This window comes from Mauremys mutica, chromosome 12, assembly GCF_020497125.1.
Source record: "Mauremys mutica isolate MM-2020 ecotype Southern chromosome 12, ASM2049712v1, whole genome shotgun sequence".
Classification (NCBI taxonomy): Eukaryota; Metazoa; Chordata; order Testudines; family Geoemydidae; genus Mauremys; species Mauremys mutica.
This window is the reverse complement of record NC_059083.1, coordinates 44,225,697-44,368,219: the sequence shown is the minus strand read 5'-3', so window position 1 is coordinate 44,368,219 and position 142,523 is coordinate 44,225,697. Positions and strand designations below refer to the sequence as shown.

Sequence of the window (142,523 nt, the reverse complement as noted above, 5' to 3'; positions counted from 1 at the left end):
CCTCTCCCCCAAAATCCTCTGCACCCTGGATCCCTCCCATCACTTCACACCCCCGCTGTGTCCTGGCATCCACCTCTGCCCTTTCCCTCCTCTGTGCCATGTCTCCCACCCCTCCCCTCACCCTCCTCTGTGCCATGTCTCCCACCCCTCCCCTCACCCTCCTCTGCTGTCCTGACTTTCACCCTTCTTACTCCCCTCAGCCCTCCTGACACCTGCCCCTCTCCCCACCCTCTCTGACCCCTGGCACCCGCCCCTTCCCTCCCCCCCCGTGCCCACCCCTCCTCTAGCCCCACTCTGACCCCCTGGCACCTGCCTCTCCCCAATCCCCTCCCCTAACACCTCCCTCTGCCCACCTGCCCTGCCTCTCACCCCTCTCTGCCCCCTGGTGCTTCTCCCTCCCCTCCTCTGCCCTCCCTGTGCCTGCCCTTCTGCTCAACCCCCTCAGTCCCCTGGCACCTGCCCTTTCCCTTCCCTCTGCACCCTTCTGCTGCCTCCCAACACCTGCCCCTCCCCTTGTCCCCTTCCTTCCTGGTGCCCAGCCCCTCACCACCCTCTGCCCCACTGACCCTGCTCTCCGCTCGCCCCTCTGCCACCATCACCCAGGCCACCTTCTCTTTATTTCTCACCCCTGCCCCTCCCCTGGCCTTCTGGCTCCGTGACACCTGCACCCCTCACCATCCTCCAGTCCCCTGGTGCCAGATCCTCCTCTGCCTCAAGTCCCAGCTCTACCCTGGCCCCATCTGCCTCCCTGGTGCCTGCTTTTTCGTTTGCCCCCTCTGCCTGCCTGGTGCAAGTCCCTTCCCTCGCCCCCCTTTGGGACCCCTGGTCTCAGCCCTTCCCCTCACCTCAGCACTGCCCCACCCCTCCCCTCCCCCTCTCCTAACCTCTGGGCCCCACCCTCCCTTCATCCTCCCTCTGCCCCCCTGGTGCCCACATCTCCCTGCACACACCTGTGCCCCCCTAGGGCCTGCCCTTCTCCACACCCCTCTCTCTTCCCCCCCTTCTGCTCACCTGCTCCCTCACCCCCCATTCTGCCCCTTTGGCTCCAATCCCTGTTCATTCGCCCCCCCCCATAGTTCCACCTCCCCCACTCCTCATCATCTCACCCCTGGCAGCTCACCCTGCCCTAGATTTCCCCTGCCCCATTGGAGCTCCCCCATTCCCTCACCCTCCTCTGCCCCCTGGTGCCTGCCCCTTCCTTTGCTTCCCTGTGCCCCCTGGGGTCCATCCCCTTCTTCTGCCCTGGTCCCCACCCCTCCCCACCGCCCTGCAGCCCCCTGGAACCTGCCCTTCCCTTCACACCCCTGTCCTCCTGGTGCCCCTTCCTTCCCTTATCACCCCATAGCCCTTGTGTCTGCCCCACCCCTATGTCCCTGCCTCTCCCCCTCTGCTCCTGTCACCTCCTGCTCCCCTTTCCTCTCCCAGCATCAGGCTGTCCCCTCCCCTCCCCGGCCTCCTCTGACACCTTCCCACCCCTCCCCCACTTCTCCTGCCCTTACCCCTCATTGTCTCCTCCCAGGCAGAGGGGCCCTGACTCCCCTCAGGCCACAACCCCTCCCCCGACAGTGATTAACGGGGACACAAGTTAATTTCCCTTTGATCCCAGTCACCAGCCCCTGCCACCGGCCCTGACTCTGTGACTCTCTCCCCAGTGGACGTGACTCTGGATCCAGACACGGCTCATCCCAACCTCGTCCTGTCTGAGGATCGGAAACGTGTGAGACACGGAGACAAACGCCAGGATCTGCCCGACAATCCTGAGAGATTTGATAGATATTCCATTGTCCTGGGCGCTGAGGGGTTCGTGGGCGGGAGGCGTTACTGGGAGGTGGAGGTGGGAGACAAGACAGGCTGGGACCTGGGGGTTTGTAGGGAATCTGTGAGGAGGAAGGAGAAGGTCACACTCACACCTGGGAATGGATACTGGGTTGTTGTGCTGAGGAATGGGGGATACAAGGCCAGCACCTCCCCCAGTACCTCTTTCCCCGTGAGCGTCAGGCCCAGCCGGGTGGGGATTTTCCTGGACTATGAGGCGGGCGAGGTCTCGTTTTACAATGTGACTGACAGGTCCCATCTCTTCACTTTCACTGACACCTTCTCTGGGAACCTCCACCCTTATTTCTGTCTTGGTTACAGTGCTGGGGCTACAAACACGGCTCCCCTGATAATCTGTCCGGTCCCAGCTCAGGCCGGAGGGAATCTCTGTCCCTGACAGTGACTCCGCAGCACACACTGGCCCCTCCCAGCCCTGCTGCTCTTCCCGCCCACCAGTGATGGGGGCCAGTTACTGCAGCAGCTGGACTTTCTGTGCTGACCGGACGCTGCCAGTTTCCCTTTTCAACTGGAGGTTCCAGTCGAAAACCGGACACCTGGGAACCCCCAGCCCCCACCTTCCCCGTCCCCTGCACCAGGGGTAGCAGATGGTGGGGGATGGGGTCATTCACTCCTGTCAGAATTTTCTACCCCTGTGAAATCTCAGGGTAAAATATGAAAGGAAAAAGATTATTCTAATTTAGAAAATATTATTGTAACAAGGTGTAAATACAATAATATTTTAATTTACATCTCAACAGTATCTCAAAAACAAGCATCTAAACATATTTGTAGAAATGGAATTATTTACATTTTTTTAAATTTTCCCCTCAAATCTATATTAAAGTTTAACTTCTCTAAACATCTTTTGTATTTTGACTGTGGAATTTCAATAAATCCAAAATATTTATCTTAACAAAAGAAACTATTAAATTATCAGACTCGGTTGTTCAGTTCAATGTACATGTGCCATAAACATCACAACTACAGACATGTGCAGCTGCTCTCTCTCTCCCTCTCCCCCTCTCTTTGTTGTCTTGACTGGTTCTCTCTGGCAGGCAGGGCACATACACCCACCTCCTGCACTACACCTTTGAAAATTAATAGTTGAAAAAATGATAGGATTAATTAAGCAATATATTTCTGTTGACTCACACAAGATTATAAAATAATCTTTTAACTTTTCTCAGCATTAATTCATGTTATTTTTAACTTTCTATGTACATATAATAGGTAATCAAGATATGACCCTTCCTTTCTTGTTCTCACATCAATTAACAAAACACGGTCCCCAACCTCAAATGCTCTCTTCCTATCGATAGAAATCTTTTCTACAATCTCCAGTTTTTAGTTTATTTTTCTTTAGACATATTATTTGCAGGCAGTGTACTGTCACTGTGCACTGTTGATTTCAATGTACTGCCAGGCTCTTCATGTTCTTGGTTATAAGGACACAACAAATGTAGTTAGATAAAGAAATAGAGAAGGGGTTGTGTTCCTTTACTCAATCATCACAAATTAGCATAATTGTATTAAAGATGCTGGCACTTAGTGACACATAACATGAAATGTAGTGAACCTTTTTGGTAAACCTTTCTTTTTTACCATAAATCAGTCGAAAGGGTGATATTTTTGTTGTCATGTGAGGTTTAGAGTACAAAGAAAATAAAGTTAATCCAGGAAATTCATCACAATTCCTCTGGATTCTGTCCACCACCTTCTGGAATTCTCTGTAAAAATTGATCTAATTCCTTGAAATTAGTGACTGAGACTAATTTCTTGAAGAGCTAGCTGAGCAGAGTTTGAGGAGAGGCACATCACATGGCATTGCTAGGACTCCTTTTTGTTTTAAACCTGATGCGTTATGAACATTTTCAGTGTCATAATTCAGTTTTAAAGATTTATTCACAATATGCCATCCATGGCAGAGTGCCCTAAACATACCTTGATTATTTGAAAATAAATACCCTAAAATTATATTTTGATGGATTCATTTATATTTTTATCCAGTTTGCTGGTGTCTAGGTGGCATGGGCTGCTGAAGCTAGGTGTTTGTCCTAGTTTTTAACACAGGGAAATTTTAATCTAAAGGTAGATAATTTCCCCTCAAATTTCCTTCATAAATCTCTTTCCCTATTTCTCACTGACTCATGTGTAATTACTGTGGTTTCTTATCCAATCTTATTGTGTTATCACATGGGAAAATATATTGGCAAATAGGTTACTATACAACATGGTTTTTACTATGTGACAAGTCATAAAAATGTGTTGTCACTCACAATTTGCAGCATGAAGTGTCATGAAGAGATTGCAGGAAATTTTCATTTTTAAATTTCTAACTCTGAATGAGGCCCCCCATCAGTTCCTGCAACCCCTGGCTGGCAGACCTCTGTGTGAATTAAGCAGCAGGCAGTCACAGAGATAACTATTCCCCACCCTGTACTCCTGGGCAGCCTCCTCAAAGGGAACCACCGTGTGAGCATGATGAGCCTGGGATTGGATCCAGTCACATGTTCACTGGGATTGTCCAGCATTGCAGGGAACCAAAGCGTCCAGCTCTTGCCAGGCATGTTCAAGACAGAAGCAGAATCAGAAAGTCCCAGTTGTTGAGCTGAGGCTCAGGAGCTCCCTCCTCTGGGTCCAGACCATGGGAGGCTGGTCGCCTGCCATTTCCAATGCACAAGCAAAGTGGCATGAATCCCTGCGCAGGAGGTGTGCATTGGGGAAGGTGGCCTGTGACTGATCTCTGGGTGGAATGTCGGGAGAGGATTTCTGGGTGTGATTTCCAGTGTTGGGTTGGGTTTGGTTTGTATAATTCCTCCTCTAGGTAAGCAGGGAGGGATGTAAGGCCGGATTTTCAGAGGTATTTAGTGACTAGCACAACAGGATCTTGATTGGTCCATGACTGGTGAGCTCCTAGGTGCTACAAGAATAAATAGTAATAAGAAAGGGATAGAGGGGAATCAGTCAGTGACTCTCCTATTCAGTGGCTGCTCCAGCCTTCCTGACCTTTGCATGTGGACTGGACTTTTAATGTGCAGAAGCAGCACAGTCCCAAATCTTCCATAGACCCAGAGTGCACTGCGTCCAAGTAATTCCCAGGCTATTATCATAGTGACGTGTGTCTGTCTGGCCCTGGTGGTGGTTAGGTCTCAGCTCTGGTGCGGAAACAAACCCCAGAACAAAACCTTGATCCTGCCCCCAAGATAACTGCTGTTTCAAAAAACCTACAGCCAGTTAATCCTCATATTTGAACAGACAGGTGGGGTCACAGATCTGCACCATTCATCGAGGGCTGCTTCATTTTTGTGCCACAAGAGGGCTGAATTTGGAAGTTACAAATACTTATTTCCCCCATTAGTCAAGAAGGAGCTGATCCCACAGAGCCTAGCAGAACCTTTGGGTGTATCCAAGCCCCACTGAGCAGCTGCCCCACTCAAGGGGCCCAGGGGATCTCAGAGGTGCAGGATATTTCAAACATCTGCCCCAGTTACTGTGAGCAGCATCTCAGTTTGGTGACTCACATGGGTGGCACTTATTTTATGGGAGGATCTTAGAATACTTTCTCCAACATCCTTCTCCTTCTCCCCACTGCTCCCCTAACCTGTGCCCTGATCTGTATATTCCTGTCACTCAGCTGGATTTAACATCCTCCTCAGAACAAACGGATCCCTGTTGTTGCTTGGAAACAAGCTGGAGGTAAAATTCTGGGTTCTCACATTCAGGTAAGAAACATCAAACATCAAACCCCAGGGCAGCAGCAAACACCAACACAAGTCACTGGCCTACTGCCCTCGGCTCTGATGAGGGGTCTTAAAAAAAAGTTATTGATTGTAAAAGGCACCAGTGTTGTCATTCACCAGAAGATCTGAGATCATGTCACCCCAAGGCAACACGTCCTTTGGTGAGCCCGTCTTTCGGCAGCTCTGTCCCTGCACAACACCCTGGCATCTGAGCCTCAGCCGGATCCTTTCCATGGAGAGTGAGGTGCAGGACTGAGGAGAAGGCTGAGAGGTGCCAGCTCCCCTCCATGTGCTCAGCGCTCATCCTGGGGGACAGGGCCCAGGTAACACAATATCCTCACCGGTGATGGCAGTGACAGGCAGGACCGGCTAGGCACCAGCAAAGCAAGCATGTGCTTGGGGCGGCACATTTCCAGGGGTGGCATTCCAGCCAGCCTGAGGCTTTCAGGTGTTGCAAGGAAAAGAGCTCCAGCCAGTGTGCTTACTCGAGATTCACGGGGTTTACTGTACAATTGCCCGCTAGAAAAGAGAAGCTGGGCACATGGAAAGCTAGAAGGAGCTCAGGTGCTGGGAACAGAGCCTGGGGCTGGACCAGACAAACTTCTACTGGGTCTAGTTCTCTTTAAGATCTTGCCATCCCTACTAATGGGATTGACCCCACTGGCTCCGGTGGAACAATTTGTGGGGTAAGGATTACTCAGGCTACGAAGGGTTTGCAGGGCCACTCTCAAAATCCCAATGGAGCTGAAATCAAGAACCTCTCTGAGTGCAGACCTCACTGTTTCCAATCAGGTTTGCCTCTCTGGGCTCGAATCCATGTAGGGTTTAAATGGAAATCGATACCGTTTCCAAGCTAACCAGTTTGCATCAAGCTCAGAAGCCCTCAGTCCTGAATCTCGGGTGTGTGCAAGGGGCCAGCACATCTGGGAAGAGGAGAGCACATAGGGGCGAGCACAGACATGTCAGCCAATGCAGGCTCCCTTCACTGGGATACCTTGTAACCGCTGTGGTTTATAATGTCAGAAGGCAGTAAGGCACCTGAGGGGAGAGATCAAACAGCTGGTTTATGGATCTGCAGAGTGAAGTTGAGCGTGACAGCTGGGTCCCACGTGCATCGACCCTGTCCTCTAAGCGAACGTGGACTGGACGGTCGGATCTTGGCAAGGCTAACACAGAGTTCAGGATATTTCAGTCGTGTGTCTGGATGGAGAGAGAGATTCCAGACTGGGCGCTCCTAGGGACACCTAGGGGGACCTGTCCGTACAAATAGGCAGCGTACACAGGGGGTCAGGCTGTTGCAGCCGGCCCCATTTCTGCCCCACCATCACCACTGGAGCCCAGTTCTCCCAGTCGCTCTATATGGCTGCAGCAGGCTGTCCTAGCCAAAGGCGCCTGGTCTGACAGAGCAGTGTCAAAAGAAGACCTGACTCTAAAGAAACAATGACTGGGCAGAGGGACAGAGCATAAGGACACGTTTCTGGCACAGGCGATCTCCTCTCTCCGTGCCTCTGTATTTCTGCAGCACCCCGCTGCTTCCACCCAGGCGGCTTTGGGAGAAGTAACGACTCCCATGAATGTAACTGTCAGACTCAAACACACTCCTAACAAAGGCGACACCAGACACCATCCCTGGCTCATTAAGCGCTACTCTGGACACGACGAGGCGAGTCAGGGCCAGGCTAACTTCCCCCACATGTTCTTTGCTTGTCTGAGACCCAAGCGCTTTCCCGAGCTGCTGCCCATGGCGCTGGCTTGCACTCAGGGACCTACACGTGCTCCCACCTGAACACAGCCCCTCTGCCAAGCAGCGGCCCGGAGAGACGGGCATGTGCTGCCCTTGTCACAGGAAAGACATGAGGCGCTGGGTTGCCTGGCAATTGGCTTCTCTCCCTCTCCTGTGCGGGCACATCTACACGGATACAAGATCTGCCAGGGGCACGTGCTTTGCAGAGCTGCATGGAAAGGTCTGGAGCCTACCCCCCCACAAGTCAATGGGAGTTTCACTCCAGGAAGGGTTGGAGAGGGAGGACTCCACCATCCCAATTCCAGCCTTGCTCCTTCCCCGAGCTCATGACAGGCAGTGAGACCCCGCACATCACGAGCCCTAGGAGTGCTCCCCCGTGTCAGGGTGTAGCTGACAGTGGAGAGGGGGCCACAACAGATGTATAGATCCTGTCCAGACATTCTTATAAACTCCGCAGGAAGGAATCGACAGCGGATTGGCGGGGATCCGGATCCAGATCAGTTCAGTGCCAGGGCAGGGTCTTACTGACAATGTTCCTCCAGAGCTGGCACCTTTCTGCTCATGGAGGGGATCCAAGCTCAGGAATGGGCCTATGGTTCCACTCAGCGCAACAGTGTCCACTGGGATGTGGCACTTCGCAGCCGCCTCTTCATTGCAGGTGCTAGATCAGGGGAGAGAGAGGAAACCGACCCTGCTAATGCAGGGTTTTGTCCTCCCCTGTCCATCCAGCAGGGCAGAGTCTAGGGAAGGCAGGCTGTGTAGTTGGATGTGGTGTATGGAGGTTTTAAGAGCAGGTCACTTGGTCCTGCAAACAATCACCCTGTTCACCGCTATGGAAGCAGTGTGCGAAGCCGCAGCCCACCCAGCGGGGATGTCACCGTGTGGAAGAGCTGATTGGATGTCAAAGGAGAGAAAACTCAGTCTCGGCCTGGGGCAGGCTGCTGTTTACACCTGTTGGGACTCCCCCGACCAGCCAGCCGTGCTCAGGAACCCAATCCAACAGTGTCATGCAGGGATTGACAGGTATCTGTGCTGATTTGAGAGCAGGATCGGGGCCTCGGGTGGTGGAGATAGTCCTGGACCTGTGTCACACATGCTGGGTGTAGCTGAAAAACACCTTTGGGGGCAGCTCCTCAGATGGTGGGAATGGTCAGAGCTGAAGTCAATGTCAATTAACACCAGCTGAGAATCAGCCGCTGCGTTCCTTTGGTCTTTTGCAGAGCGATCAGAGCCGCAAAACGGGGAGGGAGGTTCCCAAACCCAAGCACCTTAAAGTTCAGTCCTGCTAGCAAATGAGCATCCAGTAACTCGTGCGGATTATTGTCTAGCTGCGGTAGAACAACAAACGGAAACCATCCCCAAGCATCCAAGCAGATTCACAGCTGCTTGGATGCAAACCCCACTAGTGTTGGGGAAGAGGAGAGAGAATTTGGGAGCTGAACTGTCCAGGTGAGGTTTTTTTCATGGCTCTGGGACAGACTGAGTGGTGCCCCCAGACCCTGTTGTCCTAATCCCCTGCCCCACACACACACACATGCACATTTCCCTTTTGATCTGTAGGATATTTCCCGATCCTAGACATGTGAGTCATTTGCTACAGGAGCAGGTCACTGGAAGGAGGGTGCTGATGGGAAAGCAGGACCGGGGAGTCAGAGGACATTCCTTCCAATGAAGGTGAAAGGGAAAGACACCAGAAGCCATTTACTAAAAGGAGGCAGAAGCGAGGGAAAGAAACACTCCTGGTTTTTAGACTTTAAGGAGTGAAACTCTCTGATCTCATTTCCAGTCTGGGTGGGAAGTGAAGTTCTGCGCTGAAAGAAGAGCAAATGCATAAGAGATTCTCCTTTAATAAGACAAATTGCCCCCAATAAACCAAGTAACGAGTACAAGCCCCACCTTTCTTTTGAATCTAAGCGATGCCCTTGGAATAAGGTTAAAGAGCCATCATCAGCCATTGCTGAGCAGAGTGGAAAACAACGCAAATCAGGGGCTGTGCAAACGTGTAAAAGCCACAAAAAAGCGGGGGGGGGGGGCGAGGTTTGCTTGGGGTGGCAAAAAAACTACAGCCGGCCCTGGTGACAGGGTGACCAGGGCCAGTCACTGAGAGCTGGGCAGGGAATGTCCCAGGGCAGAAGGAAAATAGACACAAACTCCCCTGGTGCCATCATCGTGTTTCAGCCCTTTCCCCTGATGGATGCTGCTGCTCCTAACCAGTGATGAGCTGCCAAAATATTAACAACCGGTTCCCTCCTCCTCACCTCATGAAGGGGTCGTGCCCAGTGATGAGCTGCCAAAATATTAACAACTGGTTCCACGAGGGGGTTGTGCCCCCCCGGGGGTCATGCCCCATCCAACCCCCCATGTTTTTTGACACCCCACCGGGGACCCCTGCCCCATCCAACCTCCCCTTCTCTCTGTCTCTGAGTGCCCCCACCACCTCATCCAACCCCTGCTCCTTCCTGATTGCCCCCCGGGATCCTTGCCCCCATTCAATCTCCCTGTTCCTTGCCCTCTGACCGCCCTGACCCCTATCCACCCCTCCACAACCCACCGAACACCCCCTCCCTACCTCCTTACCACACGGCCTTGGTCCAGGACCGGGTCCGCTCCACCGGGACCTCGACCAGAGCCACGGGGCCCGACTCCCCGGGCTGGGCCGGGCCGGCACCGGGGCCGTAGCCGCAGCCGTAGCCGCGGGGCCCGACTCCCCAGGCCGGGCCGGCACCGGGGCCAGAGCCGCAGCCGCAGGGCCCGACTCCCTGGGCCGGGCCGGCACCGGGGCCAGAGCCGCAGCCGCAGGGCCCGACTCCCTGGGCCGGGCCGGCACCGGGGCCAGAGCCGCTCGGCCGGCACCGGGGCTGGAGCCATGGGTCCCGACCTGGGCCGGGTCCGAGCCGCGCAGCCGGGATCAGCCCGAGCCGGGGGTGCTTGGCTGGGACCGGGCTGGGGCGCTCGGCCAGGGCCAGGGGGAGCCATCCCACCGCCCCCCCTGCGCCCGGCTTACCTGCCTGCTGCTTTTTTCAGGCTTCCCGTGAACATTTGATTCGCGGGAAGCAGGGGAGGGGGAGGAGAAGACGGGCGGAGCGTTCAGGGGAGAGGGGGAGGTGAGCTGGGGCCGGAGCCGGGGCCGGGGCCGGGCGGACAGCTGCCCGAGCCTTTGTTAAATTTAAAAGCTTTTTAGAACTGGTTGTCCTGGAACAACCAGTTCTAAAAAGGCTTCTAAATTTAACAACCGGTTCTTGTGAACCGGTGCGAACCGGCTGGAGCTCACCACTGCTCCTAACTTGTAACAACTCCCGTCATCCCAGCACCATGGAAAAATCAGCCAACTGCAGGAGGATGGTGACAGGCAGGGGGAGTCAGGCACCTGCCTGCCAGATCAGTGGCTCAGTAAGACAGCCCCCCTGTGGGGCGGCTGAGTATTACTCAGCCCTTTTCGAGGGGCAGGAGTGGAGGTTAACTCCAATAGGACAGAGAGTGAAAGTCTCACTAGGGATCTCAAGTCACTGGGGTCCATGTAGGGGCAGCACAGGGGGGGTGGGAAGGTCAAACCCACCCACATCCCAGGCCCAAGTCATTGGCGTCCAGCCCAGCCCCATCAACTCTCACAGTCACTGCGTCCCCAGCCCCTGGGCGGGAGTCCTGGCTGCAGCCCCTCTGCAGCACTTGGGTCACTGGAGGGAGAACCCTGCCACGGTGCTCAGAGTAGCAGCAGCCCAGGCTGGTCACTCTATACAGGCCTCCCCACAGCCCCCAGGGGTTCATTATTCGGGGAGGGGGGTTGCTGTGGCTCTCCAGGCCATGGGGGATTTTCACCTACAGAGCAGCAGAGTCAGAGCAGGAATCAGTTCTCGGGGACCCCAGCTCCTTATCCCTGTGCACAGGGCCATAAAACGCTGCCTCCTGAATGTGACACAACAAACACGAACACAGTGTGAGTCATAGCAATTACTCCTGAAACTCAAATAATAGACAGGGGTGATTTTGTGGTTGCAGGTGATCATTTTATTTTCAGATATTTCAATGCTTTCATTAATTGAGACCATAGCTAAACCGTTATAATCTGTAGCGTCTGGTCTAGCATGCAGCAAACTGCAGGTGTTCCACATTACACACATTTGTCACACATTTTGATTGCTGGTGTCCTACCAGCATTGATAACTGTCACCTGCCCCTGTTCACAGTTTAGACAAACCTGTATCCTGCTGGGGACCTGGGGCAGGGGGTGGGGTCAGAGGGAAGATGAAAACCTGGAACTGACCCTGACACTGCCCCACAGCTTATCTAAAGCTAGAGAGGCTGATTTCAGGGTCCAGAGTGAGATATTCCCCACTACAGTAACCAGATGTCCCAATTTTATAGGGACAGTCCCAATATTTGGGGCTTTTTCTTATATAGGGTCCTATTACCCCCACCTCCTGTCCTGATTTTTCACACTTGTGTAACCCTTCTGCCCCTGAGTTGGCAGCAACAAGGGCCGAGTTCAGTATCCAGGGGTTCTGTTTCAATAACGCAATACAAAACCGGCTCGAGCCCCGACCCAGTGACCTGGGACAATTACACACCACCCCTTGGGCACCTCTAGGAGGCAATACTTCCTGTCTTGCAAGCACAGAGTCTGAGTGTAGCAAAATTCTTTTAATAAAGGAGGGAAACAATGTGGCATCATATTGGGGAAACACCACAAACAGGATTCATAACGTAAACCATGAGCAAAAGACCCACCAAGTAAGTTTTGGCAATGTCCTTTTCCCCTTAGGGTTTTATGTCCAATCACCCCAAAGTCCAACAACCCCAAAGTCTCTGTCCCTGGTCAGCGCCACCCCAGAGTTCAAAAGTTTATCTGCAGAGTTCCCCCCCCCCCGCGCAACCTGGGTGGAAATGAGCGGGGGCACACAGGGTGTTAAGGGGCACCTTACATGGGCCAGGGCCGACTGCTCCCCCTCTCCATGGAGTTCTTCTGCAGCCTTCACCACGACTGGCTCCAGTCCACCAGCTGTGCTGCTCCTCCAGCAGACCCATGACCTGCTCCAGCTGTCCCTGAAAACCACTCCGCTCCACCATGAGTTGCTCCAACATGCTGCAAACTGCTCCACTCTACCAGCTGCTTAGCCATAGATTGTCAGGCTCCCCCACAGCACTCAGCCATCTCAGCTCAGTAAGTTTAGCTCTTTTAGTGATTTCAACTTGTAGTACGGGAGCCCCAGTGCACCATTGGCCCAAATCGAACTCAGCAGCCTCTAGATGGACTCCTAATAGAATCAAAATTAGCTCTGCTCTTCAACCGTGGAAAGAGAAGGAGGTGCAATTGGTGTTCCAGGCCCTTAGACATAGCCCATACCATCAGATGCACACACCAATCACCCCCCAGCCCCTTTAGAATTCACTGGGCTTTGGCACCCATGTCCCTTGTCTAATGAGTGCTACTTAATTGATGGCGAGACTCTCTCTCATAAAGTAGTCTCATAGTTCCTTATTCACATAATTAAGGTGACAGCACTTTATTCCTCCTGCCCCAATGACAAAGAAATTGGGGATCCCAGAGCTGTCAAAATAACCATCCCAGGCTGCCTTGGGCTATGCTAGGCAAGGTGGGTGTGCAAATGCAAATATCTGAATTTCCTTTCCACACTCCCTATAATTCACCACCGGATGTCAGGGTAGAGCTCATCCTGACTCTGCTTACACTTGCTATCTGGTCACCCTATTTCCCACCCTCCATGTCTCAGGGACATACTCTGAGCCACACCCAGAACCAGGGGCAGATTCTGTGACATTTTCTGACCCAGGATCCCCAGAGTCCTCCTGGATCACAGAGCACAGTGGCAAACAGGCTGCACAATTCCTGGAGCCATGAGATTGGCTTCTCTACCCCGCACTCTGAATGCTCTCTATGGTTTGACAGTACAGAAGCTTCACAGAGTTGAGACCTGATGCAACCTACAGGGTCACAGAGACAGAATGATAGAAATTCCACAGGAGGAGGTCATAGAGACTGCGCTGTCTGACTGCGGTGGGATATTCCCCTGCCTGTGTCTCAGGAACACAGTCTGAGCTGGGGTCCCAGCACCTAGATCCAGGGGCCTCATCACCAGCATCGATAAATGTCACCTACCCCGGTCACAGTCCAGACAAACCCGGATCCTGCTGGGGGCTGGGCTTGGGGCAAGGAGTCACAGGGGAGGTGAGATCCTAGAACTGACCCCTGCACCGCTCCACAGTCCAGATCCCCCTCTTAGTGTTAAGGCTGATCCATCCCTTCCTCCCCACAGACTCTCTGGCCACCCCCACAGCCCAGTATTGCCCATCCCCCGACCTCAACCTCCCAGCAATGTCTCCCCGAGGTGAATCCCTCACAGCCCAACACACAGAGCTCAGTGTCAAATCTCTCAGGGTTGTTGGGCATTTGCTGCCCTGTGTCTCCCCATCTCACACTTTTCTAATCCTCAGACAGGACAAGGTCGGGATGAGCTGTGTCTGGATCCAGCGTCACATTCACTGGGGAGAGAGAGAATCAGAGTGTTATAGACAAAGCTCACCCCTGGGGAAGGCTGGGGCCATTTCTCACACTCCCCTGGCCGGGTCAGTCCTGGATCCCAGGGAGCTTCCTCTGTCCTGGGCACCTGACACTGAGCAGAACTGTCACTGCAGTTCCTCAGTCTGTTTAATGAGACCCACTTCACTGGTTTCTCATTTCCTTCCAAAGGCTTCATCTCCCACCTGCTGGGGCTGCTTCATTCCCAGTGGCAGAGACACAGCCAGGAAGTTTTAGTGGGGAGGAGGTTTCCCTCAGGGGTTTAAAGCCTCTTCAGCTTCCTTCTCACTAAAACCTTCCTGGCTGTATCTCTACTGCTGGGAATGGAGCATCCTCTCTGTTCCCTCGCCTGGGAGTGGAGGAAAAGGCAGCACTGGGGAAGAGCCAATTAAGACCAGTGAGTAGGAGGCAGCATGGGGTGGGATAACCCAACCCCCAGACCAGATAGCAGAGAAGGGGGCGGTGTCAGAGGGAGAGCATCTCCCCAATCTATGAAAGAGTGAGAAGCTCCAATGGGAGAGCCCAGCCACTACACTACCAAAGTAAAGGTAGTATAACTTCAATAGTATTCATCACCATGTATTTTTGACAGGTTTCCATGCCCCCTTTAGGGCTTATGTCCCACCCTCCCTTCCTGTTTCCATTGGTGTCAAGGTTTGGCACCATCGGCCATTTTGAAAAAAATATATATTATTTTTTTATATCTGAATAGGGAGTATGTTGCATGCTTGTGCTGTCATACATTTGGTTGATTATTTAGAGAAAAAAGTTGAAAGAATAGAGTGAGGGAACTTAAAGATTAAAAAAAGAAAGCTTTGGTTAGGTTTAGAGGGAAAAAGGAAAGAAAGATTATTAAAAAGAAGAAAGATTTTTTGTTAGGTTTACTAAGGAGAGGTGATTCTAAAGGACTAGTTTGGCATATTATTAAAGAATAAAAAATACTTGAAATAAATTTAAAACATTCATTAAATATAAAGTTAGGTTAAAAAGAACACATGGCAGAGAAAAGGGAATTTTATAGGGCAGAGAATGTTTAGGAAGCACATGGTAAAGATATAAAGGTTGGTTAATAAAGTAGCATTTAAAATATTAAAATATAATGGTAGGTTAAAAAAGAACATTTAAAAAATAGTTAAATAAAAGAGAAACATATAAAGATAGGTTATAAGAGAGAACAGGGCAAGAAAAGGGAAAAGAAAGCCCCTTTGCAAAGGGCAAAGATAGCCAGCACATGGTTGAATCAGAGAGAGAGATAGATCTTACCTTGCGGCTCCTCCTGGGGAAAGAGGCAGCTTCCAAAGCACACAACCCTTCAGGATAGTTATCACTGCCTTTGGATCGGCCCAATCAGATGTTGTTCTACAGCGGCATCATAGAATACATTTTCCTGAACCAATCCTACTGGATACAGCCAAATATGCCATTGGCTTTCTTGGCAACAAGGGCACACTGCTGACTCATATCCAGCTTCTTGTCCACTGTAATCCCCAGGTCCTTTTCTGCAGAACTGCTACTTAGCCAGTTGTTCTGCAGCCTGTAGCAATGCATGGGATTCTTCCTTCCTAAGTGCAGGACTCTGCACTTGTCCTTACTGAACCTCATCAAATTTCTTTTGGTCCAATCCTCCAATTTGTCTAGGTCACTCTGGACCCTATCCCTACCCTCCAGCGTATCTACCACTCCCCCCATCTTAGTGACATCTGAAAACTTGCTGAGGATGCAATTAATCCCATCATCCAGATCACTGATAAAGATGTTGAACAAAACCGGCCCCAGGACCAACCCCTGGGGCACTCCCCTTCTTGATACCAGCTGCCAACTAGACATTGAGACGTTGATCACTGCTCATTGAGCCTGACAATCTAGCCAGCTTTCTATCCACCTTATAGTCCATTCATCCGATCCATACTTTTTTTTAAAAACTTGCTGGCAGGAATACTGTGGGAGTACGTAACAAAAGCTTTGCTAAAGTCAAGATATATCATGTCCACCGCTTTCCCCATATCCACAGAGCCAATCAGGTTGGTCAAGCATGACCTGCCCTTGGTGAATTCATGTTGACTGTTCCTGATCACCTTCCTCTCCTCCAAGTGCTTCAAAATGGATTCCTTCAGAACCTGCGCCATGATTTTGCCAGGCACTGAAGCGAGGCTGTAGTTCCCCAGGTTCTCTTTCTTCCCTTTTTAAAATATGGGCACTATATTTGCCTTTATCCAATCATCCAGGGCCTCCCCTGATCACCATGAATTTTCAAAGATAATGGCCAATGGCTCTGCAAATACATCAGCCAGCTCCTCAGCACCCTTGGATGCATTAGATCTGGACCCATGGACTTGTGCATGTCCAGCTTTTCTAAATAGTCCTTAACCTGTTCTTTCACCACTGAGGGCTGCTCACCTCCTCCACATACTATGTTGCCCAGTGCAGCAGTCTGGGAGTTGACTTTGTCTGTGAAGACCGAGGCAAAAAAAGCATTGAGTACTTCAGCTTTTTCCACATCATCTGTCACTAGGTAGCCTCCCCCATTCAGTAAGGGGCCCACACTTTCCCTGACCACCTTCTTGTTGCTAACATACCTGTAGAAACCCTTCTTGTTACCCTTTACATCCCTTGCTAGCTGCAACTCCAACTGTGCTTTGGCCTTCCTGATTGCACCCCTGCATGCTCTAGCAATATTTTTATACTTTCGCCTAGTCATCTGTCCAAATTTCCACTGCTTGTAAACTTCCTTTTTGAGTTTAAGCTCACCGAAGATTTCACTGTTAAGCCAAGCTGGTCGCCTGCCATATTTGCTAACTTTTACATAGGTGCTTTAATAAAGGTTAAAACCATAAGGCCTTAGTAGCGAACACATTTTAAAAGTGTTCCCCTATGTTTTAGACTAACATTGGTTATTTTTTAGTGAGGACAATTTGAAGCTGCAGCAAAGCCCCTGTTACCAAAACCACTGAGTCAGTGGATCAGAGATAAGAAGGCTGCTTCTTCCCCCACTTTTTAAGAAACGCAAGTAAAAGTTATATTAAGTTTTGTAAAAGAATAAAGCTCTGTTTTATAATCACTTGAAAAGACAAGCTGTCAGGGTTGGTTCCCCACTCTGAACTTTAGGGTACAGATGGTGGGGACCTGCATGGACCCTTCTAAGATTAACTACTAGCTTAGATCTGGTATGCTACCACCAGACAAAATTGAGTGTTTGGCACACTTCTATTTCCCCAAAACTTTCCCCTCCCTGGGCAGCCTTGAGAGACTTCACCAATTCCCTGGTGAACAAAGATCCAAACTCCTTGGATCTTAGAAACAAGGAGAAATTAACCCTTCCCCCTCCTTTCCCCCCACCAGTCCCTGGTGAGTTCAGACCCAATCCCCTTGGGTCTTAAAACAAGTAAAAATCAATCAGGTTCTTAAAAAGAAAGCTTTTAATTAAAGAAAGAAAAAAGTAAAAATTATCTCTGTAAAATCAGGATGGAAACATGCTTTACAGGGTATTCAGATTCCTATAGACTAGAGAGACCCCCCCCATCCCCAGCCTTAGATTCAAAGTTACAGCAAACAGAGGTAAAATTCCTTCCAGCAAAAAAGAAAAACATTCACAAGTTGAAAAAAAAACAAACATAAGACTAATCCGCCTAGCCTGGCTATACTTACAATTTTGAAACATGAAAGACTGCTTCAGAAAGATTTGGAGAGCCTGGATGGACGTCTGGTCCTTCTCAGTCCGGAGAGCGAACAACCCCCAAAACAAAGAGCACAAAACAAAGGCTTCCCTCCAGGGGCGGCTCTAGAAATCAGGCTGCCCCAAGCAGCGCGGTGCGCTGCGCCGCCCTTCCCCGGTCCCGCTGCGGGTCCCCTCTTCCCGCGGCTCCGGTTGAGCTCCCGCCGGCATGCCAGCGGCAGATCCACCGGAGCCCGGGACGAGCGGACCTGCCGCAGGCATGACTGCGGGAGCTCAACCGGAGCCGCGGGAAGAGGGGACCCGCCGCAGTCATGCCCGCGGCAGGTCCGCTCGTCCCGGACTCCGGTGGACCTGCCGCCGGCATGCCTGCGGGAGCTCAACCGGAGCCAAATGCCGCCCCCCCGGGAAAGGGCCGCCCCACGCGCCTGCTTGGCGCGCTGGGGTCTAGAGCCGCCCCTGCTTCCCTCCACCGAGATTTGAAAGTATCTTGTCCCCCTATTGGTCCTTTGGTCAGGTATCAGCCAGGTTTACTGAGCTTCTTAATCCTTTACAGGTAAAAGAGACATTAACCCTTAACTATCTGTTTATGACACAAGCCTATATGAAGAAATAGCCCTTTATTTAGCACTTTTCCATGTGTTTTAATAAAAATGAGCATGCAGAACCACCCCAGGGTTAAACCCACAAACCCTTACTAACAAAATGTTTTTAAAAGCTTTTCCCTATGATTTTAGTGAGGACAATTTGACGCTGCAGCAAAAACAGCATTTGTGAGCAGGTGGATCAGAGACAAGAAGAGTCCTCCACTTTTCAACAAATAGAGGTGAAAGTTATAGTAAATCTTGTACAGGGATAAACACTTTAAAAGACAAGCCCATATGAAGACACATCCTTTCATTTAGCACTTTTGCATATGTTTCAGTAAAAAGTGAGCCTGCAGAAACACCCCAGGATTAAAAACACAGAGAACCTGTTTATAAAAATAAATTATAGTGATAAAGTTTCCCCTATGTTTTAGACTAACATTGCTCATTTTTAAATGAGGACAATCTGAAGAAGTGTGCTTTTTCAGCAAAGCCACTGTCAGCAAAAACAGCATCTGTGAGTCTGTGGATCAGAGATAAGGAGACTGCTTCTTCCCCCACTTTTCAACAAATACAAGTGAAAGTTATATTAAGCCTTGTACAGGGATAAAGACTTTAAAAGACAAACCTTTATGAAGATACATCCCTTTGTTTAACATTTTTGCAGGTGTGTTTCAATAAAATAGAGCATGCAGAAACACCCCAGAGTGAAAACCACAGAATCTAAATAGCAGCTAGTTTATATTCCCCTTATTCTGTAATCCAGTGGATCAGAGTTTATTTTCCTCCCCACTTTTAACAAATCCATGTGAAAGTTATATTAAGCTTTCATTTTCTTACAACTTTTAGATTTAAGTATGAATTTTTCTGTTGCATTATCAGAATGTCTTTGTTTTTAAATGTTTGCAACCCATGTGCTGAGACACAAGTACAACTTTTTTTTTAAAGTTTAACATGAAAAAGCAGTATTGCCTGAGCTGTAACAAAACAAGGCCACTCTTAGGGATGTTTTGTAGAAATTTAGTGAACTAAAAAGGCTTAAGATACTAGCCTATCCTTTTAAAAATAGTGTTTTTAAAGTACCAAAACAGCAACTGGGTAAGAATATGAAAACTGGCAATTGAGGGGAGTTTATATGTGTTTTAATAAAAAAAACAAAATTAACAAAAAATACACAAGATTGCTTTTTAAAGTTTGTATTTATACAAAAAACAAGAAAAGAATAGTGTATGTAAAAAGAATTAGCTGTTTTTTTACCAGAGATAAAGAGTCTCCACCCCACCTTACTCAGGGAGGGAGAGCAACGCCAGCCCTAAACTATTGGCTAAGAATATTGTGTGGCCTAGCTAAAGTAAGGAGGAGCTTCTACTTAAATGGGTCTGGTGGCGGCACCGAGAAGGCCCTGCCCAACACCCAGCGCCATCCTTAGGATTTATGGGGTCTTATGCAGTATTATTAAGCTGGTGCCTCTATGCCTGACAGCAGCCCGGGCTCACAGCCTGGCATGGGGAGGAATGAGGCAGCGAAGGGAGGGATGAGACGCCTGGCCCATCTCACAGCGGTGGAGAGTCACAGTTCCCTGCAGAGACCCCCGGACCCTCTCCCTCATGCAGAATACGCGGCGCTGGTGGATTCAGCTCTGTGAATACGGCCCCTGCCTAAGGAGAGTGCAGTGCACGCTGGGTGTGGGGGAGCCAACCCGCTCTTACCTGCTGTCATGGGTGGCATGTGAAGCTGCAGCTTGGGGAGGCCAGCTCCCCCGCCCACCTCTTCTGCCTGTGGCCCCGCTCATACTCCACCCCTGCTCTGCCCCAGATCCTGCCCTCTCCCCACTGTCTCCCTCCTCTCTTCCCTCCCCCACCCTGCTCACCCCCTTCCAGCCAAACCCCTGAACCCAAATGAAGCAAATGAAATTGGAAAAAAACAAAACACTCTTCTGCAATTTCTTTCTAAAGAAAACGGAGTGTGTTTTCCACTGCATGCCAGAAGGTGAAGACTGGATATGCAGAAGGCACCTAATTAATAGCACTAAATTTGGGAATAAAAAAAATCTCAGTCACAGGTTTTTTGATATAACCTGACGTTTGTCAGAAATTTATTTGCAAAAAATTTCTAGTAAGGGCAAGTCAGATGTCTTGCTGAATACAACATTAAATATTATGGAATACATGATGCAGCTCTTCTCTGTTTTACATTTTCTTAATCAGTATTTCTAAGCTGATTTTATATTTCAAATGTACTCTGAAACCTTCATAAAGTAATCATTCCAGATTACTACCTATTTAGCTCACTGAAACAAAGACATTATTTTAAATTAATCAGTCACAGAGGTTTAGCGTTCATAACAATGTTAATTGCTTTTAGAAAAAGGGAACACAAAGGCCTTGGCTACACTGGCGCCTTACAGCGCTGCAACTTTCTCGCTCAGAGGTGTGAAAAAACACCCCCCTGAGCGTAGCAAGTTACAGCACTGGAAAGCGCCAGTGTAACACTGCCCCAGCACTGGGAGCCGTGGCGCTGCAAGCTAATCCCCTCAGGGAGGTGGAGTACCTGCAGTGCTGGGAGAGCTCTTTCCCAGCGCTGGCGCTGCGACCACACTCGCACTTCAAAGCGCTGCTGCGGGAACGCTCCTGCGGCAGCACTGTACGGCTGCAAGTGAAGCCATACCCTAATTTACTTTGTGTGATCTCCATAACAATAGACACGCTTATGAAATTTCACCAACTTAAAAAAAATATGCCTGAAGTCTTTGGAAACATAACAAAGGATTTTCTATCTTACTAGGTACTGATTTTTCTGGAGAGTTCTCTTAAAATTAGTTCATCAGATAGTCAGAAGTAAAAAAAGATAAACTCTTTGTCCAGCTATCTGGAAGGAAATGGGGTGTTGTCCCTTTAAGGGCTATCTTCAACCGGGGTGGGGAGGAGGGGATGTTTGTGAAGGGAGAAAGGGATGGACAGAAAGGACAAGAAGACTTTGGACACAAGGTTTTTTTTACTATAGTAATTAAAATTAAAATGTGTATTTTAGATAAAGGTGGTGTTTTGTATGGCTGAAGATCCAAGCATTTAAGGCTAAAGATGATTGTGCATCTAAAAATCTATGCAAGGATTTTTTAGAGATGTGATTTTATAATCGTCACCAACTCACTAATGAAATATTTTTAAAGCAAATTTTAAACTAAAGGTCCTGTAGACTGACATGTTCTGAGTAAATATTACAGTCATGTACAACTGGTTTTGTCAGTACATTCAGAAACTGACAGTAGATACCTGGGGTTTGGCAAATGCCTGTTAAATGGCGTCATTACCACTTGAATGGCTCTTTAACAGTTCAATGTTGTGCTAATAGGTCTGGCAGGCTGGAGGCTATTCACTTTTAAGGCCTTGTCTACACTACGAAATTAGGTCGATTTTATAGAAATCGATTTTATACAGTCGATTGCATATGTCCACACTAAGCACATTAAGTCGTCGGAGTGTATCCTCACTACCGTGGCTAGCATCGACTTACAGAGCAGTGCACTGTGGGTAGCTATCCCACAGTTCCCGCAGTCTCCGCCGCCCATTGGAATTCTGGGTTAAGCTCTCAATGCCTGATGGGGCAAAAACATTGTCACGGGTGATTTTGGGTACATGTCATCATGCCCCCCTCCCTCCCTCGACCTAATGCAGCTAAATTCGACCTAACTCCATAGTGTAGACCAGGCCTTAGTTACTAGATCCCTTCCAGAGAAAGACTCACCAGGCTGCAGCAGCCAGCTGTGGAGGGAGCTTGCAGGAAGGGTCAGAACAGGGATAGGAAGAACTGGAAGGGTGGACACTAAGACACAGTGGTTCCCCACATTTTCAGGTGCCGTTCCCAGCCGCGTATGCTGCATATGCCTAAGGATGGCCCTGCCAACACTGGCAGTCAACCCTCTCATGAAGAGACGTTATACGGCTAGTATCTTAAGCCTTTTTAGTTCACTAAACTTCGACAACGCATCCCTAAGAGTGGCCTTGTTTTGTTACAGCTCAGTCAATACTGCTTTTTCATGTTAAACTTAAAAAAAACCCTAATGCTTCAAATAGGCCTCACTGCATAGAGAATATCCTTTAAAAAGGACATGTTATGTTACATCTCAGTCAATGCTGTATTTTCATGTTAAAAAACCTGTTATTTCATGTTAAATGTTAAGAAAAACATTCTATAATGAAACACAGCACATTTAGCAAGTGTTAAAATTATAGGGGAAAGTCTAGGGGTGGGGTGTTCTTCAGATGGGCTACAGAAAAATTCAAACTTAAATCTAAAGTCCTAAGAAAATGAAAGCTCAATGTAACTTTTGCATGGATTTGTTAAAAAGTGAGGAGGAAAATAAACTTCTTTCTGATCCACTGGTTTACAGAATTAGGGGAATCTAAACTAGCTGTTATTAAGATTCTGTGGTTTTCAATCTGGGGTGTTTCTGCAGACTAATTTTTTTAAATTGAAACACATGTAAAATGTTAAATAAAGGGCTCTGTCTTCATATAGGATTGTCCTTGAAAATGTTTATTCCTGTACAAAACATAATATAACTTTCACTAGTGTTTATTAAAAAGTGGGGGAAGAAGCAGCCTTCTTAGCTCTGATCCCCTGGCTCACAGACGCTGTTTTTTCTAACAGGGGCTTTGCTCCAGCTTCAAATTGTCCTCACAAAAAAATGACCAATGTTTGTTACTAAGGGCTTATGGTTTTAACCTTATTAAAGCACCCATGTAAAAGTGCTAGAGGTGGGAAAGATGCTTGGGGTCTGTTTTTTTAGATAAGAATAAGGCAGTTAAAAGGGGGAGAGGTCAGTGAGGGAGGGGAGGGAGATGGCCCTTGTTTAAAAATCTTGGAACTATAGGATTGGTTCAGAAAAAATGTATTCTATGACGCAGCTGTAGAACAGCATCTGACTGGTCTGACCCAAAGGTGGGGATAACTAGCCCGAGGGGTTGAGAGCCTTGGGAGCTCCCTTTTTCCCCAGGAACAGCTGCAAGGGTAAGATATCTCTCTGACTCAACCACGTGCTGTCTTTGCCCTTTGCAAAGGGACTTTCTTTTTCCTTTTCTTGCCCTGTTCTCTCTTTTAACCTATCGTTATATGTTTCTCTTTTATTTAATGTTTTTAAATGCTCTTTTCTTAACCTACCCTTATATTTAATATTTTAAATGTTTCTTTGGCTTGTGCCACAGGTCAGACTAGATGATCTAATGGTCCCCTCTGACCTTAGTCTATGAATATTGGCAAGTGGGCTAATGTAAACATAACTGATCAATGGACCAGGGCTATGAAAGTCAGACAACCTGGCACTGTCACTGCATCCCACTCACATGCTGTCTGGTTTGTTCTCTCTCCTGTTCCCCAGACCCAGCTACGATGACGGGGAAGGTTCCCTTGTTCTCCCCCGGCTCCACAGTGAGCTCCGCTCTGCCCAGCTACGTCGCTCTCTGCCTCGCTCTACAGGTTCACAGGCTGGTGTCAGGTAGGAGCTGCGGCCTCCTCGCTGGGTTGGCTGCTGTTGCTATTGTGGGTCATCACCGTCCATCTCACATCACTGCCTTGTCTTGTAAACCACGTCTGCTCAACCTGCCCACAACCAGCAACATGGAGACATCACAGGCTACACCTGGGTCCCCACTGACCATAGTTACTATCTATACACCATCTTGTCAGGCCTAGACAGTACATCCACCCTACTGCTTTGGCTGATTTCTGGCAGCTTCTAAAACACAGAACACAGTGAGCACCACTACAGGGCTCGCAAACTATTTAAAAGGACACTACCCACTCCTATACACTGCACTGACCGATCATATACGTCACAAATCAGGTTCTTCAGCCAAGAAGTAGTCCTGAATCCTAGACTCTCCGATTTAGATGTAACAACCCACAAGTCATTCATGCTGCACTAGGCACATCTGACTAGGGCTCAGAGCTAGACCTCATCTCACAGTGAGGAGGTGAGGATATTTGCTGGCTTCTTCCTTCTGTGCCCTCAGTGAAACCCTGAGAGTGACCCACTTCATCCCAGGGCTGGCTTCATAGTTACTTGGGCATTTTGGTTCCCTCCTGCTGTGGTTTCCATCTTGTTAATTTAACCAGCTCTCTCGGTCTCTCCTGATGTTGAGTCTCTGCACTGAGACCCCCACATTCTGTGCAGTTCCACAGTGACCAGTTCTGTTTCCTGCACTTTTCTATCTGCTTCCTTCTCCCTCTCCACTATCTGACCTCTGACTTTACCTTTAAAGCCATTGTCAGCATAGTGATGGTCTGTTTTCATATCTTTACAGCTTGTCAGCCTTTACACCACCCCTACTACAGATGAGGAGGCCCCTGTGCTGGAGCAGCATGGAAAGGCCTTGGTGTATCAGAGACCCAGGACCCCAGCACCATTATCCCCAGAGTGCCTATGAGAAGTTAGAGCTTTATTCAGAGATAGTAGGGACAGTGTATAAGATTCACATGTGAACTCTGTGTGACAGATAATGCAGCCACATGCGGCATTTTGGGGACTATCAAATTCACTTTATGAATGTTCTGTTTATTTGTGTACCCCCTTTATCAATGGTATCTGTACACATAATATGTATCTTTATGGGCTCGGGATTGTAATCTATGCCATGGGGGAGGGTTACCCCATCTCCTTCAGAATTTGCCAACCATGGGGGTAATTACTTGTGGGACAGGTAACAGCTCCAGAGAAGTACCACCCCTAGGGAGAGTTGCATAAACTGGGTTAGACCAGGTCCCAGAAGCCCAAGAGAACAAAGATTTTTGATATAAAAGCTGGATTTGAACTGTCCAGAGGCCCGAGATCTTGGGCTGCAAAGTGACAGGACCTGTTAACCAAGAGGACAAACCCTTAGAGAAAGGTTGGAAAGACTTTGGAACCTACCAAAGAGTCCCAAGTGCCAGATGAGAATCCTTTGGGATAAATGTAACATGTGTTCAGACCTTTGATTGATTTATGGTAAGTTTTCTCTGTCAGGCTTTTGTCTTTAAATGGTCTCACTTCTAAAGCAGGGCGCTCTCTTACTGTGTGCCTTACTGCTGAATTAATGTTACCCCAGCCCCCGTGCCAATTAAATTTCCTTTTTCCATTGTACATTTCACAGCACAATTCACAGTGGCTGGACCTGACCACCCAGTCACTGCCTCCCTTGGGGGGGAAGCCATCCTGCCCTGCCACCTCTCCCCCAGGATGAGCGCTGAGAACATGGAGGTGAGATGGTTCCGATCCCAGTTCTCTCCAGCTGTGCACCTGTACCGTGGTGGGCAGGATCAGTATGGAGAGCAGATGCTGGAATATCGAGGAAGAACTGAGCTCTTGAAAGACAACATCACCAATGGGAGAGTTTCCCTGAGAATACGCGATATCCGACCCTCCGATGATGGGCCGTATGTGTGTTTTTTTCAGTCCAGTGTCTCCTATGAAAATGCTGTATTGCAACTGCAGGTGGAAGGTCAGTAACTTCTTCTGATGATTTAATGTCTTCAATGGGGTAATAAGTGGAGTCACAGGGTTAATTGTGAGATGACACTATTTTTCTCATTATAGTGAGGCAGGTACTGTGCTCTGGATAAGGTTGATTCTAGTTTGCTGTTTAATATTCGTTTTTCCTAAAAGCAGCAAAGAGTCCTGTGGCACCTTATAGACTAACAGACGTATTGGAGCATGAGCTTTCATGAGTGAATACCCACTTCATCGGATGTGCAATGCAGATGAACAATGACTCTGATCTGCCCCAAACTGATGCCACCAACTGGGATTGATCTCAGCTTGTGTCTGGCCCCTTCAGGGTAACAGTGATTGATACACAGGGACCTGTAGCCCAGAGCCTGCTCTAAGAGTGGAAGAATTGAGGAATTTCCCGCCCCCAGCACACGTAGAGGCAGGAGGCCTGACCCTTGAAGGTGCTGTCAGAGAGACCAGCAAGGGGACAGAGATGCAGCTAATTCTGTAACCATGGCATGAGGTTTAGGTCAGAAGTAGCGAACTCCTGGTCTCCATTCAAACACTGAGCCTGCTGCACACAAACCACCCCTGACTTGCAAAATGTTATCGCCTCGTCTCCCTTGCCCTGAGGATTCCTTGTGGGATGTTGCCTTCACTTACCCCTCATCAAGCCTTGGTGATCACTGGCATATCTGACACCAGACAATGCCCATGGCAAGGAGTCTGTGCCCTGCTACTGACACAACCTGCACAACTCAGCACTGAAATGAAGCATGATTGATCCCTCAAGGTACACCTGCTCTTCTCTGCATATCTCAGTGACAGTTCTGCCAATAGGCTCCAAATAATCCCCTCCACTAGTCATTACAGCTACACCGAGCACAGTGCATGCAGCTTTAGTGCATGCAGCCAATTCCCAGTGGTTATTACCATCTCCAAAGGGGCAGAGTTAAGGTTGTTTGGGTTTTTACCTTCACTGTGGATTTCCTGGTTTTAGAGGTCTGAGTTTTGCTGAAAAAGGCATTCTGGAAGGGTAGGAGATAATACAGAGTTAAGGTTGCCTGGAGGTACCTAAGTTTTTTGTCAGTGAATAGACATGAGGAAGGATTACAGGAAGGGGGCATTGTTTGTGTTGTGTTCCACAGATTTGAATTGCAGCATGTATCTGCCTGCAGTGCAGCTGCATTCCCTGTGTTCAGTGTAGCTGTACTGACCAGTGGAGAGAATAGTGAGGACAGGGTCTCAGAGCTGTCACTGTGCCATGGAAGGGCAGGAGATAATATCACCAGGCAGCCTGAACTCTGTGCTAACAAAGGTTTTGTCAGGGAATTTTCTGGGTGGTTTTTTTTTAACAGAAGGGGAAACATTTGTTGTAGGAGCTAGTGGCCATTTAGGTGATTGTAGTTCTCACCTAGGTTTGCAGTTGCTACACGACTGGGCCTAGGTAATAGTATAGTATGGTGCTTTTCCATTAGAAGACCTGAAAGAGCTTCACATGATTATCCCCATTTTACAGATGGGAAACTGAGGCACAAAGCAGAGAAGTGAGTTGCCCAAGGTCACCCAGCAGGTCAGTGGCAGAGCGAGGAATAGTCCCAGTCCTGGGAACTCTGTTAGGCCACTCAGTTGCTCCGTGGTTGCTCACTGCCCCCCCACCCTGTACCTTCTGTGACAGTGCAGTGGGGATAATGGTCGTGCTCTGCAATGTTTGTAGTGGGTAGCTGGTAACAGGGCTGGTGAGAGAAATCTCATCCCAGGTCCCTGCCCCAACACCTGGACAGTTTTATTACCCAGCGGCTACTTTAAGCATTTGAGAGGAGACTGGTGTGTCTGTCTCCTTCTCCACCATCCCCCACAACATGTAGCTCCCCTCTGCCCTGCGTTTCTGGGTGCCCACATCACCGGCAGCAGCTTACTGATGGGCCCCACACTCCCTCGGTTATGTAGCCTGAGCTGCACACTGAGCAGGGCTCCTCACCCCAACTACCAGACCTAATGGAGTGTGCTTTTGGACGTCTCAAGGGGAGATGGCGAAGCTTACTCACTCGCTCGGATCTCAGCGAAACCAATATCCCCATTGTTATTGCAGCTTGCTGTGTGCTCCACAATCTCTGTGAGAGCAAGGGGGAGACCTTTATGACAGGATGGGAGGTTGAGGCAAATCGCCTGGCTGCTGATTACACTCAGCCAGACACCCGTGCGATTAGAAGAGCCCAGCGAGAAGCGCTGTGCATACGGGAGGCTTTGAAAGCTAGGTTCCTCAGCGAGCAGGGTAAGCTGTGACTGTCCAGTCTCTTTACAGAGAAGCTGAACCTGCCCCTGCTTCAGTTACTGCTGACTTTCTTCTGCGGCTACATACCCCGTTCACCACGTTTCCCCCCTTCCAACACACATTTAAAAATAAAGTTAATGGAATATTGTTAATTAACAATGTTTTCTTTACTAATGAATTCGCGTTAAAGGGTTGAAACAGGGACGCAGACTGTGGTGGGCAGTGATGTACAGACCGCTTCTACACTCGAGGAATGACAGGCTCTTGCTCCTAGAGCGGTCTGCACTGCCGGACTGGTTGTTTCAACGGAGCCTGCCACCCCTCCTTTTCGGGACTCTGTGTGCGGGGGCTATGTGGCCTTGTGGCGGGGGAGGACTGGGGGGAGGACATGTACAGGTGGGTGTGAAGGAAGGGGTGAGGGGTGCAGGCTCTGGGCTGGGGGTGGGGGCGTAGGAAGGGGTGAGGGGTGTGTGGGAAGGGGGAGGAGGTGTAGGGGGATGAGGGCTCTGGCTGGGGCTGAGGGTTTGGGGCATTGGAGAGGCTCAGGGCTATGGTGGAAGGGCAGGGTAAGGGCAGCCTGCCTTGCCATTTGTGTATGGCAGGCGCTAGGACCCTGGGGCACCAGACAGCATTTCTGCGGGGAGCAGCTCTACTGTCAGGCAGGTACGCAGCGCGGCGGGGCGGGGGAAGACCCGTGGGGGTCAGAGCCCGATCCAGGCAGGGCTGGGGGAGAGACCCAGCTCCAAATATAGCTGGAGCAGGGCACCTGCCGCCTATGCACAGAACATGAAAAACACCTCCCAGACTGACCAGGGTGCCTAGTGACTGCACTGTGTGTGTGACCTGCTGTAGATCCTGCCCCCGTGTCTGTACCCAGGTAATGGTGACCGTCCTATGCAATTACCAAACCCCTCCCCCCCTTCACACAAAGTCTTCTGTAAAGAAACATGACGGAAACAGTAATGAACAGCAAACTATTTTTAATAATCAACTACACTGTGAGGGAATGAAACTGGGATTTGGGCTTGGGTGATCCAGGAAGGGAAGGACTTCTCAAAAGTTAGCGAATGAGAGCTTTTTGGTACTTGAGCACTCTGCTGGGGTGGAGTGACAGTTTTCACGGCCCCTGGCGCACCTCCTTCTTGTTATTTTGGGTGAGGGGGGTATTGGACTTTGTGGCAGGGAAGGGCAGTTGAAGATACAGTGCAGGGGGGCTCTGTCGTCCTCCTGCCTGCGGTCCTGGAGAACATCCACAAGGCACCTGAGCGTGTCCGTTTGCTCCCTCATTAGTCCAAGCAGCGTTTGAGTCACCTGCTGGTCCTCCAGATGCCATCTGTCCTCCCGTTCGCTGTGTGAGCGCTGCTGCTGAGAGAGGTTCTCCCTCCACTGGCTCTGCTGGGCCGCCTCGGCTCGGGAGAAGCCCACAAGTTCTGCGAACATCTCGTCCCGTGTCTTTTTCTTGTGCCACCTAATCTGCGCCAGCCTCTGTGAGGGGCATGCTGGAGCACGTCGAGATACAGGTGCAGCTGTGTGATGGGAAAAAGGGATTCACTTCCTTATAAAGATACATTTCTGCAAAGAGGAAACATAGTCTAGTCAGTCTCTGTGAACAACACCATGCACAGCACTCACTCAGGGAAAGTTCAAATTTTCGGAATTCGCTTTCATTGCCTGGGGGATTGCACTGCAGACCAGACAAGCGGGGCAGGACAGCAGAATCCGCGGAGCAGCCAGGCATGGTAAGCCAAAAACTTTTGGCTGCTTAAAAGTCAATGTATACCACTGTCCTCTTGCTACAGGCAATCCTGAAAGCATAAACTCTGCCCCTGTTGCACCCCCTCATATCTGTTCCCTGGGAAAGATCCCTGTATGCTGCCACTCTGCAGCCTCCACCACGTGGCTGTAAAGTGACGCTCATTGTTATGCAAAGGAACAGTGAAGCACTCCCAATACTAATAGTACACAAATTACTGTAATTAAATGCAGGAGTCTCCGAGCGAGATCACCCTGAGGAGGGTCACTGAGGCAGATAGAGAGCGCATGCTGCGTGAAAGCCAGCACAAACCGGGGGCCTATGCGGCCATGCTCGTGGAGGCAATGCTCCCGGAGTACCTGATGATAGCCTGGCGCGGAAAAGTGTGCTACCACGGAGCACCCAATAAGGCAGCTCTCCCCAGGAACCTCATGTGGAGGCTTTTCGATTACCTGCAGGAGAGCTTCTCGGAAATCTCCCAAGAGGATTTCTGTTCCATCCCCATATATATTGACCTTCTTTTCGCATAATTAATATTCCTGTTCTGTTAGAAATAAATGTTTACATGTTTAAAGCACTTACCGACTGATCCTTCCCCTGATTCAGGGTCCGGGGTAACGGCTGGGGAGGGTTGGTAGGGGATCTCAGTGAGGGTGATGAAGAGATCCTGGCTGTCGGGGAAATCAGCGTTGTAAGCGCTGTCGACTGCCTCATCCTCCTCATCTTCCCCGTCCGCGAACATCTCCGAGGAACAGTCCATCGACAGTATCCCATCCTCAGATTCCACGCACACTGGTGGGGCAGTGGTGGCAGACCCACCGAGAATGGCATGCAGTGCCTCGTAGAACCGGCATGTCTGGGGCTGGGTTCCAGAGCGTCCGTTTGCCGCTCTGATTTTTTGGTAGCCTTGTCTTGACTTTCACGCGGCACTGTGTTGTATCCCGGCTGTAGCCTCTGTCTGTCATGGCTTTGGAGACCTTCTCGTAGGTCTTTGCATTCCGTTTGTTGGAGCGCAGCTCCGAAAGCACAAACTCCTTGCCCCACACACCGATCAGATCCAAGACTTCCTGGTCAGTCCATGCTGGGGCCCTCTTTCTATTCTGAGATTGCATGGACACCTCTGCTGGAGAGCTCTGCATCGCTGCCAGTGCTGCAGAGCTCGCCACGACGTCCACACAGGAAATGAGATTCAAACTGGCCAGACAGGAAAAGGAATTCAAATTTCCACGGGGCTTTTCCTGTGTGGCTGGTCAGAGCATCCAAGCTTGGACTGCTGTCCAGAGTGTCAACAGAGTGGTGCACTGTGGGATAGCTCCCGGAGCTACTAAGGTCGATTTGCATCCACACCTAGCCTAATTCGGCATAGCCATGTAGAATTTAGCGCTACTCCCCTCGTCGGGGAGGAGTACAGAAGTCGAACTAAAGAGCCCTCTATGTCGATTTAAATAGCTTCGTGGTGTGGACGGGTGCACGGTTAATTCGAATTAATGCTGCTAAATTCGAATTAAAGTCCTAGTGTGGACCAGGCCTAAAAGGCAATTCTTCCCCTCTCGCAAGCACAGAGTCTGAGACAGAAATAGTTTCTTTAATAAAAGTAACCAAGCAGTAATCTGAGAGAACAGCACAAGCGATATTCATGAACACAAAAGATTAAGATCATTCAGATTAAGTTCATTTTATTTCAGTTTAGCTCATCAGTAAAAGTGTGGCCTGGTACAGAAGGCAATACCTTTACCCTGCATTTCTTTGTTATCTAATGTCTGTATTTGGTGGGTGTGAGTGTGGGTGTGTTTCCTGTCTCTCAGTGAAGTCCAGTTTTCTGCTGCCAACTTCTGTGCTCTGGAAGGGTACAAGGCACAGCCGAGGCAACTTGAACTCCCCAGTAACAAAGTTTTTTGGTAGTGAATTAATTTAACATTTGTCTATATCAGGGGCGGGCAAACTTTTTGGCCTGAGGACTGTATCGGGTTTCAAAAATTGAATGGAGGGCTGGTTAGGGGAGGCTGTGGCCCCGCCAACATTCTGACCCCTCCCTGCTTCTCGTCCCCTGACTGCCTCCCCGGGACTCCTGCCCAATCTAAATTCCCCTGTTCCCTGATGGCCCCCCTGGAACCCCTGCCCTATCCACCCTCCAACTCAGTCCCTTGATCGCCTCTAGACCTCCTGCCCCAACATCTCCCCGCCGCCCAATCTACCCCCCCTTCCTGATGGCCCCCCGGGATCCCTGACCCATCTAACCCCCTTGTTACCTGTCCTTTTACTGCCCTGGCCCCTGACCACCCCCAAACTCCCCTGCCCTCCATCCAACCCTCCTCCCTCGCTCCCTTCCCCCTTACAGAGCTGCCTGGAGCACCGGTGGCTGGCAGCGTGGCTGCACCAGGACAGGCAGCCGCTCCGCCCAGCTGGAGCCAGCCACGCACCGCGCAGCACAGAGCCCCGGGTCAGGCCAGGCTCTGCAGTGGCGCTGCCCCAGGAGCTCACAGCGCCACCGCCCAGAGCATTGCACCGGTGGTGCAGTGAGCTGAGGCTGTGGTGGAGGGAGAACAGCGGGGGAGGGGCTGGTGGCGAGCCTGCCGGGCAGGAGGGTCCCGGGGGCCGCAGTTTGCGATCCTCTGGTCTATACATACCACATGCACTGGTTACAATGAAGTAGTGCAAAACCCTATATGGACACTCTTAAATGGTTTGGAAATGGCTTATATTAATGTAGCTTGAGTCGATTCCTTCTTGATATGAAAGTGTCCACATAGGGTTTGCACTGGTTTAAAAAAAAAAACTTTAACAAAACTGGAGCAAGTTTGTGCATAGAACAGCCCTGACATTAAGATTAATTCTATCAAATTGGAATCTGATTAGATTAATGGACCAGCTGCACTTGTGGACTCACATTCAATTCTCAGTTTAATAGGAAATGGCTTTTGATAACTGTGTAATAAAACGTTTGGCTCATTACTGGGCACTGTAGGATTGTCACAAGTTCATTTATTTCTTCTGTAGGTTTGGGCTCTGCTCCTGTCATCTCTGTGGAGGGACATCAGGACGGAGGGATCCGGGTGGTGTGTCGATCAGCCGGATGGTACCCAGAGCCCAAGGCTCAGTGGAGAGATCTCCAGGGGCAGGTCTTACCATCAGCCTCTGAAAAAATATCCCCAGAGGCCAATGGCCTGTTTCAAGCAGAGATTGCCACTGTTCTAACTGAAGAGTCCAACCAGAAAGTGTCCTGCTGTGTCAGGAACCCCCGACTCAACCAGGAGAGAGAGTCAGCGATTTCCATAGCAGGTCAGTGCCCGTCTGTGCCGCACATGGATAGATTGAGATGCTGCAGACATGAGCAGAGAGTGTTTATCATTGTGTCTCCTGTTTATTGGCCTAAACCTTCAATGTGCTGAGCACGTCTTGTAAAGTCCTGAACAACCTCAGTTCTCTTTGGATATGTCTACACTGCAGTTCAAAACCCGCTGGTGACCCAGGCCAGTTGGCTCAGGCTAAGGGCCTGTTAAATTGTGGTATAGGTCTCTGAGCTTGTGCTGGACCCTGCTACATGCACTAAAAATTCCACGCTGTGCTATGATCTAACCCACTTTAATACAGGAACAGATCAAAGTGCACCAGGGAACTTTTAGTGCAGTGCAGCAGGGTGCACACAGCCAGTTACTGCGCAGCTGGCCAGTGCACAGTAGATTTACACCCCAGCCTGCCGCACACTAACTGTGCCTATAGATGAGCCACCGTAGAGCAAGGTGGGTGAGTTGTGCCTGCTGCCTTAGGGAGACGCCTCCCCCTCTGTTCTGGGGTTCTTGTGTATTCAGATTCTGGATTCTAAGAAATAAAGTCATGATGCACTGCAGCCTTCCAGCAGGAGTATTTATGCTTATATCTTACTCTGTGTGTGTGTGTGCGCTCACACTGTGAACATCACAATTCTCTGTGGGGGTGGGGGAGGGAATTCTCCTTTGTTCTCAATGAGAGTTGTGGGTCTAAATATTTGTGAAAATCTGGGTAATAAAGTCACATTTCCTGACTAGCACAAGAGAGCCCTGAATATGGCCTGAGCGTTGCTACTTAGATTACACCTGAAAATACCAGCAGTAAAAGTTCAGGCCCCAAATATGCAGAAACAAAACCTTACCTAAGAGCACCTTAATTTTTAGAAAAAAAGGTTGTGATTTTATGTGTTATCTACCAAATAATTTGGTTACTATCGAATGAATATTTCATCACTACAATAGTAAGAACGTTGTATTTGTCTGAGGTCTCATAGTGCTGCACTGCTGGTTAGTCTATGCTATGCCCAGCATTACCTGACTGTTCACAGCACACACAGAGAGTTAGAAACAAAACATAAATTCTGTTCCTGAAAGGCTGCAATGTCACACTGCTTTATTTCTAAGAATCCAGAAGTCTAACATGCCACAGCCAAATACAGAGAGAGACAAAGCAGACTGCTCCCTAAGGCAGCGAGGCAGAACCAACCCCCCCCCACCCCCCCCGGCTCTAGGCAGGCTCTTTGCAGACTGACTGCAGAGGACCCAGATGCACGCTCCCTACAGAGCCCCTTAGCCTGCAAGCAGGACCAGGAATCCCCTCAGGATTTCAAGTGCCATCTTGTAATTTTTACATGGTTTTCAATATGCTGCACTAATCACTTAGCAAGAACCCTCTAGACAGCCATTGCTCCAAGGCCCAGGAAAGAGGATGCTGGGGGAATTTTTACTCTGAATCTCCAAGCTCAGTTTTGTTTTTATTAAAATCCTGCATTAACATATTTTGGGCCAGATTCCTTCATGTGGCTGAACCCCAGTGAGCACAGGGGTGTCAGGAGGCTTCTCACAACTCTCTGATTCTGAGGGCCAGTCTGCACTGGCTTCAGCCTTGGGATCACTTAGAGCAGCCTAGGGAGTGCCTGAACTTACACCAGTGGGGGATGGTGTAGCATAATGGAGCTGCACTTTACCCTCTCCCCTCCCTCAACACACCCCCTCCCATTAATTAGCCATGTTCAGTAACCAGGCAAAAGCTTGGGTTTTGATTGACTTAATAATAAAGCACAAAGCAGCCACATCTCCCTGTGTATTACCCTGTGAGACTCTTAACTAGTCACAGCATCACCACTGTCACAGGGTCCTGCCTTCATTCTGTGCGTGTTTGCTCCCAAGTCAATGGCACTTTCTCTTGCAGAGCTGTTTTTCCCGAGGGTCAATCCCTGGATGGTGGCTCTGGGTGTGATCCTGTCTCTCCTGGCTGTTCTCATTGGCCTGGCCAGTTACTGCTTCTGGAGGCAACACAGAGCGAAAGGTGAAGTAACAAAAGGGGGGAATTTGGTGAGAGAGAGAAACAAAACCAAAAGTAAAGATACAGGGATTAAGGGGCTTTGATTCTGTGTTTGGAGGAGTTTCAGGCAATGGAAGCTGGGCTGAGGGTGAAGAGGAAGCTGAATAAATTATGATAATGTTTGAACCAAGAAGTGTCAAGTGGTTTCACCCATTCAGATCTCACTCAGGAATCCCAATCAAATGTGATTCTGAACTGTTCCCTGGGGATCAGCCTGGCTCAGTTTGAAACACCTTGTGAGGCTCAGGTTGCTGGGCTTGGAGCGCCGACATACGTAACTTGGCTGCTCACAGGAAAACCAGACTGCAAAGCCGGGCAGGGGGAACTTATGGCCCAATTCTGCCCTTCAGTCTGTGCATGAACCCCCCACCTCCCATCTCCCCATGCAGGTGAGTAGGAGCTGTGGATGGGCAGAGCAGTGGCTGTGCAAATGGAAAGGTTAGCAGTTACCTTATCTACACTAAGGGCTTGGCTACACTGCTCACGTTACAGCACGGCCGCAGTAGATGTGCAGTTGAACGAGCATCTGATGGTGTGGCTAATGTGATTAGGTCCTATGATGGTGTCCCTTGTATAGATATGTGGACAGAGTTGGCAATGGGCTTTGTTGCAAGGATAGGTTCCTGGGTTAGTGGTTTTTGTTGTGTGGTGTGTAGTTGCTGGTGAGTATTTGCTTCAGGTTGGGGGGCTGTCTGTAAGCAAGGACTGGTCTGTCTCCCAAGATCTGCGAGAGTGAGGGCTCATGCTTCAGGATAGGTTGTAGATCCTTGATGATGCACTGGAGAGGTTTTAGTTGGGGACTATAGGTGACGGCTAGTGGTGTTCTGTTACTTTCTTTGTTGGGCCTGTACTGTAGTAGGTGACTTCTGGGTACTCTTCTGGCTCTGTCAACCTGTTTCTTCATTTCACCAGGTGGGTATTGTAGTTGTAAGAACATTTGATAGAGATCCTGTAGGTGTGTGTCTCTGCCTGAGGGATTGGAGCAAATGCGGTTGTATCTTAGAGCTTGGCTGTAGACAATGGATCGTGTGATGTGGTCTGGATGGAAGCTGGAGGCATGTAGGTAAGTATAGCGGCCAGTAGGTTTCCGGTATAGGGTGGTGTTTATGTGACCATCGCTTATTTGCACTGTAGTGTCCAGGAAGTGGATCTTTTGTGTGGCTTGGTCAAGGCAGAGGTTGATGGTGGGGTGGAAATTGTTGAAATCCTGGTGGAATTCCTCAAGGGCCTCCTTCCCCTGAGTCCAGATGACGAGGACGTCATCAAACTAGATGTCAGTAAACTAGAGATTGCTGGGCAGGGGAGACATTTGGAATGAAGCCAAAGGGAGGCTGGGACTCAATGTAAAGATCGTCACAGCTGGGGATTCCCTCCCTCTGCACACCCCTAAGGGCTGGGGGGGGGCACGATGGAGGAGCGATGTCAAGGTTCCCTGCATCCCAGGTCACTTTCCCTGCCTGGGCTGCGTAAGGGGAGGGCAGAAGAGCAACAGCTCCTGATGTCTCGCCTCTGTGAGTTTGCTCTGCTCCCCTGCCAGCCAGGAGCAGTTTCTGATATTACATAAACGAAGCCAGAAAAACTCGCTCTTCTTACGGAATGTGTGTGTTGCCATGGAGCTATACACCGGTGTAACAAAAGTGGTTTAAATGGCCATTTTACCTTGTACTAGTGTAACTTTCCCATGCAGACAAGCCCTGCGTTGCTGCGGGGGTTGATTTGGCATCCAGAGCACCCAAGATCAGGAGGATACAGGGCAGAGCTTAAAGTTGCCTGAGCCCTCACATGCTCCTGGGCTGCAGGGTCTGAGCACAAAATCTCACCCTGAGAGTTTAGGTCACGGAGCATAAGTATGTGGCAAATCTTTAACAAGAGGGTAGCACATTTTGTTGATTACATAGGCCCAGTAGTAATCCCAGCTGGGCTCCTCCCCATCTCCATCCCCCTTCAACTGGGTCCCTCTTCTCCCCACTCTGGCCATAACCTTATCGAGCTTGGTGAAAAGCAGAAAACTGGAAAAATTAATTTCCACTAAAATCAGGCTTTTCTGATTGTTACCCAGATCAATAGAGTTCAGACCAGAGCAGGGATGAGAATGGCCTGGCTGGACTCCAGAGATGAGGAGAGCTGGGTGTCTGACTGACACTGGGGCAAGAAGCGCAGCTGGGAAGGGGATGACTGGAGTGTAATGAGGGGCCTGCTGACCCTAACTCTAACCTCACCCACAGCTTAAACCCTAACCCTGAGGTCACTGCCTCATCCTATATCTTGAGGGATCAAATGGTGATTTTAGTGGAAATCCGGCTTTTACAGTTCTCCGGAGGTTTCAGGAGGTTTCTGCCCACTGAAGTCTAGAACATGCCCTGAAACGCTGGAGCTGATGGGACGTGGTTTTCAAAAGTTCTCCCATTACAGACGGACAGAAACGCCACCGAGTTCCGTGTGGGGCCTCTCTTCACTCAGCCAGAAGGGAAAGGAGACATCCATTTACTCAGTGTTTTACCTGCACTAGGCCTTGTGTCCCCAGTATAATGCTCGCAATGGGAATAGTTAGGCCGAGCACCTCTGTGTGTGTTCTACTTTCTACCAGTAGAAAAATGACTCCTATGAGCTTGCAATACTTTCAGATAAATCTTCTACCTTGTAACACATCTCTCCTGCTATTCACTTGCATCGTGCAGAGAAAGGTGAGTCCCTTTGTTCATTGCAATGGGTAAGGGAGGGGGAATCTCAAACTTTACAAGTTCCATAGACCCCCCCAGTGCAGGTATTCAGAGCTCTCACTATGAACTGAGAGTCAGTTGGGTTTGTGTGGTATGGGAACTTGTTGAATAGCCTCCTTTTTCTTTTATCATATGCTTACTTGTTTCTCTTTGCTTTACTTTTAGAGAAACTTCAGGGTGAACTCAGTAAGTTGCCTTTTATTCCTAATATAAACCTTGCTACAAAATTGTATCGTATTCGGAGTGTCTGTGTTCAGAGGAGGTGTCATCTCTCTGTCTGTGTTTAGTTTCAGAGTGGAGAAGAGCCCTACTAAATGCAGGTAAATAAATTTGTGTTTTTGCTAATAGATAGTTATCATACAGAAATATATTTTCTCTTATCATAAACTTTGTTAGAGATTGTTTTCTATTCAGCAAGTCTGTGTTCAGGGCAGTTCTCATCTCTCTCTATTTGCTTGATTTCAGGTTGGGAAAAAGCCCGACAATATGCAGGTAACTGTGCTGTAAGCTCCGCTGAAATGAGATCTGTCAAAACCCCACCAGCCCCTGAGAGCTCTCTGCTCCTTTGCTTTGGAAAAATGCTGAGTAATGAGAGACTATTTCCCCTCCGCTTCACCTTCCCAATATGGTATCTGGGTCGTGCCTGATAGACATTATCTCACCTAACCTTAATAGGCATTAAACTGCTCAAATCTCCCCTCCCAACAGCAGGGTTTTCATGCTCATACAGGCCTTTAACCTGCAATTTCCTTCTACAATACTCTGAAGGGCTAAGAGCTGTTCAGTGTCTCCATGGATTGGGCTGAGGCAGGCCCTGTCCCCAGTGCAGAGGCAGATGTTTTTATAACCAGACTGTGAAACTCATGGACACAAGTAAAACAAACTGTGCCCACACAGCAGCTTTCCTGTCCCTCAGCTGTGGCTGAGCTGTGTTTTACATTCACACCCAGCCTGCTGCCTGACCTCTGGGTGCACTGGTGCATGCTGGGGGAGACTGGGCAGCGCCAGCAGACATTAGCAAGCCCAGGGGACATGCACACACATAGCAGCACCAGTAGCCCAGGGGTCAATGAATTCTGGGGTATCCTACCACACAGAGCTGGGAGGGAGGGGGGCGCTCTGGCCACCATCTCCTCAGGGAAGCCAAGGACTGAACAGGCCACAGGGACGGTTCCTCCCCAGGGAGAGGTTCCAGCAGGTGTCAGGGCTGAGCCACGTTGGCAGGACAGTGGGGGGGCTCACATGGCTGTTGTGATGTCTTCGTATCCTCGATACACAGAGCTCCAGCAGCTGGGGTGTAAACCCGACTCGTACCCCCAGCACTGAACTCACTGACACTTCCCCAAGGCTCCTCTCCTCCTGGGGTTGGGGAGTGAGTAAGGGGCACTGGAAGATGGGGGCCAGTGGGCCATGGCCAATCACTTTTACCAATGGGAGGGCTGTTCCCTTCCACTTTTTACAGGCTGTAAAATGCGGGGGAGGCGGGGACGGAGAGGAGCGACCAGGGGGTCAGGGTATTGGAGTGAGGGCGGGGGCTCGGGTCGAGGAGAAGGAGCGGTGTGAGAGTGGGGGTTCAGGGAGAAGGGGTGGTGTGGAGGCAGGAGCTTGGGAAGAAGGGTCGACATGAGAGGGTGGGGTCCACGGTTTCAGCACCGGTGACCCCTCTACTTTGAGGGAGCTTCCATCACTCCTGGGGAGAGCACCATCCCGGATCCTGATCCACGGGCACATCTGTGTATTTGCCAGGTGCACAGAGCTCTCTGTGTGGAGACACTTTCACGCTCACCCAGGAACCTGTGCTGGGAGGCCCCACTGCCCAGGAGGCTGAGGGCTCTCACTCCCCTGCCCTGGGGGTGAAGGGACGGGCCCTGGGGCTGCTGTTCCCCATGTCAGGAAGGGGGTAAAGGGGACGTGGACACAGACAATGTCCCCTCTTGCACTGTGAGGGGCAGACCTGGCTCCACCCTGGGCTTCAGAGCCTGAGCTCCAGCCTGAGCCTGAAATTCTATGTGGCTATTTTTAATGCCAAAGAGGGAGCCCCGTAAGCCTGAATCTGTCCACCCTGTTCCAAGATTCGCTTCTGCAGGCTGTGTAGAAGGACCCAAAGTATCTCCAGAGTCTGGGTGTGAAAGTTCCCAGCGTGTCTGACACAGGGCTGGTTAATGGGAGCGAGGGGGGTGGCTGGCACAGTCATTAGATGGAGACACCTGAGCTCCTGGGGCTCTGAGACGGTCTCTGTGACTGTCATCTGCTCTGGGAGATGCCCAGGTGCAGCTGCAGAGGGTCTGTGCCGCTAGCATCGTCCATGGGACAAATGGCTCTGGGCAGAGAGTTCAGGCTGGAGCCAAGTCTCCATTTTCAGCCTGATTTGTGGGGGTGAGATCAGGGGCCCAGGGGCTCCTGCCCCTCCCTTACCCTTCCCCCACCCCTGTGAGGGACCCTGGACCCTGCGTCTATTCTGACCCCTCACCAACATCCCTCCCGCTCTTCTCACTCCCTTTCTGCTCCCCTGGGCCCCTGCCCCTCTACTCCCACTTTACCTCCCTGGCACATGCCCCTGCACTCCACCCATCTCTGCCCCACTGGAACAGCCCATCCCTTCTCCCCCTGCCCTCCTGGCATCTGCCCCTCTCCCCCAAACATCCTCTGCACCCTGGAGCCCTCCCATCACTTCACACCCCCACTATGTCCTGGCGTCCACCTCTCCCCTTTCCCTCCTCTGTGTCACGTCTCCCACCCCTCCCCTCACCTCACCCTCCTCTGCTGTCCTGACTTTCACCCTTCTTACTCCCCTCAGCCCTCCTGGCACCTGCCCCTCTCTCCACCCTCTCTGACCCCTGGTATCTGCCCCTTCCCTCACCCCCCTGTGCCCACCCCTCCTCTAGCCCCACTCTGACCCCCTGGCACCTGCCTCTCCCCAATCCCCTCTCCTAACACCTCCCTCTACCCACCTGCCCTGCCTCTCTGCTCACCCCTCTCTGCCCCCTGGTGCTTGTCCCTCTCCTCCTCTGCCCTCCCTGTGCCTGCCCTTCTGCTCAATCCTCTCAATCCCCTGGCACCTGCCCTTTCCCTTTACCAGCTGCGCCCTCCTGCTGCCTGCCCCTTCCCTCACCCTGCCCCCCAACACCTGATACTCCTCTTGTCCCCTTCCTTCCTGGTGCCCATCCCCTCACCACCCTCTGCCCCACTGACCCTGCTCTCCTCTCCCCACATCACCCATCATACCCTTAGAACCCCGACCAGGGTTATTCTATCTACTACCCAAGATCCACAAACCCGGAAATCCTGGATGCCCCATCATCTCTGGCATTGGCACTCTCACTGAAGGACTGTCTGGATATGTGGACTCTCTACTCAGACCCTGTGTTACCAGCACTCCCAGCTATTTCCGTGACACCACTGATTTCCTGAGGAAACTACAATGCATTGGTGACCTTCCAGAAAACACCATCCTAGCCACCATGGATGTAGAGGCTCTCTACACAAACATCCCAGACACTGATGGAATACAAGCTGTCAGGAACAGTATCCCTGATGATGCCACAGCACAACTGGTTGCTGAGCTCTGTGCCTTTATCCTCAGACACAACTATTTCAAATTTAATGACAATATATATCTCCAGATCAGTGGCACCGCTATGGGCACCCGCATGGCCCCACAATATGCCAATATTTTTATGGCCGATCTGGAACAACGCTTCCTCAGCTCCCGTCCACTCACGCCCCTTCTCTACCTATGCTACATTGATGACATCTTCATCATCTGGACCCATGGGAAGGAGACTCTGGAAAAATTCCACCATGATTTCAACAGCTTCCACCCCTCCATCAACCTCAGCCTGGACCTATCTACACGGGAGGTCCACTTCCTAGACACCACGGTGCAAATAAGTGGTGGTCACATTAACACCACCCTATACCGAAAACCTACCGACCGCTATGCCTACCTTCATGCCTCCAGCTTCCATCCCGGGCACACCACAAGATCCATTGTCTACAGCCAAGCACTGAGGTACAACTGCATCTGCTCTAACCCCACAGACAGAGACCAACACCTAGAAAATCTCCACCAAGCATTCTCAAGACTACAGTACCCACACGAGGAAATAAGGAAACAGATCAACAGAGCCAGACGTGTACCCAGAAGCCTCCTAATGCAAGACAAACCCAAGAAAGAAACCAACAGGACTCCACTGGCCATCACATACAGTCCCCAGCTCAAACCCCTCCAACGCATCATCAGGGATCTACAACCCATCCTGGACAATGATCCCACACTTTCACAGGCCTTGGGTGGCAGGCCAGTCCTCGCCCACAGACAACCTGCCAACCTGAAGCATATTCTCACCAGCAACTGCACACCGCACCATAGTAACTCTAGCTCAGGAACCAACCCATGCAACAAACCTCGATGCCAACTCTGCCCACATATCTACACCAGCGACACCATCACAGGACCTAACCAGATCAGCCACACCATCACCGGTTCATTCACCTGCACGTCCACCAATGTAATATATGCCATCATATGCCAGCAATGCCCCTCTGCTATGTACATCGGCCAAACTGGACAGTCTCTAAGGAAAAGGATAAATGGACACAAATCAGACATTAGGAATGGCAATATACAAAAACCTGTAGGAGAACACTTCAACCTCCCTGGCCACACAATAGCAGATTTTAAGGTGGCCATCCTACAGCAAAAAAAACTTTAGGACCAGACTTCAAAGAGAAACTGCTGAGCTCCAGTTCATCTGTAAATTTAACACCATCAGCTCAGGACTAAACAAAGACTGTGAATGGCTTGCCAATTACAGAACCAGTTTCTCCTCCCTTGGTTTTCACACCTCAGCTGCTGGAACAGGGCCTCATCCTCCCTGATTGATCTAACTTCGTTATCTCTAGCTTGCTTCTTGCTTGCTTATATATACACACCTGCCCCTGGAAATTTCCACTGCTTGCATCCGAAGAAGTGGGTATTCACCCACGAAAGCTCATGCTGCAAAACGTCTGTTAGTCTATAAGTGCCTCAGGATTCTTTGCTGCTTCCACATCACCCATGCCACCTTCTCTTTATCACTCCTGCCCTTCCCCTCCCCCTCTGGCTCCGTGACACCTGCAGCCCTCACCGCCCCTCCAGTCCCCTGGTGCCAGCTCCTCCTCTGCCCCAAGTCCCAGCTCTACCCTTCCCCATCTGCCTCCCTGGTGCCTGCTGTTTCCTTTGCCCCCTCTGCCTGCCTGGTGCAAGTCCCTTCCCTCACCCCCCTGGTCTCAGCCCTTCCCCTCACCTAAGCACTGCCCCACCCCTCCCCTCACCCTCTCCTAACCTCTGGGCCCCACCCCTCCCTTCAGCCTCCCTCTGCCTCCCTGGTGCCCACATCTCCCTGCACATGCCTCTGCCCCCCTGGGGCCTGCCCTTCTCCACACCCCTCTCTCTGCCCCCTTCTGCCCACCTGCTCCCTCACCCCCCATTCTGCCCCTTTGGCACCAATGCCTGTTCATTCGCTCCCCCCCCCCCATGGTTCCACCTCCCCACTCCTCATCATCTCACCCCCTGGCAGCTCACCCACCCCTTGATTTCCCCTGCCCCATTGGAGCTCCCCCATTCCCTCACACCCCTCTGCCCGCTGGTGCCTGCCCCTTCCCTTGCATCGCTGTGCCCCCTGGGGTCCATCCCCTTCTTCTGCCCCGGTGCCCACCCCTCCCCCAAACCCCTGCAGCCCCCTGGAACCTGCCCTTCACACCCCTCTGCCCCCTGGTGCCCGCCCCTTCCCTGTTGTTGTGTATTTGGTTGTCATGGTTTTTGTTCCTATGGCAACTGAGTTAGATTATTAGGGGATAGCCCAGCCGGCTTCGGCCGGTTGGGTGAGCTCTGTGTCTGTAAATAAAGGGGTAGTTTTGTTAGCTGTCTGCTCCCTGGCCTCAAGTGATTTCTTCCTAAACCGGCTGCCCCCAAGGATATAACAAGTGGCGACGATGGATGGGATTCCGGTGCTGCTCCAATAACAGAAGGAAGTAGAAGTCAAGGTAAAGAACAAACAAACAAACAAAAAGCTGCTTGTTTACACTGACTGTGAAAGTGAAACTAAAAATCATGGCTACTCTGACCAGGCCACTGGAACCTTTTGATGAGAATATAGAGCAGTGGCATGTGTATACTGAGCGTTTTGAGCTTTTTGTTATTGCAAATGACATTACAGAAGCAAAGAAGGTGCCAATATTCTTAAGTGTTGTAGGGGCTACCTCCCTACTACGCAGCTTACTACACCCTGTTAAGCCAGCAACTAAATCTTAGTGACATTGTGGAAATCCTGGGGTCCCATTTTTCCCCAAAACCACTGGTAATTGCTGAAAGATATAGGTTCCACAAAAGAGACCAAAAGGAAGATGAAACAGTTGTACAATTTGTAGCAATTTTAAGAAAGCTAGCAGAACACTGTAAATTTAAGGAGATGTTAAATGATGCCCTGCGTGACAGGTTAGTGTGTGGCCTCTACAGTAAGCTAGCTACAAGGGAGGCGCAATACATCGGTGCATCCCCTAGGGTGCAAAAAGTGTCACAAGAACCGACCCACAAAACTGTGCAGAGTCAAGAATGTTACCGCTGTGGTAAGCCGGGTCACCAGGCATCAAAATGCTGGTGTAAGGACCTGGTGTGTCGACACTGTGGCAAAAGGGGACACATTGAGTGTGCCTGTACACACAAAAAAAAGAGGCCTGTGGTCTGGCCGACAAAAAGAGGAACCCTGCATACCCTAGAGCAGACCCAGGATGATCAAAGTGACACCTCAGGGCAAGAGAAAGTGCCACTTCATGTTTTGTCTTTGGCAATGGGGTCACATGAATACTGGGTAACCCCGTTGTTGGATGGCAAACCTATACGCATGGAACTGGACACCGGTGCAGCCGTCTCGCTGGTCTCCGAAACTGTGTATAAAGAAAAGCTACAGCATCTTCCGCTTAAGGCAACAAAAACTGTTCTGAAGACGTATACGGGAGAAGCTGTGCCCATGTTGGGCACTATTGATGTTAAGGTGGAGCTCAATGGACAGGCTGTTAAATTGCCACTGTTTGTGGTAAGCGGTAACTACCCAGCCTTAATGGGTAGGTCTTGGCTTGGGAAGATTCAACTAAACTGGGCAAAAGTGCACTGAATGACTAAAGAAGAAACCAGTCTAACCCCTATACTAAGGAAACATGCTGCTGTTTTTGAAGATAATTTGGAAAGTATGAAGGAAATCACTGTGACATTGAACATTAAACCTGACAGTCCACCAAAATATCTAAAAGCCCGAACTGTGCCATATGCCATCAGGCCGAAAGTCAAAGCAGACCTGGAGCATCTGGTCACCAATGGAGTCCTAATACCAGTTACCCATAGCTCATGGGCCACTCCTATCGTTCCAATAGTGAAGAAAAATGGCTCTCTCCGGATTAGCGGCAAAAGCTTTTTTGTCATGTCAGGGTGTGAGGAATGCACCCAAGTGGGCACCCCTACACCCATGGGACTGGCCTGAAAACCCATGGCAACGTATTCACGTTGACTTCGCTGGCCCCCTTAAAGGAAGCATGTTCTTGGTGGCAGTAGATGCCCATTCTAAATGGCCAGAAGTCTCTATAATGCAGTCCACTACTGCAGAGAGTACTATCCAAAAACTACGAGGACTCTTTAGTCGTTTTGGTCTGCCAGAACAACTTGTGAGCGACAATGGACCGCAGTTCGTCTCTCAGGAGTTTCAAAATTTTATGAAGGCAAATGGAATACACCACATCACGTCAGCACCATATCATCCATCCACCAACGGATTAGCTGAAAGATTTGTGCAGACAATGAAACATGCTTTGAAATCAGCAAGGGGACAACACTCCATTCAAAAGCATCCGGATACCTTCTTACTTTCCTACAGAAATACACCTCATGCTACGACCAAGGCATCTCCGGCCTTTCTAATAATGGGACGACAGCTGCACACTTGCTTTGATCTGCTGAAACCTTCTGAACCCTGACACATTGTGCAACATCAGCAGCAAAATCAAGTTATCAGACGGGCACCCAGAGCAAAAGAGCAAACCTTTAGCCCGGGACAGCCATTTTTGGCTCGGAATTATACTTGCAGAGCTAAATGGGTCCCTGCCACAATCATCATTCAAACAGGACCTGTTTCCTACACAGTCCGGACTGCAGAGAATCTTACCTGGCGGCGACATGTAGATCAGCTGTTGCCATGTCATGCCAGTCCTCAGGACACATCTGCAGTTGAGGGGTCTGACTTCACCTCTTCTGGTGAGACACCGAATCACGAATCACCTGTTTCTGACTGTCCTCCACCATTACTGCCGGCGGCTGAGATACCCCTTTGCCCAGTACGAGCTGATACCACCTCCTCACCTGTTCGTGCTGCGGACCCTGAGCCCATGGTACTTTCGGGTGCAACAACACCAGAAGTTCGCCGTAATCCACCTAGAGACAGAAGGCCTCCTCATCAGCTGGATATTTAGCTAGGGCGAACCCACGGTTATGGGGCAAAATAATCCCCAGGGTTTAGCCGGGAATGGAGGCAGTCTACCCTCCTTCTCTAGTCTAGTGTGTGTTTTATTTTAGGAAATGTTCTTATTAGAGGGGGGAGGAATATGTTGTGTATTTGGTTGTCATGGTTTTTGTTCCTATGGCAACTGAGTTAGATTATTAGGGGATAGCCCAGTCGGTTTCGGCCGGTTGGGTGAGCTCTGAGTCTGTAAATAAAATGGTAGTTTTGTTAGCTGTCTGCTGTCTGGCCTCAAGTGATTTCTTCCTAAACCGGCTGCCCCCAAGGATATAACACCTGTCCCCCCATTGCCCTTGTGCCTTCCCCACCCCTATGTCCTTCCCTCCACCCCCTCTGCTCCTGTCTCCTCCCCCTCCCCTTTCCTCTCCCAGCATCAGCCTGTCCCCTCCCCTCCCCCCCTCTGCTGACACCTCACCCCTCCCCCGCTCCTCCTGCCCTTCCCCCTCATTGTTTCCTCCAGGCAGAGGGGCCCTGACTCCCCTCAACCAACAACCCCTCCCCCGCCTAGTGATTAACGGGGACGCAGGTTAATTTCCCCTTGATCCCAGTGACCAGCCCCTGCCCCCGGCCCTGACTCTGTGACTCTCTCCCCAGTGGACGTGACTCTGGATCCAGACACAGCTCATCCCAACCTCATCCTGTCTGAGGATCGGAAACGTGTGAGAGACGGAGACACTTGGCAGGATCTGCCCGAGAAACCTCAGAGATTTGATACGTACCCTGAAGTTCTGGGCGCTGAGGGGTTTGCGGGCGGGAGACGTTACTGGGAGGTGGAGGTGGGAGACAAGCCTGAGTGGGTACTGGGGGTTTGTAGGGAATCTGTGAGCAGGAAAGGGGAGAGCACATTCTCACCTGAGGATGGATACTGGGTTGTGTGGCTGGAGGAAGGGGAATACGAGGCCGGCACCTCCCTCAGGACCCCCCTCCCCGTGAGCGTCAGGCCCAGCCGGGTGGGGATTTTCCTGGACTATGAGGCGGGCGAGGTCTCGTTTTACAATGTGACTGACAGGTCCCATCTCTTCACTTTCACTGACACCTTCTCCGGGAGGCTCCGCCCTTATTTTCATCCTGGTCTCAGCGCTGGGGGTACAAACGCGACTCCCCTGATAATGTGCCCGGTCCCAGCTCAGGCCGGAGGGAATCTCGGTCCCTGACAGTGACCCCGCGGCACAGACTGGCCCCTCCCAGCCCTGCTGCTCTTCCCACCCCAGTGGTGGGGGCCAGTTACTGCAGCAACTGGACTTTCTGTGCTGACCGGATGCTGCCAGTTTCCCTTTTCAACTGGAGGTTCCAGTCAAAAACCGGACACCTGGGAACCTCCAGCCCCCACCTTCCCCGTCCCCTGCCCCAGGGGTAGCAGATGGTGGGGTTGGGGTCATTCACTCCTGTCAGAATTTCTACTCCTGTGAAATCTCAATGTAAAATATGAAAGAAAAAAGATTATTTTAATTTAGAAAATATTATTGTAACAAGGTGTAAATACAAGACTATTTTAATTTACATTTCAACAGTATCTCAAAAACAAGCATCTAGCCATATAAATCTATTTCTAGAAATGGAATTATTTACTTTTTTTTAATCTTTCCCTCAAATCTCTAAATAACATCATTTGTATTTCAATTGTGGAATTTCAAGAAATCCAAAATATTTATCTTAACAAAATAAACTATTAAATTGTCAGACTGGGTTGTTCAGTGACAATGTACATGTGTCATAAACATTGCAATTACACACATGTGCAGCTGCTCTCTCTCTCTTCTCCCCCCCCACCCTTATTGTCTTAACTGGTTCTCTCTGGCAGGTAGGGCACATACACCCACCTCCTGCACTACACCTTTGAAAATTAATAGTTGAAAAAATGATAGAATTAAAAGCAGCAAAGAGTCCTGTGGCACCTTATAGACTAACAGACATATTGGAGCATGAGCTTCCGTGGGTGAATACCCACTTCGTCGGATGCATGTGGTGGAAATTTCCAGGGGCAGGTATAAATATGCAAGCAAGAATCAGGCTTGAGATAGTGAGGTTAGTTCAATCAGGCAGGATGAGGCCCTCTTCTAGCAGCTGAGGTGTGAACACCAAGGGAGGAGAAACTGCTTTTGTAGTTGGCAAGCCATTCACAGTCTTTGTTCAATCCTGAGTTGATGGTGTCAAATTTGCAGATGAACTGAAGCTCAGCAGTTTCTCTTTGAAGTCTGGTCCTGAAGATTTTTTGCTGCAGGATGGCTACCTTTAAATCCTGTATTGTGTGGCCAGGGAGGTTGAAGTGTTCTCCTACAGGTTTTTGTATATTGCCATTCCTAGTATCTGATTTGTGTCCATTTATCCTTTTCCGTAGGGACTGTCCAGTTTGGCCGATGTACATAGCAGAGGGGCATTGCTGGCATCCCTGCCTGCGCCCTGTGCAGCAGCACTCTTGGATCAATAAGCCGTAAAAGCAAATACTTTCTAAAACTAAAACAAAATGTAGCCCCTTCTTTTGCAATGTTCTCCAGGAGGCAGCAAGCACTTTTCATCGTTGTTCAGTGGGGGATGGAGCTGCCCCTTGCCCAGCCACTCTATGCTGCGCTACCTCACAACAAAGGGACTGCGCCAGCAAAGGCAGGAGGGGAGACACACATGTTATGGCAGTTCCCCCCATCCCCCTAGCACTCACCGGGAGATGACTTCGACTCTGAGGGGGCTTCCTGGAGTCTGGACCTGAGCAGCTGGGGCTTGGTATTTTATTTTATGGGTTATTGATCCAAGAGTGCTGTGTTGTTTCCGTATTCAAAACAGTATTAATCAAGTTGATAGTCTTAGTTAAATACATTTTTCTGACGATAGTGATATTGTGCAATAGAGGGAAACTGTTAAGCGCTTACTGTTTCCAGTCCATTTTTACATTATTTAAAACATATATAGATCGGCTTACAAGGCAGGTGGGGGGGGGGGCACAGGGAGGCGCAGGATATGGACCCATTCTGGACACCACCAAAAATTATACAAACCTGTTGCCCCTGCCGCTGTGCCAGCACAACGGTAAATAGAAGTCGTTGCTGCACTATGTCATTGTCGGAGAAAAACTTAGTTCTCACTTTTTGGTTGGGTGCAGCAGAGTCAGATACTTTATTTTCTCTTTACAATTGTATAGAGGAGGGAGTGCCCTAGGACACAGGGTTTCCCCAGTCCTAGGCAGGTCTCTCCCCAAGTAAACAATTACAGCAGCATTTATACTTTTTGTTACATACAATAATAGCCAACGGCTGCATTTTGTTTATACCTAGGCCATCTTGATATCTTATTTTTCTCACTTCTATTTAGACGCCAATTTACATTCATTATCGACACAAGGTCGCAACGACTTCTCCCACAGTTCTTTCCCACTCGCCTCACACAATCCTCACTTCTACAAGCCTCGCGTTATTAGGGTTACAGCCAGCCTGACTCTTGCTCACAGAGACTGTCATGCATTGAAATCCCTGTCCGTTCTTGCTCTACTTCCACATCATCCATTAGTTCACAGGGGCACTTGTTAGAGCTGTTATTGTGCAGCAATAATAAATACAGAGAATGATAAACAATTCGCTTGGCAAATGTTTAAAAACACTCCAGATGTATTTAACATGGGGAGAGATGCAAAGTGTTTGATTTAACAGGGAGCCATCCGCTCAGGTCCACTTCATTGCAGGGGTTGTAAAGTTAAGTCCAATCCAAACAGGACTTTTGCCTGGCATGAAATCCTGTATGAACCCCCTCCTGGGATCTTCTCATTTCTGTCCCCACCAACTGCATCTGAGGAGGGGGGAGGCCAATGCTTATGTGGCTGCATCCTCCAGACTTTCCAGAGTCCCCCATCCTAGCTGTGAGGGGAGGGGTCTGCAGGAGGGGATTTGCCGATCCCAGCTGTGAAGGGACCCATCCAGACATGCAGGACTGTGGGCAGAGATATGACTGAGAACAGGAGGTCTCATGGGCAGCGTGAGATGTGTATTGAGAATTGATCCTAGAGTCAGTATTTTCTGTGGCCACCAACTGGGGGGTTCTATTGTTTCTGGTTCTGTTTTTGAACATAAAGAATTAAGGGGCAAAAAGAGCAGGGGGGATGGAGAGAAATTAACAAAGGGGAAATTGAGGCTGAGTCTCAGGGGAAACTTCCTGGCAGTGAGATCTGTGAGGCTGGGGAACCATCTCGCCCACAGGTAGCGCTGGGCACCCCATTATTCCATGTTGCCTCTGGGAACCCTGCATCATCAACCCCCCCCCCCCCAAGACCTCACAGTGCATATGAGCTGAAACAGCCCCACAGCCACCTCTGGGCCCTGCTCTGGGCCTCCTCCCTGTGCTGCCTGCAGGCTGAGTGAGGCACAGGCATCGGTAGCAGCCTGGTGTATTGCAGCCTCCAGGATTCCCCAGAGGCAGCAGGTGGTGCTGCCCCCAGAGTATGTCAGCTGCACTGCACAGCAGTTACATTCCTGCTGGGACTTCACTCCCTCCTCCCCCAAGGAGGAGCTGCCCCAGCTGGCAACAGGTCTCTGCAGGGCCAGGGGCCCTAAGCAATAGCCCCTGGTGAGTCGCACGGGAACACACAGTGCAACAGGGGAGAGTCTAAGGGGAGATCCTGGAGGAAGCAGAATCAATTGTGAACAGGCCCTAAAGTGCCGGGGCTCAGGGCTTTGGGCTGTTCTGCCTGTAGCTGGTTCCATGAGGTGAGGCCCATGGTGGTGAAATGAATGAATGAGACTGAATTTCCCCTCCCCGTTCCTCTCCCAGGGCCCTGGCTGCTGCAGCCCCCCACCCCACCCCTGCTCAATCTCTAGGAGGCTCTCAGCTGTCCAGTCTGCCTCGATTTCGAACTGTGGGCAGAATTTCTGCTGAGTCTGCATCACTCACAGCTGGGAGGAGTTAGAAGGAGACTTTCATGGACAGGCGTAAACACCGTCCACCATCACGGCAGGGTGTGTGGAGCCCTCCTGCAAAATCCCTGCTCTGTTCACCAGAACCAAACCGGCTGGGGCAGGAGCTTCCCCACGAGGAGTTATTGTCGCTCCCATTGCTCTAGGTGGCTTCTCAATACACCGCAGAGGGGATTAAAGGTGCCGTTACCCCCAACTCTGTCATCAAGGTCCCCCATTTGCCCACCCCACCCAGTGCCAGGGGCCCCAAGTGTCTCCCATTTTCTGCTTCCAGATTTCTGACACAATCCGTGCAGTTCTGCCTGCTGATGCCTAGAACATTCGCTGAAGTGTTGGAATTGATCAGATGCAGCATTGAACCATTATTGTGTTACAGAGAGAGGTGAAATGCATTGAGTTGAATGTAAGACAAAAAATACACGTGTGCCTGCTGGACGGGATGAAGAGGGGCATTGGGGGCAGAGAAATAGGCAGTTTGGGGGAGAGGGGTTTAGTTTTGCATTGAGGGATGGGGGATTATACAGATGGGAATAAATGGGGATGGGTGACGGGAGGGAAGAGAGGTTGAGGGCTCACCTGAGAGGCGGAGGTGGATGTGACGGGTCCTCACAGCACAACCTAGACTGTGGGACCACTGAGCCCTCCAAACGCACCAACCAAGGCTGCCTTTCGCCCTGTGATCCTGGTGTCAACCTACAAGCCTTGACAGGCACTGCACATACACAGCCACTCACAGGCAGGGACACACCCAGCTGTGTCACATGAATGATCTCCCAGCCACTCATGGACCATCAATAGGGAGGCTCCAGCCAATTCCCCACAGCTCCCCTGCCTTACACCCCACAATTATACTGCCTTGCACTGCTCAGGAGTCTGGCCCATGTAAATTCATTACTTACTTCACCACTTCTTCATAGGAAAGTGGACATGCTCCAGCCTTTGTAACCTGAGCTGAGATTCCCCCTAGCACTTCAACGAAACACACATTGGTGTAGGTAAAATATAAAACAGATTGATTAACTACAGAAAGGTAGGTTTTAAGTGCTAAGTATCAGGCACAGAGATCAAAGCTGGTTACCTAAGAAATACAAATAGAAATGCAGGCTAAATTCTGACTTTAATGGACTAAGCAAGCTTGAATCAAGCAATGTCTTGCCCTAACAGATGGTACAAGCTGGTAAGTTCATTAAAACACAGACAGGACTCCAGGCCAGCCTGGAACCAAACTTTCCCTGTCCCCAACTGCCCCCTCCTGAGACCCACCCCCAAACTTCCCCCTTAGGGCCCCACCCCCTACCTGCCCCTGACAAACCCCTGGGACTCTCATGCCTATCCAACCGCTGCCTGTCCTCTGACTGCTCCCCCGAACCCCAGACCCATCTAACCCCCCTTCTCCCTGCCCCTGACTGCCCCCGCGAACCTCTGCCCCATCCAACACCCCCTGCTCCCCATCCCTTGACTGCCCCCCCTGAAACCCCCTATATCTTCTCCAACCCACCAGCCCCCTTACCGTGCTACTCAGACCAGCATGTCTGGCTCCACGCAGTGCCAGACACGCTGCTGCATACATGCTGCCGTGCTCCCCCATGAAGCCACAGCTCCCCGCCCTCCCAGCACCTGCCTTCCAGATTTGAACACCTCAAAATTCAGGAGTGCTCAAGCTCAGTTTGGGCAGCTGTTACTTCATTTCTCTTAAATCAAATATACTGATCCACTGTAACTTGCTGTAGAAAAAGTAGGATAAAATTGAGCAAGAAATGCTTCCCAGTGGTTATTAGGACTGGAATTGCTATTTTCAACAGCCACTGCCTTTTTGTTTGTTTGTTTGAAAGGAAGACAGTGATATTGCATGGGCAAATTCCCCATAGAAAGAAAGAGTGGAACAAAAGAATAATAAAGGCACCTCAACTTTTCCTCATTTATGGAGGACAGTCTTATAATATGCAGCCAGATATCCTCCAATCACACAAGCTGAAAATTGTTCCACTTTACTGCAGCTCTGTAACCATATGGGACCCAATCCTGTCTGTGTTCTGCGCTCAACCAAAATTCCTGCTGAATGACCTGTCCAGGGCTGCGGCGGAAGGAGGGTGCAGGTGGAGGGGGGGGAGGGCCCAGGGCTGGGGCAGCAGGAGGTGCGGTGAGGAGCCCAGGGTTGGGGTGGGGGGCAGCCAAATTTTTTTTTTGCTTGGGGTGGCAAAAAACCTAGAGCAGGCCCTGCAAGTGATGATGTCACTCTCCCTCTTTTATACTTTCTTCCAGCTGCTAGAAAGATCCTTGGGAGGGGTATTAGGCCTTGTCTACACTAGTGTTTTGTCAATGCAAGTTACACTGACAGTCAAAAACCAGTATAATTACATCGCTTGTGCATGTTCACACTATGCTCCTTCTGTTGGCAGAGCGCAGCCGCACTTGGTGCTCTAGCATCAACAGTGAGAGCAGTTGGGAAGGCTGGATCCCGCACTCCTCTCTACTGGGGTGGTCACTGTTATGAACTAGGTCTGGTGATTAATCACAGTTAACTCATACAATTAACTAAAACAATTAAATTATTAAAAACAATTTTAAATTAATCACGATTAATCACAGTTTTAATCGCACTGTTAAACAGTAGAATACCAATTGAAATATATTAAATATTTTTGGATGTTTTTCTACATTTTAAAGTATTTATTTCAATTACAACACAGAACACGTTGGGGGGAGCTGGGTTTGCCTGGGGGAGGCAGCAGCTGGGGCTGGGCAGTCACCATGGGGGACAAGGTTCTTCTCACTGTAGAGGATTTTACATCATACATTAATAACCAGAGGAAATGGGGTGATATCAGTGGGGATTTTATTTCCAAATGGAAGAATTAGAGAGAAAACAGCAACATCTGCAGCTGGAGACGAGTGTCTAGTATTTGAAAAATGGCCTTTCCTTAAAGGTGACCTGAAGAGGTGAGAATAACTGGGAGCTGCTTCCTTTTGTGATTCTCTAGGTCACATAGGGGAGGCCTGATAGCTTCCAGGCAGGGTTTTTTCCACCTGAAAAAATGAATTCCTCTTGAGTTTTCTCCCCAAAATACCTTCACTCCCCTGTTGTTGCTGTGGCTGGTTGGGAAACTACCATGTGTATCTGGAGCTTTCTTAGGGCCAGTCTACACTTAAAACACTGCAGTGGCACAGCTGTGCTGCTGTAGCATGTCAGTGAAGATGCTCCCTGCACCAACTTCCCTGCGAGCTGGTAGCTGTGTTGGAAGAAGCCCTCCCCTGTTGACAAGTTTACACAGGGGTTAGATCAGTTTAACTGTGTCAATCGGGGGTGGATTTTTCACACCCCCAGGGGTGTAGTTCTACCTACTTAATTTCCTACTCGAAACCTGGCCTCAGATTCTCAGCACAGATGAAGGTGCTGAATATTGAACTAACAGATCTTTTGTGCCAAGTGTTCTTAAGACCAGAATTTTTAATTAGTAAAAGAATAAAAAAGTTTGAAGGCCTTTTTCACCTCTATTGATCCCAAGGAAGCAACGATCAGAAAACTCATTATTTGATCTTTTCATGGTCACCTTTAAAAATTGTGGCTGCATCACCTCAATTCAGGATTAGGTGGAAGGGAGCTTGATGTTGGTAATGGTCTGTGCCCCAGAAAGGTCCAATCACACCTTTCTACCATTACTTAATTACACTAATAAATAAAATGCTGATGAGGAAGGTAAAGCCCTGACACTAGGAAGTGTAATTTCAGAGTCATAAAATATGAAGTGTAGCCTTTTCTATTTAGAGTAAATGTAGTGATGTTGTCTTACATCACTCTGGGTTTGGTTCTGGTTGCTACAGTTTCCAGCTCAACAGATTGAAAGTCACCTCTGCTACGCATTTCAGATGCAGGGTCTCTAGGAACTCATGAAGACCAAGGATAGTGACCACACATACGTCCGCCACGTCTAATCTGCATTACGAGTTTTATTAGAGTCACAAGCAAGATTATAATTACCAAAGCGTATATAAATCTTGTGAATACCTATGCACACGTTATTAATATAGTCATACTTGTATCCTCAAAGATACCCTTAGGGTCTGATGGATTCCTCAGCAATTGATCATCCATAGAGGGATGGTTCCTGCTGGAAATTTTCCCTTGGGCACTCCCAGTTTTACTCAACCTGGGAACCTGCCTTCTCTCTAAGGTGCAGGGCATCAAGTGCGGCACACCTAATTCGTGGAGCCATGCAGGTGTGGCTCCACTAATTAGGCACCTGAACCCCAGAGAGGATGCACATGTAAGACAGTGAGGTGGGAAGGGGAATAGGAGGTAATGGGGGGGAGTTTGGGGTGTGTAGGGCTGCTGAGGCGAAGGAGCAATGCCTCTCCCCTAACCCCTGCTGAGCTGTCTGGCCCCGGAAAGAGAGAGACATCTCTCTCCCAGCCCCAGCTCCGGGGCTGAGGTAACAGGTTGGAATGCAGGGGCTGCCAAGCCCGAGCTGGCCTTTGGGAATCCAGCTGATCTCTGCAGACAGGTTTGTATTTTCCTGTTACACTAGAGAGGGGGAACCTTCCCTCTGCAGGAATTAAAGTTCCCTCTGGGAGGTGACTGGCCTGATCCTTTGTGAGCTCTTGCTTTCCACTAGCCTCTCAGGTAGGGTGACCAGACAGCAAATGTGAAAAATCAGGACGGGGGTGAGGGGTAATAGGAGCCTATATAAGAAAAAGACCCAAAAATCAGGACTATCCCTATAAAATCAGGACATCTGGTCACCCTATTCTCAGGCAGCTCAGCTCCAGGAGTGCTGGGGCCCAGGAGAGATGCTTCTTCCCCCAACCTCTGCTGAGCTTCACTGGCTGGACAGATAAGTGCGTTGCTGAATCAACCTTCCTGAATATTCCTCACTGCAGAGCTTTCTTCTTCAGTGACATAAATTCTTAGAAATGCTGGTTCCTGCTCCTGACATTCCCAGCCATGTATTTGCCTTCCTGTCTCCAAGCCATGTCTTTGTTTTCTTCACAGAGCAGAGTTCAGTGGATTTCCTGTACTACTTCTCCCCTTAAAGTGGCAGAGTCAGAGCAGTCAGGACCTCCCTCCAAATGAGGAAAGCAGTAGGGAGAACAAGAGCAATTACAGGCAGGTGGGGGCTTCTCTCAGAAATAGGCATTAGGGCTCTGACAAGGGAAGGCTGCAGCATTTCCACTGATAACTTAAAATTACAAATAGGCACAGTAAGAAAAATGCAGCATGAGAACTTATTAGAGTTTGATTTAAGGATGTTTACTTGGTATATTTTGAAAAGTGATGCTGACAATTTGTGTTTTAATTGTTACAAAGTGTTAACTTTCTGAATCTCAGTATCTACTACCATTAAATAATTATCGTGTGACCAAAATATTGTCTAACCTCCCCCATAAATTCCCACAACTGTGAACATTTAAATTGATAAAAACTGTGCAACTGTGAGTTGAAATATAAAATAAATTTTATCTATTTATCTGTCAAAATAAAATGAATTCTGCCCATGCCTAAATATCACTCCTCAGACACACAGTTCTGCAAGCTCGTCAGGACAGGGGGATGGATTCTGATGTCCATGGGAAGCCCCAGTGACCCTCCCCACCAGCACAGGGGGCTGATTGCAGGACCCAGGGCTGGCTTTAGGCACCAGCTAAGGAAGCAGGTGCCTGGGGCAGCAAATCTGATAAAGGTCCCAGGCCCAGCAGGGAGATGAGGTTTCTCACTGGAATTCTGAATTCCTGTGTTGCTCCATCAGAGGTTAAACTCTAATGCTGGCCTGCACTAGAGGAGATCACTGTGCTAAACACTGGGTGGACCCCAAAACCCTTGAATCCACCCACAAAAGGGCTCCAGACAGCGCAGGACTGTGCCAAATACCCAGGGCCGGTTCTAGGTTTTTTGCCACCCCAAGCAAAAAAAATTTTGGCTGCCAATGCTGGGCTGCCCCTCGTACTCCCTGCTGCCCCAGCCCTGGGCTCTCCCCCTGCCACCCATACCACCTGCCACCCCAGCGCTGGGCTTCCACCTTTACACCCCCCCTCCCAAACCAGTGCCCTCCTCCCACCCTGCTGCCGCCCTAGCCCTGAGCTACCCCCTTCTCCCCCACCAGTGGCCCCCACACATACCTCCTGCCACCCCAGCCCTGGGCTCTCCCCCCCCCCCCACCTGCACCCTCCTTCCACCGCAGCCCTGAGTCACTGGTAACTCACTCCCAGGGCAGGTCATTCAGCAGGAATTTTGGATGTGCACAGAACACAGACAGGATTGGGTCCCATATGGTTACAGAGCTGCAGTAAAGTGGAACAATTTTCAGCTTGTGTGATTGGAGGATATCTGGCTGCATATTATAAGACTGTCCTCCATAAATGAGGAAAAGTTGAGGTGCCTTTATTATTCTTTTGTTCCACTCTTTCTTTCTATGGGGAATTTGCCAATGCAATGTCACTGTCTTCCTTTCAAACAAACAAAAAGGCAGAACCCGGGGCTGCCCCAGGGGCTGGGTCCAGCCAGCGGAAAAAGCACCTCCCTCCCAGAAGGGGTTCTCATGCCCCAGTCTGAGTTTCAGTGAAATCAACGGCGCAGGGTCTGTCACTGTTGTGCTGGGATCAGCAGCCCGGAGAGGAGGAGTCCGGGCGGACCAACGGGCTGGATTCCGGTAAATCACATGAGTTCCCTCGCCCGGCCCCAGCCCCAGCTCCTTCCAAAACAGGAGCGGGAGCAAATAGCAGATAGGGCCCTGTCCCTGCTGCTCAGTGGCACTCATGCTCCCAGCCACAGACACCCGCTGCAACCTCCCCCCTCATCTCCCCAGCACCCCCCCACACACACACACACACTTCCCCAGCAGCTCTTAGTCACAGCAGCACCTCCGTCACTAGGGTGACCAGATGTCCCGATTTTATAGGGACAGTCCTGATATTTGGTGCTTTTTTTAAATATAGGCTCCTATTACCCCCCACCCCCATCCCAATGTTTCACACTAGCTATCTGATCACCCTACCTGTCACCAACACGATGATTGAAACAGGAGGGTTTGCAGGATCCAGTCCTAGTCGGTTCTCTCACATATTATTGCTCCATATTTCATACAGCAGGAGGCCATTCATACACAGGGTCTCAGTGCAGGCACTGGGACTCCAGCTCTGGAGCCCAGAGGGGAAGGGGCTGAGATCCAGGCAGCTGGAGCTGGTCAGTGTGTCAGGAACTGCTTCCCTCAGAATTTGCTAACTAGCAAAAACTTAAACTCTTGAAACTTACCTAGGTTTATGCCCTAGCAGTCCCCTAAAAGGGCCTGTGTTTCCTGCTCCACACATGTGTAGTGCAGTGCTGCTCCCACCCCCACCCCACTAGGCACCCACACACCTGTCTCCTGCCCAATCTCTAGCATGACCCAGGGGAAAATAGGTCATCCTCTGCTTTTATCTTACCTTCAGGGCCCCGTTCAGCAGGTCTGCTCAGAGGCGGACCAGCTGATCTGGTCCCATTCTATATCTGGCCAGAGGAGGGGTGCCTGCCTCATCACTTTCAGCCCAGTGACTAGAGCACTCACCTGCCATGTGAAGACACTATGGGTGTGGGTGAACCCCCCATTCAGGGAGGCTAGCCCCCAACTCTGCCCCCCATCCAAGGCCCTGGCCCCCCTTACCCACCACCAGAGCCAGAGCAGCCCAAACAACCTCACCATGGCCTGAGCCCCCCTGTGTCCCAAGCTGCTGGTCAGCCCAAGCCACCCCTTGCTGCCAGTTGGTCCACCCAGGCCATTCGCTGGACCAAGCCACCCCTGGTGGCCAGCCAGCCCAAGTGCCAAGCCACCAGACTGCGATGGAGAGATGGAGCAAGGTTGGGGTCTCAGGGCAGCACCACGGCCTCAATTTGGGGACTCTTAGCCTCCCCTGGCCTATTATACCCACCACCCATGAAAGAGATCCAGGTTCACATCCCCTCTGAGGGAGAGAAAAGACTTGAGCTGGGGCCTCCCACACCGCACAGGAGAGTGCTCTAAATATTTGCTCCAGCATCTTTCCAGGTACTGAAGTTAGGCTGGCTGGTCTGAAATTCCCTGGGTCCTCTTTGTTCCCCTAAAGCTAGATACAATGTTTGCCCTTCTCCACTCGGGGAGGGGGGGTCCTCCTCTGTCCTCCATGAATTCTCAGCAATAATCATTAATAGCTCTGAGATGGCTTCAGTCAGATCCTTCAGTGCCCACAGGTGAATTTCAGCAGGCCCCACCAACTTGAATACATCTACCGTACCTACATATTCTTTAAGCTGTTCCTTCCCTATTTTGGCTGGCATTCCTCCCCACTTGCTCCTAATATTAATTGTGCTCTGGTCACAATTAAACTTCTTAGTGAAGACTGAAGTAAAATAGGCATTAAACACCCCGGTGTCAGCGACTGGACAATCATACCTAAAGCCAGGTCAGAACAGGGGTCAGTAACCAGAGCTAGGAGCCAACACTGGAGCCAGAGCTGATGTCAGGAACCTGAGTCAAGAGTCAGAACTGGGTTAGCTGGAATGAGGCAAATCAGGGGCAAGGCTAGAACAAGGCAGGTGCTATCCCAGCAGCGCCTGATGCTTTGAGCAGCCTTTAAAGTGGTGCTGCTGCTGGGCTTAAGAGCTGCTCTGCTGACTCTCCCAACCAATCAGGTGCTATAGCCAGTCAAGCAGCCTAGTGCAGGCCAGCTGTGCTCATTAGATTGGCCAGAGACTGGCTCTGGTGCAGCCCCTGGTGTCTGATACTCAGTCTGGTTGAGGTTGTTGGTTATTAGCTCAGCTCTCCTTCTTCACTAAATAGGGGGCCTGCACTTCCCTTCGTCTTTTTCTTGCTCCGAACATATTTATAGACCCTCTCCTGATGGCCGTTTTGTCCCTAGCTAGGTGTAGCTAATTCCCGCAGGAACAGCGAACCGCAGCCTCTGGGAGCTGTGAGTAGCCGGACCTACAGATGCTCAGGTAAACAAAGCGCCTCACAGCCTGCCGGGAGCTTACCTGGAACAAGCTGCGGCCCAGGGCTGAGAACCCCTGCTGTAACCTCCCTGGTCTGGCACCCTCAGAATCTGACTGGTCCCAAACCAGGTAATTTGCTGGACCAGGGGAGGTCAATGCGAGCCTCACCGCTCCTGGCCGTTGTCCCTGGGGAACCGACCCCTCCGCTCTCCAGGGACTCTGGGGCTCCACTGCTGGCCCCCGGACCACCAGGGCTCTGCTCCCCAGGGGCTCAGCTCCCAGCCGCTGGCCCCCTGCTCCTCCGGCCGCTGCCAGCTCCACTCTTCCCTGGTCCCACAACACTCCTGGCCCCAGCCCATCAGTTTTCTCCCCTTGAGTGTTCCAGCCCTGAGCACCCACTGGGTCACTGACTATGCCAGACCAGGGGTGTTGCCGGATTAGGGAAGTCTGGATTAGGGAGGTTCAACCTGTAGCATCAATTGTTATTTTCTATGTTTATTTATTATTAAAACCATACACTGAGCAGCGCAATGATATCCATGCACACAGGGTTAACCAAGGCGTGCTGAGGAAAATAGGAGTAACCAAAACACTGCTTTAAAAAGGAGTTAAAAATAAATAACTAAAATAGAGTGAAGCTGCATTTACAGTGCCTTCTAGGAAACAGAGTAACCGTCAGGCCATGGGAACAGCAGGTCAGAGCCACATCAAGTGACAACGAATTATTTTATGTAACAAAAACATACGGGGCAATGGGCTTTAACACCACAGCCCTGGGGGAGGGGTGCTGAGATGGGCCAACAAGGAACACCAGCCTCTCTGCCACATGGCCTATTTTGGCAACCACTGCAGATGGCTCACCCCACTGTGATAACTTTTATCCCCTCTGCCTATTTGTTTCTTAAAGTTGCTTGTTTGGAGGCTTTTCAGGAATGTAGCTTCTGCCTGGTTTTTTTTTTTTTTTTGGGTGGAATATCCTGCCGGAGCGCGTGATTGGCTCCCGGTTGCACAATCTGCTAAAAGAAGCTTTAAAAGGCTGCTTGCCGTTGATTTTTTCCCTTTCGCTTTCGGGTTGCCTGCGGGTGTGGTTGGTTGGGCTGCTGGCTGCCTGCAAAGGACAGAGAGAACAGACACCCACTCAGCTGCGATGGCCTCTCCAGCTACAGCAGGGGAAGTGCTAGATGAAGCAATTTGCTCCATCTGCCTGGGGTATATGACAGAGCCGGTGACTATCGCGTGTGGGCACAACTTCTGCCGAGCCTGCCTCAGCCAGTACTGTGCGGCAAAGGGAGCGGGGACATCCCTGACCTGTCCCCAGTGCAGAGCCCAGTTCCAGAAAGGGGAGTTTAGGCCCAACACCCAGCTGAGCAACATTGTACAAAAGCTCAAACAACTGGGGTTAAAACCAGGAAAAGGGCAAAAGGAGAAGCTGTGTGAGAGACACAAGGAACATCTCAAACTCTTCTGTGAGGAGGATGGAGAAACCATTTGCTGGGTGTGTGAGAAATCCCGGGACCACAAGTCTCACACTGTGGTTCCCGTGGAGGAGGCTGCCCAGGAGTACAAGGTAGGAAATGCTGTTGACTTTGCTTAAACCTGGGATCCTTAAGGGGTTTAATTATCCCCCATCAATCCAAGGACAATCTTTCACACCTGGCTGCCTAAGGTTAGGCACCTAAAGGAAAGGGGCCTGGTTTTCAGGGGGGTGAGCACTGGGGGTTGGAATGGAAAAAGATCCAGACATTTTTGCCTCAACACTGCAAGTTTCAATGCCCGATAGAGAGAACAGGGCTGATGGCTCTTTGTGCACCTGCAACCCGTCTGCCAGGTGGAGCGGGCAGCAAGAAGGGCCGGGTTCCTTTTCAGCATGACAACACAGAACCAGCTCGAGCCCCCACCCGGTGACCTGGGCAAACCACACCCCACCCTGCGCGCCTCCGAGAGGCAAAACTTCCTCTCTCTAAAGCACAGAGCCTGAGTGTGTAAAACACAGGTGCTGGCTTCCTTGTTTCCCCAGGGGTGCTCAAGCCCTGCTCTGCTCAGGCCCCACCCTCACTCCATCCCTTCCCCCAAGACCACACTCCCACCCCACCTCTTCCTGCCCTATTCTGCCCCCTCACCCAAGCGCACCCTGCCCTCGCTCTGCCCTCTCTCCCAATGCCTCCAGCTCTGTACGTTCAGTCTCTTGAGGTTCCACCCTGCTCATAGTGATTGTCAGCTCTTAGGCTTTGTCTACACTACAAAGTTTTGCTGGCAAAAGTGATGCCACTTTAAAGCCGCTGTTGCATGTGCACACTAGCTCCTTGTGCAGGCAGAGCACATTCACACTAGCACACTTACATCCACACAGAGAGCAGCACGGTTAGTAGCAATCCCGCTGTGAAAACTGGCCGTCGGGGTGCTTTGCAGAGGTGAAAGTGGGACGGTGCGGGCCGGAGCAGTGCTCTGGCAAGAGCCGGCCACCAGTCCGGCCCACACACAGCTGACATTTGCTCCCCCGTCGGCGGCCCTGTCAGTAGGTCCCAGCAGCATGGCCGCACTAGCGAGGTTAAAGTGCTGCCATGGCAGTACTGCCGGAGCCTACCAGCAGGGCTTCCAACGGGGGCGGGGGGGCAAAAGGGGCTGCTGCCCTGGGCCCCAGCTTTGGGGGGCCCTGTGGGGCCCAGGGTAGCCTGAGGGATTAGCAGGGGGCCTGGCACCAGCCAGCAGCACAGGTTGGGTGCGCACCTGCACTCACTGCAGCCAGTGGGAAGCGGAGCGACCCGGCCCCAGCCGTGTTGCTTGGGGGGCGGGGGGAGGAATGGAACCACCCCCCTCCCTGCACTCACCAGTGGTGGGAAGTGGAGCCCCCTTGGCCCTTCTGCCCCAAGGCCTCCCCCTTCCAGGAGGCCAGAGCCACCTGCCCTGTTAAGGACGCCGGGCCTGGTGCAGGGAGCACTGGTACGTCCCAGCGTCTACTTTCACTGACAGGGCTCAGAAACAGCCAGGAAGTACTGGCACTTCTCTGCGACTGCCTTGTTCTCCAGGATCTCAGCTTTCACTTTGTGTTAAACTGACTCTCCAGCTGTTCTGGTTGTGAAGAAAACCTCAAAACTGACCCACATGTAGGGATGCAGAGAGTCGGGCAGAGCAGCTCGGAGAGGTGTGAACAACTCCAGTCCCTGAGTGGGGGGTGGGCTCAGGTGCCTGGGGATGATCCTTTAAATATCAGAATTCTTAACAATTCCATTCACCTTGTGAGAGCGGAGAGGGAGAGTTACAGCCCAGCACCATGTACTGCCAGTGACACCTCCTTCCGGTGCCATAGGCGGGTGATGTTTGGGAGATGCCACCTCTTATTTTCCCCCCCAGTAAAGAAGGTCCAGGCCCAGAGAGCCCATGGGTATATTCTAGCCCCATGAGGGGAGACCGGCCCCAGGAGCCATTTGGAGCCAATCAGCAACTCCATCGCGTTTTGAACATCGCACCATCTCCTGTGACCAGACCATGCTGTCTCCTTTTGGTGACTTACATGGGCGGAGCTTATTTTGTGGGTGGATCTTCAGAGAATCCAGCCACCTTTGTCCCTCTGCCCTCTCCCCTAGTCTGATCCCAGCTCACTTATGAAGCTGTTTTGATGAGTGCAAAGGCTGCTTTTCTGCCTCCTGTCTCTCACTAGCCCCTGCTGGCTCCCTCCCTCCCTCACTGCTTCCCTGCAGCAGCACCACAGGGGTGTCACCGAACAGCTCCCCAGGAGCTGTCAGCAGCAGCTGCAGCAGCAGCCTGGACCTTGGGCAGAGAGGGGGAGAGAACTTGAGGGCCCAGAGAAAAGAGAAGGAGTGAAATGGGGAGATTCTGCAAGGAGCTCAGGAGGGGACTCTCAGGGGCTGCCCTGGGTGCAGTACAGAGTCAGGCTGACAGAGCAGGAGCATGTTGCTGTGCCGGGTGAATGAATCACACACTGTCAAAGGGGAAGAGAGCCCTGGGTTGTTACAGCTCTGGAGCAGTTATAATTATGGGTGACACATTCCCCCAGACCGAGTGTGTTCCCTGTTCCTCACTGACCTCCAGCCACATCACAGCTTCACCCTGTGCAGTTAATGGGACGGCGCTGGTGTCAGGCTCCCAGCTGCTGCCTGGGGGAAGTCACATGCGAGCCTGACAGACAGATGAGAGCACCGTGTGGATCTTGTTCCTGGTCTGGGCCTGGGGCACAGTGCAGTGATGCATCGTCCTAAGCTCCTCACTCTCACCGGCAGGAGGGATCATTCAGAACCTTCCCAGCTATTTCCCCTCTGGCCTGTGCTCAGTGATGTGAAACTTTAGCTAAAAACACAGGCCTTGAGAAGTCCTGAGTGTCTGCATGATGCAGAGCATCCCCGCTCTGAGACTGGCGTCTCTGTTCCCACGCTGCCTTTGGGGCCGGCAGAGCTGAGTCTGCTGCCTCCTTCCAGGGTATTTTACTGCTTGTGTATGAAAGGACAATATCTATGGTACACGGGCACCAATGATGCTGCCAAGAATGACCTTGAGCGGATCACTGCAGACTATGTGGCTCTGGGAAGAAGGATAACTGAGTTTGAGGCGCAAGTGTTGTTCTCGTCCATCCTCCCTGTGCAAGGAAAAGGCCTGGGTAGAGGCCGTTGAATAGTGAAAGTCAATGAATGGCTACGCAGGTGGAGTCAGAGAGAAGGCTTTGGATTCTTTGACCATGGGCTGGTGTTCCAAGAAGAAGGTTTGTTAGGCAGAGACGGGCTCCACCTAACGAAGAGAGGGAAGAGCATCTTTGCAAGCAGGCTGGCAAACCTAGTGAGGAGGCTTTAAACTAGGTTCATCAGGAGAAGGAGACCAAAGCCCTGAGGTAAGTGGGGAAGTGGGATACCAGAAGGAAGCATGAGCAGGAGTGCGCAAGAGGAGAGGACTCCTGCCTCATACTGAGAAAGCAGGATCATCAGCGAGTTCTCTTAAGTGCCTATACACAAATGCAAGAAGCCTGGGAAACAAGCAGGGAGAACTGGAAGTCCTGGCACAGTCAAGTAATTATGATGTGATTGGAATAACAGAGACTTGGTGGGATAACTCACATGACTGGAGTACTGTCATGGATGGATATAAACTGTTCAGGAAGGACAGGGAGGGCAGAAAAGGTGGGAGAGTTGCATTGTATGTCAGAGAGCAGTATGACTGCTCAGAGCTCCAGTATGAAACTGCAGAAAAACCTGAGTGACTCTGGAGTAAGTTTAGAAGTGTGAGGTGTTGTTGTGGTGGGAGTCTGCTATAGACCACCAGACCAGAGGGATGAGGTGGACAAGGCTTTCTTCTGGCAACTAACAGAAGTTACTGGATCACAGGTCCTTGTTCTCAAGGGGGACTTCAGTCACTCCAGTATCTGCTGGGAGAGCAATACAGAGGTGCATAGACAATCCAGGAAGTTTTTGGCAAATAAATGTAGGGGACAATTTCCTGGTGCAAGTGCTGGAGGAACCAACTAGGGGCAGAATTCTTCTAGACCTGCTGCTCACAAACCGGGAAGAATTAGTAGGGGAAGCAAAAGTGGATGGGAACCTGGGAGGCAGTGACCATGAGATGGTCGAGTTCAGGATCCTGACACAAGGAAGACAGGAGAGCAGCAGAATATGGACCCTGCACTTCAGAAAAGTAGACTTTGACTCCCTCAGGGAACTGATGGGCAGGATCCCCATGGAGAATAACATGAGGGGAAAAGGAGTCCAGGAGAGCTGGCTGTATTTTAAAGAATCCTTATTGAAGTTGCAGGAACAAACCATCCCGATGTGTAGAAAGAAGAGTAAATATGGCAGGCGACCAGCTTGGCTTAAGAGTGAAATCCTTGCTGGTATTAAACACAAAAAAGAAGCTTACAAGAAGTGGAAGTTTGGACAAATGACCAGGGAGGAGTATAAAAATATTACTCAGGGAAGCAGGAGTGAAATCAGGAAGGCCAAATCACACTTGCAGTTGCAGCTAGCAAGGGATGTTAAGAGTAACAAGAAGGGTTGCTACAGGACTATGTTAGCAACTAGAAGAAAGTCAGGAAAAGTATAAGCCCCTTACTGAATGGGGGAGGCAACCTAGTGACAGAGATGTGGAAAAAGCTAATGTACTCAATGCTTTTTTTGCCTGTCTTCACGAACAAGGTCAGCTCCCAGACTGCTGCACTCGGCAGCACAATATGGAGAGGAAGTGACCAGCCGCTCTGTGGAGGAAGAAGTAGTTCAGGACTATTTAGAAAAGCTGGATGAGCACAAGTCCATGGGGCCGGATGAGCTGCATCAGAGGTTGATAAAGGAGTTAGCTGATGTGATTGCAGAGTCATTGGCCATTATCTTTGAAAACTCATGGCGATCGAGGAGGTCCCGGATGGCTGGAAAAGAGCTAATGTAGTGCCCATCTTTAAAAAAGGGAAGAAGGAGGATCTGTGGAACTACAGGCCAGTCAGCCTCACCTCAGTCCCTGGAAAAATCATGGAGCAGATCCTCAAGGAATCAATTTTGAAGCACTTTGAGGAGAGGAGAGTGATCAGGAACAGTCAGCATGGTTTCACCAAGGGCAAGTCATGCCTGACTAACCTAATTGCCTTCTATGATGAGATAACTGGGTCTGTGGATGAGGGGAAAGCACTGGACGTGTTATTCCATGACTTTAGCAAAGCTTTTGATACAGTCTCCCACAGTATGCTTGCCAGCAAGTTAAAGGATCATGGACTGGATGAATGGATTATAAGGTGGTATGACAGACCCAGGCCAGTGGGGTACAGGAGTCTGGTCCTATTAGTATCCAGGAAGTGGGCGGACGAAGCCCGCCCACTGCTAAAGGACCTCCCCCCATCCTAAGGGGAGGATCCACGGGTCTGGGATACTAACTAAGTACGTGGGACAACCAATGAAAAAACAGGATCGGGAGTGAGGTCATAGGGCTAAACGAAGGGAACCTGGTGGGGACACCGAGCAGAGAACCCCAGACAACGCCCACTGCTCCTCGAAGGCGTCAAGGGAGCCAGTGGACGCCGCCCAGAGGAACTCTGCCCGGATGCGTGAACGGACGGAGGAGTGGAAATAGGCTCCACAGTCGCAGGAAATCCCGTCAGCCAACCTCCTCTCCCTGGTTTTATAGATGGCAAGTTTGGCCAGGGCCAAGAGGAGGTTGACAAGGAGATCCCGCGACTTTGTGGGGCCACGGATGGTGAGTGCATAGAGAAACAGGTGAGGGGAAAAGTGCAACCAAAAACGCAAGAGGAGAGCCAAGAGGAGCCGGAACAGGGGCTGCAACCTGGTGCACTCTAAATAGACGTGCGCCAGGGTCTCCTTCACGCCGCAAAAGGGGCAGGTGTTGGGGACAGGGGTAAACTGCGCCAAGTACACGCCCGTGCTCATGGTCCTGTGAAGGAGCCGCCAACTGACATCCCCGGCGGGCCTCGGGACTAGGGCAGAATACAGGCTGGCCCACCGGGGCTCCTCACTCTCAAGAGGTGGCAGGAGGTCCCGCCATTTCGTATCGGGGCGGGACGCGAGGGTGAGGTAGTGAAGCGTGTGGAGCACGAGCGTGTACAGATGTTTTCTTGGCGCGGTCTGGAACAGAACCGGCTGCAGATCCGGCAGCCGGCTCGCAGTGAAAGGGTGAGGGGGTTGATTGGGTCCATGGGGCAGGGGCCCAATAAAAAGGTCCACGGGGCCCGGGGTGAAAGGTGGGCGGGCCGTGCCCTCTCGCAGGACCTGGTCGAGGTAGGCCCGAGCAGCGGGCAGTAAAGCGGCCTTCACCTCCTGAAGTACACGCCGGGGGGTACGCGGGCTGGAGAGCCCCATGCGCTGAGCGAGCGTCAGGGGATCCAGCCAGTCTCCCCGGTTGTAGTCCAGGAGGTCTCCGACCCTGGTGACTCCTGCCAAGACCAGCCTCTGGCGCACCACGGGGGACTCCGCCACCTGCACACGGAGCTGGGGGTTGTGTAGCAGGGGCTCCGCGAGAAGATCGACCCCCACGGTGGCCACCATGGACCTAGTTGTTGAAAAGAGCTTCCAGGTCCGGAGGAGGTCTTGGTAGAAGACCGGCAGCCCGGAGAGGTCTCGCGGAAGGCCCCTCGGATCGAGATAAAGGAGCTGCCGGTCGTATCGGAGCCCTCGGAAGCGGCAGAGGAAGGCGTGTGCTAGTGCTCTCGATGCCGGACTACCAGCACCATACAGGAGTCTCTGCAGGGCCTGGAGGCGGAAGACGTGGACCTGAGTGCGCAGGCACTTCAGGCCCTGCCCCCCCTCCTCCAGGGGCAGGTGAAGGACCCCTGCAGAGACCCAGTGCGTTCCTGGCCAGAAGAACTCCAGAACCGCCGTCCGGAGGTTGGCCAGGAAATCCGGGGCTGGGACCAGGGTGTTGAGCCGGTACCAAAGCATGAACAGGACTAATTGATTCAGCACCAGCGCCCTCCCCCGGAGAGAGAGGCACCGGAGTAGTCCTGTCCATTTCCGGAGCCGTGCCCTCACTCTGCTCTCTAAACCATGCCAGTTCTCCAGCGGAGACAGATGCGTGGCAGAAAGGTAAACACCGAGATAGAGCAGCGGACCCGCGCTCCACCGGGAGCTCGCCTGCCACCCGTCCCCGACCACCAGGCCAGAGCTCTTGACCCAGTTGACCCGGGCGGAGGAGGCCGCCGAATAAATGGCCTGGCAAGCCTCCACCCGCGCCAAGTCGCCCGGGTCCTGGACCACGAGGAGCACATCATCGGCGTACGCCGACAGGACCAGCCGCAGCTCCGGCTCCCGGAGCACCAACCCCGTCAGCCTCCGACGGAGGAGACAGAGGAAGGGCTCGATCGCCAGAGCGTACAGTTGACCCGAGAGGGGACACCCCTGCCGTACTCCTCGCCCGAAGCTGACCGGCTCGGTCAGGGTCCAGTTGAGCCTGACCAGACACTCCGCGGAAGCGTACAGCACCTGGAGAAAACCCACAAACTGGGGTCCGAAGCCGAACGCTTGCAGAGTGCCCAGGAGATACCCGTGGTCCACCCTGTTGAACGCCTTCTCCTGATCCAGGGACAAGAGGGCGAACGACAGACCATCCCTACACCCTAATTCCAGAAGGTCCCGGACCAGATACAAGTTATCAAAGATCGTGCGGCCCGGGACGGTGTAGGTCTGGTCTGGGTGGACCACGTCCGCCAGCACGGACCCTAGCCGCATCAAGATGGCCTTCGCAACGATTTTGTAGTCCGTGCTGAGGAACGAGATGGGACGCTAGTTCCGTAAATCGCGGAGGTCCCCCCTCTTCGGCAATAAGGCGAGCACGGCTCGCCTGCACGAGAGAGGGAGGACCCCGCCCCGCAAAGACTCGGCCCAGACGGTGACTAGGTCTTGGCTGAGGACGTCCCAGAACACGCGGTAGAACTCCCCGGTCAGCCCGTCCATGCCCGGAGATTTATTGGTGGGCATGCAACGGAGGGCTTCCGAGAACTCGGCCAGAGTGAGAGGCAGCTCTAGCCGGTCCCGGTCGCCCGCGCTGACCGTCGGGAGTCCGTCCCAGAGCACTTTGCAAGCGTCAGGATCGGTCGGATCCGGGGAGAAAAGAGCCGCGTAGAAGGCCCTGGCCCTCCCGCATATCTCCACCGGATCCGTGAGGGGGGTGCCGTCCTCCGCCAGGAGGCAGGTGATGTGATTTTTGGCCCCCCTCCTTTTCTCCAGGGCGTAGAAGAAGCGGGAGCCGCGATCCATCTCCCGAAGGAGGCGGATGCGGGATCGAACAAAGGCACCCCGGGCTCGATGATCCTTGAGGGCCCGGAGCTCCTCCCGCTTCTCCCGGCACGCTCCGCAGAGGGATGGATCCTCGGGGCTGGTGGCCAGATGCCTCTCCAGCTCCAAGACCTCCCATTCCAACTGCTCCATCGCCGCATCCCTCCGTCGGCTGGCGCCCCGGGTGTAGTCGCGGCAGAAGAGCCGGGCGTGCACCTTCCCCAGGTCCCACCATCGCCGCGCCAAGGGAAAGGCACGCCTCTGCCCTCGCCAGGCCAGCCAGAACTCCCGGAAGGATGCCACGAAGCCCGCGTTCTCCAGCAAACTATTATTAAAGTGCCAATAGGCCGGCCCCGGCCTCTCCGCGCAGAGAGAGGCCGTCACGGTGGCAAGGTGGTGATCTGAAAAGGGGGCCGGCCAAACGCTGGAGGAGTGGGCTTGTGAAAGGTAGAAATGTGACAGGTAAATGCGGTCCAGACGGGAGTGGCACGACCGATGGGCCTCCACCCGGACGAAGGTGAACGTCAAGACGTCGTCCGGGTGGTGGTCGCGCCAGACGTCCACCAGGGAGTGGCGTTCGACGATCTCCCGGAGGACGTCCGCTGCGGCCGGGCACTGCTCGGTCCCCGAGCGGTCCCGTTCCTCGAGGGTGGTGTTAAAGTCCCCGCCCAGGACCAGGCACTCACGAGGATCCAGGGAGCCGAGGAAGGCGGACGCCTGCCGATAAAAACGCAACCTCTCTGGGCCCGATGTCGGGGCATAGACGTTGACGAGATTAACCACAAGCCCCTCCATGCGGACCCGGAGGTGCAGCAGGCGGCCCGGCACAGCCTCGGCGACCCCCAGCACCTCGGGCCGTAGGTCGGGGGAGAACAGGGTCGCCACTCCCGCCGAGCGAACCGAGAGGTGGCTAAAGTAGACCCTGTCCCCCCACTCCAGCCGCCAGCTAGCTTCAGCGGCCGGATCCGTATGGGTCTCCTGCAGGAAAACCACAGAGTACCCCCCGACCCGAAGGAAGGAGAGCACCTGGCTCCTGCGGAGACCCATCCTACAGCCCCGGGCGTTCAAAGTGGCAAAGATGATCGTCGCCATGAGGAGTGCTGGGGGGGATCCTCGCCGGCAGACACGCCCACGGCCTCCGTCGGGCCGCGCAGCAATCCGTGACCAAACCCGTGGGTGAGAAGAGAGTCACGGAAGAGGCAGACCCGCCGGTAGGTCGCGGCGGCCTGCTTCCCGGTCCCCTTACCCTCCCCTATGAGGGCCTTTGCGGCCCGGAGGATTAGATGGAAATCCCCCCACCGCTGGAGCGCGAGTTGGACTTTGTTACGGGAGCCACGGACGTCCTCAAGGAACGCCCGCAGCTCCTCCCTCAGCGCACGGGGGGGCGGGGTAACGGATCGATGACCGTCCCCCAGCGGGGCCCCCATCACAGCCCCGTGGCCCACCAAGGCGGGCAGGCAGGGGGCAGACCCTCGACGTGGTGTCCGATGGGCCGACGCCACGCGGCCCGCCCCGCTCCCCAGTTCAACAGGGGGCGGCGGAAGGAGAGCAGCAGCCCCTGATGGGTCAGAGCAGGGAAAAACAACTAAGGCCGCACCCTGGGGAGTATCCCGAGGGGCGGCAATGGCATCACGGGAGGTGGAGGGGTCAAGAGTAGGGCAAGGGGTCGGTTGGCCCACACCCAAGAGGGACACCCCCTGGGAATCGGGTCTGGGCAGCGGGGCAGCGGCCGTCGCCTCGATGGGCTCGGCGGCCGTCAGCGGGGTGCCACCCGCAGCCGGGATGATGGAGGATCCCAGGGGACCCTCAGAGGCAGGAGCAGAAGCGGCAGTCAGGGGAGGGGAAACCGAGGACAGGGGGACCGAGGTGAGGTCACTCAGATCGAGGCCCGCTAGTAAAGGGTCGTCCTCCCCCTGCGTAACCGGGGTCAGACCCAGGGCCTCGATCTCCTCGTAGATGGAGGGGAGATCGCCGTCCGCCACCCCGGGGCCCTCCCCGCCAACACCCGAAGCGACGCCCACCTCAGCCCTCGCGGAGGCTGCGGATGGCAAGCGGGCAAGGGGGGCTCCCTCGGGGGCTTCCTCAGGAAGGGACCCTGGAGGAGGGGCAGCGTCACCGTCCGGTGCTGCCACGTCGCGCCCAGCCAGCACCACAAAACGGGCGTCGTCGGGGGGCAAGGCGGAAGGCTCGTCATCAGAGACCCCCTTCCTGCTTTTCCGGGGGGCCTCCGAATCCGAAAGATGTAATGGGACCGGAGCCTTCCGCTTGCCCCGCTTCCCCTGTACTAAGGACCAGCCCTCCATGGCATCATCCGGGGGCTGGCCAACAGGGGTCAGGTCTGGGGGCAAGGGCAGCGGCTTAGGGACTCGGGGAGGCAACGGAGGGGCAACAGGAACGAGGGAGGAGTCTCCCTGGGGCAGGCCCTCTCCCACGCCCGGCGTTATCTCCGCCGCACCCTCTTCCACAGCGGTGGACTGAGAAGGAGGAGGGGCAGCGTCAGTTGCTGGGCAGCTAGGGGCACCGGCGGTGACGGGGCCGGCGCCATACCGGGGCTCGGGGGTCCCGGACGCCCCTCCGTGCCGGGCCAAGGGGCAGTCCCTCCGGACGTGCCCCATCGCCCGGCAGAGGTAGCACCGGGCCTCCCCCATTGAATAATGCACCCGGTAGCGGGCTCCCTGGTAGGGGACCACAAAGGACCCCTCGAGCGCCTCTCCGTCACGTGCCGCCGGCGGCAGTTGAAGCTGCACCTGCCGGCGGAACGAGAGGACGTGACGGAGGGCGGGGTCCTTGCAGCCCAATGGGAGAGGGCTGATGACAGAAATAGGGCGCCCCAGGGCAGAAAGGGCGGGCAGCAGGGCGGCATTGGGCAGGAAGGGAGGGACGGAGGTCAGGACCAAGCGGACCCCCAGGTCTTCCAAGGGCTCCAGGGGCACAAACACGCCCCCCACTGCCAGACCCGTCTCTACCGCTTCCTGGGCGGCGGCCTCCGACGCCAGGAAGAAGACCACCTTCCCGTACATCTTGGAGGCCGCCACAATGGCGGTGGGCCCCACTACCCTCGCCAACGCCCTCACATAGGTTTCGACGTGGGGCGAGGCGGGCACCAGGAGGCAACGGACGCCGTGCTTCCTAGTCAAGGTGGGGAAGGGGCCCCGGCCGCTAAAGATGGTAGTGGAAGCGGCAGGCGGAGGAGTAGCGGCAGGCGGGGGGGCCGCCGCCACCTGGGCATATGCCCTGGGGGCCGGGGGAGGGACACCTGCGGAGCTGGTAGAGGGAACAGCGGGGAGGGATGCCGCGGCCAGAAGCGGGACCACGGCAGCGGGGGTTGTCCCCGCCATGGAGGGCCTGGTCTTTATAGCTGGGCCCTTACCCTTCTTCCCACCCCGACCTTTCCGACCGGCTGGGGGGGCCCCCTCCGAATCAGAAGGGGCGAAGGGCGTGGCAGCAGCGGACGTCTCCCCGATACTCGCCGGTGCCGGTGCCCCAGCGGGGGCAGTGGCAGGTAAACCGGCAGCGGCGGTCGAGGTAGAGGCTCGGGGAACGGACATGGGGGTTTCCGGAGGAGGGGTGGTGGGAGCATCGCGAGGGGTCTCCCCCGCCGAGTCCCCCGCCATAACGAGAGCGGGGAGGGGGACAAACAGCGAGGGGAGGGGAGGGAAAGGAGGCGACCACCCCTCCCCGCAAGGCTGCAGGCAGGGGAGGAGGGTGCCAGAAAGGGAAGGCTAAAGGACCAAGGGGAGCAAGCAAGGACCCAGGAGCGGGAGGGTGGCAGGCCACCGACCCAGAGGGGAATTCCGGCTCCTCTAGTTGCACTAGGGGATCAGGGGGGCTAACAGCATAGGGGAGGGGTGCAGTGAACAAGGGTAAACTCAAAAGGGGGAAGAGCACAAGCGCATGGGAGGGGGCATGGGCGCACGAGGGGAGGGGCCAATCAGGGCTGGGGGATCACAGGGCCGGGGGGGGAAATCAAACTAGGAACAGGGCAGTGGGACCAAGGGGCCAGCCGCAGGGCTGGGGCAGGACAATCAGGGTCACAGAGGGAAAAGGGTGGGGCAGACAAATGTGGTAAAGGAGAGGGGGCCAGGCCAAGGGGGTGGGGGTGGGGGGTGCGCCCACGGGCACTTGTGCAAAAAGTCAATGCAGCTGGCTGCTGCTGCAGGCCCAAACGGTGGAGGTGGGCATGGCAAGCCAGGTGAGCAGCTCAGTCCCAGAGGCAGGAGAATGAGGCAGATGGAAAAACGCCAGCGGGGGTGGTGGAGGGGGCAACGACGGTGGTGGGAGCAAAGGGGACACAGATGGACCGGGGGCAGGCTCCACGCCACACCCCCGGCGTCCCAACAGACACAGTCCAAACCCCCACCACAAGAGCACAGTCTGAAAAAATACTCAGTCCTTTAGTGCCCCCTCCACGGTGGTCTGCAGAGTCTCCAGGAGGTCCTCCAGCAGCAGGCAGCTCTCTCCTCCTCCTCCTCCTCCTCGGGGCTCCAGCAGCTCCCCAGCAGCAAACACAGCAGCTCCAGCAGCTCCAGGCGGTGGTCTGGTGGCTACGTAGGAGGGACCCCGCTCAGAAGATGGTGGTGGTGGAGCCCTCAGCAACAAGGGCTGGAGCTGGGGTCCCTCACTCCCCTCCTCCGGGGAGCAGGCCAGCAGCCCCCCCCCCAGGGGCTGTAGGTGGAGCAACAGCAGCAACTGGGTGGTGGGGGGGGGGGGAAATCTACTAGCCAGCCAGCAAGCAGATAGCAGAGAAAGGGGGTGGGTGGTGGTGTCCAGCCCAGCCAGGGAAGCAGCCGGAGCAGGAGCAGCAGCAGCAGCGAGGGCCCAGCAGGAGCAGCAGCAGCCCTCTCCCTCCTACCCTCTACAGCAGAGAAGCAGAAGGGAGGTCTTCTGGCCACTGGAGAAAGAGTTCTCTGTTCCCTGATTGACCAGAGCAGGGGCTGCACTAGAGTAATCAGGAACCTGCTAGAACCAATTAAGGCAGACAGGCTGATTAGAACACCTGCAGCCAATCAAGGCAGGCTAATCAGGGCACCTGGGTTTAAAAAGGAGCTCACTCCAGTCAGGCACGGGGGAGCCAGAGGAGAGGAAGTGTGTGTGAGGAGCTGGGAACAAGAGGCACAAGGAGCTGAGAGTGAGAGGGTGTGCTGCTGGAGGACTAAGGAGTACAAGTGTTATCAGACACCAGGAAGAAGGTCCTGTGGTGAGGATAAAAAAGGTGTTTGGAGGAGGCCATGGGGAAGTAGCCCAGGGAGGTGTAGCTGTCATGCAGCTGTTACAGGAGGCACTATAGACAGCTGCAATCCACAGGGCCCTGGGCTGGAACCTGGAGTAGAGAGTGGGCCTGGGTTCCCCCCAAACAGGGGCGGCTCTAGAAATGAGGCCGCCCCAAGCAGCGCAGTCGCTGCGCCGCCCATCCCCGGTCCCGCGGCGGGTCCCCTCTTCCCGCGGCTCCAGTGGACCTGCCGCAGGCATGCCTGCGGGACCTCAACCGGAGCCGCGGGACGAGGGGACCCGCCGCAGTCATGCCTGCGGCAGGTCCGCTCATCCCGGGCTCCGGTGGACCTGCCGCAGGCATGCCTGCGGCAGGTCCACCGGAGCCAAATGCCGCCCCCCAGGGAAAGGGCCGCCCCACGCGCCTGCTTGGCACGCTGGGGTCTAGAGCCGGCCCTGCCCCCAAACCTCCCAACTCCTGATCAGACACAGGAGGAGTTGACCCAGACTGTGGGGAAGATCACTGAGGTGAGCAAATCTGCCAAATAAGTGCAGGAGCCACCAAGGTAGAGGAGGAACTTTGTCACAGTGAATAGAAAGCTGGCTAGATTATCGGGCTCAATGGGCAGTGATCAAAGGCTCCATGTCTAGTTGGCAGCTGGTTTCAAGCAGAGTGCCCCAAAAGTCGGTCCTGAGGCTGGTTTTGTTCAATATCTTCATTAATGATCTGGAGGGTGGCGTGGACTCCACCCTCCGCAAGTTTGCAGATGACACTAAACTGGGAGGAGTGGTAGATACGCTGGAAGGTAGGGATAGGATACAGAGGGACCTAGACAAATTAGAGGATTGGGCCAAAAGAAACTTGATGAGGTTCAACAAGGACAAGTGCAGAGGCCTGCATTTAGGATGGAAGAATCCCATGCACTGCCACAGACTAGGGACCGAGTGACTAAGCAGCAGTTCTGCAGAAAAGGACCTAAGGGTTATGGTGGATGAGAAGCTGGATATGAGTCAACAGTGTGCCCTTGTTGCCAAGAAGACTAATGTCATTTTGGGCTGTATAAGTAGGGGGACTGCCAGCACATCGAGGGATGTGATCATTCCCCTCTATTTGGCATTGGTGAGGCATCATCTGTAGTACTGTGTCCAGTTTTGGGCCCCACACTACAAGAAGGATGTTGAAAGAATCCAGCGGAGGGCAACAAAAATGATTAGAGGGCTGGAGCACGACTTATGAGGAGAGGCTGAGGGAACTGGGATTATTTAGTCTGCAGAAGAGAAGAATGAGGGGGGATTAGACAGCTGCTTTCAGTTACCTGAAAGGGGATTCCAAAGAGGATGGATCTAGACTGTTCTCAGTGGTACCAGATGACAGAACAAGGAGCAATGGTCTCAGGTTGCACTGGGGGACATTTAGGTTGGATATTAGGAAAAAAATTCACTAGGAGGGTGGTGAAGCACTGGAATGGCTTACGTAGGAAGGTTTTTAAGGTCAGGCTTGACAAAGCCCTGGCTGGGATGATTTAGTTGGGAATTGGTCCTGCTTTGAGCAGGGGGTTGGACTCGATGGCCTCCTGAGGTCCCTTCCAACCCTGATATTCTATGATTCTATGATACTCTCCACCCATCAGACAGGCAGACTAATGGCTGTTTATTGCACACAATGTCCCTTCAGGAGAAACTCCAGGGAGCCCTGGGCCCTCTGAGGAAGGAGCTGGAGGAGTCCCTAGCGCTGACATCTAAAGAGAAGGAGAAAACCACCAAGTGGCAGGTGGGTGTCCGGGTTTATCTCTCCCTGAGCCCTTCCCCCTGCAACTCTCCCAGGATGAAGGAGCTGTGAAGCTTCAGGATGAGGGTATGAACCTGCTCTGGTTGCTTTCCCCGTGACAGAGGCTTGGTGCCAGCAGGATCAGGCTGTGTCTCTGGTAGGGGTCTCAGCACAGCAGCTCCTGTACGTGCAAAGGAGGGGCAGTTCCTGGGCATAGTGAGGTGATGCAAACTCACCCCAGTGCTCTCTGATAGGGGCAAATTCTCAATAGCGGGTGCAGTGTTTTCACTATGACATGGACCCTGTTTCCCTCCTGCAGATGGGGGTGGTGTAGAGGCTGCTGCAGCCAGTGGGATTCAGGGGCCTCCATGAAATAGCTCCACAGTGTGTCTGCAGCCTGGAGGACACAGGGATTTTTCCTTCTCCATCCTCCCCCATCTCCTCCCCCACAGTCCCTGCAGAGCATCTGCCCAGTGCCTGGGCCGGACACTAGAGCTGGGAGCTGGGGGGAGGTTTTACCCCATGGGTGAGGTTCAAAATCACTCAGCTGGCCGGGCTGGGGCCGGGCTGGGAGCTGAGCTCTTCTGAACATCGAACCCAGTTGTGGGTGCTGAGCTCTTTGCAAAGTCTGCCCCAAGGGTGCGTCTAAATGGAACCAACAGCCAGCTGCAGGCTATCAGCCCGAGTCATTACCCAGGGGGCTGGGTGGGCTTGTACAGCCCCTGCTGCTGTGGCTTCACTGGTACTAGGACCCGAGCAAGCTGGAGCGTGTCTTCAGGTGCTTCCCTCACTCCTCCATTGCAGTGTGGCCACTCCCTGAGTCAGCAGAGCCAGGAGCGGGTCAGTGTAAAGCAGTGGTCCCCAATGCAGTGCCCACGGGCACCATGGCACCCGCCGGGGCATTTATGCGCACCCGCCTAGTGCCCAGCAGGGGAGAGAAGCCACAGTCCTGTGCCTGACGAGGACAGAGAACTCAGGCTGTGGGCATGGCGTTCTCTGTCCCCGGCAGGTGCGGGGCCTGCCTAGTGCCCAGCAGGGGAGAGAAGCTGCGGCCCTGCGCCTGCTGGGGACAGAGAACTCCAGGGCTGCAGGCTGCGGGCGCCAGTGTTCTCTGTCCTCGCGGCTTCTCTCGGCACTGCCCAGAGCTGCCACCAAAAAAAACAAAAAAACGCCTCGACTCTTCTGTACCAAGAATGGACTGAATGCCACCCCGTAGCATGTGCTGCCCCAGGTACATGCTTGCTCCACTGGTGCCTGGAGCCGGCCGTGTATGTGAGTATTCTTCTGCTGCACTGATACTGCTGTTTTCTTGTGCTTTGCGATTTATTATTTTTTTAACATTTTGTCCCAAAATGAGTGGTTCAAATAAAAGACAACGTATGCATTATTTCAACACAGAGTGGGAAGAATCCTATTGTTTTATTGAAAAGAAAGGGAAATGTGTTTGCTTATTGTGCGGGAGTACTATTGAAGTGCTGAAAAAATATAATGTCAAACACCATTTCCAAACTAATCACGGTTCTTTTGACATTAGCCATCCACTTAAAGCTGAGTTGAGAAAGGTTTGATATGAGTTGATTAATTTTCTTCTATCTCTCCAGCAATCTGTTTTCACTAGACAAGTGGTAAAGTCTAAAGGTGCTACTATTGCTTCCTTTAAAATTGCTCATCTGCTCACAAAGAAGAAAAAACCCTTTCAAGACAGTGAATTGTTGAAGGAAGCATTTTTGACTGGTGCTGATTGCCTGTTTCAAGGATTTCCTAACAAGGGCAAGATTTTGTCGACAATACAAGACTTGCAGTTATCAGACAACACAGTTATGAGGAGGATACATGCAATTTCAAGCGACATGGAAACTCAGGATGACTTGGAAACAAGTGACTGGTTTTCACTGCAATTCGATGAGTCGACAGATGCATTGGATACAGGGCAATTGGCAGTTATGGTGAGGATGGTATTAGTGACTTCACCGTAAAAGAAGAGTTACTAAAAGTATTGCCTATGAAAGGGTGAACAAAGGGTGAGGACATCTATAATTTATTCAAATCATATGCAACAGCAATTAGTATGCCACTACACAAGCTGTCTGTGATCACCACTAATGGGACACAAGCAATGATGGGCAGTGCCAGTGGATTCATTGCACTCTGTAAGAAGAATGAATCCTTTCCGAACTTTGTCTTATTACATTATCCACCAAGAAACTTTGTGCATCAAAGTTCTTTCTTTTCAACACGTCCTGAATGTTGTTATTAAAATAATTAACTCTGTTCAAGTGAAACCTTTGCAACACTGACTTTTTAAGGTCCTGTTGGAAGATTTTGATGATAAACAATCTATCTTATCTTGCACACAGAAGTACGATGGCTGAGCAAAGGTAAAGTTTTGCACATTTTTTAAGCCTAATTGAAGAAATCAAAGAATTTCTGAAGTCCACAAATCAGAACTTCGAGCAACTAAAAGATTCCAGCTGGTTAATGGACTTGGCTTTTCTTGCTGACATCACTGACAAATTGAACATTTTAGATCTTGAGCTCCAGGGAAAAGACAAACATGGCTCAAATGATAGGTTCTGTAAAATCATTCAAAGCAAAACTGATCTTGTGGATGTTACACATGAAGATTAATCTCTCGTACATTTCCCAAGTATGAAGAAAATGGTATGTGACAGTGATTTTAACCCATCACCATTTGTTATCCACATTCAAACACTTCTGGAACAATTTGAAAAGAGATTTCAGCAGTTCACCATCATTGAGCCTGTAGTTGCCTTTCTTGTGAATGTGAATCCTTTTACTTGCCAAATAGAGGTAACAGAACTGGCTACATCAATTGTGAGTCTCATTCAAGTAAGAACAGAAGACGTGGAACTGGAGATTTTGGACCTTCAAAATGATATTGTTCTAAAATCCTGTGCAACAGATGAAAACTTTTCGAATCTGGTTGACCGAAAAAAGTTTCCTACCTTGAAAAATGTAGCATACAAAATAAAATCTTATTTCGGTTCCACTTATCTGTGTGAAGTTCTGTTTTCAACAATGAACATCATAAAATCAAAATACAGATCTCGGCTTATAGATGCCCATCTTGATGATTGCTTATGAACAGGAATATCATCCTACTCTCCTATGAAAAATTGGCTGAAGAAATGCAGTGCCAAAAATCACACTGTCTTTATCAGAAAAACCACGTGAATTAATGATACCTATTTTCCATTAAGTGCTGATGAGAGCGTATGATTAACTTGTGTTTAACTTTTTTTCATGTTTGTTTGTTTGTTTATTGAAATCCAGATACAAGTAACAATACAAAGAATATTTTTAATTAACCATAACTGGCTATGTTAAAGTAAGAATAATAAATATATTTGGACCAGCAGTTCAACAATGTTTTACTTTTTTTAAATAAATAAGATGAAAACTGTTTATGATATTTATTTTGTAAAAACTCCTTAATTTTTCTTACCGGTAGATAAAAAAGAGCAAATTCACATGGTAAGGTGAAAGAGTAATTGACGAATAATTTAATAAATACCTTTTACATGTAAAATTACCTTTTTATCTTATGGACCCATATATTATGCAATATTAAATATGATGTTTTACATATTATTTAATGTACCAATACAAAATAAGCCTTGACAAATTGTTGATGCCCACCACACTCTTCTGAAAACACGAATGTGCTACTGGCCACATAAAGGTTGGGGACCACTGGTGTAAAGCCAGGCAGAGCTCAGCCACTTCATAGCCTCTGCGGCCATCATGTGGCCACCTCATCCCAGTCACTTGCTACTGTTACTGTGACTTTACCTGTGCTTGTCTGTAGCCAGGTGATGAACCCAGGGGACACAATGTCTGTTCCAGTTCACCTGCCTTTCACAGTGAAATCCCCACAAAGAGCATGGGGGGGGGGTGCGGTGTGAGGAAGACACTGGCTGGTCACTGGACACAGGGGCTTGGGGCACTCGGCCAGGCTGAGTGAGGCCAAAGCCAGCCCTGACAATGCCCTGGGTGCCCAACACCCATGTGAGCCCAAGGATGGCACCCGAAGGACTATTAGCACCAGCCCTAGGTCCCGAACATTGCAGCCTTAGGAGCAGGTTGTCAGAAGGAGCATCGCCCACATCCCACTGTGACAGCTCCCCTTGGTGTCTGAGTGCCCAGCACTGGGCACCCAAATCCCCCTGCAAACACACTGTGCAGCCCCCTGTAAATCTCTCCTGTTCCCTCGATTTCTCCCCACTGCACTGTGTCCATCCCATGCCACCCGCAATAACATACTGCGGCTTTACAAAGCACCCTAGACAACCCCACTATGGAACTGGCCGTATTAACTCTGAACTAAAACAAACCCTTTATAGTTTCACCCACGAAAGCTCATGCTCCAATACGTCTGTTAGCCTATGAGGTGCCACAGGACTCTTTGTCCCTTTATGGTACGTTTCTCAAAGAAGTAAATAGCCTTACAAATCTGATAGTGATTTAACATTCCTTTGCTTCAGGGACAGAGGCACAGTCTGTGTAACTCAACATCTGGCTCACGTTTTCTCTGTGCCTTTCCTATTTTTCTTTCTCAAGAGGAAAGTGAAGAACAAGAGAGAGACGATTGCAGGTGAATTTAACAAACTGCACACACTGCTGAGAGAGGAGGAGCAGCTGCTTCTGCAGAGCCTGGAGGAGAAGGAGAGGGAGACTCTGCAGAGACTACAGGAAAATGTAACCAAACTCTCCCAGCAAAGCTCCTCTCTGCAGCAGCTGATCACAGAGATCGAGGAGAAGTGTCAGCAACCAGTTATCGAGCTGCTAAAGGTGAGACGGCATCAGAATTCTCCACCCATCCAGAATTAGAACTCAGATCCCTGGGTCTGAATTCCAACAATTAGAGTAAATGTGTTCTGCGGTTTACTGACAAACAGAACATCCGGCTAAGGGCTCCATCAGTTCCAAAATATCCCAGTTCATGTTAGAGGAGAATTCTCCTCATGGAGACCCCGTGAGGCCATGGGAGATTAAATGGATGATACAAGAATGATACTGAGCTGAACCCATCCCTGCTCTGACTCCAGAACATTGGACCCAACACAGACGATAAACACAGATACTGATGGGTTGGGTCCCTAGAAGGGAGAATCCTTTAGCTAAATTCCTGTCTCACCTACATAAATGAAACAAGTGTTAATGCAAAATGTCATAGGAATTTTTACCACAAAACAGTGAAGCCTGGGAGGGTTGATTTCTTTTCTAGGTGAAAGGTTGATGCGCAGAGTGAAAATTCACTGGTTTTTACACATGGTTTTAACTAAGAACATTGATTCTCTTTCTCCTTCCAGGATATGAAAACCACATTGAGCAGGTATGTTTCCAATGTTCATTGCTCTTATATCCCCGGTAGCGCCTCTGCGGTGATGTGTGCACAGAGCAGCTGAGTGATGATGGGACATTTTCTTCATAGGAGTGAGAATGTGAAACTCTGGGAACCAGAAGCTGTTTCTACTGACCTGAAGAATGTGTGTAAAATCCCGGAGCGCTGCCTGGATATGCGAGAAATGCTGAAGAGATTCGCAGGTGAGTGGAAGCTCCTGGGACATTGAGCTGTGTTGTGCCTGGGGATCTGGACAGCGTCTGGGACCCCGGGACACGCATGGACCCAGATGACAGGCTTGGAGCTGTGATAGCTGGAGGCTGATGTGCTCAGTCCTGGGCAATTTGCTTGATATTCTCACTCACTAGGGTTGTGAACTCTCCCAGACAGGATGTCATTGACACAAATGGGGATGCGCCATCACCACAGTATGTGGGTGCCGGCTGCAGGGCCAGGATCTCAGGGCTCCGGGGAGCAGGAACCCCAGGCTGTGGGGAAAGCAGCTTCCTCTCTGTCACTGGCTGGAGCCAGCACATCCCTGCTCCCCTCCCCGTTCACTGCTCCCAGCCCAGCACACTCTGTGCCCACTGGGCCCTGAACCCGGCTGGGCTCTGGGCCATTCCATACCCCTGGCCCCTGAGCCTGTCGGGATCCTGAGCCAGTCAGCTCAGTGCCTCGTTCTAGGGGATCACCAGCCCCTGGGGAGCCTCCTGTCAGCCCCCCAGAAGCCCCTTCCTGGGCAGGGTCCCAGGCCCTGAGTCACTCGCTGGCTACTCCAGGCTGGCCAGGCCCAGGGTCTCCAGCAGGGCTGTTGGTGCTGGCACCTTGCTCGCTGCCAGATCTCCCAGCCCCTGACCCAGCCCAGCCTGTTGTCCCAGCGCTGACCCCTCCCCTGGGGGTGGGGACCCTGCTGCTCTCAATGGCTGAGCCCCTCTCTCTGCCGCTGCCTCTGCTGCTGCACTTGCAGGCTCAGCACGTGCTGGGGCCAATGCGGCTGCTGGGGCTGCTCCTTCCCTCGGCACCTGGGTTCTCTGTGTCTGGGGCAAATGGCGGGTGAGTGGGCAGGGACCTGCTCAGAGACACACGCCCTGAGCTGCACCCAGAGGGCAGAGACCAGCCAGGGCTGAGCAGCAAAGTGCCACCGTGCTGAGATTAACCCTTTCCTTCCCCCTGCCTCAGCAGCCCCGGCCGGTCAGTGCCACTCGACTGCCCATGCTCTGACTCCAGGGACCCGGGTCCAGCAGCTCAGGGGAGTCTCTGGGTAAATGTGTGGGGCAGAGTAACGAGGGCTTCCTGCGCCCCAGGCTTCCTGTGTGCAATGGGGAAGGCCCTGCGCCGTCATGCAGCCCTTAGGGGCTGGGCAGTGAGTGTTGTTGTTGATACCAGCCTCAGCCATTTCAGGGTATCTTGGCAAGCATCTTGCCTCAGTTTACCCTCTTCAGCACTCCTTAAATTACACCTCACAGTCCAAAAGATCTGAGAGAAAAGTCCCCTCCTGCAGTCCGCTCTGAGTCCAAGTAAACCTTGAAATAAATTCTTTTCCCTCACTCTGCTCCAGCCTCCAGCTCTCACTCCAGCTCCTCACTGTCCTCAAGTCAGGAGCCCTCAGTCCCTCCCGGAGCTGGGCTTGGATTAGTTTCCATCATGGAATCAGACGACTCCAGCCCTCCCTCCCGGAGCTGGGTCATTTCAGACGGTGCCTTTATTCTCTGCATCCACTTTCTCCAGCCAGGGGCAGCTCTCTAGGTTCTGTCCTGCTACAGCTGCTGCTGTCATTGTCATCTCTGGCAGCTCCTCCCCCTTAGGGGAGCTCCTCTGCCTAGGACAGTGGTTCCCAAACTTTTTTGGTCATGTCCTTCCTTACCTGGTTTGTGCCCCCACCTCAGGAGCTGCTGTCAGGAGCTGGGCCAGGAACGGGGCCGCAATTGGGACCAGGAGCTGGGGGCTATGGCTGGGAGTGGACCTGCAGTTGGGGCCGGGAGCCGCTGGCTTCAGCCGGGAATGAAGCCATTGGTGCAGCCTGAGCTGCAGTTGGAGCCAGGAGATGGGGGTTCGGCCAGGGGTGGAACCATGGTTGGGGCTGGTGCTGCAACTGGGGCTTATAGTGGGACCAGAGTGGAGCCAGGGGCAGAGCAGGGCTGGGTGACATTCCCTTCCCGCCACCTATGGGGGCTGGTCCAGGCCCTGCCAGGCCCCCCAAATGTTCCTCCACACCCTCTAGGGGGTCATGACCCACAGTTTGGGGAGCACTGCTCTAGGAGCCCCTTCCAGGCCCCTTGCTCTGGTGAGCTCTCCTGGGAGCTCCTCTCCTCAGCAGCTTCCTGTCCCTAGGATCCCTTCAGCTGAGCCCTGGTTACCCTTTATCAGCCTCATTAGCTGTTTCGCTGCCGACTAGCCACCTAGGGATTTAATGACATCCAGGTGGGTCTGGGTTGTCTCATTCTCCCTTACAGGGGCCTGTCACAGGTAGTCTGGTCCCTGACTCCCCTAAAAGGACCAGCCCTCTTGATATATTTTCCCCCACCCCCAGAGCCAACCTGTATTCAAAGGGAGGCTTGACCATGGCTGACACTTGGTTATGTTCTGCTAGAAAAGTTTCAAACTCCAGAGAAGTAAATTGGTGGCCACTTCCAGGAGCTGCACAGAGCTAGGGAGGCAGGGAGCCAGCCTTAGCCCCGGGCCCCCGCTGCGCCACTGACCAGACTTTTAATGTCCCAGTCGGTGGTGCCAACCGGAGCCGCCAGGGTCCCTTTTCGACCAGGCGTTCCAATAAAAAAACAGACGCCTGGCAACCCTATGGACAGGTGCCAACCCTAGGTCCTGTCCACATGGCCCAGTAACACCCTGCTGAGCCAGGTACAGGCAGCCACATGCCAGCCCAGGCCCCTGGCAGGGACACTGAGCTGCCAGCTGCCATGGTCACTAACAGTGTTAACTCTGTCACGTGCCACTCACCAGGCTTAGAGCCCCCAGGGCCCTGGGCCCAGCCCCAGGAACTGCTGTAACCTAGAACCAGAGCAATGCAGGGCTGGAAGGGACCTTGAGAGGTCACCTAATCCAGCCCCCCAGGCTAGGTCAGGGACTAGACTATCCCTGGCAGGGATTTGTCCAACCTGTTCTTACAAACCTCCAGTGACGGGGATCCCACAACCTCCCCTGGAGCCGGGTCCAGAGCTTCACTGCCCTGAGAATTAGCAAGTGTTTCCTCATCTCCAGCCTCAACCTCCCTTGCTGCAGATTGTGCCCATTGCTCCTTGGACAGGCCCTCGCCCTGCCCGCTGGGGCACTGGCTGTCACCAAGCCTGAGCATCGCTGTTATTGCACTGAATGGCTGGCGGTGCTGGGCTGGCTCAGGGGGGCAGTGAGGGCAGCTGGCGCCTTTCACTCCCCAGTCACCGATCCCAGCCCAGGCTCAGAGTCCAGTTCCCAGCGGACAGGAGCTCACATCGTAACTCACTTTAACGGCAGCCTCACCGGCCACCTCCGCAGGGAGGCCAAGGCCTGAATGGGCCGCAGGGACGATTCCTCCCCAGGGAGAGGCTCTGGCAGATGTCAGGGCTGAGCCATGTTCGCAGGACAGTGTGGGGGTCACACAGCCTCTATCTCCTTATACCCTCAGTACACAGAGCTCCAGCAGCCGGGGTGTAAAACCCAATTCATATCCCCAGCACCCAACTCACTGACACTTGCCCAAGCCCGCTCTCTTCCTGGGGATGTGGGGGTGAGTAAGGGGCACTGGAAGAGGGGGGCCGGGGGCCATGGCCCCATCACTTTTACCAATGGGAGGGCTATTCCCTCCCACTTTTTACCAGCTGTAAGAGTGAGTGACGATGGGGGAGGGGGCCAAGAGGAGAGCCCAGGGGGTCAGGGTATTCGTGAAGCGGTGGTGTGAAGGCAGGGGCTCAGGAAGAAGGGGCAGTGTGAGAGTGAGGGTTCAGGGGTGCAGGGACAGGAGCTCAGGGACAAGGGCTGGCACGACTGGGTGACCCCTCCACTTTGAGGGAGCTTCCATCACTCCTGGGGAGAGCACCATCCCGGATCCTGATCCATGGGCACATCTGTATATTTGCCGGGTGTACAGAGCTCTCTGTGTGGAGACACTTTCATGCTCACCCAGGAACCTGTGCTGGGAGGCCCCACTGCCCAGGAGGCCGAGGGCTCTCACTCCCCTTCCCTGGGGGTGAAGGGAGGGGCCCTGGGGCTGCTGTTCCCCATCCCAGGAAGGGGGTGAAGGGGATGTGGACACAGACAATGTCTCCTCTTGCACTGTGAGGGGCAGACCTGGCTCCACCCTGGGCTTCAGAGCCTGAGCTCCAGCCAGAACCTGAAAATCTATGCGGCTATTTTTAATTCCAAAGAGGGAGCCCCGCAAGCCTGAATCTGTCCACCCTGTTCCGAGACTCACTGCTGCAGGCTATGTAGAAGGACCCAAAGTGTCTCCAGAGTCTGGGTGTGAAAGTTCTCAGCGTGTCTGTCCCAGAGCTGGTTAATGAAAGCGAGGGGGGTGGCTGGCGCAGTCGTTAGATGCAGACACCTGAGCTCCTGGGGCTCTGAGATGGTCTCTGTGACTGTTATCCGCTCTGGGAGATGCCCAGGTGCAGCTGCAGAGGGTCTGTGCCGCTAGCATCGTCCATGGGACAAATGGCTCTGGGCAGAGAGTTCAGGCTGGAGCCAAGTCTCCATTTTCAGCCTGATTTGTGGGGGTGAAATCAGGGACCCAGGGGACATTTGTCTGCAAAGGGCAAATTAAACAGCAGCTCTGGAGTGTTTCAAAGCTGCTGTCCTGAGCCTGGCCTGCCTGTAACTGCGTTTCTGGGGGTGTTGACAGTCTCTCATTGCAAGTCACTGGGATTGGGGCTCCTAAGTTGCTCAGACAGGTTTGCAGTGGAGCTGGGTGAAATGTTTTGGACAAATAGTTTATTTGCTGCAAAATTATATTTCGGGTCAACAGAAACTATTCACGAATCCATGTCGGGTTTGCTGACTAGTTTCAATTAAGAGAAAAAGGTGCCGACGCTTCCCTTGTAGCCTTTAGCCCAGTGGCTGGGCCCTCAGCTGGGAGCCCCAGGTTCAGTCCCCCCGTGTGATGCCATCAAAGCTTGAACCGCTGGGCTCCAGGTGTCTGATGACGTCCCCCTGTGTCTCAACACTGCCATGGGCACTGGGCCAGAGCGTGGGCGTGACAATGACTCTGCAGCCCAGTGGGTTGAGCCTCCACCTGGGAGCCCAGAGTCCAGCTCCTCTGCTTGTAATTATTGATCCATAACCCCAGTGAGGGGGAGGGGTTACGGCCCCTGGCACAGCAGTGTCTCAGTCATGTCTGCCGGGGTTTCCTTGCACTGATGTAGTTGCACCCGTGCAAACCCCTAGTGCAGACGTGCTGTGCAGGTATGAACTGGGACTGGTCCCTGGTGCAGCTTCTCCCAGATGGAGGGGGCAGTAAGTGGGGAAATGCCCCCTCCCCTCCCCACTGCCCTGGCCTCCTTAGCAACAGCCCATTAGTTCACATTTATACCCGCCCCCGAATCTTCCACTGTAATGCCCCCCAAGTGAGCCCAATGCAGACAACTAACCCCGTGGGGATGGGGCTCGGCCTGGCAAGGGGAGGGCCTGGCTGTGGGGTTTCCCTGCCTGGAAGGTGAGTCCCGTGGGGCCCGCCAGCACGGAGAGTCCCAGCTGCTCCCCCTAGAGCAGGGCTGCACCCCCAGTGTGTGTGGGGACAGCACTGACCTGCTCTGAGCGAGAAACCAACCACACATGGCCCGACAGCAACAGATTCTCTGGGGCCTGACCCTCCCTCCCCCCACTCTGGCTCCTGCCCCTCCCTTACCCTTCCCCCACCCCTGTGAGGGACCCTGGACCCTGCGTCTATTCTGACCCCTCACCAACGTCCCTCCCTCTCTTCTCACTCCCTTTCTGCTCCCCTGGGCCCATGCCCCTCTACTGCCACTTTGCCTCCCTGGCACATGCCCCTGCCCTCCACCCATCTCTGCCCCACTTGAACAGCCCCTCCCTTCTCCCCCTGCCATCCTGGCATCTGCCCCTCTCCCCCAAACATCCTCTGCACCCTGGAGCCCACCCATCACTTCACACCCCCGCTATGTCCTGGCATCCACCTCTCCCCTTCCCCTCCTCTGTGCCATGTCTCCCACCCCTCCCCTCACCCTCCTCTGCTGTCCTGGCTTTCACCCTTCTTACTCCCCTCAGCCCTCCTGACACCTGCCCCTCTCCCCACCCTCGCTGACCCCTGGCACCCGCCCCTTCCCTCACCCCCCTGTGCCCACCCCTCCTCTAGCCCCACTCTGACCCCTGGCACCTGCCTCTCCCCAATCCCCTCTCCTAACACCTCCCTCTACCCACCTGCCCTGCCTCTCACCCCTCTCTGCCCCCTGGTGCTTGTCCCTCCCCCTCCTCTGCCCTCCCTGTGCCTGCCCTTCTGCTCAATCCTCTCAACCCCCTGGCACCTGCCCTTTCCCTCCCCCTGCACCCTCTGCTCCTGTCACCTCCCCTCCCCTTTCCTCTCCCAGCATCAGTCTGTCACCTCCCCCCCACCTCCCCTGACACCTTCCCACCCCTCCCCCGCTCCTCCTGCCCTTCCCCCTCATTGTCTCCTCGGGCAGAGGGGCCCTGATTCCCCTCAGCCAACAACACCCTCCCCACCCAGTGATTAACGGGGACGCAGGTTAGTTTCCCTTTGATCCCAGTGACCAGCCCCTGCCCCCGGCCCTGACTCTGTGACTCTCTCCCCAGTGGACGTGACTCTGGATCCTGACACGGCTTATCCCAGACTCGTCCTGTCTGAGGATCGGAAACGTGTGAGATACAGAGACAAACACCAGGATCTGCCCGACAACCCTGAGAGATTTGATAGATATGCCATTGTCCTGGGCGCTGAGGGGTTCGCGGGCGGGAGGCGTTACTGGGAGGTGGAGGTGGGAGACAAGACTCAGTGGGACCTGGGGGTTTGTAGGGAATCTATGAGCAGGAAGGGGGAGTTCACATACAAAGACTACTGGAGACTCATATTGAGGGGTGGGGAATACCATGCCTGCACCTCCCCCGCGACCCCCCTCCCCGTGAGCGTCAGGCCCAGCCGGGTGGGGATTTTCCTGGACTATGAGGCGGGTGAGGTCTCGTTTTACAATGTGACTGACAGGTCCCATCTCTTCACTTTCACTGGCACCTTCTCCGGGAAGCTCCGCCCTTATTTCCATCCTGGTGTCAGTGCTGGGGGTACAAACGCAGCTCCCCTGATAATCTGCCCGGTCCCAGCTCAGGCCAGAGGGAATCTCTGTCCCTGACAGTGACCCCACGGCACAGACTGGCCCCTCCCAGCCCTGCTGCTCTTCCTGTCCCCAATGGTGGGGGCCAGTTACTGCAGCAACTGGACGTTTTGTGCTGACTGGATGCTGTCAGTTTCCCTGTTCAACTGGAGTCAAAAACCGGACATCTGGCAACCCCCAGCCCCCATCTTTCCCCGTCCTCTGCCCCAGAGGTAGCAGACGGTGGTGGATGGGAGACATTTACCCCTGTCATAATTTTCTACCCCTGTGAAATCTCAATGTAAAATATGAAAGAAAAAGATTATTTTAATTTAGAAAATATTATTGTATCAAGGTGTAAATACAAGACTATTTTAATTTACATTTAAACTACTTCAAAAACAAGCATCTAAACATATTTTTAGAAATGGAATTATTTACATTTATTGTTTGATTCTTCCCTCAAATCTATATTGAAGTTTAACTTCTCTAAGTAACATCATTTGTATTTCAACTGTGGAATACAAGAAATGCAAAATATTTATCTTAACAAAATAAACTATTAAATTTTCAGACTGGGTTGTTCAGTTACAATGTACATGTGTCATAAACATCACAACTACACACATGTGCAGCTCCTCTCTCTGTTCCCCCCTGCAACCCCCTTTATTGTCTCTACTGGTTCTCCCTGGAAGGCAGGGCACATACACCCACCTCCTGCACTTCATCTTTGAAAATTAATAGGTGAAAAAATGATAGAATTCATTAAGCAATATATTTAACTTAATTCACACAAGATTATATAATAGTCTTTGAATCATAGAATCATAGAATTCAAGATCAGAAGGGACCATTATGATCATCTAGTCTGACCTCCTGCAAGATGCAGGCCACATAAGCCGATCCACCCACTCCTTAAGCAAGTGACCCCTGCCCCATGCTTCGGAGGAAGGCGAAAAACCTCCAGGGCCACTGCCAATCTACCCTTGAACTTCTGTCAGCATTAATTCATGTGATTTTTAACTTTCTAGCTACATCTAATTGGCAATCAAGATATGACCCTTCCTTTCTTTTTCTCACATCAGTTAAGAAAACACAGTCCCTGACATTAAATGCTCTCTTCCTATTGATAGAAATCTCTTCTACAATCTCCAGTTTTTTTAGTTTATTTTTCTTTAGACATATTATTTACAGGAAATGTACTGTCACTGTGCACTATTGATTTCAATGAACTGCCAGGCTCTTCATGTTGTTGGTTATAAGGACACAACAAATGTAGTTTGATAAAGAAATAGAGAGGGGGTTGTATTCCTTTACTGAATCATCACAAATTAACTTAGTTGTATTAAAGACGCTGGCACTTAGTGACATATAACATGTAATTTGGTGAAGCTTTATGGAAAGCTTTCTTCTTGGCCATAAATCAGTTGAAAGGGTGATATTTTTGTTGTTATGTGAGGTTTAGAGTGCAAAGAATAGAAAGTTGCTCCAGGAAATTCATCACAATTCCTCTGGGTTCTCTGTCCACCACCTTCTGGAATGCTCTGTAAACATAGCAACCGATTGGTCTAATTCAGTGGTCCCCAAATGTGGTGCCCACGCTCCTCGATGGCATTTTGGCGACTAGTCATCAGGTGCCCGCCACACTGAAAGGTTGGGGACCACTGGTCTAATTGAAATTAGCAATTGAACCTGATTTCTTGAAGAGCTAGCTGAGCAGAGTATGAGGGGAGGCACATCACATGGCATTGCTAGGACTACTTTTTGTTTTAAATGTGATGCATTATGAACATTTTCAATGTAATAATTCAGTTTTGAAGATTTATTCACAATATGCCATTCATGGCAGAATGCCCTGACATTACCTTGATTATTTGAAAATAAATACCCTAAAATTATCTTGTGATGGCTTCATTTGTGTTTTTATCCTGTCTGCTGGTGTTTGGGTGGCATGGGCTGCTGAAGCTATCCTTTTTTTCTAGTTTTTAACACAGGGAAATTTTAATCTAGAAATAGATAATTTTCCCCTAAAATCTCCTTCAGCAATCTCTGCGTTCCTTTCCCTATTTCTCACTGAATTATGTGTAATTACTGAGGATTCTTATCCAATCTTATTGTGTAGTCACATGGGAAAATATATGGGAAAATATGTTAATATACAACATGGTTTTTACTATCCAACAAGACATAAAAATGTGTTGTCACTCACAATTTACAGCATGAAGTGTCATGAAGAGATTGCAGGCACTGCTCATTTTTAAATTTCTAACTATGAATTCTCTTGCATCACTTCCTGCAACCCCTGGCTGGCAGACCTCTCTGTGAATGAAGCAGCAGGCCGTCTGCCAGGGCACCTCCACCAAGCGTCTTTATGATTTTTTATGGTGCATCACAACATAGCAGCCGTTACGAGAAGCCCCCTTCCAGCTCCCTGGTTCAGCCTTTTATACTGCTGCTTTCTGTTCAGCGCTGAGCTAGTGACCGCATCAGGCTCCCTACAGGTGCCAGTGATCCCCTCTGCCCTTCCAAACCCAAACTAACCAGTCCCTTCTACTCTAACTGTACCCGGTGGCCAGGGCCGTCCTTATCCATATGTAAACTGTACAGCTGTGTAGGCCACCAGGAAATTTGGGGCATCAAATTGGCCCAAATTTCCTGGTGCCCTACGCAGCCGCATGCTGCTCCAGCAGCCAACATGATCCCCCGGCTGGCTGAGCCAATCAGGAAAGCTGCCCCTACCCCCGCTCCACCCTGCCTCTTCCCCAAAGCCCCCGCCCCCACCCCGCCTCTTCCCACCCCTGCTCTACCCCAGCCCCACCCCCACTTCACCTCTTCCCTTAAGCCCCCGCACCTGCTCCGCACCAACCCCACCTTCACTCCACCCCTTCCCCTGAGCTACATCCTGGGGCACTGCAGCAGTGGTCAGGCCCGCCCTGCAGTCACCAGGTGGCGGGAAGTGGAGTGACCCAGCTCCAGGCTGCTCCGCTGTGCCAGCTCCCAGCTGTGCCACCAGTCAGTGCTTGGGTGCAGTTCCCCACCCCCCCTCAAGTCCCAAGGCTGGGAGTCAGGGGAGCAGAGAGGAGCGGGCAGGGGCCAGGTCAATCCATTTCCTGCCACCCCATGAGTGCGGGGTTGAGCCCACCCTGCAATCACCGGGCGGCAGGAAGTGGAGCAACGTGGCCCCAACCCGCTCCACTCCGCTGGCTCATGCTGAGGGGGCGGTTTCTCCTCTGCCCCCCAAGCCCAAGCCTGCTCCTGCCCCACAGACATTGGGCATGGCCCCCGTGGAGGCCTGGGGTCACCCCCCCACAGGGGGGCTGCTTAGGGCACCACAATGTCTAGGGATGGCCCTGCTGGTGCCTTGGGTGTTCTCAGTGACCAGGGTGCCGGCTTCCAAAGGGCTCAGTTTGTAGCTGCTAACAGCCCCCTGTCACATGGCCATGAGTGTGTAATTGACCATAGAGTGGAAATAACACCCAATGTAAACTGTTACCTCATCATTCAAAGGTCAGGCTAGACAAAGCCCTGGCTGGGATGATTTAGTTGGGTTTGGTCCTGCTCTGAGCAGGGAGTTGGACTAGATACCTCCTGAGGTCCCTTCCAATGCTGATATTTTATGATTCTATGAATTCAGAACCTAGATCTTCCAGTATCTGCTCTGCACAGCCATGTTGATATATAATTTTACATGTCGTCTTTTCCCTCTCATGTGCTCTCATAGTTCTAAGTGGAAATTCTTCTACCTCTTTTGAAAAATCATCTGTAGCTGTCAGTACATACTGGTATCACTTCTGTTCTGATTAAATCTGCTCCCCGCAATTCCCAGGGTTTAACAACCTATGTGCAAGGACACAGGCTGGAGTTATCGTTTGGATCTTTCCTATGACATTTTTATTATAATCCCATCTATAGTAAAGCAAAGTAAGTGTTATAATGTGTTATAATGTGGTTTCTATAATAGCTGATATCTCCACACAGTCAGAATCTAACTTTTGGTGTTTTTCAGAAGTAAATAAATACAGGCCAAACTTCCGCAACTGAAAACTTGCATAAATACACTGTGCAGAGCCAGTGATACACGTTGTTGGGCCAGCACAACAGGCAATAGAAGTTGTTGCTGCACACTATGTCATCCATTAGTTCACATGAGCACTTGTTATAGCTGATCAGAGGCTTTATTGTGCAGCAATAATGAATACAGATAATGATAAACAATTAGCTTGGCTAATGTTTAAAAACACTTCAGGTGTATTTAACATGGGGAAAGATGCAAAGTGTTTGATTTAATGGGCAGCCATCCATCCAGGTCCACTTCATTGCAGGGTTTGTAAAGTTAAGTGCAATCCAAGCAGGACATTTGCCTGGCATGAGATCCTGTATGAACTCCTGCAAAGCATATGACAGAGACAGCAGGGTGACCAGAACCTTCTGTAACTCCCTGGGTTCTCTGCTGTCTTTCCAATGAAACCAGAGAACGATACCTAGAGCACTCAAAGGTCTCCTTGGAGATCTAAGAGGGACCCAAACCAAGCGGGGGAAACACAAACTGCTTAAACCAGCACATGATAATTGAAAGGGCGTCAAATGCTAGAGCTCTGGACAGTCCCTGATAGGGCCGGCTCCAGGCACCAGCTTATCAAGGAGGTGCTTGGGGCGGCCACTCCGGAGCAGGGTGGCACTTTCAGGTATTCGGCAGCAATTCAGCGGAGGGTCCCTCAGTCCCGCTCGTAGCGAAGGACCTCCCACTGAATTGCCGCAGATCGCGATCACAATCGTGGCTTTTTTTTTTTTTTTGGCTGCTTGGGGTGGCAAAACCCCTGGAGCCAGCCCGGTCCCTGAAGAAGTCAAACCTATTTTAATCTACAGTCTGTGTTCTAAGAATTGCTGACTTACCCTGCAGGGTGGAATGAGAACCCAGGTCTCCTGATTCTTAGCCCAGTGCCATAACCAGGGGTAGGCAACCTATGGCATATGGCGAGCTGATTTTCAGTGGCAGTCACACTGCCCGGGTCCTGGCTACTGGTCACGGGGGCTCCGCTGCTAGCCTGGGGTCTCAGCCACCGGTCCCCTGCCAGCTGGAGTTCCATCCACCAGCCCCGCTCAGCCCGCTGCTGGCCCCGGGTCCCGGCCACTGGTCTGTGGGGTTCTGCTGCCAGCCTGGGGTCCCAGCCACTGGCCCGGGGCTCTGCAGCCACCCCCAGCTGTGGCCCACTGGCCCCAGCCTGGGGCAATGAGGGTTGCAGACAGGGGCAAAGGGGGGGTGCAGTTCAGCACCCTCACCTTAAAAATTGTTCCAGCACCACTGTGCTGGGATATTTTTAAGTCCTGATTTGCTGCTTACATCACTATCACGCTGTGTGGAACAGCGCACTGCGTTGGACGTTCAGATTAGAAGGTACATGCAAGAGCTGGAATCAGACTTCTCTGACAGATTTCAAGATTTCCAGCGATCTGGCCCAATGCTTTCTTTTCTAATTAAACCTGAAAAATTCAAGGGAAGCGACTTTGATTTATTTCTATTTTGGTGGGTGGGTGTTGAAGATTTTGAAACGAAAAGCTCAGAATTGTGGGCATCACAGTTTGGAGATCTGTGGAGTGCACTTGAAGCTACCGAGAGAGATCATGGGGCCTCTATTCTGACTTGCTGGATGTCCCTGCCAGTGAAATTTAACTCTTTGAAGAAAATTGCGTTTGTAGTGCTTTCAGCATTTGGATCCACATACCTGTGTGAACAGGTATTGTCACACATGAAATCTGTCCTCTGTCCCTCTTGGAGCCAGTTAACAACTGATCACTCAGAAGCATGTGTGCAGCTTAAAGTATCCAAATACATGCCAGATCTTGGAAAACTCAGCAAGGAAAAGCAAGGATCACACTAAACTGATAAGATCTGCATTTTAATTTAATTTTAAATGAAGCTTCTTAAACATTTTAAAAACCTTATTTACTTTACATACAACAATAGTTTAGTTACATATTATAGACTTACAGAAAGAGACCTAAAAATGTAAAAATGTATTACTGGCACACGAAACCTTAAATTAGAGTGAATACATGAAGACTCGGCACAGCACTTCTGAAAAGTTGCCGACCCTGAATTAGACCATTCTAATTCCCATGGAACATGATTTCTTTACACCCTCCACCATGTCTTTGATGTCTCTGTTACTCTCAACATATCCCTCCATGCCCCTGGGGTCATCACCCTTTCCACACCACTATCTCCTGTCCTCATGTCATCATATGTGACAGTGTTCTTGGGCAAAGAGGCCATCACTGCCATTGCTACGACCCTAGGCACGCAGGTGGCTGACTCCCTGTGTTAGGCCTGAATGAAAATATAGCAGGCAAAACAGTTATGCCAACCTAACTGAAGTCAGGCTAACAGAGGTTTCTGGGTAATCCCAGAGTGGAAAAGTACTGAGAAGCAGCATTGTTTTACAGAGCCCTGGAAAACGTGAGATAAGCCTGAGATAAGCCAGGGATTGCATTCCTGGCATACCATTAGCTGTGCTAAGGACAGTGTTTGAAGAACTGATAAGAAACTCTAGCATCCCACGGTTCAGATTCTAACTCTCTGGTTGAGTTATAGGTTTGTTTAAAACTCCCCTGTATTTCTAACTTTTGGGTGTTGTTAAGATATAATTAATAATCTAAAGTTGTAGACATAAAGTCTAGGCATGTGTGTATATTAAAAGTGTCTAGTTTTAAGTTGTTAAACAAAGGGGGGTGGGTTTTGCTCAAGTGAGTGATGTATGACGTAATAAAACTGTCTATATAGGCTAATACTAAGCTGTAAAGTGCTGGCTGGTTCTCACTGGAGACGAGCTGCCCTTTATTGATGCGTGCACTTGTCAATAAAAGGCTTTTGATCGGACCTTGCTGGTGTTGCCTGTCTCTCTGTGATCAGACAACGAATTTCGCTGTCGGGGTTAAAGTCCCCAACACCTGCATGCATTGCATTCATAGCTGAAGGCTGCAGGATCATTACATGGGAAGTGGAGAGGACATGCGCAGACAAGTAACTGCTCTGAAGCTGCCTGGTGACTGTCTCCCCACTCCCCAGCAGGAATGGGGGTTTCCTGTAGTCGGGGTAAGTTTTTTAGGTCCTCCAGCCCCGGCTACTCCTCTGCTCTGCCTTCCAGGACAGACCAGGTCTCTCTGCAGGTGAAGTTCCCACCCCCCCACATTTCACATCACCATTTTATCCAAGTCCTGGATCTCTAGGGCTTGAGCCCTTTGCCAGACCATCACATGGCTCCAAGTCTTCTCTGTATTGTCTTCAGTATCCCAGTAGCACCTCCCCTGTGAGGCAGCCAGTCACTGGGCAGAGTCTGCACCTGGAGTCCCCATTTGGTTTGTCCAGAAGAGTGTTGGGGCCTCTTTTAACTCAAGATCCACCACCTCCCGTATACTCCAGGCAGGAGCCTGTTTGCTGAGTGGAGCCAGCATGTTCAGCTGGACAGTTGCTATGTGAGCTCTCCACACTGAGCACACAGGAAGAGCAAGTTCAAAGCTTCCCAGGGCTTTAACAGGGGAGGGGCTTTCACCTGTGTACCTGGCTGCAGGGCAGCGGAATTGAAAACGGTGATCAGAGCAGTCACGGTGGGCACTGTGAGACACCTTCTGGAGGTCACTTAGGGAGATGTAAGCAATGCAGTGTTTACACTGACACTGTCGCTCTAAATACGTCACCCTAAGCTCCACACCTCTCATCAAGGGAAGTGTTGTGTATTTGGTTGTCATGGGTTTTGTTACTATGGCAACTGAGTTAGACTATTAAGGGATAGCTCAGCCGGTTTCAACCGGCTGAGTGAGCTCTCTGTCTCTGTAAATAAAATGGAGGTTTTGGTTAGCTGTCTGCTCTCTGGCCTCAAGTGATTGCTTCCTACACCGGCTGCCCCAAGGATATAACACTGGTGACGAGGGTGGGATTCCGGTGCTGCTCCAGTAACAGAAGGAAGTAGAAGTTAAGGTAAAGAACAAACAAACAAAAAAAGCTGCTTGTTTGCACTGACTGTGAAAGTGAAACTAAAATCATGGCTACTCTGACCAGGCCCCTGGAGCCTTTTGATGAGAATACAGAGCAGTGGCATGTGTATACTGAGCGTTTTGAGCTTTTTGGTATTGCAAATGACATTACAGAAGCGAAGAAGGTGCCAATATTCTTAACTGTTGTAGGGGCTAAAACCTACTCTCTGCTATGCAGCTTACTGCACCCTGTTAAGCCTGAGACTAAATCTTACAGTGACATTGTGGAAATCCTGGGGTCTCATTTCTCCCCAAAACCACTGGTAATTGCTGAAAGATATAGGTTCCACAAAAGAGACCAAAAGGAAGGTGAAACAGTTGTACAATTTGTAGCCATTCTAAAAAAGCTAGCAGAACACTGTGAATTTAAAGAAATGTTAAATGATGCCCTGCGTGACAGGTTAGTGTGTGGCCTGTACAGTGAAGCTATACGGAAGCGTCTACTGACAGAGGCTCAGCTTACCTTACAGAAGGCTGTTGATATTGCTGTCTCCATGGAACTGGCTACAAGGGAGGCACAATACATCGGTGCACCCCCTAGGGTGCAAAAAGTGTCACAAGAACTGACCCACAAAACTGTGCAGAGTCAAGAATGTTACCGCTGTGGTAAGCTGGGTCACCAGGCATCAGAATGCTGGTGTAAGGACCTGGTGTGTCGACACTGTGGCAAAAAGGGACACATTGAGTATGCCTGTAAACAAAAGAAAAAGAGGCCTGTGGTCTGGCCGACAAAAAGAGGAACCTTGCATACTCTAGAGCAGACCCAGGATGATCAAGGAGACACCTCATCACAAGAGGAAGTGCCACTGCATGTTTTGTCTTTGGCAGCGGGCTCACATGACTACTGGGTAACCCCCTTATTGGAGGGCAAACCTATACGCATGGAACTAGACACCGGTGCAGCTGTCTCGCTGGTTCCTGAGACTGTGTATAAGGAAAAGCTACAGCATCTTCCGCTTAAGGCAACAAAAACTGTTCTGAAGACGTATACAGGTGAAGCTGTGCCCATGTTGGGCACTATTGATGTTAAGGTGGAGCTCAATGGACAGGCAGCTAAATTGCCACTGTTTGTGGTGAAAGGTAACTACCCAGCCTTAATGGGTAGGTCTTGGCTTGGGGAGATTCAGCTGAACTGGGCAGAAGTGCACCGGATGACTAAAGAAGAAACCAGTCTAACCCCTATACTAAGGAAACGTGCTGCTGTTTTTGGAGATGATTTGGGAAGTATGAAGGGAATCACTGTGACATTGAACATTAAACCTGGCAGTCCACCAAAATATCTGAAAGCCCGAACTGTGCCATATGCCATCAGGCCAAAAGTTGAAGCAGACCTGGAGCGCCTGGTCACCAATGGAGTCCTAATACCAGTTACCCATAGCTCATGGGCCACTCCTATCATTCCAATAGTGAAGAAAGATGGCTCTCTCCGGATTTGCGGTGATTTTAAAGTCACTGTCAACCCAGTGTTGTGTGCAGAGCAATACCCACTTCCCCGCATCGATGACCTCTTCGCAGGCCTGGCTGGGGGACAAAAGTTCAGTAAGATTGATCTGAGTCAAGCATATTTACAGATGCACGTCGATGAAAAGTCCCAAAAGCTGTTGACTATTGTGACTCATAAGGGGCTTTATCGATACTGTCGCCTACCCTTCGGAATCACATCGGCTCCCGCCCTGTTCCAGAGGGCTATGGACCAGATCTTGTGTGGCTTGTCAGGAGTTCAGTGCTATCTGGATGATATCCTGGTCACTGGAAGAAATGAAGAGGATCACTTAAAGAATTTAGAGGCGACCCTACAAAGACTGGAAGAGTATGGCCTACGAGTTCGCAAAGACAAGTGTGAATTCTTCAAGCCCTCTGTTGAATATTTGGGACACATCATCGATACTGCAGGTCTTCATAAGGCCCCTGCAAAAGTTAAAGCTATTGTGGAGGCTCCCCCACCTCGAAATGTAAGCCAGCTGCGCTCATTTCTAGGACTACTGAACTATTATGGAAAGTTCATCTCACAGTTAGCCACACTGCTAAAACCACTTCATGAGCTCCTTGGGCAGAACAAGGCCTGGAAGTGGACTGAAGCCTGTGATGTTGCATTTAACAAAGCTAAGGATGCATTGTTAAATTCTGAAGTTCTAACGCACTTTGATCCATCCTTACCCCTGCAATTGGCCTGCGATGCTTCCCCTTATGGAGTGGGAGCGGTCGTGTCACACATTATGTCTTCGGGAGAAGAAAGACCTATTGCTTTTGCTTCACGCACTCTAAGCAAAGCAGAAACTAACTACACCCAAATCGAACGTGAGGCATTAGGAATTGTTTTTGGAATTAGGAAGTTTCATCAGTACCTGTTTGGGCGAAAGTTTACTCTTCTTACAGACCATCGACCTCTGACATCAATTTTTGGACCCTACACAGGCATTCCCCCATTAGCTGCTAGTCGTATGCAACGTTGGGCATTGATACTTTCTGCACACACATATGACATCAAATATCGGAAATCCACTCTGCACGGCAATGCAGATGGCCTCTCAAGGTTGCCTTTACCGGTCAAACATCAAGATAGTGCCCAAAAGGAAATCTTCTACTTTGAACAGGTAGAGAATACACCCATCACTGCTACTCAGATAAAGAAGGCAACCCGCGTTGACCCAGTATTATCCCAAGTTATGGACCTGGTGAGACACCGAATCATGAGTCACCTGTTCCTGACTGTTCTCCTCCATTACTGCCGGCAGCTGAGATACCCCTTTGCCCAGCACGAGCTGATACCACCTCCTCACCTATTCGTGCTGCGGACCCTGAGCCCCTAGTACTTTCGGGTGCAACAACACCAGAAGTTCGCCGTAATCCACCTAGAGACAGAAGGCCTCCTCATCGGCTGGATCTTTAGTTAGGGCGAACCCACGGTTATGGGGCAAAATAATCCCCAGGGTTTAGCCGGGAATGGAGGCTGTCTACCCTCCTTCTCTAGTTTAGTGTGTGTTTTATTTAGGGGATGTTCTTATTGGGGGGGGGAGGAATATGTTGTGTATTTGGTTGTCATGGGTTTTGTTACTATGGCAACTGAGTTAGACTATTAAGGGATAGCTCAGCCGGTTTCAACCAGCTGAGTGAGCTCTCTGTCTCTGTAAATAAAATGGAGGTTTTGGTTAGCTGTCTGCTCTCTGGCCTCAAGTGATTGCTTCCTACACCGGCTGCCCCAAGGATATAACAGGAAGTTTATTATGCCGGCGTAGCATGTGAGTTGAAATGGTAGGAGGAGCATTGTAGCATGTACACCTCCACAGTTAGGTGAAAATAAGCTGCCTTATGTGGACAAAACCATTTAGTGTAGACACGGCCTCAAAAAGACCAGGAAATGGTTCTCGTGAACAGCCGTGGGGCAGCAAGACGTAGATCTGCAGGCCCAAACAAATTTGTTAAGACCAATATGTAAAGAGAAGTTTCTTGGGCTCATCTTTCTGGCCTCACTGCCCCCCTCCCCTCCTTTCCCTTGCTCTGCTCACATCTGACTTAGTTCTCTCTGGATCCCTTTGGAAAAGCACCCGGGAAAGATTCAGCCATCTGTGACGGAGCTTCCTGGGCTGCAACCTGGAACTGGGGTACTGACGAGCCCTCTGTCCCACCAGCCTGGGCTCCCTGTCACTCTGTGACAAACTGCAAACCTCTGACAGCTGCTGCACTTACACAGGCAGGGACACACCCAGCTGAGTTACATGAATGTTTCTCCCAGCCACTTATGAACCAACAAAAGGGAGGCTCCAGCCAATTCCCCCCAGTTCCCCAGCCTTACACCCCACAGCTGTATCATCTTCCCCTGGTCAGAAGCCTGAACAATGTAAGTTATTACCCAGTCCGCCCCTCCCTCAATGTGGAGAGGACGTGCACCAGCCTTTGTGCCTGAGCTGAGAATTCCCAAGCACGTCAAGCAAAACACACTGTTTTAGGTAAAATATAAAACGGGTTTATTAACTACAGATTGATTTAAAGTGATTATAAGTAATAAGCATAGAGATCAAAGATGGTTACCTAAGAAATAAAATAAATTCACCGTCTGAGTTCTATAAACTAGACAGGATTTGAATCAAGCAGTGTCTCACCCCAGTAGATAGTACAGTTCCTCAATACACAGGACTCCCTCTCTAGTTCAAAGTCTTTGTCCTCTGTATGTGTTCCCAGGTGTTGGGTTGTGGAAGGAGTGAGGCTCAGTGATGATGTCACGTCCCCCTTTTATAATTTCTTCCAGCTTACTGGAAAGATCTTTTGCTGTGACATGGGTCAAGCAGCTTCCGCTCTCTACATCGGGGTGGCCAACCTATATCTCCGGAGCCGCATGCAGCTCTTCAGAGATTAACATATGGCTCCTTCCATAGACATCGACTCCGGGGCAGGAGCTACAAGTGCCAGCTTTCCAGTGCTCACTGTTCAACCCCTGCCTCTGCCGCAGGCCCTGCCCCCACTTCACCCCTTCCCCCAAGGCCCTGTCCCTTCCCGCCCCCTTCCCCGAGCCTTCAGCATCCTCACTCTTCTCCTCACCCCCCAGAGCCTCCTGCATCCTGTGTGAGACACAGGGAGGGAGGGGAGGCACTGATTGGCCAGGACAGCTGGCAGGTGGGGCGGGGGAGCTGATGGAGGCTGCTGACATAATACTGTGGCTATTTGGCAATGTACATTGGCAAATTATGGCTCCTTCTCAGGCACAAGTTGGCCACCCTGGTCTATGTGCTCCCTCTGTGAAAAGTCTCCATTGTATACAGTTCCTGGGATGGTCATTGGGAGTATGGATTTCCCTTAATGTCTCTTCAGCACATCTGGTTACTCCAGTGTTGTACCCGGAAGGCTGTTTGTGGGTGTCTCCAACCTCACAGCATATTTCAGTAACACACCTAGCAATACTTCATAACTTTACCTACAATGACAACACATACTATCCAACAGGATATTAATGTTCAACAGATCTAGTCTTTTAAAGTGATACTTCACAAGGCATGCTTTGTACAAAATCTATCATAATTATATCACAGTGGTGCATATGGGGGTGCCAGGGTGCTGCTCTGAGGTACGGAGTGTCACACCATCCCAAACCCCTTGTTCTGAGGAGAAACAAAGTGAGTGTCAAAGCCTTGGGGTCAGGGGCGGCTCTAGGATTTCCGCTGCCCCAAGCAGGGCGGCACGCCACTGGGGGGGGGAGGGGCGCTCTGGCGGTCGCCGGTCCCGCGCCTCCGGTGGACCTCCCGCAGACGTGCCTGCGGATGCTCCACCGAAGCCGCGGGACCAGCGGACCCTCTGCAGGCATGCCTGCGGGAGGTCCACCGGAGCCGCCTGCCGCCCTCCCGCAGGATGCCGAACTAAAAGCGCGCTTGGCACGCTGGGGTCTGGAGCCAGCCCTGCCTGGGGTTGAGACCAAGTAAAGATGCTTTTTTTCTGGCTGATTTGTTTCAGTTTAATAACCCACATCCTGTCCAAGGGGGCAGTGGCTGAAAGTCCATTGGGAAGCTGCTCAGGGGGGCTGTGTGAAATGTGCTGGGATCCCAGCCTGGTTCCCAGGGTGTAGGCATCTCCATCACACACTGAGGTAACCAGCAAAGTCTGCACTGATCGTGCCCCTCCATGTGATGCTCAGCAGAGAGGTCAGGGACTCAATGGACCGTACAGATTGAGCTTCTCTCTCCCCTTTAGAGAGGGATCCATCCCAGGTCAGCGCTGAGGCCCAATGGCCCAGGACAGCGTGTGTGTGGGAAGCTGGCTTTTGTGAATCACACTGTAAGGTGCCTGTCTCGCCCATGCATTGTCTAGGGAGTTTAGGCACCTGACTCAGCTTTGGGGTCACTGTCCTGTTCCTGGGATTTTCTAGCTGCCTAAAAATTAGGCCCAGTGACACTCAGCTTTGCAACACCTGAGTCCCTTCATGGATTGCACCCTGTGCAACCAGTCACCTCTCCGCAGAGCACAGCTGAGCAATTCCTGATTGACATGGGTGTGTACAGGACAGAGACAGAGCACAGGCTGGAGAGTGACACATCACAGGAAAACCCAAACTCTCCTCCTAGGGGCACAATATTCCCTGTGTGTGTGCATGGGAGGGGGTGGGGGGGAACGACAGGACCAAGTCAGGAAGCAAATCCCATGACTCTGCCCACAACAACTGCAGCTGGGACAATAAAGTGGAAAAACAAGAAGAATTGTTTTTGATCTTTTATTTCCAGTAAGTAACTGGAAAGTAAAAGGAGCAGAGAAGGAACTTTAATAACCACAGAGTATGGCAAGGAGATTTCTAGTGAGAACAGTTTTTGCAACGGCACAAAAATAGCACCAATATCCAGGAATTAATATAGAGAATTAATGAGTTACTTTCCGTAACATGTAAAAAAAAATCTCATCTCACTCACGTTCCCTTTCCTTCTCCCTTTTTTTTCATATTGTCCTTTTCTACCCATCATTTTTCTAACCCTCACTTCTCACCCGTTTATTTTCATGTGTCTCTCCCACTCTCCTCCCTCCACAAATCATCCCTTTGGCATCTCCAGTGCCCTCCCTGATTTTATCCCTTCCCCTCTTGCTGTCCCCAGGCTGGTTCCCCCCGGAAGTGTCTGTCCCACCAGACTCAAGAAACCAGGTGTCCCAAGTGATCTGACTCCGGAATGCGATTGAAGCGAGTGTTCTTCCTGCTTTTCTGTGGACTAGAGTAAATTGAATGGCCAAAACTAACGAACCAAGGCAGACAGCACAGCTGCTTCTGCCACCTGGGACCCACTGGGCTCTGTCTGCTGCTGGTTTGTGCGCTGCAAGGGGGGCTGCTGAGCTTAGTTCTCCTGAGGGGTGTGGGACAGGGTCCTGCCATGGTGGAAGAACTAAAGCAGCCCCCTCCCTAGCCAGCTTCGGCAGAGGATTGCAGAGAACGGCCATGGGTCTGGGTGTCTTGGGCCGCCTGGGTGCTGGAGTCAGCTGGCTTGGCAGGGCCCCCTCCAGCACAGCCGGGCTGCGCCTGTTTCTTTAAGAGAAAACGCCAGCCTGGTCACATGACCGCCGGTGTGACTTTACTTTCGCTTTCCATCCCGGGCAGCGCTGCGAGAGGGAGCCCGGGTCTCTGCTTGGAACACAACGATCCCTTCCAAAGGGCGAGGGAAAGCTGGGAAAACCACAGCGATCTGCTCGCCAGGGAATTAGTCCTGCAATGGGATAAACTGAAAGAGTCACAATGTAAATCATCGCAACAAAACGGATGGAGTTTGATCACACCCTGGAGATTGTAAAACTTCTCCCAAGGACCAATCAGGTAGGTTAATTTTCTTCAGAATGATCCCTTATATCCCCTTATGTGTGCTGCTTATTGCCTGGCCAGATTGTTAATAACACGAAGATTAAATAATCCCGTGTCATTTGTTTTATGGAAACAAATATGGAAACACCACATTACAAGGACATTCACAATGATTTACATTCCGGTGCTTTTCAGAGTATTGTCCTAGCAGCGTAACTCGAGATTTGTGCGGCATGTTGCATTAGTCATTTGTTTCTTTTGTTTTATTCAAGAACACTCGGCCCGATCTTGTTCTCAGTGAGGTCCCAGGGAGATTTGTAACAAATAACTTCCTGTATTGAGAATACTGGGCGAGATCTACTGTGCCACTCCCGGCGGTTCCGTCTTTCAGCCTGTTAACGGCACAGTTTTCTACCTCTGACTGTGGGGCTGAATCCTTTTGTTTCTGATACTTTCAAGGGGAAAAAAAAGGAAAATTCTTTCCACAATCAGTCAAAACAGAAAATTGCATCCTGTTTTCCTGAAATGAAGAGGAATTAAGCGTGTGCCTAAAGCAGATCATGAGCTCAAGTGCACTGCTGAATAGGGGTTTCATGACATAATTTAAAAAGAGGCATATTTATACATTGGTTGATAGGTCATCTCCTACTGTGTGAACAGTCATTGGAGAGGAGATTTCCTGAGGAAATTTATAGGACTAAAGATAGTAAAAAAATTTTTAAATACTATTTTATAACAATTATCTGAGGATCTGGATCTGTAAAAGCAGGAAAGAGTGCGTATTCACTCACGAAAGCTCATGCTCCAATACATCTGTTAGTCTATAAGGTGCCACAGGACTCTTTGCTATTTTATAACAATAATTCACTTTTATTTTGTTTGAAATATTGTATAGACTTTCATTTTTAATCAAATTATTAAAACAAAATTATTTTCTGTTTTCAATCATTGTTATTCTTCTTTTAGGAAGACTAGGGGAGGGGTCAATAAAATATTTTGATTCAATTTGATTAGAATTCCTATTTTGAATCAATTTGAACTATATATTCCCAATTAGCATCATTTCATTGAAAAATTAGAAACGTTCCAATAATAGGAACATTCATTTTTAATGTTTTTTCTAAAAGTCATTTTCTAATGAAAAATAATTTTTGTTTAAACATTTTTGAACCACGGCCACTGGGAGCTGCAGGTGGCCGTGCAAATGTAAATAAACGTTCTAGCCGCTTGCTAGCGGATTCCCTGACTGGCTGCAGGTTTCCCCCCACTGGTCTAACCAGCTCTTAAAAATCTCCAATGATGGAGATTCCACAGCCTCCCTCAGCAATTTATTCCAGTGCTTAACCACCCTGACAGTCAGGAATTTTTTCCTAATGTCCAACCTAAACAGCCCTTGCTGCAATTTAAGCCCATTGCTTCTTGTCCTATCCTCAGAGGTTAAGAAGAACAATTCTTCCTCCTCCTTGTAACAACCTTTTATGTACTTGAAAACTGTTATCATGTCCCCTCTGTCTTTTTTTCCCCCGGACTAAACAAACCCAATTTTTAGAATCTTCCCTCAGAGGTCATGTTTTCTAGACCTTTAATCATTTTTGTTGCTCTTCTCTGGACTTTCTCCTATTTCTCCTCACCCTTCCTGAAATGTGGCACCCAGAACTGGACACAATACTCCGGTTGAGGCCTAATCAGCACAGAGTAGAGCTGAAGAATTACTTCTCATGTCTTCTTACAACACTCCTGCTAATACAGCCCAGAATGACATTCTCTTTTTTTTTTTTTTGCAGCAATGTTACACAGTTGACTCCTATTTAGTTTGTGATCCACTATGACCCCTAGATCCCTTTCTGCAGCACTTCTTCCTAGGCAGTCACATTTCCCATTTTGTATGTGTGCAACTGATTGTTCTTTCCTAAGTGGAGTACTTTGCATTTGTCCTTATTGAATTTCATCCTATTTACTTCTTTCCCTATTTTGCCTCTTATCCCACCTCATTTTCACTGGCATTCACTTTGTTAGACGTCCAGTCACCACCAACCTTCTTGGTGAAAACCAAAACAAAGAAGTCATTAAGCACCTCTGCCATTTCCACATTTTCTGTTATTGTTCCCCCACCCCCGTGTTGAGTAAGGGGCCTACCCTGTCCTTGTTCTTCCTCTTGCTTCTAATATATTTGTAGAATGTTTTCTTGTTACCCTTTATGTCTCCAGCTAGTTTGCAGGGCCGTCCTTTAGGATTTATGGGACCTACTCAGTCAATATTATTAAACTGGTGCCCCTATGCCCAGGAGGGAGGGGGGAGGAGGCAGCAAAGGATACCGAGCCGCCAGACCCACCTCATGACAGCAGAGAGTCATAGTCCCCCGCAGAGACCCCCATATCCTCTCCCTCACGCAGAATGCACGATGCTGACACATTCCCCTCTGTGAATACAGCCCCTGCCTAAGGAGACTGCAGTGCATGCTGGGTGTGCGGGAGGCAGTCCGCTCTTACCTGCTGTGATGGGCCATGGGTGAAGCTGCCGCTTGGGGAGGTCAGCTCCCCTGCCCACCTGTGGCCCTGCCCATACTCCACCCCTGCTTTGCCCCAGGATCCACCCTCTCCCCCCTGTCTCCCTCTTCTCTTCCCTCCCCCTCTCCCTCCCTGATCACCCCCTTCCAGCCAAATCCCTGAACCCAAATGAGGCAAATGACATTTTAAAAAACCCCACTCTTCTGCAATTTCTTTCTAAAGAAAATGGAGCATGTTTTCCACTGCATGCCAGAAGGTGAAGACTGGACATGCAGAAGGTACCTAATTAAAAGCACTAAACTTGGGAATAAAAATCTCAGTCACAGGTTTTTTGATACACCCTGAAGTTTGTCAGAGATTTGCAAAAACTTTGTAGTAAGGGAAAGTCAGCTGTCCTGCTGAATACAGCATGAAATATTATGGAATACATGATGCAGCTCTTCTCTGTTTAAGCTGATTTTATATTTTAAATGTACTCTTAAGCCTTCATAAACTACTCATTCCAGATTACTACATATTTAACTCACTGAAACAAAGACATTATTTTAAATTAGTCAGTCACAGAGGCTTAGTGTGTTCATAGCGATGTTCGTTGCTTTTAGAAAAGGAGAAACACTAATTTACTGTGTGTAATGTCCATAACAGCAGACATGTTTATGAAATTTCACCTACTTTAAAAAAATGTTTCGAAAGATTTTAGGCATAACAAAGGATTTTATATCTGACTAAGGTACTGATTTTGCTAGAGGGTTCTCTCGAAACTAGTTCATCAGATAGAAGTAAAGAAAGGGAAACTCGTTTGTCCAGCTATCTGGCAGGAAAGGGATATTGTCCCTGTAGGGGCTTTCTTCAACAGAGGGAGGCAGGGGTGGACAGAAAGGACAGGAAGACTTTGGAAGCAAGTTTTTTGTACTATAATAATTAAAATTAAAAAATATATTTTATATAAGAGTGGATTTATTTAAAAAACTATATGTTTGAATATCCAAGCATTTACAGCTAAAGATGAATACTCAGATTATTCATCTAAAAATCTATGCAAGGATTTTTTAGAGATGTAATATTATCTTCACCAACTCACTAATGAAATATTTTAAAGCAAATTTTAAACGAAGATCCTGTAGACTAACATGTTCTGAGTAAATATTCCAGTCCTGCACAACTGTTTTTGTCAGTACATTCAGAAACTGGCAGTAGATACCTGGGGGTTGGCAAATGCCTGTTAAATGTCTTCATTACCCCTTGAATGGCTCTTTAACAGTTTCAGTGTTGTGCTAGGTTTCAGAGCAGCAGCCCTGTTAGTCTGTATCCGCAAAAAGAACAGGAGTACTTGTGGCACCTTAGAGACTAACAAATTTATCTGAGCATAAGTTTTGTGGGCTACTGCATCCGAAGAAGTGGACTGTAGCCCACGAAAGCTTATGGTCAAATAAATTTGTTAGTCTCTAAGGTGCCACAAGTGCTCCTGTTCTATTTTTTTAGTATTGTGCTAATAGGTCTGGCAGGCTGGAGGCTTTTTCACTTTTAAGTTAGTGGATCCCCTCCAGAGGAAGACTCACCAGGCTATAGCAGACTGCTGTGCAAGCCTGCAGGAAGGGTCAGAACAGGGATAAGAAGAGGCGGGAGGTTGGACACTAAGACCCAGGAATGCCCCAAATTTTCAGGTACCCTATAGAGCTGCGTATAGGACGGCCCTGCTATTTGGATCTGGTTTTGTGCCTTGGCCTTACTAATTTTGTTCCTACATTATTGTGTTATTTGTTTATATTCATCCTTCGTAATTTGACCTAGTTTCCACTTTTTGTAGGACTTCTTCAATGATCTAAAAATCAAAAAGATCTCCTGGGTAAGCTGGGGTGGTCTCTTGCCATATGTCCTATCTTTCCTATGCAGTGGTATAGTTTGCTCTTGCGCCCTTAATAATGTCTCTTTGAAAAACTGCCAATTGTCTTCAATTGTTTTTCCCCTTAGACTGGCTTCCCATGGGATCTTGCCTACCAACTCCCTGAGTTTGCTAAAGTCTGCCTTCCTGAAATCCATTGTCTTTATTGTGCTGTTCTCCCTCCTACCATTCCTTGGAATCAAGAACTCTATCATTTCATGATCACTTTCACCCAAGCCGCCTTCCACTTTGAAATTCTCTCCAATAAAAAAATTGTCTCCAATACATTCCAAGAACTTGTTGGATAATCTGCGCTCTGCTGTGTTATTTTCCCAACAGATGTCTGGGTAGTTGAAGTCCCCCATCACCACCAAGTTGTGTGCTTTGGATGATTTTGTTAGTTGTTTTTTTAAAAAAAGCCTCATTCACCTCTTCTTCATGGTTAGGTGGTCTGTAGTAGACCTCAACCATGTCATCACCCTTGGTTTTTTACCTCTTTTATCCTTACCCAGAGACTTTCAATAACTCTGCCTCCTCTTTCCATCTCAACCTCAGTTCAGGTATGTACATTTTTAATATACAAGGCCACACTTCCTCCCTTTTTTCCCTGCCTGTCCTTCCTGAGCAACCTGTACCCTTCTATACCAATATTCCAGTCGTGTATTATCCCACCAAATCTCTGTGATGCCATCAATGTCATAGTTGTGTTTATTTACTAGCACTTCAAGTTCTTCCTGCTTATTACCCATACTTCTTGCATTAGTATACAGACATGTAAGATACTGATTTGATTCCCCTGCCCTGCCCCCCAGTTCTGTCTTGTCTCTTCATTATCCCTGCTCTAACAGCCCATGCTCCTCCCAGATTCCGACCTTTCTCCCGGGTCTCCATGTTTTTGACATACCTGTGGGCTTTGGTCACCTGCCCCCTTCGAACCTAGTTTAAAGCTCTCCTCACTAGGTGAGCCAGTCTGTATCCAAATATGCTTTTCCCCTTCCTTGATAGGTGGACCCCATCTCTGCTTCTTCCAGGGACAGCATCCCGTGGTCAAGGAAGCCGAAGCCCTCCTGGTGACACCATCTTCGCAGCCAGGCATTCACCTCCAGGATGCCTCTGTCTCTGTCTGGGCTCCTACTCTTGACTGGAAGGACTGAAGAAAACACCACCTGCGCTCCCACCTCCCTCACCCTTACTCCCAGAGCCCTGTAGTCCCTGCAAGGTATGACCCTCAGCAGATCAGAAGTATCATTAGTGCCCACATGGCTGAGTAGCATGGGGTAGTAGTCAGAGGGCCAGATGATCCTTGACAATCCCTCTGTAACATCTTGGATACGGGCCCCTGGCAGGCAGAATACTTTCTGGGATGCCATGTCAGGGTGACAGATGGGTGCCTCTGTCCCCCTCAGAAGAGGGTCACCAACCACCACTACCCTACGTTTCCTCCTGGGAATGGTGGCTGTGATCCTCCCAGCCTTGGGGGTACATGGCTTCCTTTTCAGCCTTTGGGGGTGATTCATCATAGCTCGTTGTCAGGGCAGCATAACGGTTCTCCATCACCATGGTGGGTGGGTTGGGAGTAGGGGTGGAGCACTGCCTGCTGCCAGAAGTAACCAGCCACCAGTGTCCTCCCTGTGACAGAGCCATATCCTCCTACCTTGGTGGTGTGCCAGCAGCTGTCTGTAGCTGGATGGCATCCTCAGCCCTGGAAGTCTCCATATGAATACTGTCAATTAATTCCTTGTGTTCATGGATACTCCTCAGCCTGGCCATTTTCTCCTGTAGCTCTCCCACCTGCTTCCTGAGAGATTCCACAAGCAGGCACCTGTCACACTGGATGTCCCCCCGCCTGGCTTTCTGTGAGTGGGAAATGCAGGCTACAGTCTCTGCAAATCCACACCAGGTTTATGTGGATCCCATATTTAGGTGCATCTCTCCCCCCTTCATTGTTGTTTTCATAGGTCATGGCATGTTTGTAAGCTTCTGCCCTGTGTACTGCAACACCCTGTGTGTCCTGCAGCTTATTCACTGCACTTGTAGCGAAATCCCAGCAGTTTGCTAACACCGGTTTGGTTTTGTTTGTTTCTCCCCTTGCTCAGGACAAGTTATAATGAAGAGAACGATTTTCTCATTCTTCCATGGCTTCGCTGTGAGCTACTCTCTGCCTGGCTATGTCGTTTTCTTCATTGCTCTGCACATTCACCATTTGGCATCAGGTGGGAATTCCTACTTATCCATGAGATTACTGCTGCTCATATACCTTCTCCTTCTAAACGTACCAGTTCTCTCATGTTAAAGCCTCATGTCATTCACCATGTCTGTTCACCCTGGAAGACCATGCAAGTCACAAACTGGTCCCTTCGTTCCAGATTTTTGGCTGCATTCTGGTACCATCACTCCAGAAAGCTGCCTGGTCCTCCCAGCCAAGAATTTTCCCCTCTTGGGGCTGGTATTTCCCTGAGGGACATGTGGCTGGTTTTAACAGCCCAGCCCTGCTCCCTGCAGCCCCTGGCACAGGAGTGTCCTGGGAGTGCTTGAGGCCTAATTTGCAAAAGTGCAAAGCACTCACCACTGCCAGCAGATTCCATGGGAGTGTAGTGGGGATGTGTAACATGCCATAAGAATGCAAATCAGGCCCTAGGTGTCTCTGTTTGGGCACCCAAAGTTAGTGGCCTTAATAGCTCTGTGCCTCAGTTTCCTATCTGGAAAATGGAAATAACAAAACCTCCCTAACTCAAAAGAATGTTGTGAAGTTAAAAATCATTAGTATGAGTTGACACACTCAGATAGGGATGAGCACCATAGAAAAGCCCTTGAGTAGACAATATAATTCTATATCTAGTGCAGGATTTGGAGGGTGGCAGTAATGGATCCCCTGGCCTGGATCCCTACACTGAATGATTAGGATAAAAAAAAACATTGAATAGCTGCTCATTCAGTGAGCACGATCCATCCTGTGCACTGAATGAGGCAGGGCTCCCATGGAAAAAATACCATGTGTTCACATAATTAAAGACTGTAGCATAATGAACACACACAAGGGGGCACAATTTTACAATACAATAACATACAAATTGTGACTAAAATGTTTTACTAATGATGATAAACTGTGGCAGTTCCTCAGTGCGTTTTGTCTCAGGCGCTGTCTCTTTGCCTTTGTGGGTACTAGTCTCATACCCTCTGTCTGTGTTAGAGAATTGAACCATTGGTCGTTGAACAGCAGGGCTGCTCTAGTGTAAGCACCAGTGCTGCATTGTATCCACACTCTTTCTGTTTGCACCCTGCACACTTTGGTGCACTGCCCCACTGTTGTAGCTAAATTAACATTCATTCAGTTTCTTTCTGACTTTATCACCTTTTCTGCTGGTACATTTCACAGCACAGTTCACAGTGACTGGACCTGACCATCCAATCACCACCTCCGTAGGTGGGGAGGCCGTCCTGCCTTGCTACCTCTCCCCCAGGATGAGCGCTGAGAACATGGAGGTGCGATGGTTCCGATTCCAATATCATTCAGTTGTCCACCTGTATCAGAAGGGACAGGACAAGTATGAAGAGCAGATGCTGGAATATCATGGGAGGACAGAGCTGCTGAAAGATGGCATCACTAATGGGAGTGTTTCCCTGAGAATACACCATGTCCAGCCCTCTGATCATGGGCAGTACACATGCTTTTTTCAATACGATATCTTTTATGAAGAAGCTATATTGGAACTGATGGTATCAGGTCAGTTATTGTGTTCTATTGTTTTGATTTGCCAGCAGTATAATAAATGGAGTAATCACTCATTGTGATATACCCTTTTATCGCTCTCATTCACATGTGACTATCCAGAATTCTCTTTTAGCTTCCAGTTATTGCATAGTAGGGTCAATCCCTGAGAAAAAATGGAAGAATTTTGCTTGTGTGCCCTGTACTCAGGGCAGTTTCTAAATTTGATTTTAAACAGAGCAGTATAGAGTTCAAATATTTCTCTGACGATAAACAAACCCACTGTGATGATTTGGGGACTCTCTGTATAGCTTATGAATTCTGTTTGATATTATGAAGTTATTTTTATGAAAATTGCTGTATCATAGAATGTCTCTATGTCTACGTGTATCCACCATTACTGACCAAGCTGTAGCACATACACACCAGACTTATTGCAATGAGGAGTAGTTAGCTTTAATGACTCTTTAACTTTGACCTGTCAATAAGTGTGCTAAGGATGTTAGCTGGAACTGGGAAGAAGCCACTTCCTCCTGCTGGTCTGTAGGGGTACTGGAGTTTGGTGAGTTGAAAATGACCAGAAGCAGAACAAAGAAACCAGGTGTTAGTGATGGGACATATAAACTAGAGACCCTTAGTGGGACAGGAACAAGAAACTTTGGGAAAGAGAGGAAGGATGCAGACCAGTCGAGGCCAGAGAAGACTGTCTGGGAGAGGGAGGCCCCCTGGCTGAGAAGACAAGCCATGTGCTGCAGCCAAAAGGGACTTAGATTCTTAGATACCTCCAGAGGACTCTGACCCAGCCCAGAGAATACTTTGGAGTGGTAAGGAAATTGTGAGAGGGAAATGCATGTAGGACTATTATTTTTCTATAGATCTGTGTTTTCAAAGAAAGAGCAATAGTGTTCTAATCCTATGCAAAGTCTCTCTGTGTGTTACTCTACCACGTAACCAGTGGACCCAGAATGCTCACACAGCTGGAGTTCTGGGACAACAAGGGTGTGTTTAAGCTGTGGGAGCTGCCTATGGGAACAGCACTGGTCCCAGCAGGGGCTGGACAGTTGGACTATGAGGTCTCCTCACTTGAGGAGGTGTAAGATGGAGGATCTGCACCCCAGCAGTGGGCTGAGAGACATCAGGCCTTGTCTGGGCCTGGACTTTGCTCAGCCTCTAGAGCAGGGGTTGGCAACCTATGGCACGTGTGCCAAAGATGGCACGTGAGCTGATTTTTAATGATACGTTGCGGCCTGCTGGGACTCCAGTGTGCCATTAAAAATCCTGCCGATGCGGCAAGCCGCAGGGTCCGTGCTCCCGGGCTGGAGCACCGGGCCGAGCGCAGCAAGCCGCTGGCCCCTCCACCGCCTTCCCCCCTTCCCCTGGAGCCCTGCCGCTGCGTGCAGCGCTCTGGGGGCCAGGGCTGCGCACTCCCACAGGGCAGCGTTTGACTCCATGGGGAGGGAAACACGCTCCCCGCTCGCCCGGAGCCCTGCGGCAGCACGCACAGCGCTCTGGGGGCCGGGGCTGTGCGCGACAGCAGTGTTTCGGATGAGCGTGGAGCCTCATGGTAAGGGGGCTGGGGCTGCGGTGGAGGGTGTATTGGATAAGGGGTGAGGGCAGTCAGGGGACAGGGAGCAGGGTGGGTTGGATGGGGAGGGTCCCGGGGGTGGTGGTTAGGGGCTGGGGTCTCTGGAGGGGGCAGTCAGGGAGCAGGGGGGTGGATGGGACATGGGAATCCTGGGGTTTGTTAGGGGGTGCGGGGTGGATAGGGGTCAGGGCAGTCAGGGGACAGGGAGCAAGGAGGGTCCTGTGGGGGCAGTTAGGGTGGGGGTCTCTGGAGGGGGTGGTTGGATGAGTCGGGAGTTCTGGGGGGGCGCTGTCAGGAGGCAGGGGCGTGGAGAGGGGTTGGGGCAGGCAGGGAGCAGGGGTGGGCGTTGTATGGGTCCAGAGTTCTGGGGGTCCTGTTAGGGGGCAGGGAGCGGTTGGATAGGGCATGGGAGTCCAGGGGGTTCTGTCTGGGTGCGGGGGTGTGGATAAGGGTTGGGGCAGTCAGGGGACAGGTAGGGGGTAGGGTCCTAGAGGGGCAGTCAGGGGACAAGGAGCAGGGAGGCTTAGATAGGGGGTGGGGTCCCAGGAGGGGGTAGTCGGGACAAGGAGCGGGGGTGGGGGTTGGGGGTTCTGAGGGGGGCAGTCACCCAGTCCTCTGCTCTGAGCTCTGCACCCCCACACACACACCCAGGTCCCTGCCCTGAGCCCTGCACCACCCAGCCTTCTGTTGACTCCTTCACCCCACCCCATGACCCCAGCCCTGATTCTGACACCCCAACACATACCCAGCCCCCCTACCCTGACACCTGCACCCTCCTCAAATGTCCCCAGCCTTCTGCCCTTACTCTTGCACCCCCCACATCCCCAGCACCCCCACATCCCCAGCACCCCCCGCATCCCTACCCTCACCTTGAGCACCAAACGGGAGCTCCTGCACACACCCCCCCACATTCCCACCTGCACCCCTCGCATCATATGGGAGCTACTCAGGTAAGTGCCCCACACCCAAACGTCCTGCCTCAACCCTGAGCCCCCTCCCTCATTCTAGCTCCTGGCCAGACCCTTCACCCCCAGCCCTGTGCTCGGTCCACTCCCACCCTCAGCTCAGTGCAGAGAGAGGAAGAGAATGGGCCAGAACCAGGGAGAAGGTAGGTACCCACTCTATGTGGGCAGGGTCAGGACCCCAAACCGGCATCGGGCTGAGCGGGTCAGGCAGCCAGGATCCCGGCTGGCAGGAGCTGGCGGATGGAACCCCTGAGCGGCAGTGGGCTGAGCCGCTCAGTCCGCTGCCGGTCTGGGGTCCCGGCTGCTGGCCCCCACAGCCCGCTGCTGGTCTGGGGTTCTGGCTGCCAGACCCTTCCCAGCTGTGGTTCTGGCCACAGGCCCCACACAGCTCACTGCCAGCCTAGGTGAACAGAACCCCAGACCAGCAGCGGGCTGAGCGGGCCGGTGGCGTAAGATCAACATTTTAATTTAATTTTAAATGAAGCTTCTTAAACATTTTGAAAACCGTGTTTATTTTACAATGCAACAATAGTTTAGTTATATATTATATAGACTTGTAGAGAGAGACCTTCTAAAAAACATTAAAATGTATTACCGGCACACGAAACCTTAAATCAGAGTGAATAAATGAAGATGCGGCACACCACTTCTGAAAGGTTGCCGAGCCCTGCTCTAGAGGTTTAAAACACATGAGATTCAATGGTTGGATCCCTTCACAGCAGTCTGGTGAGTGGCCGAGAAGGGGGTGCTTGACAAAGCTGTGACACCTCCTCACTCTTTTTCCTTGGATTCTGCTTATATCAGGTGCCTGTCGTTTGCCTGTTTAAACATAGAACAACTTCATATAAAACCTTTCCAGCAGGTTTTTTTTCTTTCCCTTCCAAATCTCGAGAAGGGCTTATCATTGATGACTCCCACTGAAACTGCAGTTACTCAGCGCCGATCTGGATCTGGATCTATGTCTATTAACTGATTTTTTTTGAGTCATACAATAGGATCGACTTCTTTTGGAATTGCGTTGTTATTTTCATAGTCCCATACCCCTCTGGAATAGAGCTGGTCGGGAATTTTTTGACCAAGCTTTTTTTTCATCAGAAAGTGCTGATTTGTTGAAACTGAAACTTTCCGTGGGAAAGGGTTGGTGTCAACCAATTTTTTGACTCAAAAAAAATTGAAGAAAAGTTTCAAAATTGTCAAAACGTTTTTGTTTTGATATTTATAACATGAGAAAATCAATTTTCCAGTTAAAACTATTTGTTTTAAAATGTAAGCTAATTATAGTTGATAAGTAAAAATAGTCAAAAATGAAATGAAATGTTTCAACTAACTTGACTCAATTTTGGGGGGATTTTTGGTTCATGAAAATTTTTGGAGTTTTTGATTTTTTTTGTCTCAATTTCCTAATGGAATTTTTTTTATATAGCTTGACAATTTTCACAGGGCAGGAGAACTGCTTCCTGCTCAGCTCTGCTCAGGAACTAAGATCAGGAAGAACATTGTCAGAGCATCTCAGGATGCTGTCGGAGTATTTCAGTATTTTTATCTACAGATAGCTCAAAACTCAATATAAATGACAAATTGAATTGTGAAATAATCATTTTTAGATAAAGCAATAAAGTGGCATGTCACCTAAAGAAATATATGAAAATAGAATCTATTTACTCTCAGTCTTAGTCTTTATAATATTAATTTCCCCATAAAAGTGGAAACCCAGCTGAGATGAAACCAATAGAAGGAAACTGCAATGTAAGGCATAAGATATAAATTAGGAGGGGCAGAATAAAAAGCCAAAGCCAAAAACAAATATCAAGAAATTGTTTCAGTGTTTATCAGGAGCTGGTAGTCTGCCTGAGAGTTGGTGGGTAAGGTGTACCAATACAGAGGAAAGGGAGCAATCAAAGAGGATAAGGACATTACAGAGAAGCCAAATGTTTTCTTTGCACCAATTGTCAGCACAGAGGAGATATCTGCTCTTCTCAGCTAATAAAGATGAGGCATTGTCAGAGAGTGATCTATTAAAAGAGGAAAAACTGGAATAAACTGATTAATTAAATAGCAAGGCATCACCAAGAGTTCCTTCAGAACAGTTATATGAATTTAAGAGTGCAGTGGCTGAGCTGCAAACAAAATCATGCAAATGTTAAAATCACTGCTGTACTGGAGGAATGGAAGGCAGCCAGTGTTTTAACTATCAGTAAATATGGTGCTAGAGGTGACCCTTGGATTTACTTCAGAACTGAGTAAATTAGTTGAAACAATAATGAAAGACTGAATCGTTTCAACTCTGTGGAATTTCCACATAATTATATGGCAAACTTTTGTGGTTTTGAAACTTTTTGAACATGAAACAAGTGTAGTTGAAGCACTTTTGTCTTCCTGAATCCAGCAACGTCCTGAAATAATTGGTGAAGAGATGTGAATGTCCCATTCATCTCATTGGGGTATTGACACTGAAATATGATGACATTTGCAATGTCATCATTGTTGACTATTTCATTGCTGAGACACCAACAAAGTAAACTGGCCAGGACTTCATCTGTCTTCTAGTGAAGGTCTGAGTCCACTGTGATGGGATTGAACATGCAATTTTAGGAGTCCAGGTACCAGGCCATAAGCAGGCCAGAGCAAGTGGGGCAGTCACCCAGGGTGCAAAGCTGTGGGGATGGAAGAATGGGGTGGAAACAGAGGTGACTAGTAAAGCCTAGTTACTGCTCTGCTAGGTGCGTCAGACCATAGATCACCCAAGGCCTTTTCCAGTGACTTCAGTGGGCTTTGGGCTAGTCCCTGTCCTCTAACATGCACTGTCCACACTAAGCTAAAGCTTTCAAGGGTGCTGCACTAGTAAGATTCTGGTATCTAGCTGAGCAAAGTATCGCAGGCCATAGTGAAGGGAACAGGCCACCCAGCACTCAGTGACACACACCTGCCGTGTGCTTTTCACGTAGCTCGCTCTGACGGTGGGTGCTGGGGACACTGAAAGAGAGTTAATTTGCTACTTCTCCTGAAGGTTTAGGCTCCTGTCTGTTTCGCTGAAAGTGTAGAATTAACACAGGTTCATTCCATTCTCCTCTAGCTATGGGCTCAGACCCCCACATCTCTGTTGATGGTCACCAGGACGGAGGAATCTGGGTTGTGTGTCGATCGGTTGGGTGGCATCCAGAACCTCAGGCTCAGTGGAAAGATCACCATGGGCAGCTGTTATCATCTGCCTCTGAAAAAATATCCAAGGACACCAATGGCCTATTTCAAACTCAGATTTCTAATGTTATAACAGAAGATTCCAACCAGAATTTGTCCTGTTCTGTCAGGAACCCACTCGTCAACCAAGAGAAAATATCAACAGTTTTCATAGCAGGTCAGTGCCCACCCACACTGCACTGGGCTCTCATGAGATATTACAGATGTTAGTGAGGAGTGTATACTATTGTGTACTTATTATTGACCCCCGTTTATAGCTTTTCTCTGGGTAACGCAAAACACCCTCTGTTACACTCGTACCTGGGTTTCTTTCTTGCATTACAACCAAAGGCTACACTAATCTAACAGCAGCATCAAGAAGGCAGCATTCAGGGCGAAGTCCCACTGGCTTAAATTAAATCTTTACCTGAGTACGGAGTGAAGGATCAGGCCCTAGTGCCATATTTTGGTGGAGTGGCAGCATTTTTACAGTAGTGGCAGAGTTTTATTGTGACAGGACTGTTAAACCTTTATTTTTAAGAAATGTAGTAAAAGTGGTTTAAAAAAACAAACAAACACCAAACCCAGCCATATTGTTCTGGGTTGGACATAAGTTGGGCATTCACATGTTCCTGGAATACCAGACATTCTGGTTCTTCTGGGAAGGGTCTGACCCTGCCCCCCATTGGCATGATCCTAACCCCGCTGGTGAGATGGTTTGTGTGAGGTCACGCTGAATGAGGGGCTGCTATCTTTGAGTGCACTACCCTGCCCCCCAACAAGGGTGACTGGGGTGGGAGGTGCCATTTTTGAAAGCCAGAAGAGGCAGAGCAGCAGGCCCCATCTGATGCCAAACAAAACTGTCTGGTTTTGTCCCATTGCTGGACAGGGGACAAACCTCTCAAACAGCGCACCAACCGGTTTAATACCGGATGAGCGGCCTCCCTAGTTGGGCATAACCTCTGCCCTTAATTTAAGACAGTGGTAAGAAGCCAGAAAGCCCTTTTGTGGAACCGGAGAGCTGAAAAACTAGCAGCCTCCACTCCAGATATAAGCACATGCCACTGCCCAAAACAAAGGCATGTCTCAGGCACATGTGGGTGGAGGGGTTTTGCTGGATATTTATTTTGGTAGAGGGGTGTGTGTGAGAGAGAAGCAGTGATTACACAGCAGATGGACACAGGGAAGGAGCATAACAAGTACTGGGAATGTGGGGCTGAGAAAAGCCTAGTGAGAGAGTTTTGGGCAGAGTGCTGGCTGAAAGGGGCTTGGAGCTATGAGCAAAACAATGGTTTGATTCCTCCTGCTTTGCAGAAGATCTGTCCCTATGTGTGTGGTTTGGTTATTCTATCGATGACCAGTTCACCACAGTGCCCCCTCAGATCCAGAAACACACTCCAGCATTCCTGAACTCCAGTTTTCTACTGCAGTCTAGTGAATAGTTGTGTGGGTCAGGCCTATCTCTAGTAACTAGCTTAGTAGGAAGCCAGCCATAGCTCCAGTAGCAGTTGGTGCTGAAGCTCTAGCTATAGAGTTTGGGTTCAAACATTTCTGCCCCTGCTGTGAGAAGTTTACGGGTGCATATAACAGAATTTCTTTTTAAAAAAACTAGTTGATTTAATTCACACAATGAAAAACCATCCTTTACAAAAGCTGTTTGGTCTCAGTGGGAGGTGGAAGTGACAGTCTTATGGAGAGCTGGAGTCGGAGCGTGCTATTGACAGCCATGTTGAGGATGTGAAGGCTCCTAGGAATGTATTTTCCTTTGCTTCTGATTTCTAGGCCTTTAGGGTTGTGGTGGGTGTGGCAGGACCTTAATGGTCACTAAAGAAAGTTTTTGTTTTTGTTAATTAAATTGCTAGTTAGCCATTACTGTAATAAAATAACAACACTTTGCATGTTTACGGCACTATTCATCTGCGAATCTCAGATTGCTGCATTCTGGTGTTTGCTGAATAGGCTCTGGTATTGCCCATAGTTTAATAATCACAAAATAAAGAACCCCCTCCTGGTGCCCAGGCTCACAATGCCTAAATAAGGTATTGTACATATACATTTCTCTTGGGGCTTTAGAGTTAGATTTTGAATTGACAAAGGGAAAATGGATCTAAACAGATGAATGTATAAGAGTGCAGGGAAGGTGGGGGGAGGAGGAGGAGGAGAGAGAAAAGCAAAGTTTGGGAAGCAAGTTTCCCTGGAGATTAATTAAATAGGCCCTCTAGTCTGGGACTCACAGCGCAGTCTATTGCAGAGATTCCCATTTCATGGAGGTCTCTGATCCAAGCACTGGCCCAGTCCGGTGTTGCTTGGCTGCTGAGATTTATCAAGGTCGCATGGCACTGAGGCTACAGGGCCGATATTTATTTGCTGTTAAATTTAGTGATACTTCAGGAAGTGAGATAAGGGGAACAGAAATCAAAGTCAGGTCTCATTTAACATTGAGGAGCACTGAGAAGAGGTTATCAAGAAAGATGTCAAAGGCCAAATGTTCAGCCAAAACTCAAGGATTATCTACACTTGAAATGCTGCAGCGGCACAGGCGCAGCTGCCCTGCTGTGGCATGTCAGTGTGGACGCTCATTACAGCAATGGGAAGGGTTCTCCTGTTGTTGCAGTTAACACACCTCCTGAAGAGGCAGTAGCTGGGCTGAGAGAACAATTCCTCCATCGACCTAGCGCTGCCAGCACCGGGGGATTGCTTGGCTTAACTACGTTGCTTAGGGGCGTGGATTTTTCACAGCCCAGAGTGACGTAGCTGGCTATGCAGTGCATTTTGTGCCTGTCTTTAACCACTCCTGCTCCAGCCCCTAACTACTTCCTGGCTCTGACCCTCCACTGTGCTCTCTGACTGTGACTCTGATTAACCCTGGGGCTTAGGCTTTGTCTTCTGACTCCTAGATTTGATCCCAGGCCCACCCCATCTGGATCCAGCTCTAACTGGTATGCTGAACTCTTGTTCCAACCATTAGGCAAGACCACCCATGACCTGGTTGCTGACATCCTTTGAGAAACGCAGCTGTAGGAATCATCTTGGTGTCCTTTCTTTGTCTCTGACCCTTTGTCTTAGTCTCAGGTGACGTCTCTGTGAGCCCAGTTCTTGTCACTGCCCCCTGTCACCTCTGCCCATCATTTGCCTCATGCAGAGCCATGTTGAGTTCACATGTTCAAGTGTCAATTGTTTAGTCCCTCAGGCATCTCCTGTCTCTGTCAGGGCTGCCACTGATATGGGCTGGTCCTACCAAGTCCTGAACGATCCATTCAGATCACCCCAGACAAACATCTCACGTCTCCTGCTTTGCTCTGGGGGCATCATGTTAACCCATCTGCACCCACTGGGTAACAATACGCAGGTGATAAGTAGAGATTCATACAAATATTACAGACAGTTTCCACATTGTCACAATGGCGCTTTCTCTTGCAGAGCTGTTCTTCCCAAGGGTGAGCCCATGGCTGGTGGTGCTGGGTGTGATCCTGGCTGTTGTCATTGCCTTGGCCAGTTACTGCTTCTGGAGGCAGCACAGAGCGAAAGGTAAAGTTAGAAATGGACAGAATGTGAAGAGAATGAGGGAGATTTTCTGTTTTTCCCTCTTTGATTTAAAGAGAGGGGTTGACTCAGGGATTGGGAGTCAATGTTCTGAAGAGAGATTTGGACACAGATGGAGAGAGGCTGAAGGAGAGCAAATCATTCAAACAGAAGAAAGTATCAAGTGCATTCACCCTTGTAGCTCTCACTAAACAATCCAGTCCTGGCATTGTTGTTCACTAGTCAGCGGGGATCCATATTGTCTCAGTTGGAAACAGAAATGTGACGTTAAATGAACGGCACATGGAACTTCCACTGAATGGTGGCAGATCTGGGGCCTTGCAGCAGGCCATTTCCCTATTGGTAGAGAAATCAGTGACATGGACTGAGGGTGTCTCCTCGTATAATTTATTATCAGAATGTGCACAGGTCCTCTTTGTCTGGAACAGATGTAGCCAAAACTGCCCGCAGGCAGTTGCACAGAAACCTCAGCTCAGGCAGAACTGCCCTGCTACCAAGGAGCAGCTCCCTTGAGTGCTCCCACCTAGTTGCTAAGGCCCAGCTCCACAAATGGACATAGCTACCTAACCTCCTGATGTAGGCACCCAAGTCCCGGTGTTAGGCACTGCTGCAAGCCACAGAACCCTTCCTCGTCTGCCTCCTGACCTTGTAGGTGCTTAAACTCCCTCGAAGCTTAAGTCTTTAAGTCCCTAGTTACCTGTGTTTCTGCCTCTGGGCATGTGCACTTCTGCCTCCCTCTAGGCACCCAGACACCTATTTCCCACTTAAGCCCCAGAGTCATCCACAAAGCAGCTGGAGATAAGTGTTTGGACACCTGTCTTGCCTGCGGGGCCTGATCCAGCCTCTCCCACCAAATCAGGACACATACAAACTCTGGCCAGAGGAGGACCTGGTGGTGCCATCTCCCTTGTATCTTTCAGCCCAGTGGTTAGAGAGCTCACTCTAAGTGAATTCCCCCCTCTGCCTGATGGTGCGAGACTTTGGATAGGGGGTCTCCCACCTCTCAGAAGAGTGCCCTAACCACTGAGCTCCCACCTCCATCTCGCCTGATGAGATTGTTCCACTATGTACAACTCTAATTACTGGGACACTCCATAGCCTGGTGGTGAGGGCCCCCACCTGGGATGCGGGAAACCCAGGAGCCAGTCCCCAGCTCCAAGAACATTTTAATTATTTATACACAATGGAACAGCTTCTTCAGGAGAGACTGAGGGATCCCCAGATCAGAAGCAGTTTTCTCTCCCAGACACTCTGCGATCTGACCTGGAGAGAGAGAGAGAGGTCAGTGTCTGGGCCAGTGGGACATGTTAAAGATTTTATGTAGCTATTTGAGAACAATGAGGAAGATGGCCGAGGCCCTCCTAAAACTACAGGCTCACTCCTCCATTGAGAAGACAGACCACAAGACTTCACTGCAGACTGGACAAGTATCAGGAGACTCTGTGAACTGTGACAGACATATTGCCCATGGCCATGGTTCCATGGAGGAGCCTCCAGCTAATACACCTGGCAGGCCGTGGGACCAGGCTGGAATATAGGCTGGTGACCAGGGGTAGGGAAGGACCTGGGCTGGGTCTCTCCACAGCAGCCTGGCAGGAGGCGTGGCAACATAGCCAGAGAGGGGCATAGCCAGAAATGGGCCCAGGAGAGTGGGAAACCAGAAGCCTGGGAGAAGCTGCAGAGAAGCCCAGAAAGGGACAGGACGTGTAGGAAGCAGCCCAGGGAAAAGCGACTCAAGGTTCCTGAGCAGAGTGAACAGTCCCTGCATATTTAAGGTCGCTGGGCTGGAACCCAGAGTAGAAGGGGAACCCAGGGCCTCCCATAGCACCACCTGGAGGAGATGGACATAAACCCCAACTGTTAGGGGATGAGGCTTGACTGAGCCCTGGGTAAGGGACTGGAGAGCTGGAGGATGGGAGAGGGCTAGGGATGAACTGTCTGAAGTCTAGAAGGATTATTGAGCCCAGAGAAGGGCTGTGACCCGGTGGGGGTGGATGTAGCAGATTGTTCAGCTGTTTTACTCATTGGACTTTTTGTTGATCCTGGAAAGGGGAAGGGCCCTGACAGAGCTTTGTGCAGAGAACTTAACCCAAAATTACTTGACCACAAGTTACCCTTCCAGCAGCTGCAGACTTTAGACCCCTGGGGAACAACTGTCTGAGAGGGGAAACTGAGGCCTGGCAGCACCTCTATGCTGGGGAGAGAGATCCTGCTATTGTACACACTTCTAAATGAAACCAGTGAAACTTTGTGTGTACACCTGGCCTAAGACAAAGAGACCTTCTCTCAGCTCCCCCCACACTGCCCCTCAACAGCTAGATCTGAGAGGAGTGTGACTGGGATGCAGGCAGTGGGGTGGCTTCTGTGGGGAGACTTTTAAGTGGCCACTGGAGAGGATATGTCATCCTGTCCCCGCTATTGTCTGCTACCATGACTCAGTCCCAGGCAGCAGGGATGCTGAGTGCAAAGACCCCTGGGCAGATCTGTCTGAGTGTCCATTTGTTTTCTGTCTGCCTCTTGCACCCTAGTGTGACTGTGCAAAGCTAACAGTAGTGATGTGCCCATAAACATGATGGTGAAATCTCACCTTTCTCCATTTTCTCCCCCTAGAGACGCTGCGATCTGACCTGGAGAGACAGAAAGGTCAGTGTCTGGGCCAGTGGGGTGTATTAAAGATTTTATGTAGCTATTTGTGAACAATGAGGAAGATGAGCAAGTACCAAGATTCTCTGTAGATGGGTCATTTGCAATTACACCAAAGGGAGGTTATGACTGACATCTCGAGATCATCGCAGAAACATGATTCGCTCAGCCATGACTGCTGTACTAATTAACCCAGCGTTTATCAACTGGCAGGTCACAACCCCCTGGAATGGGATCACGGAAGGCTATTGTATGGGGTGGCGGCGGGGGGGGGGTGGCGGGGGTTATGGATTGTTGAAGAAATTATAACAGTTGTAAAGCAAAGACAATAAAATGTCCAGAATAACTTTGAGGCTGCTAAAACCTTCCGAGTTTGGGATGTCGCATACAGTAATTGTAGTGGTTGTGATGGATTATCCAGGCTTATCTTAGTTATTGATACATCTTTTACTCTGACTTTTATAGTAAATAAAAGGGGGTTGTGAAAATTTTTGACTTTCATTGAGGAATGAAGAACCTGAAACATTTGAGACCGGTGCGTAATTGGGTCCCTCTCTCAGCAGAGGAGACTCCGAAATCTCATTGGGGATTCCCCATTAAACTCCCTTGGGCTGTGTCTACACACAGACTTTCATGAGTTTAACTGAATCAGTTGAAAAGCACCTTGGATAAAATTGGTGTAAGCAAGGCAGGGCCTTGTGAGGCAGTGAGCTCAGTGCACAGAACATCGTGTTGCACTGATTGCCAGTACACAGTGAGCAACGGCACAGTGTTGTGATCATATCCAATGGCCTTTGCTGGTGGCCATGCTCATCAGGCAAAGTTGGGGCTGTGCTGAGAGCTCACTCTCTGGTTCCTTGTGTCGCTTTCATTCAAATCTCAGCCTAACACGGTTCTGGATGTAAGGTTGGGTCCAGTCAATCTGCTCAGCTCACAGACCCACTGACCAGGACTCCTACTCTGGTCTGCCCCAGAGCCTCTCTCTGTGATCGCACAGAATGGGTGGCTATGGGATCTGGCTGTGCACTGCTTAAGAGCTGCTGAGGCCCCTATATGGCCTGTGCTTTGGGATTGCTGTGGATGCCCTGTCTTCTGACAGGTCAGTGGCCATGGAAGAAGGGGACCCTCAGTGCCCAGGGGCTGCATTCTTTCACTGCTGCTTTCCATGAAAAATAAAGATTTTTGTATTATAAATATATCACTGCATCCCCGGTGTTTGGGGCAGAGGAGCTGGAGGTTTGGGCAGGTGTGGGAGGTGATTTTGTGTCTTTATTGCAGGTAGCCAGGCTCTTACTTAAGTGATGCTTCCAACTCCCCACCTCCATCCACACAAACCCTCTGAGTTTAGTGGGGCTTTCAGTCCAGGGGAGCTGGCCCCTCTGGGGCTGAGGGTTAGAGCCTGGGTAACACTTTCACTTGGGCTGTTAACCTGCCCATTCTGCAGTGAGGACACAGGCTAAATCACTCAGTGCTGACAGTCCTCCAGTGCCATCCCATGATTCTCCCGGGTGTGCCAGAAGCACAGAGAAGTTCTCCCATAATTCACTGGGAAAGAATCAGTGTGGCTCAGATGACTCAGCATGGAGAACCACGGGATATGTTTCCAGCAGTCCTAGGGACTCACACGGGGTGCATAGCTCCAGTGTGGACACAGTAACTGGGGTAGGGCTTTGCAGTGGGGCTGCTCACAGCCAGGTTAGGTTAACCCAGGGGCTCAGACCAGGTGCTGATCATCTGGGCTAACTGCAGTGAAGACCTACTCTGGGTGGCATTTCAGAGTGAGGAGGGGATACATCTGCCCCCTTTGGCCACAGGCAGAGGTGACATTAAATTTGTGGGGGAAAGGCCTTGATTTCATTATTCTAAACCCAGCAGCCTTCATGGCAAGTAGCTGCCTCAGTGCACTCTACCCCAATTTCTGTCATTACATCAAACAGTGAGGGAGAGGCACACTACTGAGTGGTTCTGATCAAATTATCAGCCATGAAATAGCTATGAATGCTGTCACTATAAGGCTTTAGAGTCTACAACCTGAGATGAAGGGGACAGTTCATATCTCTCAGATCAATGGTTTCAGGCTTTCTGCAGACTCAGGCAGACATTGCTGTATTGTTACAGCTGGTTCTCTTTGGAAGTATTTCTTTTTATTAGAGATTTTCTTTTTATTAGTGTTTATCGATTAAACCAAAAACCAGCAGCCCCAATTATGGAGCACAACTATGTGGCAATTTTTAAAAAATGGAAATAATGTAGCTGAGCAAGTGACTGCATAATCCCATTACACAAGGACAGTCAATGGGAACATCTGTAAGCCTGTGTATGTATAGATAATAGTAGAAAATACTCTGTAAATGTGCAATATGTTAAATCCTCTTCTTTATGATTTATTTGTAGAAGAGCATCGTGAAGAAAAAGGTAATGTTTCTTCATTAATGTTAGCAAGGAGGGAATATAACTTATACTTCCTAAGCAGCTACTGAGGGCTCCTATCAAACGGAACACACACTGCTTCATACTGCATGCCAAGTGGAGCTCCACCGTACCCCCTTCCATTCTACACATACTATCTATGTCTACCAGTGCCCCAGCCACTGAAATAACCTGAGGATTTGCTTCCTAGTCATTGACAGAAGGGAGCAGGTGAATGTATTATTTTGTCTTCACTATATATTTAGTGATGGGGAAATGTTAAGTTGTACTAATATTTCTAGCTTCCCCATCAGGGACATTCCCCATCAGGAAGGTGATGGCCAGGGAAAAATTGGTTGCACAAAGGTTGGGGCTGGGGGTAGACATATAATTGTGAATTTTTAAACTTTCAGACATTTAAGTTGTGATTTATTTTGATAACATTTCATGGCAGATTTTCTCAAATGCTTTAACTTAAAGTTGATGTTTCGGATAATTACCTAGGCACTGTAATGTGATTTTGTGTAATAACTGTTGACGTGTACATTCAGTAAACAGAATCTTTGCCAGATTTGCCGTAGCAGATCAGACCAGGGAAGAAGCTACTGTGAGATCCTGTCTCCCACAGCACTGGTTGCTTCAGAGAAAGGTTCCAGAAACCCCAATAAGACAATCATGAAATATGCTGCCCAGAGAGCATGTTTCTTCCTAGCTCTAGGCAGTTCATGATCAGCTTATGCCCTGAATCAGGAGGTTTTACATCCCCAATAATCTTGCAGTTCTATCTAACATACTGTGACTGTCCTCGCTCTCCCTAAATATGTATAATGCTACTCAGCTCTTGATCTGAGTGATACCTGATGGTGAAGACTCACTGTGTATTTCTTGGAAAAGTATTTCAGTGAAATTGAAAGGCAGCAACTTAAAAAAATTGGAAAAAAAATGTTGAGAGAGGGTGAATAGGACCATCCAATAATCGATTTACCATCTCCATGCTATTCATCAGTATGTGCATCTCTGCCATGTCCTCTGCTGTCTCCTCTCTAAACAGTCCTAATAACATCTCTCCCCACACTGAAGTCTTTCCATGCTATAATTACCACCACCTCCCTTTTCTGAATCTTCCACCCTCAGTTTCTGCTCTGTCCCGTTGGCTATAGTGACCAGTAGAGGCACCAACTTTCTAATGTGCTGGGTGGAGGAAGGGGTGTGTGTGCTCGATCCCCTGGTTCTGCCCCAGGTCCTGCTCCTCCCTGTCCATGCCCCACTTCTTCCCATCCCGTTCCACCCCCTCCCCTGAGTGTGTCTGGCCCTCACTTCTCCCACTTCCCCCTCAGTGCCTCCTGCACGCCACAGAACAGCTGATCTGTGGCAGGTAGGAGGGAGGGGGAAGGGCTGATCAACGGGGCTGATGGCGCGTGGGAGGCACGGGAGGGGAGGGGGTTGGCTGCCAGTGTGTGCTCAGCACCCACCATTTTTTTTACCTCAGTGCTCCAGCCCTGGAGCACCCATGGAGTTGGCACCTATGTGTTCAGCTACATGCTTTTGGATTCTATTTTGAATTATAATTTCAACCAATTTACTGAGATCTGAATTAAAGTTAACTGGACTGTAATTCTCCTTATGACTCTTGAGCTTTTTTTAAAATATAGGTGCAATATTTCCTACCCTCTTTTCCTCTGGGTCAGTAGCTGATTTTAATTAGATGCATATTTTTGCTAGCAGCTCGGCTGTTTCATTCTTAACACTCCTTCAGACTCCTTGTTACAAGCTGTGCAAGTCTCTGGAACTGCTGTGAATGCCTAGGTGCATCTTTTGTCTAAAGAGTTAAACTCATTTTAGGTTTTTGACTCTCATCCTTTTTTATAAGCCTGGTTTCAGATCTGTCTATTTATTGTTTTCTAGGGAAACTCTTCACTGAATTGGGGCTTGGTAAGTTCCATTTCCTGCCTCTACAGACGCACCCTTAATATAATCCGTGTTATACGCTGTGTCCTGCTCAGCGTGTCTGTGCTCAGGGGAGTTCTCATCTCTCTCTGTGTTTGCTTTCAGAGCTGAGAAGAGCCCAGCTATATGCAGGTACTGTACCTAACACTGACACTTTACTCATGTCAACATCCCACTTGCCCCTGGGAGCTCTCTCCTCACTTCCCCAGTGCACCAGCACTTTCATATCAAAAGCAATAGGCTGGAAACAGCAATGTCACTGGGGATTGGTGGAAAGGGTCAGGCGACACCCCAGGTTTATTGCAGAGCAGGGACATGGCCCCTTTGGGAAAGGGCTGATTGGTGAGGAAATGCTGCCCCCTGGCATCACCTTTCCAGGGTGGTGCCTGGGCTCTGCAAGATGGACAGTCTCAGCTGTATATAATTAAATGGAACTGCTAAGCTCTCTCCTCCCAGCAGCAGCATCGCCATGCTCAGACTGGGATTTAGCCACTTGTTGCACAACAGGGCCGGACAGGAGCTGTTCAGTGTCCCCTGGGATTTGAGGGGAGGGAGTCCTTGACCCGTGTGTCCTGGTGCAGGCTGGGAGAGTCTGGGCAGCTCCAGCAGGGATCAGAGAGCCCAGGGGCCATGCACACACATTGCAGCACCACTGGCCCAGGGGTCCATGCACTCCGGGGTATCCGACCGCACAGAGCTGGGAGGGGAGGGGACACACCCAAGGCAGTTACACAAACATCACTGGGGGTCCTGTTAGGGTCACCACCTCTGAGGTGCAAAAAAACCAGGACATCTGCCTGCTCCACATACACCACCTGTCCCCCCGCTGAGCTGCCAGCTGCCAGGTTCACTAACAGTGTTAACTCTCCCGTGAGCCCCAAGGGCCCTGGGCCCAGCTCAGAACAGCTGTCACCTAGACTCATGGCAATGCAGGGCTGGAAGGGACCTCCAGAGGTTGCCTAGTCCAGCCCCCCACGCTGGGTCAGGGACTTGACCATCCCTGGCAGGGATATGTCCAGTTCTTACAAACCTCCAGTGACGGGGATCCCACAACCTCCCCTGGAGCCTGGTGCAGAGCGTCACTGCCCTGAGAGTTAGAAAGTGTTTCCTCATCTCCGGCCTCAACCTCCCTTGCTGCAGATTGCGCCCATTGCTCCTTGGACAGGCCCTCGCCCTGCCTGCTGGGGGCATGGGGGTGTCATCAAGTGTGAGCATCACTGGTATCGCACTGTGGGGGGAAGGGGAATGCGCTGAATGGCTCGGGTCAGAATGGACTAGCTGAGTCAGGGGGGCAGTGAGGGCAGCTGGGGCCTTTCACTCCCCAGTCACCGATCTCAGCCCAGGCTCAGAGTCCAGTTCCCAGAGGACAGGAGCTCACATCGTAACTCACTTTAACGGCAGCCTCACCGGCCACCTCCGCAGGGAGGCCAAGGCCTGAATGGGCCCCAGGGACGGTTCCTCCCCGGGGAGAGGCTCCAGCAAGTGTCAGGGCTGAGCCACATTGGCAGGACAGTGGGGGGCTCACACGGCTGCTGAGACGTTCATGTACCCTTGCTACACAGAGCTCCAGCACCAGTGGTGTAAACCCCACTCGTACCCCAGCACCGAACTCACTGACACTACCCCAAGGCTCCTCTCCTGCTGGGGTTGGGGAGTGAGTAAGGGGCACTGGAAGAGGGGGGCCAGGGGGCCATGGCCCCATCACTTTTACCAATGGGAGGGCTGTTCCCTCCCACTTTTTACCAGCTGTAAGGGTGAACAGTGGGGGGGGGGGCAAGAAGAGCGGTGTTGGGGAGAAGAGGTGGTGTGAGGGCGGGGGCTCGGTCAGGGAGAACGGGTGGTGTGAGAACGGGGGTTCAGAGAGAAGGGTGCGGGGGCAGGAGCTTGGGAAGAAGGGCCGACATGAGAGGGCGGGTCCACGGTTTTGGCACTGGTGACCCCTCTACTTTGAGGGAGCTTCCATCACTCCTGGGGAGAGCACCATCCCGGATCCTGATCCACGGGCACATCTGTGTATTTGCCGGGTGCACAGAGCTCTCTGTGTGGAGACACTTTCGCGCTCACCCAGGAACCTGTGCTGGGAGGCCCCACTGCCCAGGAGGCCGAGGGCTCTCACTCCCCTGCCCTGGGGGTGAAGGGAGGGACCCTGGGGCTGCTGTTCCCCATCCCAGGAAGGGGGTGAAGGGGATGTGGACACAGACAATGTCCCCGTTTGCACTGTGAGGGGCAGACCCAGCTCCACCCTGGGCTTCAGAGCCTGAGCTCCAGCCAGAACCTGAAAATCTATGCGGCTATTTTTAATTCCAAAGAGGGAGCCCTGCCAGCCTGAGTCTGTCCACCCTGTTCTAAGACTCGCTGCTGCAGGCTGTGTAGAAGAACCCAAAGTGTCTCCGGAGTCTGGGTGTGAAAGTTCCCAGCGTGTCTGTCCCAGGGCCAGTTAATGAGAGCGAGGGGGTGGGGTGGCTGGCACAGTCGTTAGATGGAGACACCTGAACCCCTGTGGCTCTGAGACGGTCTCTGTGACTGTTATCTGCTCTGGGAGATGCCCAGGTGCAGCTGCAGAGGGTCTGTGCCGCTAGCATCGTCCATGGGACAAATGGCTCTGGGCAGAGAGTTCAGGCTGGAGCCGAGTCTCCATTTTCAGCCTGATTTGTGGGGGTGAGATCAGGGGCCCAGTGGGCGTTTGTCTGCAAAGGGCAAATTAAACAGCAGCTCTGGAGTGTTTCATCGCTGATGTCCTGGGCCTGGCCTGCCTGTAACTGCATTTCTGGGGATGTTGACAGTCTCTCATTGCAAGTCACTGGGATTGGGGCTCCTAAGTTGCTCAGACAGGTTTGCAGTGGAGCTGGGTGAAATGTTTTGGACAAATAGTTTATTTGCTGCAAAATTATATTTCGGGTCAACAGAAACTATTCGTGAATCCATGTCGGGTTTGCTGACTAGTTTCAATGAACAGAAAAAGGTGCCACCGCTTCTCATGTAGCCTTTAGCCCAGGGACTGGGCCCTCAGCTGGGAGCCCCAGGTTCAATCCCCCCGTGTGATGCCATGAGAGCTCGAACCACTGGGCTCCAGGTGTCTGATGACGCCCCCCTGTGTCTAAACACTGCCATGGGCACTGGGCCAGAGTGTGGGGGTGAGAATGACTCTGCAGCCCAGTGGGTTGAGCCTCCACCTGGGCATCCAGAGTCCAGCTCCCCTGGTCCAGTGACCCTGTAATTATTGATCCATAACCCCAGTGAGGGGAGGGGTTACGGCCCCTGGCACAGCAGTGTCTCAGCCATGTCTGCCGGGGTTTCCTTGCACTGATGTAGCTGCATCAGTGCAAACCCCTAGTGGGGAAATGCCCCCTCCGCTCCCCACTGCCCTGGCCTCATTAGCAACAGCCCATTAGTGCGCATTTATATCCCACCCGAATCTTCCACTGTAATGCCCCCGAAGTGAGCCCAATCCAGATCACTGCCCGTGTGGGGGTGAGGCTGGGCCGGGCGAGGGGAGGGGCTGGCTGTGGGGTTTTCCTGGCTGGAAGGTGGGGCTTGTGGGGCCTGCCAGCATGGAGAGTCCCAGCTGCTCCCCCTGGGGCAGGGCTGCACCCCCAGTGTGTGTGGGGACAGCACCGACCTGCTCTGAGTGAGAAACCAACCACACATGGCCCGAAAGTAACAGAGATTCCCTGGGGCCTGCCTCTCCCTCCCCCCTCTCTGGCTCCCGCCCCTCCCTTACCCTTCCCTCACCCCTGTGAGGGACCCTGGACCCTGCATCTATTCTGACCACCAACATCCCTCCCTCTCTTCTCACTCCCTTTCTGCTCCCCTGGGCCCCTGCCCCTCTACTGCCACTTTGCCTCCCTGGCACATGCCCCTGCCCTCCACCCATCTCTGCCCCACTGGAACAGCCCCTCCCTTCTCCCCCTGCCATCCTGGCATCTGCCCCCTCCCCCAAACATCTGCACCCTGGAGCCCTCCCATCACTTCACACCCCCGCTTTGTCCTGGCATCCACCTCTCCCCTTTCCCTCCTCTGCTGCCATGTCTCCCACCCCTCCCCTCACCCTCCTCTGCTGCCCTGACTTTCGCCCTTCTCACTCCCCTCAGCCCTCCTGACACCTGCCCCTCTCCCCACCCTCTCTGACCCCTGGCACCCGCCCCTTCCCTCCCCCCCTGTGCCCACCCCTCCTCTAGCCCCACTCTGACCCCCTGGCACCTGCCTCTCACCAGTCCCCTCTCCTAACACCTCCCTCTGCCCACCTGCCCTGCCTCTCACCCCTCTCTGCCCCCTGGTGCTTGTGCCTCCCCCTCCTCTGCCCTCCCTGTGCCTGCCCTTCTGCTCAACCCCCTCAATCCCCTGGCCCCTGCCCTTCCCCCCCCTCACCCTTCTGCTGCCTGCCCCTTCCCTCCTCCTGCCCCCCAACACCTGACCCTCCCCTTGGCCCCTTCCTTCCTAGTGCCCAGCCCCTCACCACCGTCTGCCCCACTGACCCTGCTCTCCTCTCGCCCCTCTGCCACCATCGCCTATGCCACCTTCTCTTTATTTGTCACCCTTCCCCCTCTCCTCCCCCTCTGGCTCCGTGACACCCTTAGCCCTTGTGCCTGCCCCACCCCATGTCCCTCCCTCCCCCCCGCTCCTGTCACCTCCCGCTCCCCTTTCTTCTCCCAGCATCAGTCTGTCACTTCCCCTCCCCCGCCTCCCCCCACCACCTTCTCACCCCTCCCCCGCTCCTCCTGCCCTTCCCCTCATTGTCTCTTCCAGGCAGAGGGGCCCTGACTCCCCTCAGGCCACAACCCCCGCCCCACAGTGATTAAGGAGGATGCAGGTTAATTTCCCTTTGATCCCAGTGACCAGCCCCTGCCCCGGCCCTGACTCTGTGACTCTCTCCCCAGTGGACGTGACTCTGGATCCAGACACGGCTCATCCCAAACTCGTCCTGTCTGAGGATCGGAAACGTGTGAGACATGGAGACAAACGCCAGGATCTGCCCAACAACCCTGAGAGATTTGATAGATATCTCATTGTCCTGGGCGCTGAGGGGTTTGTGGGTGGGAGGCGTTATTGGGAGGTGGAGGTGGGAGACAAGATGAGATGGGACCTGGGGGTTTGTAGGGAATCTGTGAGGAGGAAAGGGTGGGTCACACTCACACCTGAGGATGGACACTGGGTCGTGGGGCTCTGCGATGAGGAATACGAGGCCTGCACCACCCCCAGGACCCCCCTCCCCGTGAGCGTCAGGCCCAGCCAGGTGGGGATTTTCCTGGACTATGAGGTGGGCGAGGTCTCGTTTTACAATGTGACTGACAGGTCCCATCTCTTCACTTTCACTGGCACCTTCTCCGGGAAGCTCCGCCCTTATTTCTACCCTGGTCTCAATGCTGGGGGTAAAAATGCGGCTCCCCTGATAATCTGCCCAGTCCCAGCTCAGGCCAAAGGGAATCTCGGTCCCTGACAGTGACCCCGCGGCAGAGACTGGCCCCTCCCAGCCCTGCTGCTCTACCCGTCCCCAATGGTGCGGGCCAGTTACTGCAGCAACTGGACTTTTTGTGCTGACCAACGCTGCCAGTTTCCCTTTTCAACTGGAGGTTCCAGTCGAAAACCGGACACCTGGGAACCCCCAGCCCCCACCTTTCCCTGTCCCCTGCCCCAGGGGTAGCAGATGGTGGGGGATGGGATCATTCACTCGGGTCAGAATTTTCTACCCCTGTGAAATCTCAATGTAAAATATGTAAGAAAAAAATATTTTAATTTAGAAAATATTATTGTAAGAAGGTGTAAATACAAGAATATTTAAAATTACATTTCAACAGTATCTTAAAACCAAGCATATAAATGTATTTGTAGAAATGGAATTATTTACATTTTTTTAATCTTTCTCTCAAATCTATAGTGAAGTTTAACTTCTCTAAATAACGTCATTTGTATTTCAACTGTGGAATTTCAAGAAATCCAAAATATTTACCTTAAAATAAACTATTAAATTGTCAGACCGGGTTGTTCAGTTACAATGTACCTGTGTCATAAACATCACAACTACACACATAGTCAGCTGGTCTCTGTTCTCTCTCCTCCTCTCTTCATTGTCTTGGCTGGTTCTCTCTGGCAGGCAGGGCACATACACCCACCTCCATCCTGCACTACACCTTTGAAAATTAATAGTTGAAAAAATGATAGAATTAATTAAGCAATATATTTAAGTTAACTCACACAAGATTATATAATAGTCTTTGAACTTCTGTCAGCATTAATTCATGTGGTTTTTAACTTTCTAACTACATATCATTGGTAATCAAGATATGACCCTTCCTTTCTTTTTCTCACATTGATTAACAAAACACGGTCCCCAACCTCAAATGCTCTCTTCCTATCGATAGAAATCTCTTCTACAATCTTCATTTTTTAGTTTATTTTCCTTTAGACATATTATTTACAGGCAATGTACTGTCACTGTGCAGTATTGATTTCAATGTACTGCCAGGCTCTTCATGTTCTTGGTTATAAGGACACAACACATGTAGTTTGATAAAGAAATAGAGAAGGTGTTGTGTTCCTTTACTGAATCTTCACAAATTAACTTAATTGTATTAAAGATGCTGGCACATAGTGACACATAACATGAAATTTGGTGAAGCTTTTTGGCAAACCTTTCTTCTCGGCCATAAATCAGTCAAAAAGGTGATATTTTTGTTTTCATGTGAGGTTTAGAGTACAAAGAAAAGAAAGTTCCTCCAGGAAATTCATCACAATTCCTCTGGGTTCTGTCCACCACCTTCTGGAATTCTCTGTAAAAATAGGGACCAACTGATCTAATTGATCTAATGGAGTTTGAGTGGGAGTTCCCATTGGCGGAGCAGGTATTTGTATTTGCATCTGTCTTTGTGTATTTGCATCTGTCTTTGTAGTGCTTGTATCTATCCGTGGGGCAGATTGCTGAGCGGGCAGCCGAGCCCTGAGTAGGGGGCGGAGCTAGGCTGAGGAGGGGCCTATAAAAGCGGCTGCCCAGCCAGGCAGCGGCACAGCTGCGAGCAGCGGCACGGGAGCCGGTGAACAGGGCTGCTAACAGGGGAGTTTGAGTGGGAGTTTACAGGGGGAGCCGGAAGGGGCAGGGGGTGCGGTGCTGCGTGTGCTGTGTTCCCCAGGTGAGAAGGCTGATAGAGGCAGAGACAACAGCAGCCATGAGCCAAGCAGCAGAGGATACAATGAGGATGACTGCATGTGGCAGCTGCGGTATGTACATGGTCCTAGTTGGGGCACCGGAACAGAGATATGTATGCATGAAGTGCCGCCTAATAGAGCTGATGGAAGAAAAGATCCTAGGTCTAGAGATGCAGGTAGAAACCCTGGTAGAGATTAGAAGGGGGCTTGAGCAGCTGATGGAGCAAAGGCAAGCTGTGGCTGAAGGGGAATGCTCAGGGGTACAGGGGGAAGCAGGGGCTAAGGCCTGTGAGGGGGGAATGCTGGATGGGGAACATGGGCAGTGGAAGCATGTGACCGTGAGAAGCAGGCAGGGGAAAAAGAGGGCCAGTGAAGGAGAAATAGAGCTAAGGAACAGGTTCGAAGGTCTGGAGAATGAGGAAGGGGTACAGCAAGTGGTAGCCGACGGTGGGAGGGTAAGGAAGAAGAGAAGAGCGGCTAGTCCGATAGAAAGAGGGGAGGAGTCGATGGAGGCAGCACCAACTTTGGGCCCTGGGAGGATGCAGGATGGCTTAAGGGGGACTACAAGGGAGGATAGGAATGGAAGGAGCTTGCAACCAGGGGGAACTGGGGATAGGTTAGCAGACCGCACTGTCACCAGGCAAAGGCAGGTCTACGTGGTTGGGGATTCCATACTGAGAAGGTTGGACAGGCCTGTGACCAGGGCCGATCCGGAGAACAGAAGGGTGTGCTGTCTACCGGGCGCTAAAATACGGGATGTGGACCTGCAGTTGAAAAGGATCCTAAAAGGAGCAGGTAAGAACCCGTTGATCATCCTTCATGTAGGAACGAATGACACGGCTAGATTCTCGCTGGAGAGAAACAAGGGAGACTATGCCAGGCTGGGTAAGACGCTCAAGGAAATTGAGGCTCAGGTGATCTTCAGTGGGATTCTACCTGTTCCTAGGGAAGGGCAACAAGGGGGTGACAGGATTGTGATGATAAATAGTTGGCTCAGGGAATGGTGCTATAAGGAGGGCTTTGGGATGTATGGGCACTGGGAGGCTTTCGGGGACAGAGAACTGTTCTCACGGGATGGGCTCCACCTGAGTAGGGAAGGAAATAGACTTCTAGGAGGGAGGCTGGCTCGTCTGATCAAAAGAGCTTTAAACTAGGTATTGGGGGGAGATGGTTGGGAGATGTCCAGGCACTCTCCACGCCAAATTTAAACATTGAGAGGGAGGACAACAGGATAAGAATGGATATAGCCAGAGGGAGGGGTTTGGACGTAAGGAAGGGGGGGGGGGGATGGATACTAGACCAATAGGTCAGACTGGTGGTACTGTATCCCTACCAAATTGGGTACCAAAGGTGAGAGAAGCCAAACAGCAAAAATTAGGATGTTTGTTCACCAATGCGAGAAGCCTAGGTAACAAAATGGAGGAATTGGAGCTCCTGGTCCGAGAATTGAAACCGGATATCGTAGGAATAACCGAAACATGGTGGAACGGTAGTCATGACTGGAGTACACGTATGGAAGGGTATGTGCTGTTTAGGAAAGACCGAAACAAAGGTAAAGGTGGGGGAGTAGCATTGTATGTCAATAATGAGGTAAACTGTAATGAAATAATTAGTAATGGAATGGATAATATGGAGTCTGTTTGGGCAATGGTCACATTAGGGAAGAAAACTACTAGAGCCTCCCCTGGGATAGTGATTGGGGTGTGCTATAGACAGCCGGGATCTAGCCTGGATATGGATAGAGAACTTTTTAATGTTTTTGAGGAGGTAAATACTAATAGGAACTGTATGATCATGGGAGACTTTAACTTCCCGGATATAGATTGGGGAACAAATGCTAGTAATAATAATAGGGCTCAGCTTTTCCTAGACGTGATAGCGGATGAATTCCTTCATCAAGTAGTAGCTGAACCAACGAGGGGGGATGCCATTTTAGATTTGGTTTTGGTGAGTAGTGAGGACCTTGTTGAGGAAATGGTTGTAGGAGACAACCTTGGCTCGAGTGATCATGAGCTAATTCGGTTCAAAATAAATGGAAGGATAAACAAAATTGCATCTGAGACAAAGGTTTACGATTTCAAAAGGGCTAACTTTACTAAATTAAGGCGACTAGTTAGGGAAGTGGATTGGACTAACATATTTAGGGATCTAAAGGCAGAAGACGCCTGGGATTATTTCAGGTTGAAGTTGCAGGAGCTGTCAGAGGCCTGTATCCCGAGAAAGGGAAAACGGTCCTTAGGTAGCAGTTTTAGACTGAGCTGGATGAGCAAGTGTCTCAGAGGGGTGATTAAGAAAAAACAGAAAGTGTACAAGGAGTGGAAGATGGGAGGGATCAGCAAAGAAACCTACCTTATTGAGGTCAGAGGGTGTAGGGATGCAGTGAGACAGGCCAAAAGCCGGGTAGAGATGGACCTTGCAAAGGGAATTAAAACCAATAGTAAAAGGTTTCTTAGCCATATAAATAGGAAGAAAACCAAGAAAGAAGAAGTGGGACCGCTTAAAACTGTAAACGGAGTGGAGATTAAGGATAAGATAGGCATGGCACAATATCTAAACGAATATTTTGCCTCGGTCTTTAATGAGGTTAATGAAGGGCTTAGGAATAGTGGCAGAGTGACTGATGGGAATGAAGGTGCGGGGTTGGAAATTACAGTATCCGAGGTAGAAGCCAAACTTGAACAGCTTAACGGTAGTTAATCAGGCGGCCCGGATAATCTTCATCCTAGAATATTAAAGGAATTGGCGAGGGAAATTGCAAGCCCGTTAGTGATAATTTTTAACGAATCTCTAAACTCGGGGGTTGTACCGTTTGACTGGAGATTAGCTAATATAGTTCCTATTTTCAAGAAAGGGAAAAAAAGTGACCCGGGTAACTACAGGCCTGTTAGTTTAACATCTGTAGTATGTAAAGTCATGGAAAAAATATTAAAGGAGAGAGTAGTTACGGACCTTGAGGTCAATGGCAATTGGGACAAATTACAACATGGTTTTACGAAAGGCAGATTGTGCCAAACCAACCTGATCTCCTTCTTTGAGAAAGTAACAGATTTTTTAGACAAGGGAAATGCGGTGGATCTAATATATCTGGATTTCAGTAAGGCTTTTGATACGGTACCGCATGAAGAATTACTGGTTAAATTGGAAAAGATGGGGATCGAAATGAAAATCCAGAGGTGGATAAGGAACTGGTTAAAGGGGAGACTGCAGCGGGTCGTATTGAAAGGTGATCTGTCGGGTTGGAGGGAGGTTACCAGTGGAGTTCCTCAAGGTTTGGTTTTGGGTCTGATCTTATTCAATCTATTTATCACTGACCTTGGAACCAAAAGTAGGAGTGGGCTGATAAAGTCTGCGGATGACACGAAGTTGGGAGGTATTGCCAATTCGGAGAAGGATCGGGATATCCTCCAGGGAGATTTGGATGACCTTGTAAACTGGAGTATTAGTAATAGGATGAAATTCAATAGTGAGAAGTGTAAGGTTATGCATTTAGGGATGACTAACAGGAATTTTAGTTATAAGCTGGGGATGCACCAGTTGGAAGTAATGGAAGAGGAGAAGGACCTCGGAGTCCTGGTTGATCGCAGGATGACTATGAGTCGGCAATGTGATGTGGCCGTTAAAAAAGCTAATGCGGTCTTGGGATGCATTAGGTGAGGTATTTCTAGTAGAGATAAGGAGGTGCTAGTCCCGTTATACAAGGCATTGGTGAGACCTCATTTGGAGTACTGTGTGCAGTTTTGGTCTCCCATGTTTAAGAAGGATGAATTCAAACTGGAACGGGTACAAAGAAGGGCCACTAGAATGATCCGAGGAATGGAAAGCCTGTCATATGAAAGGAGACTTGAGGAGCTCGGTTTGTTTTCCTTAACCAAAAGAAGGTTGAGAGGAGATATGATTGCTCTCTTTAAATATATCAGAGGGATAAATACCAGGGAGGGAGAGGAATTATTTCAGCTCAGTACTAATGTGGACACGAGAACAAATGGATATAAATTGGCAGTCGGGAAGTTTAGGCTTGAAATTAGACGAAGGTTTCTAACCATCAGGGGAGTGAAATTCTGGAACAGCCTACAGAGGGAAACAGTGGGGGCGAAGGACCTCTCTGGCTTTAAGATTAAGCTTGATAAGTTTATGGAGGGAATGGTTTGATAGGAGAACGTGATTTAGTCAATAGGTCAATAACGTGCGACCACTGGTAATTAGTACCGAGGGTCAATGTTGGGATATTGAAAGTCTTTTTCCTGAGTGTCTGGCTGGAGAGTCTTGCCCGCATGCTTGGGGTTCAGCTGATCACCATATTTGGGGTCGGGAAGGAATTTTCCTCCAGGGTAGATTGGCAGTGGCCCTGGAGGTTTTTCGCCTTCCTGCGCAGCATGGGACAGGGGTCACTTGCCGGAGGATTATCTGCTACTTGAAGTCTTTAAATCAGGATTTGGGGACTTCAACAGCTGAGTCAAGGGAGAGAATTATTTCAGGAGTGGGTGGGTCAGCTTTTGCGGCCTGCATCTTGCGGGAGGTCAGACTAGATGATCATAATGTCCCCTTCTGATCTTAAGTTCTATGATTCTATGATTAATTCCTTGAAATTAGTGATTGAGCCTAATTTCTTGAAGATCTAGCTGAGCAGAGTCTGAGGGGAGGCACATTGCATGGCATTGCTAAGACTAATTTTTGTTTTAAATGTGATGTGAGATGAACATTTTCAATGTAATAATTCAGTTTTGAAGATTTATTCACAATATGCCATTCATGGCAGAGTGGCCTAACCTTACCTTGATTATTTGAAAATAAATACCTGAAATTATCTTTTGATGGATTCATTTGTGCTTTTTATCCAGTCTACTGGTGTCTAGGTGGCATGGGCTCCAGAAGCTTTGTGTTTTTCCTAATTTTTAACACAGGGAAATATTAATCTAAAAATAGATAATTTTTCCATAAAATTTCCTTCAGAAATATCTGCGTTCCTTTCCCTAGTTCTCACTGAATTACTTGTAATTACCGAGCTTCCAATCTTATTGTGTTATTACATGGGGACATATGTTGGCAAATAGGTTAATATACAACATGGTTTTTGGCATCTGACAAGACATAAAAATGTGTTGTCACTCACAATTGACAGTATGAAGTGTCATGAAGAGGTTGCAGGCAATGTTCATTTTTAAATTTCTAACTGTGAATGGGCTCCCCCATCAGTTCCTGCAACCCCTGGCTGGCAGACCTCTCTGTGAATGAAGCAGCATGCAGTCTGCCAGGGAACCTCCACCAAGTGTCTTTATTACTTTTTATGGTGCATCATAACAGAGCCCCAGTTATGAGGAACCTCCTTCCTGCTCCCTGGTTCAGACTTTTATGCTGCTGCTTTCTTCTGGGCGCTGAGCTAGTGACCTCATCAGGCTCCCTACAGGTGCAAGTGATCCCCTCTGCCCTTCCAAACCCAAACTACTCAGTCCCTCCTACTCTAACTGCACCCGGTGCCCTGGGTGCTCTCAGTGACCAGGGTGCTGGCTTCCAAAGGGCTCAGTTTATAGCTGCTAACAGCCCCCTGTCACACAGCCATGATTGTGTAATTGATCGTATAGTGAAAATGTAAACTGTTACCTCATTATTCAATTCAGCACCTAGATCTGCCAGTATCATCTCTGGACAGCCATGGTGATATATAATTTCACATGTCGTCTTCTCCACCTCATGTGCTGTCATAGTTCTAAGTGGAAATTCTTCTACCTCTGTAGCTGTCAGTACATACAGATATCGCTTCTGTGGTACTGGATAGAGCCTGATTAAATCTGCTCTCAGCAGTTCCCAGGGATTAGCAACCTATGTGCAAGAACACAGGCTAGAGTTATCATTTGGATCTTCCCTATGACATTTTTGTTATAATCCCATATATAGTAAACAAAGTAAATGTTATAATGTGGTTTCTATAATAGTTGATGTCTCCACACAGTCAGAATCTTTTTGGTGTTTTTCAGAAGTAAATAAATACAGACCAAACTTCTGCAACTGAAAATTTGCATAAATATACTTTGCAGGGGCCACGAGTTATATAGGCTCATGGTGCTTGGGTTCCAGCAACACTCAGGGCCCGGGGGCCCAACTCCACCAATGTTTGAGACCGGGTCTCTCCCACAGCCCCGCCTGCCATCCTCACGCACCTCCCCTGGAGCATCCCTGCCTGCACCCTGTGCAGCAGATGGCTGCCCTTCCGCTCCGTGCTGTGCTTCCTCACAGCAGAGGGACCGGCACCAGCGGCAGACTGAGCAGCTGCTGCACCTGCAGAGAGAAGGGAGGAGGAGGCGCAAATGTTATGGCAAGCCCCCTTTCCCCCGGCACCGACCAGGAGACGACTCTGACTCTGAGGGGGCTTCCTGGACTCTGGACATAAGAACATAAGAAC

At 50.7% G+C, this 142,523-nt stretch overlaps 3 protein-coding genes and 1 pseudogene across 3 annotated transcripts in view; all 4 read left to right on the top strand.

The window, feature by feature from the left end:
- LOC123345956 (E3 ubiquitin-protein ligase TRIM39-like) overlaps positions 1–2,269 on the top strand; it is an 85,077-nt gene extending 82,808 nt beyond the window's left edge. Inside the window, exon 6 of the mRNA XM_044983096.1 lies at positions 1,653–2,269. Coding sequence (XP_044839031.1) covers positions 1,653–2,212 — 560 coding nt within the window. The 3' untranslated portion in view covers positions 2,213–2,269. The remainder of the gene's footprint in view (positions 1–1,652) is intronic.
- A 20,820-nt stretch (positions 2,270–23,089) lies between these two features.
- LOC123345950 (butyrophilin subfamily 1 member A1-like) lies at positions 23,090–47,415 on the top strand. Its single transcript, XM_044983089.1, has 9 exons — positions 23,090–23,101; positions 23,469–23,585; positions 25,219–25,566; positions 32,582–32,863; positions 34,763–34,879; positions 37,801–37,821; positions 37,929–37,955; positions 38,101–38,127; positions 46,776–47,415. Exons 2-9 carry the CDS (start codon positions 23,480–23,482, stop codon positions 47,333–47,335), a joined length of 1,488 nt encoding a protein of 495 aa, XP_044839024.1. The 5' UTR covers positions 23,090–23,101; positions 23,469–23,479; the 3' UTR covers positions 47,336–47,415.
- A 13,731-nt stretch (positions 47,416–61,146) lies between these two features.
- Positions 61,147–89,435, top strand: LOC123345979 (E3 ubiquitin-protein ligase TRIM39-like). The gene is made up of 6 exons (XM_044983122.1): positions 61,147–61,581; positions 76,608–76,703; positions 81,282–81,512; positions 82,034–82,056; positions 82,156–82,268; positions 88,816–89,435. The coding sequence occupies exons 1-6, from the start codon at positions 61,162–61,164 to the stop codon at positions 89,364–89,366; spliced, it is 1,434 nt and encodes a 477-aa protein (XP_044839057.1). The 5' UTR covers positions 61,147–61,161; the 3' UTR covers positions 89,367–89,435.
- Positions 89,436–104,420: 14,985 nt separating this feature from the next.
- LOC123346808 lies at positions 104,421–136,512 on the top strand (annotated as a pseudogene).
- The last annotated feature ends 6,011 nt before the right edge of the window (positions 136,513–142,523 follow it).

Excerpts from the sequence above, each read along its gene's own strand:
- LOC123345979 (XM_044983122.1), top strand. The coding sequence starts at position 61,162 with ATGGCCTCTCCAGCTACAGCAGGGGAAGTGCTAGATGAAGCAATTTGC. Across the intron at positions 61,582-76,607 it reads AGGCTGCCCAGGAGTACAAG|GAGAAACTCCAGGGAGCCCT; the intron begins GTAGGAAATGCT and ends ATGTCCCTTCAG. Across the intron at positions 76,704-81,281 it reads AGAAAACCACCAAGTGGCAG|AGGAAAGTGAAGAACAAGAG; the intron begins GTGGGTGTCCGG and ends TTCTTTCTCAAG.
- LOC123345950 (XM_044983089.1), top strand. The coding sequence starts at position 23,480 with ATGACGGGGAAGGTTCCCTTGTTCTCCCCCGGCTCCACAGTGAGCTCC. Across the intron at positions 34,880-37,800 it reads GAGGCAACACAGAGCGAAAG|AGAAACTTCAGGGTGAACTC; the intron begins GTGAAGTAACAA and ends CTTTACTTTTAG. Across the intron at positions 38,128-46,775 it reads AAAAGCCCGACAATATGCAG|TGGACGTGACTCTGGATCCA; the intron begins GTAACTGTGCTG and ends CTCTCTCCCCAG.